Source organism: Scaptodrosophila lebanonensis, unplaced genomic scaffold (genome assembly GCF_003285725.1).
Source record: "Scaptodrosophila lebanonensis strain 11010-0011.00,11010-0021.00 unplaced genomic scaffold, SlebRS2 tig00000024-arrow-pilon, whole genome shotgun sequence".
NCBI lineage: Eukaryota > Metazoa > Arthropoda > Insecta > Diptera > Drosophilidae > Scaptodrosophila > Scaptodrosophila lebanonensis.
The window spans coordinates 2,975,973-3,120,151 of NW_022060538.1; the positions used below are offsets into that span (position 1 = coordinate 2,975,973).

General features: G+C 39.9%; 2 protein-coding genes across 5 annotated transcripts; one reads left to right on the forward strand and one right to left on the reverse strand.

Annotated features, from left to right (window-relative positions):
- Positions 1-6,851: 6,851 nt before the first annotated feature.
- LOC115620477 lies at positions 6,852-87,029 on the reverse strand. Of its 3 annotated transcripts, XM_030513710.1 has the most exons (19): positions 86,582-87,029; positions 51,326-51,448; positions 42,568-42,738; positions 41,896-42,043; positions 40,033-40,160; positions 37,959-38,502; positions 36,992-37,098; positions 30,542-30,847; positions 27,436-27,491; positions 27,055-27,239; positions 26,464-26,655; positions 23,483-23,688; positions 23,196-23,416; positions 22,400-22,784; positions 17,207-17,271; positions 8,481-8,703; positions 7,853-7,980; positions 7,633-7,743; positions 6,852-7,542 (listed from the first exon to the last, which is right to left on the reverse strand). In XM_030513710.1, exons 1-19 carry the CDS (start codon positions 86,823-86,825, stop codon positions 7,303-7,305), a joined length of 3,783 nt encoding a protein of 1,260 aa, XP_030369570.1. In that variant the 5' UTR covers positions 86,826-87,029; the 3' UTR covers positions 6,852-7,302. The 3 variants fall into 3 exon arrangements, with proteins under 3 accessions (XP_030369570.1, XP_030369569.1, XP_030369571.1); XM_030513709.1 differs by lacking the exon at positions 30,542-30,847; XM_030513711.1 differs by lacking the exons at positions 36,992-37,098; positions 37,959-38,502.
- LOC115620478 (eukaryotic translation initiation factor 3 subunit G-2) lies at positions 48,175-49,380 on the forward strand. 2 transcript variants are annotated; one of them, XM_030513712.1, is made up of 3 exons: positions 48,175-48,378; positions 48,446-49,291; positions 49,362-49,380. In XM_030513712.1, exons 1-2 carry the CDS (start codon positions 48,376-48,378, stop codon positions 49,247-49,249), a joined length of 807 nt encoding a protein of 268 aa, XP_030369572.1. In that variant the 5' UTR covers positions 48,175-48,375; the 3' UTR covers positions 49,250-49,291; positions 49,362-49,380. The 2 variants fall into 2 exon arrangements, with proteins under 2 accessions (XP_030369572.1, XP_030369573.1); XM_030513713.1 differs by lacking the exon at positions 49,362-49,380 and having other exon boundaries at positions 48,446-49,296.
- Positions 87,030-144,179: the final 57,150 nt, after the last annotated feature.

A 144,179-nucleotide genomic window follows, 5' to 3' on the forward strand; every position in this document is an offset into this window, starting at 1 on the left:
AATATGAATGCATCCGCAAGTCTGCAACTGGACTTAAACTTGTTTGTACTTTTTATTGGCCCATAACAAGTTCAGTTAAAATAGCGGCTTTAAATACTTGGCGCGCAAATTTCTATTAATTAGCGCAACAGGATTGCCGCTCATCGACTGGCACACATGCGCTAGCTCGTATTTGTGTTAGTGTGGCATTATATTTATTTTATTTTGAAATAAATTATTCTGCTCACTCATCAACATTTTGCGCTGTTATAAACACGTTTTTAATTAAAATTGCAAAAACAGGCAAAACGTAGACGCAGCAATAAAAGCAAAGATGAAACGAAGTGCCCGACTATACTCCTACCTTGACTGAGGGGTATGTCTGTGCCTGTGTGTATGTGTGGATGTATGCGTGGGGGAGGGGGGATTGTTGGAGAGTGCAGAAAAAATGTGATGCCAGCAACTTCAATTAACACAAAGTAAAAGGCAATTCCGAGTAGAACAAAGCACAACAAAGGCAATGACAACAAAAAGTGGGCACACAAAGTCAAAGTGAGGCAGGGGAGTGCTAGCAAAATAAATGAGTAAAATGATTTGGAACCTACTTGTATGTATGTATGTACATACAGGCGTGCACTCATTTATATACATACATGTATGTACGTACACGTATGTGTATATACACATGCACCAATCAAGGCAAAGATGCGCAACAGTTTCAGCAGTAAAATGGCAAGGCAATAATTAAAGCTCGCAGACAAATGTGCGTAGTAGCAGCTTCAGATGCTCGTACTCATACTAAGTATACTATATAGTACATAGGCTCTTATTGCAAGATATGTGAACTAAGGCTGCGCGCAAACGTACGTGATCATGAGAGGCAAATAAATCCCGTGAGTTCCGTAATGCCGTGAAGTATGTGAACAGGTCACTGTTCAATGATTAAGAGGTGAAAATGTGCGATTCTTTGCTAGGGCGCAGGCAGAAAAGTAAACGGCAATTGCTTAGTTGCGATTACTACTTGAGTTATGATCGGATATAAGAGGATCAAGTACTTGATGTGGAGTTATCCGTCACTTCTGCAGTATCTCTTGTATTTACTTGTTAGGAAGAAAAACACATTTGTGGTGATAACTTTAACATCATCTGCTATTTCCCTGACATTGCCATAAGACCAAGCTTAATCAAGCTTGTGAGTTTAATGCTGAATCAAATGAGAGAATCAATTGTGCAATTTAAATTTAAAACATTCCAATGATTTTGGGAGCTTTTGAAAATTCACCACGATCGGTGAATTTGGGGGCCGTTAAAAAAAAACCTAAGCTTGATTTGCCTAGGGCTTTGGTATTTCAAACTCCCATATTTTTTTATGCTTCATACATATGGACAGATTTGGCTTGCTATATCGACTCGCTTCCTGGTGCTGTTTACGGTGAGCAGCAGCAGGTACAGGTTAGTAATGCAGGGTTTTTTGGTGGATGGGATATGTAATAATGCTTCATCATAACTATGCAATATAATTAAGTTTTTATACCCTGTACCCAAAGGATAAAAGGGTACACTAGTTTTGTGCGAATGTATGTAACAGAAGAGAGGCATGGCAGATCCCATAAAGTATATATATTCTTGATCAGGCTGACAAGACGAATAGATATAGCCATGTCCATCTGTATGAACGCAAGGATCTCAGAAAGTATAAGACCTATGTAGAAGAACCAAACATGGTATACAGATTCTCCCAAGTCCGAGAAAGTACGAGTTTGAGCTTGTTTCGATGCACCCTCTCCCCCGAAATTCCATTTTTCCAATTTTTCCATAAGTCCCGTAATTTTTTTATTTTATATATTCATATATATATATTATATATATTCATCATCAGGGTGACAAGACGAGTCGATATAGCCATGTCCGCCTGTCTGTACTAACGCAAGAATCTAAGAAAGTATAAGAGCTAGAATAACCGAACTTGGTATCAAGAATCTCCCAAGTCCGAGGAAGGACGAGTTTGTTCATTTTTTCTGATACACTGCTCCGCTATTTCGAATTTTCTATAACTCACCTAATTCTTGGAATTTTAAATTTGGTAGTCACATCCAGTTATTGATTATATATCCGTATATTAAGTTTCATAATGATAGATTAATTAGAAATAAATTGATCGCCATAAATATAATCCCGGCCCAAGCTTTGCCTGGAGCTGTTGTTGTTGATGCTTGTTGACTTAATTCTGTACTGCACATATATGTTCCCACTTATTTATGTATGTATTGAAAATTTGTTTATTTAATTATTTTATTTAATGTAATATTTTAAATTTAATTTTTAATATTTAAAAATTTAAATTTTTTTCCTTTTTTTGGGAGTGGATACTGGGTATTTAAGCCCGACTCGCGCATTCCTTTCTTGTTTTATATTAACCTTTGATTACACTGTCCTTATTTAAATTCTTGAAAAAATAGAAGTAAATAGTTTCAAAAAATAAAAAACGTCTTTTATATGGGAATTTATTTTATAAATAACTATACTTTTTAAACGGTGGAAACCTTGATTGGCCGATGATGAAGAGTGTGATGAAAGATGCAAATACTGTAGAGGATTTTAATTGGAATTATAATTATCGTATAAGGATTAATTTATTCAAAACTCGTAAAATGTAGCTGATAGTGTGGACCCCCACTATTGTGGTGAGTGTGTGGAAGTTTCTGCACGTCTGTAATAGAAAGAACAGCAGCAAAGCTCAAATGAACTGCCAGTAATCAACTCGCACTCTACGTTCTCTTCACAGGCTGTCAAGCAAAGTTTCTGGCTGGGGAAGGGGGAGTGGGGGGGGGGGGGGGGGAACAGCATAAAAACCGTTGGCAGAAAAATAAAATACGGCCCGCATTCATTACGATTCATTAATTTCGCATTCTGGCAACGGGCGGAAATTAAACAAACATACAAAAGGCTGACAAATGCGTCGCCACGTTGGACAAGGTGGTGTTGTAGGGACACTGCAGGTTGTATGTTGGTAGCGGGATGTAACACAAAGCGGGGGATTGAGGACCGCCAAGTGGCCGCGCTACCTATTGTATGGCTCTGCAAAAGGTTTCGTGTTTACAATTTTCAACGTTCCCATTCGCATTGTCAATAAAATAATTTGCCAAGCCAACGACAAAGGAGTGAGTGTGAAAAATTCCACACACGTTTACGGCAGCAAGTCGGCGCTGCCTCTGAGTATGAATAGGCCACACATATGTGTCTGTATGTTCAGACTCGTAACATTTTAGCCCCTCACGTGCCAAATGAATTGGCTGCAAGTCAAGTTTTTGTTTTTGTTGTTCCCTTCATTGGTGCGCCTTGCCATCGAAATTGTCCTCACGTCTAGACATAATTTCTTCAATCATTTATTACCTAATTAAGTGGAAGTATAAATTCCAGACTCAGCAAGCATATGTAGGCGTGGAAGGCCATTCAGGCTGGAAGATGATGTGCCCCACATTGCATAGTGTGATTCCCCTTTATTATTCGAATTGGCTGGCAACATGCCAATGATTGACCCTGCTTCATAAGGGCAGGCGTCCCTGGGTGTATGTGAGTATGTGAGTGAGACGCCTTTAAGAGATTTTTGGAAGTGGGGCTTAAGAAATGGTATTGTAACGGTGGCGGCAGCGGCAGCAGCAGCAGTGACGACAGTGACAACGTAAACGACAGAAACAGCACCAGCAACGTTGCCTTGAGCACTAGGCGCTATTGTCTTCATCTTTTGTGCCGTGCAGAGGCATTGTGTGGCTTTTTTCGGCTTCCTTTGGCGCTGTTGTTGGCATTTTTGTAGCATGGCCCACTTGGGTTATTGTTGTTGGTATTCTTGGTGTTTCAATATTTGTTGCTTTGGTGGCACTGTGGCTATTGTTCGTTGCCTTTGTTCGCCTCAATAGTGTCACATAGTTTGAGGGTCAATAACGAAGTGCTCAGTGCGCGAGGAACTTCATAGCCGCATTCCAAATATTCCGCAAAATATTTGTGAAACGCAGCTCCGGTCGCTTCTTTCTTCGCTAATTGCTACAACTGTTGCCATTGTTGTTATTGCCTATTTGTCTATCTGTCTGTCTTATTTTTGCTCCATGTTTGCCAACATTGCAATTTGCATTTATATACAAAGCATCCAAGCATTGTCAGCTGTAGCTTGGGAATTGTACTTTTTTTTAGTTGTGGGATGGCGAACAATTTTCTAAAAGCTGAATGCAAATGCAAACCCATCAGTAGTTGATAGAGAGAGAGCCAAAAGTAGAATAAAATCTTTACTTACTTCTACTTTTAGAAACGGCTTGGCTTACATTTTCGGCTCAAAACCACATTTAATACTTACCCAATCGACCAACAGCATTATAGTTTAATGAAAATTGTTATTTTCCTCTCATGTTTTTTATGCGTTCTTTATTACTCGGTTTTACAATGTTTCATTACAAATGTGCCAATCGCCTTTCCCCTAGTTTATTTTTAACTCTATCGTGTTTGTTGCTGATCTGCCTTTTTTGGTATTTTATCCATATACTTTAGTTTAGTTTTATATTCTAACATAAAGCCCACTTAGTTTTATGTAACTATAACATACATACATACGTATTGAATATTTTTATTCTCCCTCAAGTAATCCTGCATTTTTGTCCACTTACTGTAATTAAATTAATTTACATTAGATCTTCTATTTCTCACGCACAATTTCAATATTTATGTTGATAGATACTTCTCTACTGTACGTTGTTTGGTGTATATGTTTGGTATGACATGATGTCCCTCCGTGTAATTGATTAGCTTAGACATGTACTAGAACGTCCTTAAGGGTGCAGTTGGGCTATTTTTATTGGCTTTTCTATTACACTACTCTAAAGGAAAACAAAATTCACATGTTTCTTTGATAAAAATATATATATAACCAATTAAGTGGTATACAAAAATTGTAGCGGAAACAGAAAAAAGAATAGTATACTGGCGTCACTTTAATTTGCCACCAGATTTCATGCAGCTTAAATTCTCTCCACGCCTTTGTACCGCAATTGACAGCGGCTAAATCGAATTTCTTGCTATACTTTTAAATTCGTCTAAGATAATCTACAGGGTGTTTTTTGTTTTAATTTGGTAAGCAGGTCCTGTACGTACGTACGAGTTTTTTATACAATTCGTGTTGCTCGCCTTAAAGCATTTGTAGTTCTGACCTAGGGACTATTAAAGTATTTTGCAATGCATCTATGCTAAAGTTATTTAATATATATGTATGTATGATGTATACGAGTATTTCCATAAGTATTCGTTTTCGAATTTGTATTCGTTTAGGTTATATGTATGTATTTTCAATAATCTGCGTTTAAGTAATTTCCATTTGCTATAAATAATGTCAACAGTGTTATAATTTGCAAGATATTCGTTATAATATAGGTTGCCTTGTTCTTACCATATACGTATATTTTGACTAGTTTGTCTTTATAGCTGAAGCGTAGTCTAATGTGTACCAATAGCGCAGTTACCATAGGTATATATGTATTTATGTAATGCTAACTCATATATATTTATATATATATATATATATATATATATATATATATCTATATATTTATATGTATAAACATAACACATATCGCCATGTATATGCATTCAGGAAGACATTTTTTCATGATTGTGACCATTCTATCATGCGCACATTTCACTCGCAAAAGTATGCTACATTTTCTTTTCTGCTACTTGACCACGCGGCTTGTGCTGTGTCGGAGCCGACGACTCTGTTAAATGGCCAAGTTTTAGTTATGTTAGGCTTAAATTAAAGATGTTGGTTGTGGTATGTATTTATGCATATGTACCTATGTGTGAAACTTTCAATTAATATTCATAGAGCAGGCTTACTCAATTTTTGTTTTCGCTTTGTTGGTGTGTTTTGTTTTTTGGTTTACTCGGTTGCTATTTTTGTAGCACATATTATATTTACAATATTTGGTACGATTCGATATTTTTTACATATTTCATTTAAGGCGCAACTGAAGCTTTACTCAATGTACAGTTAAATTTGAAGTTTTTTTTACGCTTTGTAATTTTTCACGGTATCTTAGTAGGTATGAATTAATACGTACGTAGTATATACTCGTATATTAAATATAATACAAAAAGTAAGTTCATATAATAGTATAGGCTTTGGTAATTCTTAATTGTGTATATTTAGGTGTTCGTTTTGATATGTACTGTTAGAATTTTATTAATTATTAACGATGTGTAAGTTTGTTAGAAGAGCAAACTTAAGAAGGTATAAATAAAGGTATAAATAAAGATGTGAGTATGAAACCTGTTCATAAAACGAATATGGATTCATGAAGAGTAAGTGTCGCCTGGACAGAATAGTTCCTTTATGCAATCGCATAACGCATGGAACTGTTTATTGCTTGAGTATTTTGCAGTAGGTAATGACCAAAACCGCAGCAATTTAAATGGCGGTTCGCAGCGCATAATTGATACTGAAACCGTAATTGTTTTCGCACCGTGGCCGGGTACAAAGAACGCTGAAGGAATGTAAAGGAGAAGCCAAAATGGTTCTGGATGGAGAAGAAACACTATGCAATAAATTAACAATAACATTTCGCGTTCTTTAAATGAGCGGCGTGCAGTTCGGGCGTAAACTCGCTCTTTTGGCTGCCGGAGTCGGTAGGCGCGGACAATAAAATATTATAAATTAAAATTTAAAAACGGAAAGGATTCACAGCTCACACAAAGTGAACAATATTATGGTTAATTTTTAAACTGCCAACGGCCATTTTGGCGCTGCACTTTATTGCGTGAATGTGAGTAAAGATAAAACGATAAAGGCAGGGAAATGAGAAAAGTGTTTTTTGATTAACCGTATCGTCTATTTTTGTTTTGCAACTTTAATCGTTTAATTGTGGATTATTTACACGTCTCACTAATGTCATATAATTATAATTTACTCTGTTTTGGTTATCAATATATAAAAAGTATATATATAGATATATGTACTTTTTGCATACTGTAAGTAACTTTGCGCGACCTATGGTTTAATTATCATTAATATAATTATTATTTAGACAGCAGTTTTGACGCCTGATCGATTACACGCGTCCATTCGTAATTTTCAGCACAAACACAAACCTTTCTCAAGTACAGTACAGTATATTTGACTACAATATGCTATTCCTAAGCCTAAGAACTCACATCGTATATATAGTTTAGTATTTGTATGTATATATGTATAAAGAACCGATGATTCTCACAGCTACGCCACACTTACATAATACCTACGTTCAGCTAGCAAATATTGCTCCCCAGAACCGTCTAGCTGGAATGTCATGTTGGCTCCTTGGACCTCTGGTTTGGACGCATTGCCAGAGTCAGTGCCAGCCAGAATATGGCGAGCATAAGGATTTGCATGGACTGAAAGCGACTAGTTGCGCCACTCGTGCTCTCGGGCCAGATAACTTCGACTTCGGACATTTTGAAAATGCTCAACAGACGGTGGGATTGGAGTTCATTATGCTCGGCATTGATGTGGTGACTAATTGTTTTCAATATCGATGTGCATTCATCCTGCCAGTGCACAGATAGAGCAATAGTCGTCGAGTGCATTAGTGGGAAATCATTTTCCATGCAATTTCTAGCATTTTTAGAAACACTTACCTTTTCTTTGCGCAACTGCTCGATCGCCTTCAGCTTGGCGTCCTGCGGCAAACGTGCAGCTATGATGATATTTTCCTCCGTCATATTGAACAAAGTGAGTGTGCATTGGGTCTAGGAGCAGGGGAAGGGTATACAAGGTATTATAAGTGAGTCACAACACCAAAATGCAATTAATAATATGTATTTTTATTGCTCGTTGACTTCACAGTGTGGCTCTCACCTGATTATCGATGAATGTCATCACGTACTGCTGCAAAGCGCGCACTGCGTCCTGAACGCCGAGATTCGTGTGTGGCCGAAGCAGCGCCTCATCGGCTGAGCTGTAGCCCAGGAGTAGGAAGACGCCGCCTGGTGGAACAAGAATGCCATAAAATGTAGAACAAAGGCGCAAATATGATTTACTCGGAAATATTGTGTGCTTGAGCTTGCAACAAAGGTTTACTTGTGCAGCCACGCAACCTTGTGCAGCTCTTATGTCAAAGGCAAAGCGCAAGTGCACTAGAAGCGTGGCAAAAAAAAAGTACGAGCTATAGGTTTCACACACATATACACATGCTCACAAATTCATCAAGGAGCTGTCTGTATAAGAATAGTGTATAGTGCTTGCAAAATGTGGCCAATCACTTGGGCTGTGTCTGCCGTTGCATGGCAACGTTGTTATAGACGGCGGCTACTATAAACTTCAAGTCCGTTTAAATTATAAAGTACAGTCTGCTTGCTTGAAATGGACACCTGGTAGGATCAATTTGCGGTTACTACCGCTGTCCGAAATGATAATCATTAAAGGGATAACAAAATACAGACACAGTCCTGAAGACTTTTCGCATTTATGTGGCTAGTGCACTCACCTGGCAGCGTGTACTCCCCGAGTGGCGGCTTCATGCAGATGAAACGGCCTGAGTAGCAGAGACAACGCCCCCGAAAGGCCTGATAAGCCGGCGATGCATGACTGTAAAATGCCAGGGCCGTGCGGCAGGGCGCGAACGGCACGCAAAGTGCATGACAAGTGAGGGTGAGGGACTCTCCGCAGCTGCACAGTTCGCTACACTCCGCGTCGTCCAAAGAGTAGATCTGAAAGTAAAAGGAGACCAGCGAAAAATTGAAAAATAATAATAATAATGATAGGAACAGATCCTGCTGTTGGTATTGGATTACGCATACGCAGTGGTGACTGCCATTGTCTTTTACTAAAATTTGCCTTGCTGCATCATAGCTATCATTAATGTAGGACTAGGATATAGCTCCTCATGTACAGGTAGCTATTGTGCTAATACAGGCACACACACGAACCTACAAGCATATCCTTATATTTTATACTAATTGGTTCGCAATTTGGTGATGGCTTTATGTAGTTTTGGTCCTTTTGTTCGTCTGTCAGTCCGTCTGTTTGTATGCGAGGAGCTATATATTTCATATCATTTTTCGTTTCGTTGCTTTTGCTTCATCACACTACATTGTTGCTTATATTGCTTTACCTTTTTACTCCAACACACCCATACATATACAGATACATTTGTTAACAGTTGTGATTTTAAATTTTAACACACAAGTTTCAGAGCTCACGCTAAAATAGTTGTGTTTGCATGGTTTGGCAGCCATGCAGAACCTTTAGCACATTTGATAAAATAAAAATTCGCTACTTGCACAATTATATTTATAAATTCCACAAGTTGCAGTTAATTGAACAAATATACATAGGAGTGGGGGAAATAAACAAAAACATTTCTTTTCGGACATTGGACACTGGATTTCCAAAACTAACAAGATGAACAATATAGTATATGTATGTACACACGTTACCACAAACGCCAATGTCAATGTTCTCGAATAATCATAGTTAAGAGAACTATTTAATAATAATATTTTGATTTAGCACCTGTTTTCATCTATTGAATAATTTGATTTTCGTACGGGCTTGTCCTTGCGCCTTTTATGTTCAGATCTATATTTAAAAGCATCTACACTCAGGTAAAAATAGTTTAAAAATATTGGATCGATTAGGCCTGGGCTCAGGATATTTTGTAGTTAATAATTTGTTCTATTAGTATACCACCGGCTATTTATGCCTGTAATAGCCATAAGAGATATTTTAATAAGAAACATTTGGTAACTTAATTTATTAATAACTAGCAGGTATTGCCCGTCTTAACCCGGCTCAATATAATGTTTCCAATTGTATTTATTTTGTGTGTGCATAACCTACCCATATGTTTTCACCTTATAAGTTACCAGTAGGAAGGCATTTAAGGTATTTAAATGAACATTTTCTGTTCTTGACAAAAAATTGTTCAGTAGTCCGTTACATTTTTGTTCTTGCCAAACTATTTCGTTAAACGAACATGATCACTATAACTAATATTTTTTAAAGCTCGTTTTCCCCCCGTTGGAGCTAGAATTTTCCAAAAGCCTTTCTTTGTGTGCTCCTACACTATGATGGATATTATGAAAGGATACTTGAGTCCAAATTTCATCTTTTACCGTTTGGGCTGTGCGTTGATCACCAATTAGTCAGGGCAAACTGTTTTATATATAGAGATAAAGCAACGTTTTAAGATAGACTATGTGCAAAAAAGGGGAATAATTATAAGGGTATATCCTAATTTTAAATTCACATTTGAGTCTTTTCGTGCCATATTGAGTCAATACGGTCACGCACAAACTCGGAATATGAAACTCGGCACTCGTGTCAGTGCCGTGCAGCGATGAGCCACGATCGAAAAGCACTGACAATTCTCATCTCAATTTGCTAGATTAAAACTTTCGATAGTTGAAGCTACCGATACCATCAAAATATCGAAGATCGAATGCAATAAACAGAATATTTAAATAATAAAATCTAATTATTTATTGAGATCAATAAGAACAAATCATACTGTAGTAGTATAAGTATGAGTATAGGCATGTAAGCATGTGTGATATCGAATGATCGAATGTTATATGATATCGAGTGATTGTGAATACCAAAGGACAGTATTAAACAGATTGGCAAACAGAGCGGACGTGTTTTACTTGTGGTGCAAACTCCACCACAATTTCAGAAGTGGGATAATACTCAACAAGGCCTAAAATTTTTCAGTCCAATGTGTGAGAATTTGCTTAATGCATATAAAAGTACATTTTAAACGACAAGAGTGACATATTAAATGGCGACTTCAGCGCAAAGCAATTGCGTCCAATCGTTTAAGTTCGTCCAAAAGCGGTGCCTTTAAATGATATCCAATGCACAACTAAGGAATGCCGCCGAATCGTCGCCAACAGTAAACGATTCGCGCGAAAACCCAAACGAGTGCGAAAGAGATAACGATGATGCCGCTGACGTTGGTGTGTATGTGTCACAGAAGGTACAGTTCGAGAGCAACAACAACAATAATGATCGCGAAAATTCTACGACAGACGCCAACGGCCAAGCTGACAACATAACAACCGTTGCAGCTCTGTACAAAAAGATTGACCTTCTAGGAAAAGAAAATGAAGCATTGAAAAAGCAAGCAGTTCGCCAAACAAGCAGATCACCAACACGTCAGGCAGTTAGTACCGTACAGCGCCCTCTTGCGCCAACTACTGGAAACATTTTTGACTACCCAACAGAGCGTGCCACCGATCGCAACGAAACACTAAATAAATTAATAGAAGAGCTAAAAACGATGGAGCATAAACACTATGAAATGCGCAATGGTGTGATTTATAGAAAGAGAAGTGATAGTATTTTGTGTGCCTAAGGATATGGAAGATAATGTACTATATAAGTACAACGATGAGATGACGCATATAGGAATAGAAAAAATGACAAATGTAATTTCCAAAAGTTACTGGAAAGACTTATCTAAAAGCAACAATAGTTTTAATGAAAACAAATTCATTCAATGAAATTTTTCAAATTGATTTAGCTAATGATTGTAATTAATTGTAAAATAATGTAAAATATTGTAAATACTGTATACAGTATATCTAAAGAAAAAAAAAGAAGAAATTCAAAAGATCGGGAGATCTTTACCGGTCAGGATGGCCGAGTTGTAGTAGTATAAGTATGAGTATAGGCATGTAAGCATGTGTGATATCGAATGATCGAATGTTATATGATATCGAGTGATTGTGAATACCAAAGGACAGTATTAAACAGATTGGCAAACAGAGCGGACGTGTTTTACTTGTGGTGCAAACTCCACCACAATACATACATACATCTGCCCGCAATGCGAAGCAGAATATGCGTAGCTCCGTTATTCGGTTTCTGCTTTACTATCGCTTACGCAGTCGTTGCTTAGCGACGGTAACTGTAAACTTTTGGCGTTTTGCCTTTGCAATTAACATTAAATGGTCAAAACGAAAGAAGATGTGCGAGCCAAGAACTTGAAGTTGTTGTTGTTGATTTGTATGTACATGCTGCATACATATACAGGCATACATACATACATATGCTTGTATGGTACATATGTATGTGTGCATGGGCACACATCGACACGAACTGTTGCTTGTTGTATGTATGTGTGAGTGTGTGTATGTGATGTCCCCAACTATTTGATATTTGATATATGGCAAGTAAAAAACATATTGCTATATTTTAATCGTTGAATGCCAATTTGTTGATATAGTTATGTTGATTACATTACCCAAATTTAAAATCGATCGGACAAAATTTATAACACATTTGACCATTCGAAAAAGTGAATAAATATTAAAACCTCAATAATAAAATTAAATGCGATATATCGAAAATATCGATACTTGTGTTGATATATCGTAATACATGTCGAATACAAATACATCGAAAAACATCGTTTGGGAGTTATTGATTATAATACTGTATTCGATTGTTCACTGTACACATACATACATACAAATGCATTTGTATGTGTACGGTAACTGTAAACTTTTGGCATTTTTCGTATGCAATTAACAGCCGAAAATGATCAAAACGAAGGAAGATTTGCGAGCCAATAACTTGTTGTTGTTTTAAAAATTTTGATTTGAAACCATAGAACACTATTTATTACAATTAAACAACAGTGTTCGATGGCCCACAGCATACATACAAACCTATATATGTATATAAGAACTAGCAGGTATTGCCCGTCTTAACCCGGCTCAATATAATGTTTCCAATTGTATTTATTTTGTGTGTGCATAACCTACCCATATGTTTTCACCTTATAAGTTACCAGTAGGAAGGCATTTAAGGTATTTAAATGAACATTTTCTGTTCTTGACAAAAAATTGTTCAGTAGTCCGTTACATTTTTGTTCTTGCCAAACTATTTCTTTAAACGAACATGACCACTATAACTAATATTTTTTAAAGCTCGTTTTCCCCCCGTTGGAGCTAGAATTTTCCAAAAGCCTTTCTTAGTGTGCTCCTACACTATGATGGATACTATGAAAAGATACTTGAGTCCAAATTTCATCTTTTACCGTTTGGGCTGTGCGTTGATCACCAATTAGTCAGGACAAACTGTTTTATATATAGAGATAACGCAACGTTTTAAGATAGACGATTTGCAAAAAAGGGGGAATAATTATAAGGGTATATCCTAATTTTAAATTCACATTTGAGCCTTTTCGTGTCATATTGAGTCAATACGGTCACGCACAAACTCGGAATATGAAACACGGCACTCGTGTCAATGCCGTGCAGCGATGAGCCACGATCAAAAAGCACTGACAATTCTCATCTCAATTTGCTAGAGTAAAACTTTCGATAGTTGAAACCACCGATACCATCAAAATATCGAAGTTTGCAATAAGCAGAATATTTAAATAATAAAATCTAATTATTTATTGAGATCAATAAGAACAAATCATACATACATACATCTGCCCGCAATGCGAAGCAGAATATGCGTAGCTCCGTTATTCGGTTTCTGCTTTACTATCGCTTACGCAGTCGTTGCTTAGCGACGGTAACTGCAAACTTTTGGCGTTTTGCCTTTGCAATTAACATTAAATGGTCAAAACGAAAGAAGATGTGCGAGCCAAGAACTTGAACTTGTTGTTGTTGATTTGTATGTACATGCTGCATACATATACAGGCATACATACATACATATGCTTGTATGGTACATATGTATGTGTGCATGGGCACACATCGACACGAACTGTTGCTTGTTGTATGTATGTGTGAGTGTGTGTATGTGATGTCCCCAACTATTTGATATTTGATATATGGCAAGTAAAAAACATATTGCTATATTTTAATCGTTGAATGCCAATTTGTTGATATAATGTTGATTACATTACCCAAATTTGAAATCGATCGGACAAAATTTATAACACAAACTATTCATTTGAAAAAGTGAATAAATATTAAAACCCCAATAATAAAATTAAATGCGATATATCGAAAATATCGATACTTGTGTTGATATATCGTAATACATGTCGAATACAAATACATCGAAAAACATCGTTTGAGAGTTATTGATTATAATACTGTATTCGATTGTTCACTGTACACATATGTACATACATACATACAAATGTATTTGTGTGTGTACGGTAACTGTAAACTTTTGGCATTTTTCGTATGCAATTAACAGCCGTAAATTATCAAAACGAAAGAAGTTTTGCGAACCAATAACTTGTTGTTGTTGTTTTAAAAATTTTGATTTGAAAACATAGAACACTATTTATTACAATTAAACAACAGTGTTCGATGGCCCACTGCATACATACAAACCTATATATGTATATAAGAATGTATGTACGTACATACATACTTATTGATGTACATATGTACATACTATACATACAGACGTATGTATATATGTATGTACGTATGTAATACGTATGGTGCTGGTGTAATTCATAATGCGAAATTCTTTCTAAGGGGAGCAATGTCCCCCCTGCCCAACCTGCGTACGCCCTTGTAGTCCGTTGTCCTAAAATCCCTTATGCCAAATGTACTAAACAAAGAAAAAATAACATAAAAATGTTTATGTTATAATGTTAATAATTTTTAATTAATTAACATTTCTTGCCCTGTCAGTGCAAGACGAATGTACTTTTATACATATGTATGTATGTATATATGTACATACATTTGTACAAATGAACATTTACACATTAGTGTCTCACATTTTGCTTTGGCTACTTCAACCGTTTGCACGCAACTACACGAACAGCTGCTTGTATATATGTATGTGTGTGTGTATGTATACTTAGTTGTCCCCAACTGTTTGATATTTTGTATTGTTTGTTCTGCCTGCATTTGTAAAATGCATATTTTAAAAATCGTTAAATGCAAAGTTGTAATTTTAGTTACGTAGATTATATTACCCAAATTTGAAATCGATCGGACAAAATTTATAACACAAACTTTTCATTTGAAAAAATGAATAAATATTAAAACCCCAATAATTCAAGCTCCAACACAAATTTCGAAAAACCGAGTATGCAGTTTTGTTTGTATTCTTTTATAGATTATAAAAACCAAATTTAAAGTTGATCGATTCAGAAATGCAGAATTTTCAAACAAACTTTGGAGCTACTTTTCCTCCCTTTGGAGCTCGAATTTTCCAAAATCCCTTCTTAGTGCGCATCTACACCATGATAGGATACTTGAGCCCAGTTTTCAGTTTCCTAGCTTTTACCGTTTGGGCTGTGGGGTGTTGATTGTGTTTCAATTTTTCCACGGAAAACCCCCCCTTTTTCATGCCCCAGGAAAAATGGTGAAAAACCAAGTATACAGTTTTTCTTGTATTCTTTTTGAGAGTATACAAACTAAGTTTGAAGTTAATTGGATGAAAATTGTAGATTTTTCATACAAACGTTGGAGCCCGTTTTCCCCCCTTTGGCGTTCGAATTTTCCAAAACCGCTTCTTAGTGCTCACCTACACCACTGAAGACAACATGTGTCCAAATTCCAGCTTCCTAGCTCTTACCGTTTGGGCTGTGCGTTGATTGTAAATAGCTTTTCGTTTACCGAATTTTCCACCGGAAAATCATTATTATTCAGGCCGCAGGAAAAATCCAAGTATAGAGTTTTTTTTTGTATTCTTTGTGAGAGTATACAAACTAAGTTTGAAGTTATTTGGATAAAAATTGTAGATTTTTTATACAAACGTTGGAGCTCGTTTTCCCCCCTTTGGAGCTCGAATCTTCCGAAACCCCTTCTTAGTGCTCACTTTCACTATAAGAGGGATCTTGTGTCCAAATTTCAGCTTCCTAGCTCTTACCGTTTGGGCTGTGCGTTGATTGCCAATCAGTCAGTCAGTCAGTCAGGACAAACTGTTTTATATATATAGAGATATTAACAAGAGAGAACGCTGCAGTCGAGCAAGTTCGACAATAAAATAGCCTGTACTCTCCACAAAAAAGAAAAATGAAAAAAAAAACAAGATAGGAATGCTAAAGTCGAGCAGGCTCAACTCTTAAATACCCTGTACCAGCCCACAAAAAAGAAATTAAATTAATTAATTAATGTAATTTAATTAATTAATTAATGTAATCAAATTAATTAACTAAATTAAATTAATTAATTAACAAAATTAAATATAAAATATTCCATACATGCATAAATACATTTACATCAGAATCGTGTCTATGCGTGTTTGTGTACTTGTACATACAAGTATGTATGTATGTGTGCATTGGGCCTGGTTATATGGCTATAACTTTTTTTCCGGTCATTCTATCATATTGAAACTTTGTATATGAATACATAATCACTAACCTAATGTGACTACCAAAATTTCAAGAATTACGGGAGTTATAGAAAATCTTTAATAGGGGGGAATGGGGGGTTGGATCAGAAAAAATGAACAAACTCGTCCTTTCTCGGGCTCAGGAGAATCTGTATACCAAGTTTGGTTATTCTAGCTCTTATACTTTCGGAGATCGTTGCGTTCATACAGACAGACAGACGGACGGACAAGGCTATATCCTCTCGGCTTCTCATCCTGATCAAGAGGCTATAAAAATAAACTTGATGCAACTAAACTTATTTAATGTGTACATCGTCGAAATCGATACGATACACTTATTGATCATACGATATACGGCATGTATGTAATGCTATATGCTATTTTTTTGGAGGCTATGCTCAACCAAAAATCATTTTCAATTAAATTACGGATTTTGTTTGGTTTTACTAAATTAGCAGATTGGTTGTACTAAGAAAAAAGAAACTTTGTTGGTTTTTTGAAAGCTTTTCCATTAGTTACCTACGAATCATACTTGATGTGTTCAATGAGAGATACAAAGGTAATTGATATTATAATTCGATAGAACAGTCTGCACTCGACACAAGCAAAATGCACTCGTTAAGAGAGTCGTGATCCGTCCGTTAAGGTGTTAAGTTCAGTTCTGCAGTTTGACGTGTATTTGGTGCAAATTACATTCATTCTTTCTATATAAATTAAGTAAACCGTTTTGTGATCCTACACTTACGACTCACTTGGTTTTACCACAACTTTTTTTTCTATAAGCAACGCATTGCAAACTTCAAATTAAATTGGTGGAATTGTAATTAAACTATTTTAAATTCGAGGTGGCTAACTTGTAAAGTTCTATGCATTAATTTAAATTGATGAACTGATTAAATAATTGATTTGTGAATTATCGAGCTAAGCGGCACTTACCCTTTTGCTGCTTCCCTCGCGTATCAATTGATCGCTCTGATGCGGACGTTGGACCACACAGCTCCCTGAAAATAAGAACAAATATAAATTAATAGCAAGAAACAAGATTGTCTAGTTAGTCGAGGAGCATATATTATTGTAAAGAAACAGATTACATATTATTTAATGCCTCTACAGCTAGTACCGTAAAATCGATTGTAATATTCAATGAAATATTTAAGGGAAAGACATTGGTTCCTGTATCAGTAATATCTACCCTGAAATGGGTAGAAAAGTCGTTTCAATAGTCTTGAGAATGGATGAACTACGAACTGAGACAATAATCGTGCAAACTTTAGGGGTTGTCAGAATTGTTTTTATAATAGTAATGCTCTGAAGCCATTACATACTACTTTATAATGATGATTCAGTTTTTCAATTTTAATGCTTCGGCCCGAGTTGTGATTTGAGATTTTCAAGCATTAAAACAACATTTTCAAAGCACTGTCAGATAGTCAGTTATCCCTTGCCCTTGGACTGGTATAGTTACCTTATAGTCGCAGAGAATAGCTTTCCTCACAGAAAAATTGTTTGCTCCATAACTAGCCACTTGAATGAGCCACACATTTCTCACTCATACTAACCTAACCTAACTGTAGCGATGGCGGTCGCTAATACAGATATCGCAAGCTATCCCAAATAGCAAGTGGAATGGAATAAACATAGGCTTTTGCCAATACTTATGAATTAACTATGTGTGTTTTTAGTAGCCCCAAGGCTTTGAAAGTTTAAAGGAGTACTTCGTCCCGAAAAGCGGACCACAGACTAACTGCCTAAAATATATGGTTTCTATTTGCATACAAAGATGCAACAATAGGTCGCATGTAGTTAAACATAGTTTTAAATGCCCACCAATGGACTCCCGCACACAGACAGAATCAATTATAGATGAAATATACTAACCGGAGGGCCACCAACGGTGCACTGCCCGGCAATTCATGCAAAATGCAAGCACACATGTCCCAAGTGTCCAAATAATTGCGAGAGCCCAACGAATGGCGAACGACAAGGACGACAGCACATAACACATATAACACACTACACTACACAACACAGTACACATACCGCCCACCGCACATTGCAAACAAACAAACTCATTTACATTTTTAATGATGTTTGTAAACACGTTTCGGTGATAAATGGACAATATGGCCTTTTCGGGAGTGGGGATGATGGGGTGGGGGTGAAACGGAAGTATTATGACAATGCAGCCGAGTGATACGCTTTGACGTGTCTTGCGTACTTATGTGTCAGTGTGTGTGCGTGCGTGGCGCACAAAGGCTAATCGGATTTAGGATTTACATGAACTCTACAACGTTCCACATTTCGTAAGACTTTTGAGCATTTGCAACTTTTGAAATGTGCGCACGACTGTGCCGTCCAGGGCCGACCACATAATTGCCACATGAGCCGAAAACAAACTCATTTCCGGTGAAACATAAACAACACGTCACACACATGCAGAGGTCCTGCATTTTAAATGATTCGCAAAAATATGGTAATAATATATTACCTCATCTTGTAAGTCGGCCTCCACATAGTACGTTGCGGTTTCAATTAGCCTGACCGCACGCACCACATCAATAATGCTGAATACTTCGAAACGGAAATGTACAATACACCCGCAGTGCCATATTAGAGCTCTGCATGAGTGCATCGAAATATCGCACAAAGACATTCAAAAGGTTTCATGTGAGTAATTAAATTGAGCGAATTAGTGGACAATCAACATAGTTTGGACTCAAAATGGTTGAATTTATATTTAAAAATGCTGCAAGCCATTAAAAACCAGGTGTTCGCTTTAATAATTGTATGAAAACAAAACAAAATATGTGAAGAAGTATATTGATGATTTGTTAAACATCGAAGATGTTGAAAAACTATAAGTAATATGCTGCACATATATTTGAAAATTCACTTTATTTGTAACACTTATGGAAGATGGTGACTAGATCGATGGTGACCCACGAGCCATGTCGACTTCTGCCATTTTGGTTGAAGCTGTCACTACAAAGATGGTAAATGGCACGAGCACTAAGCACATTTTAAGATTTCGACCGCCCACTTTTCATAGACTACTTGCAATTATTGTAGGAAATATGGTCCGTATCTAGGAATTACCTTATTATATGTGAACAAGTATATTAACCTACATAGCTGGTTTAGTATACTCTTCATTGCGTTTCACAAGATCAACCCACTAAGTAATTGGAAATTCAAAGTTCTTTTAATGTATTTCATCATCCGTGGACAATGTGTTTGACCCACGAGTTGTAAAACATAAATATTGCTAAAACAATTCCATATATGTTATTCCCGATATGGTCTCGACATATTATAGGTGTCGATCAAACGAAAGCCTCGTGGTAGTGATTAACCTACAATTGAAGATCTATGAGTTCTTTTTATACCCTGTACCCGTAGGGTAAAAAGGGTATATTAGGTTTGTGCAAAGTATGTAACATACAGAAGGAAGCATCTCCGACCCCATAAAGTATATATATTCTTGATCAGCATGATGAGAGAAATCGATCTAGACATGTCCGTCCGTCTGTCCGTCCGTCTGGATGAACGCGAGGATCTCAGAAACTATAAAAGCTAGAATAACCAAAGTTGGCATCCAGATTCTCCTAGGTCCGAGTAAGGACGAGTTTATGTTTTTTTTTTTAATTTTCCCCCCCTTCCCCCGCTACAGAATTTCGTCAATAGCGTCCACATTTCAAATGCTACCTAAACCAAACTTTGCACACATAATTTATATATAATTGTCTACTGTTGTTTAAAATTTTCAATTCGGTCAATTCTAAGAAAAGTTATTAGCAAAACAAATCCTCGCCAGTACAACCCCCACAAACTGCAGCAATAAGTTCGCTCTTCTTCTTCCTCTTTTTGCTGCTGCTATGGGCGCATATAACTCAGTGACGGAAGTTTACCTGGGTACAGGGTATTACACTGTCGGGCTTGCTCGACTGTAGCGTTCTCTCTTGTTATACTCTGTACATGAAATGTACAAGAGTATATTAGGTTTGCACGAGCTGAAAAATGTAACAGAAGGAGGGGTGGCAGACCCCACAAAGTGTATATATTCTTGATCAGCATGACGAGACGAGTCGATCTATGTCTGTCTGTCTGTGCGTATGAACACCTGGATCTCAGAGACTATACGAGCTAGAGACACCAAAAGATGCGTTATGTGTGTACGCTGTGCAAGTTTGTTTTATTTTTTTGATTTTCCCCCCTCCACCCTCTCCCATGCAAGTCGTAACTCCCGTAATTCTTGGAATTTCGAACTCAAATTTGGGGAAATGCCCCCAGTTAGTCATTATGTGTCCGTATGCCAAGTTTCACTATGATAGAACGATTTAACAAGAAGTTATAGCAATAAATATATTTGCTGCCCAACCGCTGCCTGCAGCTGTTGTTGATGCTGATGCTTTGGTTAACTGCAAAAATGCTTACACAGACACGAATAGACGCGCGTAAACATACATACACTCACATAGACGCAATTGCTATGTAAATGTGCAATTATACACCCTTTACGTGAGTTCGAATACCGAGAGAGGTAAGATCGATCATCATTTTTTAAAATTTTCTTAATTTTTTTTAATTTCTATAATTATTCTAAGCATATGTACAGAGTATTTCAAAGTCGGGACACCCGACTTTAGCTTTTTTACTTGTTTGAGTTTCAATCTTCACATCTCCACTATCGTTAACAAAGCTAAGGGTGTTCTTGGTGTTACTAAACGATGGTCTAAAGAAGTGAACGACCCCTATACCATCAAGCTACTTTACAGTTCTCTAGTACGGCCAGTGCTAGAACATTGCTCATGTGATTGGTGCCCTCAGTATAAACTGCACCAGGACCGTATTGAGTCGATCCAGAATGAATTTCTTCTTTTTGCTGTTCGTGGTCTTAACTGGGATCCTAATCTCTGGCTACAATCCTACTCCAGTTGACTTATCCTTATTAGCCTGCAAGGATAGTTTTTGGTGTTTTGTTCCTCCACAAATTGACTGTCGGAGATTTTGATTTGTCTATGCTTTTAGGTTAGATTTATCTTTTTTATGTTCCTTCCAGGCGAACAAGGAACTTTATGCCTCTTCTACTAAACAGATGCACTAGTGATTACGCCATGCACAAATCTTATCGAGCATTATGCTCTAATTATAATACTTTCTTTTTACTTTTTAATCTTAAGTGAACTCTCTCTCTCTCCTAACTGAAATCTTCTATTTTAATATTTTAATTACAATTTGTTGTCGTTTATTGCTATTTCATCATCTCCACTACTTCTTTGCTAACCAACTTCTGCTGTGAATCGGTGCATAGATGGTCGTTTGGCAAATAAAATTACTCCACCGAGCCGGATTCGTTATTAGATATTTTTGTCATTTGTATAGGCCGTTTAATACCTTTAGTTGTATTGAGCTTCAGTTATTTATCATATTGTTTGTCTTTTACTTCGACAGCATTGTTTGTCGATGAATTAAATATATAAAGAAAGCATGGGCATCTTGATATGAATGCGTCAGTCTACCATTCTTCCATCTGGGTGTTTAAAAAATACACACCTTTTAGTGTAACAACATTTTGAACATAAAATAGTAGAGCATTTATTAAATGAGTTGATTGGCACTTAATAAATGAAAGTCTTGAATAGACTTTAGCCGAAAAATGAACTATTTTCATTAGCACTACATTTCAGAATAAACTATATCAAACGTAACTGACAGGAAACATGCAGCTCTCTGATGCGCATGAAGCATTTAAAGTCAAAGCGTTATGTGGGTATATTGGCCATTGATCAGGTTAATTGTAATAAAGCTTCTAAACTTTAAATTATGTTAATTTAGCTCTTAATGCGTGCTAAGCGCATTGGGGCCGAGCTGACAGCGCATTTGTTTAAACACAACAAAATGTAGCACAGAAGCGGAAGCTCGGAAGGCCATATTTGTTCTTTTACTTCTGTGTACAAAAATGTGCGAGGCTCTGGGTTGCGCATTTTGCCAGATGCGAGCATACGAGTATATGAGCACTTATAAGTTCGCTCGAGCCCATATAAATACGATGGGGAACTCGAATTGCGTTCAATCACCCCCCCCCCCCCCCCCACACACACACACACACATGCATTTACATTTACTTACTTGGTGGCTGGGTTGTTGTTGTGGTCGCCATTGTTGTGGTCGTTGTGGTTGTCGGTTCTGTGATGCTGATGCCCACAAATTCTGTTGTTTCCATTTGGTCAACAAAAATGACTGGATCATCGAAATCTACACCACGGCTGTTGCTGTTGCCATTGCCGTTGGCATGGCCGCCAAGCTTGCCACCGCTTTTACCGTTTTTGCTGCCATGCGGACGAGCCAGATTGTTGTTGTTAGTGCTACCATTGGCATTACCATTGCCGTTGCCGTTGTGATAATCGTCATTTCCGCCATTTCCGTTTTCATCGTTTCCGCTGTGCAGTGGTATCGAATCGGGCGGATCGAGATAATTGTGTTCCACCGATGCCTGCTCTGATTTCTCCTTTGGCTGTTTTCGTTGCAGGATTGGCATGGAGTGCCGTTTTTCAATTTGGTTGTGCAGTTTTTCGTTGGTTTTTTGTTGAATTTTTTTGTATTTTTATTTATTATTTATGTGCATTTTTGTAGTTGGCATGGCATGTTCATTGTAGTTGTTGTGGTTGGTGCATGCAAGTAGACAAGAAGTTAAAAGTTTGAGTATTTTCGTTGCTCTATCGCGATTGTTTCAAATTGGTATAAATTTTAATCTTCGTGCTACAGCATCAGGGCAGCAATTATTGTTTTGTTGCTGTCGAATGCGACTGAACTGATTGTTCACTCGGCTCTTCACTTCTCAGGCTGAGTTGATTAAAAAATGTTTTCTGAACCGAATTCTGGATGACGGATGAATGCATATTGAAAATGAAAAGCTAATACTCACCGCATTGTAGTCCTTAAAAATATGCGTTGCCGTCTTCCTCGGCGTTTGCTTGGGCTGCGCACTTGTCGTGGACGTCGTCGTTGTGGGCGGGGGCGGTGGTAGTGGAGGTGGAGCACGTGTGGTAGTAGTCGTAGTGGTTGTGGTTGTAGTTGTTGTCGTTGTTGTCGTGAGAAAACCCAACTCTGCCAGCCGTTTCATATGGAAATCCTTTTGAGCCTCAACTGCAACGATTTAAAATTCATGAGCAGGAGAGTCAAAGATGCAATAGGAGTAGTTGGACTACCTACCAACGCAAGGGTTCATCCAGAGCAATCGTCGCCACCCCACACACTGGTAGAGATGCTGGGCATCGGAGCCCTGACAGGCGCATGTGGTGCGTAGCATGGTGCCAAGAATGCCAATCATGGCTGTGCGACAGCCACTTGGACGACCGGCGCATTTTTTGGTCACACTGTCGACTGCACAGGCCTGCTCGTAGTACTCCAGTTTTAATCTGCAATGCCCCATTTTAAACGATAAGTCATAGCTTTATTGAATAGGTATAGTCAATATAGCCAATAGCTAGCATACAAAAATAATGATGTGGCTGGTGAAGCAAAGAATTTGGAGAAATGCCTGGACTCAAAGGTGGAGAAACACGAGGAACCCTAGCACTTCCAAGACAATGTGTAGAAGCAGACCAACAAAGTAGGAGAATTTTGAAGATGTTGCACTTCTATACTCACATACTATATGACGTGAAGGAACACTGTGCACCAAAGGCAACTAAATAGCAACTGGCAAAGAATTGGGAGAGAAGCATAGACTCAAAGAGGGAGGAGCACAACGAACTGCAGCAATTTTAGGACAATGTATAGAGCAGACCAAAAAACTAGGAGAATTTTGGAAGATGTTGCACTTTTATCCCCACATACAACACGATAGGAAGGACCACTGTGCGAAGTTCAGGATGTGTTCGAAGTCGTCAGACGAAGGTTGAGAAGCCAACCTGCCCTGCGCCATGGGCACTTGCCTCATTTGTTTAGTCACACTTCTGCTTTGTACTTCATTCGACCTGCCAAATGCCGTTCAGTTCATGTTTGGTATGTTTGTCAGGCTCCAGTTAGTTGCGTTGTTGTGTGTGGCTGGCCTCTACCTGCAGTGCCGCACTTGGTTGCATGTTCTCTGGGTCTCGCCTGAGATTGATGTCAGCCAATTTATGTTGGAATTACGCTTGGCATTCTGCTGCATTTCATGGTCTGTCTTGATGATGGCTCTACCGCAAAATTGCTATAGAATTTACGGCTCCAATTTTATGTGCAGATGCGTGTGTGAGATGCTGCGGTCGCTTTGTGAGAATGCCAAACTTTTGTTTCTACTTGTATTCTAACCTATTCTATTGTCTAATCCATTTCAGATCTGCTTCTATATTATGTCCTAATTAACAAATTGTGCTGTAAGTTTCATGTCATTCAATGCCAATCACGTGTACAAGTATGTAATGACCAAACGAGCAATCAAGCGCATAAAGTCCATTCAAATTCGTCATGCACACTCACGCATAAACATCACAAGAACAGTCAGTCGTCTTCTAGAGGTGGGGCAAACACTCGACCTAATACGGCCACTCAAAGTCAGCACGAACTGAATTTGCGTCCTAAATAATTTCAGGCTCAACTTTTGACACAGCTTTGCAGACGACAGCCTGGGGCTGCTGTGGCAAAGAGATTCATAGGCCGTTCGCTCCTCTGCCTCTGTTGTGGCTGCTGAGCTGCAAATTACAAGTTAATAATATCGTTATGCTGATATTTGACATTTAATGCCTGCCTTCAACGGCCACTTCGGCAATTTGCATAATTTACACGCCTTGCTGGTGCAAGTGGAAATGCAATGAATGCTACTTACATTCAATTGATAATAACTGGGATTATATAAATTCTGTGTTGTGCGCAGGTTAATGCTGTTGTTGTTATTGCATTTGTTAGGCTTTGTTTATATCCGGAGGCTGCTTAATTATTTCGAGTGCCTAATAGGTGATGTAAGTGCTGCAGCCTCATAGGTGCTGCGAAACTCTCAACTTGCAACTCTCAAAACTTGTGCAACAAAAAGTTGCAGCAGCTAATTAAGCGGCAGGAGGGGCAGCTGCCAACGTTAACAACATAAAGGGAATCGCTTGTCACACTAACACCAATAAAACACAGGCTGGCAGCCAAACAAATGCGCCCTCAGTTGCAGTTGTTTGTTGCACGTGTCGGTCGTATACGTAATAAGTTAACATAAGCACACACACACTTATACACACGCACACACACACACACACACACTCATATGGCGCACGTTGCATTTAACTTGGCACACGCGCGCCTCGCAGCATACAAAATGAGCGTCATTAGTCCAATTTAGTTGTTTACTAAGGCAAGTGCGATTCACTTAAAAGGCAATTAATTTCACAGCCACGTACTTTGCGGTCGTTCAGCTGTAAAATGCAAAATGACAAGACACAGCCACATACACACACAGACACACACACACACACATACAGAGAGTAGCATCCACTCACCCACAAACATGAACCCGCCCCAACATGCTGACTGTTGTGGCTGTGCGCGTATTTATAACTTAACTTTGTGCTTGACACATTCGCGGCCGGGTCTCAAGTGTGGCTTCAACTTGAGTGTCGGAGTGCAAGCTGTCGTTGCAGCGCCGGGTCGTTGAGGATGCTACTGCCTCGTGTGGCATGGCGCTTAATGAAGAATGTGGCTTCGCTGATCTACAAACTCGTAAGCGTCGTTGTTGCATCGCATCGCATCGCATCGTTTTAACGAGTTCCAACAAACCCAAAGTGTTAATTTTACGCCCAGTTTGACTTTCGGCGATTTGAGCTGCCAAAGCCAAAAGTAGAGCGCTACTGACAGCCCACTTTGATGTTCCCTGCTGTTGCCATTTAATGACGTTAGCAGAGCGGCATCAAAGCTGTGGCTGACTCTGCTATGTCTCACTCACGTAATTTAATATTTGCGCACATGAGCAAGTGAAAATTCAATTTCATTTATCAACTCAATTCAATTATAAGGCTCGCAAAACACTTGGAGCACTCACGCTCGCACTCGAACTCACACTCGCACTCACACACACACAGACACAATCGCATGCCACCCACATCCATAACCACATTTACGCACATTCAGCGAAACAAGCACGCCGATTTACACGTGCGCATATTTCCGTATCCGCCGAAAGGTCGGCGAGTCGCCATTTGAATTATGGACTCACCGACTCCAAGACTCACCTGCACTCGCGGTCCTCTTTACAGCTTTCGGCCACCACATGACAGGCCGGTGGCGGATGGTAGTAAATGCCGTTCGAGCTCGCTGGATTATTGTTATCGGGCGGCCGTTGCGCACAGACGGGATGCAGTTTTTCCTGTGCAATCATGCACATGTCGTGACGATTGCCATTGTTCTCCCTATTGGTTGTTTTTCTGTTTGCGGGAGCGAGAAGGAGAAGTGATTGAGAATGCAATCCATTAATAAAAACAGCGGACTCTGTTAATTCATATAAAGAGCTGTCAATGTGTGAAACAAATTTCTATAAAATTCCAAAAAATATTTAATACATGTATGACACATTGACACGAAATTAAGCGATTTCGTTGTGAATAATATTTAATTAGTAACTCATAATAATAATAATAATAATATTATTAAGCGATTTAAAGCGAGTAAAGCATTTAGAGAGGCGCGACATCCTAATGAAACACAGTTAGTAGAGCTTTCTATATACGAGTATAACAACGATTTGTTTTCATGCGCGAAAAGTGTTTGCTGAATAGAAAGCATTGTTCTAACCATTGATCTGTTCAGTTTACTGAGCCACTTACTTGCATAGACAAAAGGCTATGTCCAGATTCAAATCCTCGTGTGGTCCTTTGTAAAAGGCTTGCAACGATGTCATGCACGCGTTGCGATTGCAGCGATGCAGTTCGCAGTGCATTAGCATCGGCTGCAGGGACGATGAACAGGACGGATCTTCCCGGCAGGTGTCCAATGCTGTGTGGCAGGTACTCTGCAACGGCAAGAGAAAGAGGGAGAGGTTCGACCGAGGGTTGCAATACATGTACATAACATGTAATAATGGCACTCTTTTCGGGGTCCAGCCATGTGCCGCATTGCAGTTTGCATCACAATGGGAACATCGTTTGCGCATTGGCTCTGCCAGGCTATGCCTGGCTCTGCCGACCCGTTGCATTATCGTTGCTCACCTGAAAGTGTTGCTTGATTATTTCCGTTGAGAGGTCAACTTCGACATCCTGGCCACCTGCAGCCGCATGTGCCCAAGTGTGCATCACATTTTTGTAATGGTTTTGCGTAGATGCATTGTTAGACCCAAGAGATGCGTTTGTTGGTATCGGTCGATTAAGCGTTGTTTGTCGGTGTGGCCATTTTGTGTCGAGTTGTGTGTACGAGTATGTGTGTGGTGTGGAATTGCAGCAAAAAGTTTTGAAAAATGGCAAGAATGTTTCATTAGTTTTCACTTTAGTAGTTCGAAATTTCTTTCCTAGTGCGGCCTACCGAATTGCAGCGCCAGCTTCCCGCTTATCTGTCAACCACCATGAGCTGCTTTGTGGCTTGACTTGGCTTTAAAATAATATTTGCGTAATTTAATTAGAGAAGCGGTTGAGGGTTTGACGGCAGAGGTGTAAATGCAAACTAATTTAAATATTTTATGCATAGGTCTTAAATAAATTGGTCGTTTGTTGATGTTGCTGTTGCTGTTGGTGTTGCTTGCCAACACCTAAAAAACGATTCGCTGTGATGTTTAATTTGATGTTAATTTATTTATTCATTTCCGCTTTTTCATTTTCATTTTCCCGCATTTGCAATATCATTTTTTTTATGTTATTTAACAGTAATTTAGACATATCTGTGTTTAATTTTAAACTACACCATGTACCTGCCTTTCCCTCTCTAATTGGTGATGTTATTATTATTATTGTCAAAACATTCATATTTGCATTCATGTATGCAAAACACACAACTAACTTTTCACATCTCAATTAGAGCGTGTTTTGCATAACTCGTTAATTAAATTCAATGTTTTTGTATCTGAAAAGAAAGCCCTCATGCCTGACAAGCTCATGAGGGTTGCATAAAAAGCGTCAGCACTTACAACATTATTTTATTTGATATAAATAATAACCAACTTGGCTCGTTGTACCTGCCCACAATTCCAATCTTAGCTATAAGCTACTTATTAAAATCATTAGAATCAGAATCAAAATCAGAAATAATGAAAAAAAGTATAAGCAATTATCTAATTCATTGCCTCCAACTTGGATTCAATTGGGTTGACTGTAAATCGAAGGGGGAGCTTATTCTTTGGTGAGCAGCGGGGCAATGGGGCGCTACGGGGTGCAGCGGGGCTGCAGGGCTGGGACTGCAGGGCTGGCAATAATTGGTGAAAACACAACTAAATACTAGAGTTATACATATGTACTTAATACTTATAATGTTTATTTGATGTTTAAAACTACTTTCAATAGCTAAGAAAAATATGTTGGGGTCGCGAGTAGCGGTTTCTCTTTACCACAAATGTTTGTAAATTGATTTAAAATTGGTTTATATACTAGTTAGTATAGTAGCAATGAGTGTGTGTCGATTTGGTCATTTTTTTTGGTCGGCGCTACCATATAGACTACACTGGTGGCGCAATGTATTGGCAATGGATATGCAAATGAATGTTCTCTGATGGGAAACTTCTGACTCGAATGACTGCTCATGCTATTCAATGGGTTTTGTTTATCCAACGATATTTTTGTGGATTGAAGGGGATCGTTTTTGTCAAATAGTGGGGTTTGAACGCATAAAACACAATTCTCCGATGTACGCTTTGTAAATAAAAGTAATATGAAAATTGAAATTAAAATAAACTGATCGATGAAATCATAGACAAGAAGCAGAACAAAGGTTCAAGCAGTAGAAATGCAAAAAAATTGTTTTCGTTAAACAATAAGTTCGATTCTCAACTTATTTGTTAATTGTTTTCAAAAGAACATATATGAGTTTGGAGTTTTGAATTTCGTTTGACTTAGGAACTGAGTGTTGTTATTTGGCGTATTAAGCTGTTTTCCGTATTTAATTGTTATTTAATAAGCTGTTTATTCTGAATATTCACAATTCATTCGGAAGAATGTTCGATGTTAAAAATTTGATGACTTTTAAAAAATGAATCATGTTGTAGTTGCTGTACTGGTGATGACGTTGTTGTTAAGTTTAAACACGCATTGTATGAAACATATGGCAGATAATTGCATGAAAAACTTGTATATATAAAAAATGTAAATTTTGATAGCGTATATTGTTGTTGTTATTGGTATAGTTATTGTAAGTATCTGTTGTTGTAACTTGTATGAATTTTTGTTCAAAAAACGGGTGCGTCGAAAGAATTTGAAAAAATGTGCTTTAATTGAATGGAACAAAATTTATATTTTTGCTTTAGCTTATTAAAAACAAATGAATTTTTTGGTTTTGGGTTTTCATAAATTCATTTTATCCATTTAGTAAAAATGTATTAGAAAAATGTACCGAAATGGTTTCTGTATAACATATTAACAATTGGTATATGTATGTATGTATATATTTAAAAAAGTTAATTTTTAGTTTCCTGGAAAAGCAACAAAACGCAATTCAGAGTTCAAAAAATATAAGTTACTTCCATTATATTTGTTTTTTGTTGTTTTTTTTATGCAACTGAGCTTTAGTGTAGAGACTACTTTAAGTTAATCTTAAAGAAAATAATAGTAAAGCAGACCAGTTTTGAGTTTCTGTAGTGCGGAGTTCACACAATCATAACACACATGGATTTTCAAATTTGTCTTATAAACTTGACAACGATTTTGCATGTGTGAACTCATTGATTTTAGATTGTTAGGTAAGTAAATATTTGAATTGTTGTAATTCAATTCGTTTCTGCATTCATACCCTAAAATTGTTGATAACATTTTCACAAAACCATGGTGCGTACCATGTCGGCGGACGTGCAACGCCCCTTTTTCAACTTCAACACAAAAAATTTACCTGAAACGGGGTGTACATATACATATAGTAATAGGGTGATTTTTATTGGAGGGGACGACACAACACACTTTAACGTTTGATTAAATTAAAAATGAATGGTATTTAAAATATCAAATAAAATATAAATAAAAAACTGCATGGAGCGGCGCAACTTAATTATTACTTGAATTTTTAAGCTGTTTGTTTTTATTTTTGAAGGGTATTGCAACTTTTGCAGATGTTGAGGTAATTTTTGTTTTTTATTTTTATTGATTACGCTCATGCTAAATGCTTAAACGCATATACACATACTTTGGTAGTAAACACCGGCATTTCCGTTTCCGTTGGTGTTGGCGTTGTTGCCATAACCGTAGGCCGTATCAACGATATCGAACGGCGACTCATTTCCGGCCGCTGCGGCTGCAGCAGCGGCCATGTGGCGCTGATGGAACCCACTTATATTGAACGGATAGCTGAGCACCCCGTGCAGTGAGTTCGACACTGAGGCGGGATAATATGTTCCCGTCAAAGTGGTCGCTATCAACGGAGTATCAATTAGCGCCAAATTATCTTCGAAGATTTTCTGATGCAATTTCTCGTCCATGCCCATTATTCTTACTGTAATTTGAAGTAGCAAGAAGAGAGAGGGTAGAATGGTAGTAGTAGTTGTAGTTTCGCTTGTTTTTACAAGTATGTTGTTATTATTGTTGTGGATGTGGTAGCTATGCAAACGCAGTAGTTGTCGGAAATTGTTTACGCATGACGCAGCAACGGCTTGGCATCGAACAGTCTCATACGTATTTTCATATTGTAATTTAATTATTATTATTTTAATATATTTTTGTAGAGTCTTCAAAATAAAATTCAATGTGTCCTTGTGGAGTTTATTCACACAATTTGTAACTTGAGGTAGATCTCTCTTAAGGAACTTAAGATAAATTTTTGAAATTATGAACGAAAGTACAAGTTAGAGTTAGTCGCAGGAAACAGAGCGAAAATGTGCTTTTAGAGAGAAGGTGCAGTTGAACAAACAAGCTCTAAGGAAAGATTTATGTATGTACGCATAGTATATATAGTCTTGAGGGGTATGCAGCTAAGCGCGGCCGCATGGCCGAATGTGACGAACCAACCATAATAATTACAGCAAAAAGTGCAAATGCGTTAAAACACAGACAACAAATACTCGCACAGGGCGCCCCAAAAGTCCTTTTCCGTTTACCGCTCAGCTTGACTCGCTTTTTCCAAATGCCACGCATCGATTGCCTTTACTTCTGTTCTGCCTTTGCCCAGCGCTATCAATGCCATTGCCAGTGGAGCGCAGCTTCCACAGAAGACAAACAGATACCGAGTGTGCTTGGTTGTGTCCTCTCTATGTGTGCCTGTCTGTCCGCAGGATTGTCTGCATTGCCTTTCAAATGTCATGCGCTGATAGAGCGGGCAAATGGCAAACGATTCAAATGCTGACGAGGACTGCGCTACGTTTCGCAACCGCAGCATTTGCTTATCTCGCAGAGCGCACGCCAAAGTGCGCTTCATTTGAAGCGTTCGGAAAGGCTCAAAAGGATGTGCGATGCGGTACGGCTGAGCGAACTAGCGGGTGCAGAGGGCAGAGCGAGCAGCAGCCCGTAAGGCGGTCAACTGCTGGCGCTAAATGGCAGGGATTTGCCAGAGACATCGACCTGCGCTGTTGTGTATTGGTCTCTGTGTGTGCGTGTGTGTGTGTGTGTGGGCTACGATTTGTATTTATGTTTGTCGCTTATTTCAGAAGCAAATATTTGTACAACAAGCAGTGGAGCTGTGCTGCCAAGGACAAGGGTGGCTGCTGGGAATCAGCTGGGGCAATGGGATTATCGCCGTTTGTTAACTGTTATCGCACTTGTAAGCAGTTGTCTTAGACTGGATCTGACACTAAGGCAAGGCATTTAATTGTTTGCTGGCAGACGTCGCGTATACGTAATATTTCTTGCTTACTCGATTAAGACATTCACCCCATACTTGGGGCCATGCTGTTCATTTCAACACAGACACAATTATTACAAGTCAAATCTACTACATAATATGCTATATGTATAAAAAGTAAATGGTTACATGCTTAGAAACTGAACTGTAAACTTAAAATTCTTTAATTAACGCGAAACATGTTTAAGTGTGCAGGTTGTTAGGATATACGACCGTTCTGGTGGCATTGCTTAAATTCATGCAACAGTTACGGAAATAAATTTGAAAATCTGCCGTGATTTCAAACTACAGGAGTTCCATTTACAGCAAACAGCATCTTGTGTAGATGTTTTCAGCTGTTCATTGGAGCCTCGACTCTTTTTCTGCGTGCAATTAGTGTTACAAAGGCAGCTACAAATGTACAAACATTCATGCAAGCCGCACATCTAACATGTTAGTTTTATTATTTTATTTTTCGGGCTCCCAATTGTTAAAAAGTGATTCGAAAATATTATTAAAGGCACGCACACATTCATGTGGACATATATAAAGATGTGTACAGTGGACTTTCTGATGAGTCAACCCAGGAATTTAACAGACAGCGCGAAAATGCTAGGCACTAGCCGGAGCTCGCTGCTTCATGAATAAGAGCGAAAATGGCGATGGCAACTGTTCTATTTAGAGTGAGCCTGAGGCTTCAATATCTACAAGTATACTTGTATATGAGACTAACATATTGTGTGACATAAAGTTTTTGATAGTGGGCTTGTTGACTTAGCTTTTACGAAAGTGAAAATTACGAATCGATAAGGATGTTGATTTAGATTGTGGTAACCTAATAAAATGCTGCAGCTCCTAACTTATTTTATTCAGACCATATTTTTCGTATGCAGACAAGGATTCAAGGCGCGGTATATAAGAAAAATCGGTAAGCTATATTGGCTATACATACATGTAAAATAGTTCGACCTATTACTACTTAAATTCACAGTAACATCTATTCATTTATTTAATGTTGTTTTTTGGTTTGCGCTGATGGAATGAATTCCTTGTGTCGGTTTACTTTATGAGGTGTGTACTGTATTTAATAATAAGCAACGAGTATGTGGAGTGATATCCATTGCTATTAGTTTTGCGTAATTAAATTTTCACATTAGTTACTCAGCTTGATATCGGTTGTTTTTGTTTCCCATTTTCGTGAACCGCTTGAAACAATCATTCATCCGATTTTTATACCCTATAACCGAAGCTTATGTTACATACACAAGGGGGTGTGGCGGACCCGGAAAAGTATATATCTGTGTCATAAGACAAGGCGATGTTTCTATATTTTGGTGTGTATTAAAAGGTGAGCCCGCTTAAATTAATTTCATTCTTATTATTTTTATACTCTGGGTACAGTATAAAAAAATCGAATTCCCAAAGTTATGTTATAGGCTGATGGAGGCGTGGTACATATATATATGTATATATATACTTTTATATGATATGATACATATGATACCTATATATAATAGATAAGAAAGACGTAATCAATCGTATTTCCGTAGAAATTGTATATCAAGCAAATATTGAACGAGTATTTACGAGTTTAAATAGTTTCATCCAAATTGGTGCAGCCATAGTTGCTCTTAAAACTTTCGGCGCATAAATGAAGTTGATTAGAAAACATCTGTCTTTATAAAGCAATATCCTAAGCAAAGCTGGATATTTTGTGTAGTATTTCTTCATAACCAGAAGTTGTATCAAAGTCAATAAACTAGTATTTCATTTAGCTTCCAAAGGAATGACTGTTAAAATAAAGCTATTCCTTTTATTTAAATGGATGAACCGCGGAAAAGCAACTCAAGAGTCGTGCAGACACTACATACCGTTCTACTTGTTTTTGTTTATTTATTGTTTTTTTATTTTTTAATTTTTTTTTTTTTTTGAGCTATATAATCAGCTCGATAACATTTTAATTGAGAGTGTAGAGAAAAAAACTGTTGTTTCAATGATGGATAGCATTAATTACAAAATTGTATAATTCTAAACATCAAAACTCAAATTCGCGCGTCTGTTTTCGGTTTAGTTGAGTGTGTAAAGAGCTTAACTGATTACATTTTGTTATTGTTGCTGTTTGTTATTGCAACACATGCCGGGCCCGGCTACGGGAATGGGCCCCCAAGCTCGATGTGAGAGGCGCATGTTAATTTACTGGGCATCTGACGCAAATAACTCGAGTGCACATATATTTATGTCAAGCGGCGTGTGTGTGCATGCGTGTGCGTGCATGCGTGTGTGTGTGGGTCGTTCATAAATATTTGCTAATGTTTGGAGAGTGCAAACGCATTGTGTCTATTTACAACGGCATAGTGTCCCGCAGCTGGGACCTGGACGCGCTTCAAAATTATGTAGAATGACTGGAAAGCGACATAACATCAGGAAAATGATGTCAATGCAGTAAATACAGCTCGATCGACTTTATTACATCAATTTCCAGATTGCCAGCACCGTTGTTGTAAGCGCCAGTGGCTGTGGCAATGATAGACGGCTGACAACAATGGCAAGTGATATTTGTGGCAATAAATAAAGCAAAATCCAAAATGCGAATTTATCAAAATGGCAGCAAATGATGGGCAAGTGAACAGCTAAAGGGAATGTAGGACACGACCAAAGGGATCAGGCATTCATTACACCCATTCCATATACCATGAATTTGGAATGGTACCCTCCTTAGCCATTAAACAAAGAGATAACTTATTTTAATACAAGCATTACAAAAACATTTATATTCTTATGAACCCCTTCTTGTAATTAGTAGCTTCAGCAGCTTCGATTTGATTTTTAAACGAGCTTTATTGTTTTGTTTAATTCAGTTCTAACTAATCTCATATAAAAGCATTTATTACAAGTGTATGTATGTTTCTTGAAAACTGTAATGCTGTTGGAAAAAAACTAATAAGCTTAAGTTCACATTAAAGTACCAACTGTGTTGTTGTTCTAGTCTTTTTGTTGGTAATAGCTTCATAATCTATTCAATAAATTATTGGTGTATGAATAAGATAGTGAAGGAAATAAAGTTAGAAATGTTGGCTTACTAGTCTTTGTACTATTTCGAGTACATTTGGCAAAGATTTATTGTTTTATGTTTAATCGCCTTTCTCGAGGAAATACCAAAAATTAATCAGATAATGTACTTAAAAATTACTGCATTACGTTTGCAGCCACAAAAGAGCAAATTGCAATATCTGTTCAGAAGAAAAAAGGCATTCCAGACCTTTTCTTAGTTCATCTGCATTTCTATTAAATACATACAAATTTTTACATTCGCGGAGAAATTCCTAAACAATTTATGAGCTCGTCTAGCCGACTGAAGTTACTAATAAATACGGTTCTTATATATCATTTGGAAATGTACCAAAATTTGAATTGAAAATTGGCGGTTGTGAACTGGTGCTTGGTTTCATTGATCCGGGCATGCAGGGGCTAGCAAGTAGCAACCGGGACTAGTAAGGACAAATAAGAGTGCAGATATTGATATGTTGCGTGGCAAGATGTGCGTGCGATTGTGTCGTAAGTTTTATGCTGATTTGCAAATAAGCAGCAACTGAAAATCAGCACAAAAGTCCAACTACTCATAAAGGGTATGTACATATGCAATAAAACTATTTAAAGTAAATTTAAAATAGATTTTGGCTAGAATGTCGTTCGATACGCACTCGCTGTGTGTGTGTGTGTGTGTGTGTGTGTGTGTATTAAGGCTGGTGTATGCTTGGCTGGTGTGCGAGTATGGTGTTGGTGGTGCCACACCAAAATGCATATTTATGGCACTTGTGTGCATTGCAAGTGACCGAGTATGCAACCGGGTGTGTAGATGTGCAAGTGCAAGTGCATGTGCATGTGCCTGTGCCTGTGTCTGCGTATTATTTTAACTGTAAGTGATTGCTCTGCAGACGGCCGGACGAGCAGACGGTCTGGGCAAACAAACTGCATGCCACACACAAAGGCATTGGCGCAGTGGAAGGCGTGGATGGATATCCCGGCCACCGCAATGCCCCATTTGGCGCTTTGTTTGTTCGCTGCAAGTTTATCTAATAAACTGGGAGCGAGGTGCTGGTTGTTGTGTGTTCAAGATGTGGTGGCCCTTGGCTTTTGGTGCATTGCTGCTACGTACGCTTAAATTGTCTGCTAAGTTGCCACACACACACACACACACATACACACACACACCCAACACCATAGCATGTATTTATCGCTTGATCTTTGTTTTAGGGCTCATTACGTTGAATAAATGATGCAAGTGATATATGTACATTAGATGTGTAGCTCGCCAGTACGAGGTTAAGGCGAAAGTAGACATTTGATAAACTCAGAAGTTTTAGCATTTAATTCAAAAACCAAGTATGATCGATCTAAGTAGTTCGTAATTTTCATTTTGTCATAAACTTTCTCTCCAAGTAAAGAACGTCTGAATTTTCTCTGCACACATTAAGATAAAGCGTGATTTTTAAATCGTTTTGTATGAGTCCTAAAGGAGTTTTGTTCCTCGTTGTTCTATGGAAATATCTAGTTATTAGGACATTAGAGCTATTTTACATTTTTATTCAGGGGCACGCACTGTTTGTCGTCTCATTTCTGCCAGTGTGAAGCCATAACTCAAAAATGGAACATAAATAGGAAATGTTAAGATGGCCCACCAAATTAAAGGATGGAAGAACAATTTTAGTCAGACGGTGCTGGCAAATGCACTTAATATACAGATTGAATTTAGACTTAGAGCTTACTACTTAAACATGTAGATAAGTGCAAAGGCAAGTGCTGTTGGTGCTCCTCGGTACTTACCTCGCTCGTCGATGCTGCTGCCCGGATAGGTGCGGTGGGTTAGACTTATGTCGCTGCCGGTGACTAAATCACCAAAGTGTGCAGTTTTGTGCGTTTTGGTGCCGGTGCTAAATAGATAATACGAGTCGTACAAAGAAGTAAGTGCAATTCAAATTAATGGAGTTGTGTGCAAAATACAAACGTAAGTGCTCTAGGTGAAGCATATCGAATCAAATTGATCAAATACATGTGTAGAGTGAGTGTATGTGTGTGTGTGCATGTGCATGTGCCGGTTCAGTGCATTGGCTATTTATTCACACAGAAAATGGCTTATAGTTTGCATTAATCGGCTTACATCATTAGGGCTAAGGGCGGCACAGGTTGTGGCGCCGCAAAACTAAATAGAAGCTGCTTGCAGCGCTTTGTTGGCTGCTTTTGACTTTTCACTTCCGCTGCTAAATGATAATCACAATGCCAAAACATTACAAATTTATGAAACACTAGCTTGCTTGCCACTTGTTGTATAGTAGAAGCCCCAATGACCATTGCACCACACCCTGCCGCCGGTGCTTGGCTGCTCTCATGCATCGTGCTGGTCATTGCCTGCCATTGACAGGGTAGTTGAATATTTATTAGGACCAAATATATTAAAATCCGATTATTTAAATGCAGTACCAATGCCTAAGGAGCAAAGACGACTCAGCATTGTGTATATTCATTAGTTGACTGCCGCTGCTAACCGGAAATTGTGGCATACCCAAGTGAGTCAATTATTTTAAAAGCTTTTGCTTAAAGTTGGTGGACGCTGCGGTTAGAGGAGTTGAGCCTAACGTGCCTTAACTTAATGAAACGCTGAAAATCAGCAGTCACATGTGAAACTTTGCTACGAATCGAAAGTTTGTTAAACAGCCCTAGGTTGCAAACTAAAGCCAAGCATCTCGGCGATGCCGAAGATCCGTAAAGAGATTTTCTGGTACACATTCCATACTTAAAAGAACTGGGGAGGGTTGACCCCGCTGGTGGGCTGGCGGTGGAGGCCTGTTCGTGCGTATAGTAGGTATGGGGGTGCGTGTGGGAACCCGCATCGACCACCACTACCACATCGTCCACCTCGCCGCGCTCCAAATCATCGATGCGCTGTGCTGGGTGCTTCTTGTGTCCGCGGTGCGTAGCTACCTCAACGACCACGTCGTCATCGTCGGAGGTGTGTGGGCTGTGCGAGGCGAGTACCAATGGATTGTTTATGCCCCACGACGGTGGATGCAAGTAATGCGGATAATTTGAATAGATCTCAGCGCGTATGCGATCGTCGTAGTCATCGTCTTCCTCCTCCTCGTCCTCCTCTTCGTCATTGCCCGCCGGGGCATATCCTTCGTTCTTCGCGTGTCCACCGCCAGCTCCTTCGTGGTACTCTATGTTATTCGAAAGCACATCGGTGGAGTTGATGCCGCGTAGCCGCGATTTTTGCTTGGACTTGGGCTTGGTCTTTTGTTTTAGCTTTGGCAAGCCGTTGGGGAAAAATATTAGTCTATCTGCAAAGAGCCAAGAGAGAAAAAGAGAGCGGGGAGAGAACGTGCGTGCGGTGCAAGAAATAAAACATTTAGTGCCAAAGAGGTGCAATTTGTGCTAAACATATTGCCTTACATATAAATAGGTGTGTGGGTGTGTGCGTGTGCTCATGTGTGTGTGTGCAAGTGCGAGCATTTAATTAGCCCAATTAGTGCTACGTTTTTGTTGTTTTTCAGTGCTGCCGGGCCGCGTAGTTGGCGGCTCGTGGGTCTATTTAGTGTGGTTTCGGTGGCGGATGTGCGACTAACAGCTTGCGCGATGTGCCCTGAGCATGTTCTGTGTGTGTGTGTGTGTGTGTGCTTGTTTATTTGTGAATGCGGGCGGGTGTGTGTGAATATGTACTATGAGAGAATTAGCCGGCATGAGTTGGTTAAAAACAAAATAATACTTGTTTTGTATAGCTGGGAACATTAAAGCATTGGCATTGAGTTAAGAGAATGAGCAGCTGCATGATTTAGATAGAAAATTAAATTTGAAAACTATATTTTTGTTGTATTTCTTTAACCGCCTATGTTAATTGCCCCACCCGACTCCAAGAAGCCCTTTAGCCCTAGCCGATAAATAAAGCGCGAGTGATAGTCAGTTACAGTGAAGGGTAGAGCGAGATAGAGTAGCGAGAGGGAGAGAGAGAGATAGAGATATAGGGAGAGATAGCACAGTTAGATCTGTAATCAGTTGCAGTTAGTTAGTTAGAGATAGATAGAATGGATACTTCTAATACGATTAGTACTTAGTGGTGATGGTGCAAATGGTACTCATTTGGCTTGGCAATAAACTAAAGCACAGATTTAGGTTTTTTAAACACTATTACAGCTAGCAAGTGGCATATCAATCAATCAGTTGCTGGCAAGATTGTGAAGGTGGGTGGTTGCTGGGCTTACTTCTATAAGTTTGATAGTGAGAGCGGTGACAGTTACGGCAGTTTGATTTGCAAACGTATACGTGAGATATATTGTTACTGAATATAGCTATTATATTGATATACGAGTACATAAGTAGGCATATTGATAGGTAATATTTTACTGATCGCAAATCACGCAATACATGGGTTTCGATTACTTTGATTACTTTGTTTTGATGCAGAAGCGTGCGGTTTTTGGTTTTTGGTTTTTGTTTTCGATATAGTTTTAGGTTTGGTTTTTGAGTTTCCGTTACTTAGTTTACTAATATTGTTAGGCTAGTTTCATTTTGAGCGTTTCACAGAGTACAAGAAAACGAAAAGAGTACAAAATCTAAAAGGAAAGTAAAATAGACAAAACAAAGGAAATCACTTGTTGTTAAGAATACGAACTCAAATCAGATACATAGTAGTTACTAATCACGATAAGAAAGAATGAATCAATTAATATTGTTTGTAATTCGAAGAATATACGACAAAACGTTTTAATGTTTTGTAGCACTTTTGGGTTCGCGATAGGTTTGTGTTATTGCTTGATAAATTGTAGTTGTAGTTGTTGTTGTTGTTGCTGCTGCGATTTCGCACACAAACTTACCCACACACGGATTGTGATTAACAATATTAAATATACGATCACAGCGCTTTTTCATATGATTATTTGGACAGATGCAGCCGAACATGGGCGACAGCCGTAGGTTTGTCCAGGAATCGTGGCAGGCATCCCTGTAAAAAAAAGTTGAAAAGAGCTTAGTTAGCTTCGTTTTGGCTTCCTTTTTGGTAAAACCCGCTGCTTAAGTCCACAGTAACCGCAACAGTTTGGGACCACACAGCTAACTCGCAACTAAGCTAATTGAATTCATTTTAGGTCCCCATCCGGTCGGCCCCTCTAGCCACGCCACTTCCGCTACGTGCCAGCAAAGTTTAAAATTGGCAATTACATCAAAAATGCATACATACGGCACTGCAATTAATATTTTATCGCATAGGTGGTGGAACAACAAAAATCGCTGCGCCATCTAAGGGAGCAAACCTGCGAGGGATTGCGTCGATATGCGTGGCAAAAGTTTTGGCGGCGCCCTGGTGCACAAAAACTTTAAGCTGGAAGCCAGCGCAACATGCCGCCGCCACAAAAAGTCATTTCGAGTTATTAAAACATTCAGAACGTTTGTATTCAAGCAGTCAGGCAGTCAGTCAGGCAGGCAGTCAGGCCGGTAAGGAAGGCAAGGAAGTCATGTCAGTAAGGATATGTGAAGGCTGTAGGAAACAGTACATAAGAATGCTACAAGCAGGAAGTTTAATTTCGTGATGCTCGTTGAAGTTAGCGCCCAACGTTCGCATGCCACATGCTCGCGTGTCTGCTTATATGTGTGTGTGTGTAAGTTTTTGCCAATAAAATCGAATATCGAAATTAAATGTTGCTCTGCTGTTTCCTGCTTCAACGTGTATGCTGCAGTTTAATATTGCGGCAGGCAAGTCGCCTAGCGACATTGAAGTTTTCCCTATATCCGTCGCACAGTGGTTCACAGTGGTTCATGGCACGAACCCGCATGGTCGTAAGTGTTTCATTGTAATAATTAAATTAATAAAATTATAGATATGTGGGCCAAAACTCCTCCTAAATATTTTACTGAACTAAGAACTGAAAGCAATAGCTGGTTGCAGATATATCAGATATTACTTAAGTGGCTATAACTTCATTTAGAGTTGTTTCTACCCATTGACAAGAGCACAGATATGCACTAACAGAAAGTAAATGTAGATTTTTTTTTAGAAAAATCACTTTTACTTTCTGTTAGAAAAATCAGAATTATGGGAGTTACGAAGAAAGTGTATAATGAGTGAGCACGGGAAAACATCTTAGTCCTCGGATTAAGGTACAAGTATATTACATTTTTGCCTAACACGGGAAACATTTGAATAAGTTTAAAATAATGTGAATAGTGATACGTATACGTAATATATTATTTTCTAGCTTGGCTTTTCCTGCTCAAAGGTGATTGAATTTTGGCCGAAGAGAATTGATTCTGAGCCACGGTACGTCGACACCCGTCCTACAATGGCATGCATTTCCCAATTACCGTTATGCTATGGCTGAAAATCAATTTTCATATTTAACCAGAATATTTAATTGAGTTTTTTGCAGCACTTCGAATAGTGGTGGCACACTGCATGCCATTGTTCTAATTAGCACTGCGCTCGTCCTGACAATTTTCCCGCAGGAAAAGTTGTGAACTTTTCGCGGCTGCAGACGCAGATTTTTGGGTCATGCCCCCGCCGACTTGTCGTTGTTATTGCTTGTATTCATTATGGGAAACTGAGTTATCAATAATTATAATTGATTATTTGGTAGCATTGTTGCGCAGCGTCGAAGGGACGCAATTTAAATATTCCATTCAAATTTTGCAAGAGAAGCGAATCTTTTTCGAAAGTTTATTTCCTCCTCAACCACTTTGCTTACCTGTTCTCCATTTTGCATTTATTGTCACGCACTTTACAGTGTGTTTTAAAATCTTCGAAGAGCTTTAAGCATTTGCGTTCCTGCTGGCAGACGGAGAGCGCGTGATTGCACGTCGGCAGAGCATCTATAGGGTATGGATCCTTTTCAGCTGCGGAAAATAAAAGCGAAATTCAGAAGTGTGGAAGGAAAGTTATTTCAATAACAATAGCCAGCAAATCAATTAAAAAGTTTCCCCTACATGGGGTACTAGCTTGTTTATGTAAACTTTATTTTTGCAACACATACATATTTTACAAGCGATGTCGTAAAAGTGGGCCTTTTAATCGAAATACGCACAATGATACTATTACCAAATAATACTCTGGACATTAACTGTTGCTCATAAATGAAAAGCTAAGCTTTACTATTTCAAAAGGTAGTAATAGCGGCCTCCTACAGCACTCAATAATTACTATATTCTTCGTTTTAAAATCAACTGCAAAGTGCTAATGATTAGTTTTTAAATAATATTCTAAAATTCACTTGTGTATCTCAGATTAGTGCACCTGATAGTCCTTACTTGTATAGCACTAGTCGAAAATTAAATTACATTGAACATATAGGTTAATTTGTCTGCCTAAGCATTGTTTCAGGAGCCAAAACCTTTGCTGGGAGTCAGGATGGCTAACTCACCTTTCTTGAGAACGAATCCGCAGGGATGATCGAACAGAAAGTCCCGGAAATGATTGCAATCGGGATCCATTCCAGGCTCTTTGCAGAGACATGTTGGCCGAAAGAATTGAAACGCTTGAAGTGTTCGCAGTGCCGCTTGACATTTTGTGACAGTCACTGTACTGCAGGATACTGAAAAGAGAAGACCGCGAGTAGGAAAAACATTCAGTTCCAAGTATGGTTAATGATCTATAAATTGTTTGAGCACTTAAGCCCCGACACTTGCTGCTCTGTCCAATTTCGGACGCACTCAAATCGATTACCGAGTTGTAATCGTGACAGTTGTTATAAATGGCAGGCTGCTGACCAAGCAGCCAAGCGACAAAGCGGCCAAACGACCAAGCGACCAGCCAACTACAAACCAGACACATGTCATAATAATAGCAACGGCAACAACAATATGAATAATTGAGTATTCAACCAAATGGTCGATATAAGCAACCAATGAAGCGTACGCCGACTCGCTCCCAGCCCCGATAATATTTTATAACATAATAAATTATGTTTCATTTCTCTCTCTCTCTCACACACACACACACAACACATACACACATAACTATGAACTCATACTTGTATATATGACAGCTTATTCAAGCATATGACAAGCACTACAAACAGGGAGAGAAAGAGAGAGGGAGAGGGGGAGATATGCGGATAGGCCCGCCAGCAGGCGTAGGCCCCAAACAAACAAAAGGCAAACATCTGTTGGCCATCTATTGTCCTTTTCGCCATAAAACATAAGCCTTACTAATAAACTGTGCCACGGCAACACTTCACACGCACACAGACACACACACACACGCATACATCTATACACACGTAAACAGATTGACACACACATAGCCATACAAACACACGCTCAATGGCTGAACTATTCGACGTATACCCGTTGGTGGTTCCTCGTCATAAGCCGTAAAATCGCCAAAAAGCCCAACAAGCGAACTGTCCAGCCGGACAAAGGGCAGCATATATGAGGTCGGCCACATTGGGTGCCGAGTACGGGCACGTCATTCATGCGACCCGCCTGCCCTGCGCCCCTTGCCATTTCGTGAACAACAGCGGACATGATTATTTGCTAGTTGAACATAAAGTTGCTTCCGCAGGCAAACTGGTCTGGGAACATCGAGCTACGCAACAAGTGACATTTCTCGCAGGCATCCATCATGTTCCTGCCATCAGGATCAGCATCGGCCAGGCGTGTGTATGCCTTCACTCAGAGGAAAGGAGTGGAAAATATACACACAGTTATATACAGATATATATTTATATACAGATAGATATAGATATATAGCTGTATTTATTGTAGAGAGAGACATTCCATATGAGTATAGCATATTCCATTCACACCTCCGGTAACATACCAATCTTAGAATAAAGTTGAAATTGTAGAAATACACAAGATATTATTGCAATAAAACACATACAGATCTCCCAATTGAATTAATATGATCCAACTATAATACTTTTTACTTTTTAATCTCAAGTGAGCTCTCTTCCCCCTCACTGAAAATTCTATTGTCAGCTACTTCCGGCAGAATCACTGATTATCACTGCTGTGAGTTAGGGGCATAGCTAGCCGGACTGGCTAATAAACCCTCCCCCAACGGGATAGTGATTCTCCACCTCTAGCTTTTAATTATTTGTATAGCCTGTACCCAAAGGGTGAAAGGCTATACTAGTTTTGTGCGAATGTATGTAACATGCAGAAGGAGGCGTGGCAGACCCCACATAGTATATATATTCTTGATCAGGATGACAAGCTGAGTCGATATAGCCATGTCCGTCTGTCCGTCCGTCCGTCCGTCTGTATGAACGCAAGGATCTTAGCAAGTACAAGAGCAAGAATAACCAAACTTGGTATCCAGATTCTCCCAAGTCCGAGAAAGTACGAGTTTGAGATTGTTTCGATGCACCCTATCCCCCGAAATTCGTGTTTTTAATACCTCCTGTAATTCTTAAAATTTTTAAACTCAATTTTGGCATATACATCCAGTTAGTGATTATGTGTCCGTATGTTAAGTTTGATCATGATTGGTCAATTCTGAAGAAAGTTATAGTCGTAAATAAAATCGCTGCCCATGCGCTGGCTGCAACTCTGCCCGCAGCGCTGCCAGCAGCTGTTGTTGTTGCTGCTTTGGTTCAACTTTGTGCTGCATACATACCATTTCTTTTTTGTTAGGTCTAATAACGTCTCTGAGTTCTCCCTGCTGTGAATCGGGGCATAGCTGACTGTTTGGCAAATAAAATTCCCCCACCGGGTCGGATTCGTTAATAGACATTTTTGTTATTTCTATTATTATTATATTATTATTAATTTTTTACATGGACAGCCCTGTTTGTCGATAAATAAATATATAAATGGACAACAGACAATTGGCCTAGAACTATAGTCCAATTGAGTGTCGGAAAATGTTTATTAAGCACTCTGTTGTTTTTTTTTAATGTTCATAATATATTTACAATTTAATCAATTGCTTAATTTTTAATTTGCATTTGTTTATTTTTTTTTAATGAAGTTCTTTTGTTCTCGTCCTATCGTTTCTTGTCTTATGTCGTCTTATCTAAGAGAAGATGTAATCGTATCGTTTTTTATCGAATATTTTTTAAAAGTATGTTATCTTAGTGAAAGTTTGATTATGTTTAATGGTGTGTTTTTTTCTGTGAGTGTAGCAATAGTCCTAGTTGTTGTTTTAGGTGCTGCACGACCCGTCTTCAATAAAACCTCATTGACACTTAAACTTCTTGGAGTCGCGATGCGTCCGTCTGGGAGCCACAGCATGTGTCCACCTAGTATTAGAGCACTCATATGGGTAGTGCACTTTTAGGGGGAGGGCATGGGAAGGACCAGTTCATGTGCTTACTGCTTAGTGTTGTCGTTTTTGTTGCCGGTTCGGTTTCCCGCTTTGCTGTTCTGTTGGTGCTGTTGGTGGTTTGAGTTCGTCGTTGCATGCTGCGCAGTCATAAAAAAGGCGAGTGGTTTTTATGCTTCATCGCCATCAACTGACGCCGTTTGTATTCGTATTTGTCGTTCTTGCTGTTGTTGCTGCTCACTGTATGCCATTGTTTTGCCTTTGCTTTTACTGTTATTGTTAAGTCCTCAATTCGTTTTTATTCGAAACGCGTTTCCGGTTGTTGAGTTGGTCGCTGAATTGGTTCAATGATTTCTTTGTTGCCTATGCTGTGCCACTGATATGGTCATTGCCATGCGACTTTTTGCCTGTTTCTATTTGATTTTAGTTTGTTTTTGTTTTAGCTTTTATTGCCGACGTTATTTGCTTGCGTTATTGCCATAAATTTTGGCAATACTCGTAGGTGAAATTTATATGACATTTATTTAGTGGCTATAAAAAGTGAAGGAAATTAAACATGTGCTGGTGAATTATATTTGTAGAAATGCTCGGTCAGGTCCCAATCTCAACATGGTAGCGCCTCACGCATCACACGCTTTTAAACTCACCCAGATTTAAACGTGCAATTAATTAAATTAAACAAACTGGCCTGCTCGACCTTCCCACTGACCGTGTGTGCGCCTTTGTGCATAAAATATTTTACGACTTCGTCTTTGGCCGCGAGTGCATCCTGTCGCCATGCAACGCGGACAGCCGGCGGCACATCCGGTGGCCCAAAAGGGGACAGCAGCAGCTTGTGCTGGCCATGCGAACACATGTCCTTTTGTTATATTAAACAGGCGTGCAGTCCGCTATTGTGTGCAGCAGGGCATTTGTGAGTGGCGGTGCGAGTATGTATGTATGTGTTATAGCTTCTGTGTGCAGTTTGGGGCTTGTTGATTTTATTGAACCGGCGGCAGGCATCAGAAAGTGCACAAAGTGGACACAAAAATGCCTGCGAGGCTGAAGTAAGAGAAGCATGTTGCAAAGAATGCAATGCAAAGGCACGATTGCGGGCCGGCAGCAGCAGATGCTTGCCAAAATATTTATCACCCAGACGACGAGTTGGAGCTGCTTTTAAAGGCTTTTGTTGGCCGTGTTGTCGCATATAGACCGGAGGAGTGCGCAAAGGAAGTACTGCATGAAATGCAATTATCATAAATATTCAAGCCGTGCTGGCCTTGCCACTTTAAAATTTTTTACGTGTGTGTGCTTAATGCTTTGAGGACATTTAAAGGACAACATGCAACGCGTAGCAGCAGACCATTAACGTCTGCCTCGCCTCCTGCCGACAGTAGAAAGTAATTTGAGTTTTAAATGAAAAAGTTCAAAGTGCGTTCTGTGTTTTGCGTTTTGCGTTTGATAACGACCAGCGAACACATGTAGTATACGAGTATGTGTGTGTGCATGAATATGTCTAACGATGGTCCTGTGGCCAAGTGCCATAAAAATAAAACGCCACCAAAACGAATTTGCTTGGTATTGTATTTGGTATTTGATTTGGTTTTTAACATAAGATGAACAACAGCGAGTGTTGTCGTGTGTTTTTATTATTATTTCCGCTCAGATGTGCTTGCATTGCATCCTCTAAGTGTACCGCAGTGCCTTGATAAGATGCCAAATTTGGATTGTATCTTTCATACTTTTCGATATAGTATTTGTACATATAGTATGTACTTATATCCAAATCGAAAGTAAACTTTTACCCATAGTGTGCCTATGTAGTCGGAAATGTAATTCCTGGACGGGCTCCCTTGCTTGAATAAGAACGCCGTCCGATTTCTCGCGAGTCGTTTTGTATACTGTTGGTCTGAAGGCTGAATACATTTTATACCGCACTGTTATTTACATATACGAGTATAATATTATAAAGAGGAAATATTTGATTGTTTGTTTCTTTGCTTATTTGAATTGAATGGACTCCGACTCTACTGGACTAAAACGCCAATAATATACCCAAGTTTTAAGAACATTACCTAACAAATTCCTGAACAGGATGCAGTTAGTTCAAAATCATCCTCGAAACATTATGTCACTTTAAATATTAGGGCAATATTATTCAAAAGTCCCCAGCCAAATAAAAAATTACAAATCGATCGACAACGTGACTAATATAGCAAACTCAATCCATTACCCACAGGAATTTGTAAATTCTCTAAACCCTTCTGGGCTGCTACCAAATGAATTGAAGCTAAAAGTTGAAATTCCAATCATGCTTTTGAGAAATTAAAGACCTCCGAGCATGTGTAATGGGACGAGGCTGGATATTAAGGAATTTCAGGACAATTTAAGTGTATCAACTATTATCAACGGCCCAGCAACTGGTCAACTAGATCATATACCGAGGATAGCGATGATCTGTCGATCCCATTTAAACGGCTTCAATTTTCGGTAAAAAAAACATCTTTCGCGTTATCTATTAACAAGTCCCATGACAAAACCTTCAAATTAGTACGACCTACGAAAGGTACTTTTTACTCATGGCCAACTGCGAAGCTCTAACTCAATAGAAAGTAACAAAAAAAAATCGATGAAGGAAAAGAAAAATTCATTAATATTCAAACTATTTTTATAATTGTACACTTTTGCGATAGAAACTATGTGTGCTTACTAAGCTATTGAGTGTTTGTTTTGTACGGCGGACGAATATATTATTTGCTGCAAAAGAAATTTAATAACCTGATATTGCACCAGGGCAATGGACTATTTGTTTCCATTATTGCTAAGTCTGACGTAAACCGAGTCGCTCTAGCAATCGACTTGCTTTTTTCTACCTAGTAGTTGGCCTTGAATGCCTTTTCAAAACATACTCCCAAAAAAATTCCTAAAAATTATAGCAAACCTTGTTCGCAACTTTTCAATCTAAAGTAAATTATTTTCAATGGTATGTATTGATTTTAAATGTGATTGTTACGAGTGTTATGTGCAGATAATAATGAAATTTTTTCAAGGCCGCTATGAAATCTATAAAAACATCATGGGCTGACGAAGTTGAAGACTATGTAGATGGTCTGCCACCCTCCAAAGAGTACACTGAGGGTGGCTACAAATATGTCACCGAGTACAAATACAATGAGGAGGGTAAGAAAACGAAGGTTGTCCGCACGTATAAGGTGGAAAAACAAATAGTTCCCAAATCAGTGGCGCGTCGTCGCACCTGGGCGAAGTTTGGTGACTCACGTGAGGACAAACCTGGTCCCAACTCACACACCACAATGGCAGCAGAGGAGATTTTCATGCACTTTATTGGTTCCAAAGAGTTCGAACAGAATCATGAGCCACTGCTGGATGCCTCAAAGAACATAGCCAAGTGCCGGATATGCAATGGCGAGCACTGGTCTGTCAATTGTCCATACAAGGGCACATCGATGGACAGCAAAACACTGATGGAGAATAAGGCAACGGCAGCGGCTGCAGCTGTGGTCGGTGATTCAAGCAAGACGGGCAAATACGTGCCCCCATTCATGAAGGATGGCGGCAAGGGTATATCCCGTGAACGGGACGATTCCTCAGCCGTTCGTATCTCGAACTTGTCGGAGTCCATGACAGAGGCTGATCTGGAGGAGCTGGTAAAGAAAATCGGCCCCCATACAAAGATGTATCTGGCCCGCGAAAAGAATACGGGTTTGTGCAAGGGATTCGCCTATGTGCATTTTAAGTTTCGCAAGGATGCAGCTGCCGCCATTGAAATTTTGAATGGTCATGGTTACGATCATCTCATATTGAGCGTAGAGTGGTCAAAGCCTCAGGCATAGGTTGCATTGCTATTTAAACAGCGGGCTAAATAAATATATAAGGTAAATGTATTCGTCTAAGGTGTGCATGAAATGGTCAGGTAGAGCAGCTAATGTTAAATTTTAAACGCAGTTTCTCCTCTGAAGAAAATAAGTTAAAAGAAGAAGACGAAAGGGCTTGTGGGAAAGTGTGCAGAGCACCACAACGCGCTACTGTTTGCCTGACAGTGGGCGGACTAGACATTAATAATTAAATAAAAGATTAGACTTATGCACGACACACATTCGAACGGACACACAGAAACACTCATACGCACCGTACGCCCAGGAAGCCGACGAGCGCAAGTGACGTGGCTTTCATAAGACATCCGAAGAAGGAATAGTTGCGCTGAAAACTTAAATACGTACATATTTGAATGAGTTGGCAAGGATCAAAGTAAAAGCTTTCAAGCTTTCAAGTGTGGGTGGCAGTGGCAGTGCATGCACAAAAGAAATGTGTACCCACCTCCAGATGGGTGGCGACCAAAGCCAACTCTAAAACAAATTACTGAATAATTTATAAATTAACTTTTTCTTTACTTGTTTAACGCTTTTGTATGCGACCCAGTTGCTGCCGCACAGCCAGCAACCGCCACGATTTTGCACCTTTAGGTTATGTGCGCCAAACAAGTACAGGAGCTTACCCACACACTCACTCACACAAGCACGTGTGTGCAGAGGAAAAAAAATTGAAATCAAAACAAGTAAAAAAGCTAAAGTCGGGTGTCCCGACTTTGAAATACTCTGTACATATGTTTACAATAATTATAGAAAATAAAAAAAAAAATAAATAAAAAAAAAATTGGATCGATTTTACCTCTCTCGGTATTCGAACTCACGTAAAGGGTGTATAATTGCACATTTACATAGCAATTGCGTCTGTGTGAGTGTATGTATGCCTATGCGCATCAATTCGTGTCTGTGTAAGCATTTTCGCAGTCAACCAAACAGCAACATCAACAACAGCCGCGGGCAGCGTTTGAGCAGCGCTGCAGCAGCGCTGCTGCAGCAAATATATTTATGGCTATAACTTCTTGGTAAATCGGTCTATCATAATGAAATTTGGCATACGGACACATAATAACTAACTGGGGGTATTTGTAAAATTTTAGTTCGAAATTCCAAGAATTACGGGAGTTAGAGAAAATCGCATTTGCGGTGGAGAGGGGGGAGGGAGGGAAATTCCAAAATATACATTTTCTGCGTATTCACACAAGGCATCTTGGACTAAAATTTGGTGTACCTAGGTCTTATAGTCTCCGAGATATAGGCGATTATACGAATGGAAAATCGGGAAAACCCCCATAGGGGGGAAGTGGGGGGGAAAATCAAAAAAATAAAACAAACTCGTATAGAATACACACATAACGCATCTTTGTGGAAAATTTGGTGTCTCTATCTCTTATAGTCTCTGAGATCCAGGTGTTCATACGGACGGACAGACGGACAGACGGACAGACAGACAGACAGGGCTAGATCGACTCGTCTTGTCACGCTGATCAATAATATATATACTTTGTGGGGTCTGCCACGCCTCCTTCTGCCTGTTACATTTTTCAGCTCCCGCAAACCTAATATACTCTTGTACATTTCATGTACAGAGTATAAACAGACGAACGGATGAACGGACGGCCGACCACTACTACGTTCTCAGGGGCATTTGAATATTCAAATGTTTTCGGTGGCGACGCGACGCGACGCGTTGCTCGCATGTTGCGCTTTAAGTATACGCCATTATTTACTGTTTTGTTGCACGCGCGCTCGCGGAGGAACTGCTGAAATAATTACACAGTTGCCAAAACAACACAACGGCTGGGACTGAGCGCCGGGCACTGAGTAAATAACAGGGAACAAACCAAACTAACAAAAATTAATTCTCAAATGGCCGAAGAGTCGCGTCCGTAATCAGCGTTGATTGCTTCAAGAAAATGGCAAATACCAAGGGTTCAAGCCGCCAAATGGAAGTCATTTTGGAAAAAATAAATAGGAATAACTAAATTGCTTAAGCCTACAAATTATTATGTATTCGTACACCCCTATTCCGAACGACTTTCTTACCTGGTATGGGGCCACATACGCGTGGTATAATTTCCAGTATTGCCGAGCACGAAGCATCCTCAAAACATAATTGACGGGCAAGGATGCAATTTAAGATGGCGACCACTCCTTTGATGGTTGAACCTGTAAAAAAACGATAAGGTTAACAGGCTTTCCTCTTTAAGAGTAATATGATATGAGCTATATTATATTGTATTTATTCAAATGCATTTACACAAATATTTGTCATAGTCATCGAATAATCCAAAGTACTGCATGGAGAGTGTTGCATTTTGGGCTTGTATCCACCATCTGAACATTTCTTATCTATATCAGAGCCCCCAACTCAATTCACACAAATTCTTCTTATACTTTGCCAGCAGAAAGTAGAGTATACTCCTACTTGTATGTTATTGCTCAGTATGAACGTAGAAATATCGATGCTTTAATTGCTCCAGTATTTCTTAGAAATATTTCACAAAAGTTCTCAATTATTTTCTGTTTGTGCTAATATCATTAAATAGGTCGACTGAAAACGAATGTGCATATTTATTTACTTTTAAATTTTAAATCGACCGTGAGAATTACACATAAATGGGAACTAAAAGAGTCCAAAAATAAAGTTTGTTAATGTGGGTCTAATCGTTTCCTATATCCATGCGATTATTTACATGGACAGACAGTCGATAGTTTAATTGTTATTATTAAGACTTTCAATCTTTTTACATCAAATATGCCAGCGAGTTGGTTTAAGGTAATTCTGATTTCTCGCAAAATACATCAAAATTACTGCAGAGCTGTTGTGGCAGATCCAACTTATCTACGACTTGTGCTCCTAGCTAGTAGCGAGGCAGCTAAGTTGACTATCGCACAGTGATCGAAGCGCATTAAAATAAGCTAGTCAGCACCCTTCGATGTGCACGCTAATTTACTATAATTATGTCAACTACTTGGACGTAAATGAAAATAGTAATCATCAGAGTAGGAACTGGCAGGCGGTGGTTCGGGTATAACTACTATCGGTGGCTCTAGTTAGTTAGTATAAAAAGAATTACATCCCCAATGAGTAAAAGGTACAGTCTTATATTTTGAACGCTGAAACGTGACAGACATTGCAATGCTTCCACAGGAGATTTGAGGAAGTTGACGTTAAGGTCAAACTGCACTGTAACACTAATAAACAAAAGTTATATTATCTAAGAATCGTCCAAAGGGGGACCATCGTCTCCGTATTAATGAAATTTTATAAGTTCTGCAGCGACATTTAAATTTAATGAAGCCTGTGGCACACAATGAACTCTAATATTTTTCGTAGTGCTTGACGTCCGACAGGATGACTGTTGGCGAGCAGTGCAATTCTTCAGACTTGAACATGTTATTTACTTTATAACATTTATTTATTTATTAGCTCTCTTAACAGAGAAGTTCTGAGTAAGCATTTGAGATTGCACTCCGAGGGTATACTTTTCCTCTTGCATGTGAGTATAGTGTTTGCTTTTCCAAATTGCAAAATATTTGTCAGTAAAACTTTGATTCTAGTGCATTTTCGTTCTGGTTGACAAATATTTGTCCAGTTCAAATCGACCGTTTGCTATACTTACGTTTACTATAATTAACATGATTTATTTTATCTGCATAACCGTTTCAAAGGCACATTCTTATTTATACACATGTATTCGTGGAATCTCTAGACCAGTTAGCTAGTAGATAAGTACTATACCAATTAAGTCTTATATAGTTGGATGTTATCTTATAAAAAATTATTAGGACAGGACAGATTCGAAAATCAACATATTGGGTCTTAAGTTAGACTCTCCTGCCACTCACTTTTATTTGGTAATATCTGTATGCAGCGGCCTCCACAGCAAGAATGTTACCGCCAATGACTCTGACAAGTACGCTTGTGGACTCTCAGTCGGTAACGGTTGATAAATTATTCATTTCAATTTCATTTCGTTACATAAAAATAAACCAAGTCATTCCATCCGCCGTCAGAGAGTTAGCGATCCAGTCGCACTCTATGCTGGCGGCTGCTATCTAAGCAGTCAACTTAATAGTATATCCGGCCACTGGTCTTTGAACTGCGAATGCAGCGCACCCTGCCATCCGCCGGATGGCCTGTAAAGTTGTGCCCGCTACCCTGCGCTCATTAACAAAATGACCGTTTGCATATTGTAACCAAGCGGGCGGACGGCCGACCTACAGTGTGCCGGGGCGTTGGGGAAGGGCGCATAGGGCTAACGAAGTAAAAGTAAAAGAAAGGCATTCAAAAATTCAAGAATTGCATGCAGACGTAGCTGATGGTAGACTCGGCCAGAGGACGACTGCAGGAAGTGGCCTACTGCCGTCTACACAATAACGAAAATAGCAGATGGACGTAAGTTTGGGGCAGTTTGGCAGTAAAAGTTTTTCTGCAAACGACTGCCGACTCCCGAATCCTTTGCGGAAACACAAATAAATAAAAGTTGAGTGCAAACTGCAACAATGTTTGGGACAGGAGTCGTGAAAGGGGGCTGGGCTGTGGGTAGCTTGCTGTTATATATTTATTGGTTGCCTGGATATTGTGCTTAAATTGTTGTACTACAAGTAGCTTAGAAAATTATTAGTGACAACCGCGTTGCCCAGCTCTCCACCGCTGCTCAAACAAATTACTGACCCATGTGACTCATTCGAAATCACTTAAAAGCACAACTCAAGCTGGAATTCAAAACACAATAACAATTGTTTTGGGATACACCATAAATTTGAATGTCAAGAGGAAAAACGCAGACGTGCTGTTGGAAAAAATAGGCACATTAATATGCACTACGTTCCACCATCATGGCAATCGCCACCTCCATCTCCACCTCCAATTCCACCTCCATCTACACTCTATTCCACCGACCCCACCGCTACGCAACACCAACAGCGACGACAACCAGAACAATTCGTTTGTGTCACAATCAGATTCGCCAGAAATTTCGCGTTCGCATGTTGCCGCCATGTTTCATGAATTATTTTCCAGGCGAAAGTTTCGCGCGACGTCCAAAGTTTGACTGCAAAAAAATAAAAAATAGAAAGAAGGAAATAAAAGGAAAGCAGCAAGCCATCGACTGCGTCGGGACTGCCCACTGAATCGTTGGAGCCACCCGCATGAAATGCCCAGAAGATATCGCGGTACGTTGGGGGCTTTGTCGTTTGGCGCTGTTTGTGTCGGTCGGGGTTGCTTGGTTGGTGTGGCACATTTTTCGATTACCATTTCGCTTTTCTTATGTGCCGTCTTGCCCTTTATCCTACCACCTACCAATACCGATGTTTCACATTTTCTGCAACTTCGTTTGCTCTTCGCTGCTGCTTAAATTTCAATTGTGTTCTGTGTTCTGTGTACTGTGCGCTGTGCGCTGTGTGTTGAGTGTTGTATGTTGTGTGTTGTGGGCTTCTGGTCGACTGAAGCACTCTGGTGCAGGCTTTAATAAATTATGACCATGAAGGGGGCAGTGCTGAGTTGTGTTGTTGCAGCTGCTTGCAGTTGCCGGTGTTGTTGCCGTTCCCTCTGACGCTGCCACTGCCATTGCCGCTGCTGTTGCTGTAGCTGTGGGTCCCCACTCCCCGCCACTTTAAAAAGTTGATACAACAAATTCTCTTCACAACAGCAGAAATAACAACAATAATAGCTGGCAGCGGAGGCAAAACCAACAACAGCGTTGTAAAACGACCGCATTACGAGCTCGCGAATTGTTGGCGCTTCACATTGCCCGTAAGCCAGCCACTAGCGGCACAGTGGCAGAAAGACAGAGCCAGAGACAGAGAAAGAGAGGCAGGAACAGCAACATGGTCGAGAAATGGCAGCTTTACAACTTCCGCCAAACGGCGGCGACGTTGACTGCGAGTTGTAGCAACTGTGAAATGTTCTGTTCGTTGTGCTGTTGGGCGTTAGGCCATCTTATGTCATTCGGGATTATTTTGTGGGTTAAAAACTAATTTTCGGGCATGAAGTGGATTTGCTTTTTGTCTGCCCTGTGCCAGCACTAGTTTTGGTGTTAGTGTTCATGTTGTTGTTGATGTTGCTTTGCCAATCCATAAACATGCGAAACGTTCTAGTTACCATCAACTAACATGGGGCCGAACTCCCAGCCGTTATTACCAAATAATTTACACACAGAACATATTCGCACATATAGGCTCTTCAAATTCCAACGACCTTGTGACGTTGCTTCGGGAGTGCAATAAAAATGTCCAACAGATTGCCACATAAAGCAGCTGGCTGACCAGTTGACCGCTATGGGTAGGCCGCCATATTGTCACAGATGTCAGCAGTTGAGAGTTCGTGGCCAAGTTATTTCATTTCATTTAATGTTCCGACCAGGAAAAAGTGACAGAGGCGATGTGGCGCCTCTTAAATTTAAATACAACAACAACAAGAACTCTGGCAACAAAAAGCGAGAATCCGAATCTCTGGAACTTAAATTTCGCCAACACCATTGACAAAAATACTAACATCAGCTACAGCAACAACTAGACTGCCTCGACAACAAGCGAGATACAATTTTCGCCTGCGGTCATTTTTATAGAGTAGGGTGGGCAAATGGATTGAAGTCAACTTTGGCACAAAAACTCTGCTCTGGCTGCTGCTGGGGATTATGGTCAATTATGTGTAAATACAATTATTGTTATTGTCAATGCTGCTGCTCTTGTTGTTGTCGAGGCTTCTGAATTTGTTGTGTACATCTTTTTATGTTGAATAAATACTATACACACAGATATTCACTTATTTCGTTTCTATTTTATAGGGCCGAGTGAGTCGGGTGTCTACCTTAGAAAACCAAAATAACCAGCAACCACCGGAAAACGCTAAAAACCCATCAAGGCACCAATGCTGATCAGTTTCCTACAAAAGCAAGAATGGGATGCGTCTCCAACTTTTAAAAACTGTGCACAAAAATTTAAAAAAAAAAATTTTAAAAACGTAAAGACATATGTATGTTTATGTGCAGTTTCAAGAGCTTGAAGTGTGAATATTTCTGTCTACGTGTACAACAGAGCAGAGCTGTGCTTTTCATATAAAACCGACGCATTAAGACCGCTTCAATAATTATTAAATTAATCGCATTCAATCGTATTAACCATCTATACTTTGTTGGCTGTACCGGAGTCCCTCTGCTTTCATTATCTTCTTCAGGGTACAGGGTATAAAAACACATAAGAATAATGATTCGATAATCCTTTGCTGCCTGCTACGGTCGGCCTTCAAAAGTCCGAAAAAGAAAAAATAAAATATCACGAGGCTACAGCAAACAACTCTGGTATGCTTCCGATTATTGTGGCGAAAAAGTTCATCACTTTTTGTTGATGTTGAGAGCGAAGCAATTTGGAGCTACAAAATAAATACAAAGAACACTCAGAGGGCCAAATGAAATTTAGTGATGCTGTATAGCTGGCTCTTTGGGAATCTCAGTATGAAGTATCTTCATATATGTTCGAGCCGAATCAATATAGTCAGGCCCGTCTATTTGAATATAGGTATAATTTTCAATTACCTCTTTGACAATTACATCCTGTTAGTGCTTATTTAGCATCGCTCAATAGGCATTTTACACCCAAATAATTAGCTAAACAAACATTTAATAAACACATCAATAAACCGAGTTGACGAACATTGGATTACGTTATTACAAAACAATTTGCATTCGATAAAAGTCAAATGCGGCAGACAAAGTCATAAAAGTTGGGCAATGAAAATTGAGCGGCCGACGCCATTCGGCGCGGAACATGGTGCCGTTTTAAACGAGCAAGAAAAACCCAATATGGAAAATTCGCATAAATCTAACGCGGTGACAGGCGGGCGCAGCCGGAAATCACAGCAGACACACCCTCCCCACCCACCTCCATCCACCCACCATCGTCCAAAACAACGCATTCGCAGTGAGAAATCGAAATGCGTCAACAAACATGCAGAGGAAGAAAATGTCTGTACATCATCGAAGATTATATACTCTTTTTCTGGCGGTTTTGATCAAATATAAGGTGGTCTTAGTGGTACACGAAGACTTTAAACTTTGTTGAGCACTTTTTTTTACAAGTAGTGGGATATAATTATTGATGTAGATGATTAGCTGATTCCATTCAAAATATTTGTATATTCATCGAATTAAATGTCCAAGCAAATGTAAAGTCAAATTTTTCTCATGTCGTAACAAAGACCTTGGATCAAATAGCGCATGCAGAACGTGGTTCGATAAAATAATTTTAAATAAATAAAAAATAATTTTATAAGTCTGCTACTGTGTAAAGTTTGAAATGCCTGGTGCCGTGTTTCGGCTCTTGCTCTAAGTAGGGATTTAAGAGAAAATGAGCAGAAATATATAGAATATACAGATAATATACAATAAATGCGATTTACAAATGTTGACTTTATCTTTTAAACATGACAGTTGGATATATTCCATTTGATGCTTCCGCTGGTGCGCTACAATTAAAAGACTTGAGGGCAAGAGTACATATACGAATTGTTAAACGCGTTTGGGCGCACGGAAGGTGTCAAGTGGGGGAGAACAAGTTCGTGCATGTAGAATAAATGATTTTGTATTTGTTAAGTCAAAGCGAAATGGTCTTTGTATGCCGTTATGTGCGTGCGTGCGTGCGTGCGTGCGTGATCTTTGTGTGTTGACATCTCTTTGAGCCGTCATTATTCACTGACTTAGACTTAGACTGTGACTATGGCTGTGTGCGTGTGTGCTGGTGTGCAAGGATTTGGAGTCAAAGCAAAAACTTGAGCATTTAAATTTCGTCTTCCGTCTGTCAAACACCGCACTTACCCTTCCCGCCACAGGCATCTCGTTTAAGAGCCCCACATATCATAGGCGGCATGTCAGATCCCCCATAGAAAGAGGTCAAAAGGCGGCAAATATGTCAAGTGTTGCGCTCGGGCATACAAATAAAGAAATCAGAGAGAGAGAGAGAGAGAGAGAGAGAAAGAGAGAGAGAGGAAACGAAATCAGCTCGCAATGCCAAAGCGTGCAAAATGCGGGCGAGGGCAACAAAAAGGGGCAAATGTGGGTGGGTCTGACATTTTATGTCTTTGTGCCAATTCCTGTCTCTGTGCCATGTCCCGTGCCCGACTGAGTTGGTGCCTTATACCAGTGTTTAAAAAAATAAATTTTCATTCTTATCTGCTGATGTTTTTGTCTCCTGTTTTGCATTTTGCACTTACTTTTGTCCCTTTTCATGTGCCTCTGCTCAACTGCTGCATTATCCTTTTTTTACGTGTGTTCATTGTTTTAAATTATTTATGCTTGTGTAAAATATTCAAAGCTCAACAAAAGCAGCGCACTGACGCAAAAAGCGAGACAGTAGGACAGCAGGACGCGCAGTAGCAACAACAACAACAATAGCAATAACAAACGCAACGATACGAAAAAATATACACACAAAAACAGTCCAAGTTATTATTCATAACACAGCAGCATCAAAGTACAAAGCAGTGTGCGACAATTCCCACTGCCATTTGGCAACGATCTATGTGTCGACCCACAACTGTCCGCCAGTCTGCCTAACTGGGCTGGCTGGCTGGCAAGTTTACATAAATTATTTACGACCTTCATTGGGATTCGGGTGGGTGGAGGCTACAAAATTATATCACAATAATGCCAACTCATCTATTTAAAGCATTCTATTCAATTTCGATTTCATTGCAAGATGGCGAAGGGAAGAACTTTTTCTGCCCTACGCTCTACGTTGTATGAAAAAACAAGAAAGGAATGCTACAGTCGATTGAGCCTGCTCTTAAAAACACTGTACCACTCCACAAACAAAATTTTTATTAAAAAAATTAATTTAATACAATTAATTAATTCAATTAAATATAAAATATTCTATACATACATTTACATCAGAATCGTGTCTATGCGTGTTTGTGTACTTGTACATATGTACGTGTGCATTACATAATTATGTTAAAGCAGCCTTGGGTATTGTTATATGGATATAACTTTATTTCTAATCAACCTATCATATTGAAACTTGGTATACGTATATATAATTTTAGTTCAAAATTGCATCAGAAAAAATGAACAAACTCGTCCTTTCTCGGGCTCTGGCGAATCTGGATACCAAGTTTGGTTATTCTAGCTCTTATACTTTCTGAGATCCTTGCGTTCATACAGACAGACGGACTCGGCTTGTCCTGATCAAGAATATATATACTTTGTGGGGTCTGCCACGCCTCCTTCTGTGTGTTCCATGTACACTCGCACAAAACTAATATACCCTTTTACCCTTTGGGTATAGGGTATAACAAATTTTTTGTACGCATTATTGCCATTTTTAATGGTCTTTGCCAATTGGCCTCTATCAATTGCAATTATATATTTGGTGGAAGTTATTTATTTGGACCGTTATATTCCATTTGAAGGTCATTGTAACAACATCTAGTTTGGGGGGCAAATGAACTACAAGGTGTGTTCCAAAGTAAACAGGACTTTAAAAAAAAAAAAAACAGAACAAATGGTTTTTTCGGCAAAATCAATTTATTTTGTTCAAAATAGTCTCCTTCTGCTTCAATATAGCCTTTTGCACGATCCAAAAGCATGTCGATCGAGTGTTTTAGCTCGTTGGCTGGTATGGCCGCCAGTATGCCGGTGCAAGCCTTTTGAATGGCCTCTACGTCTGCATAACGCTTTCCTTTCATGGGCAAATGCATTTTTCCGAAAAGGTAGAAGTCGCACGGTGCCATATCAGGTGAATACGGCGAGTGGTTAATGGTTAAAATGTGATTTTTGGTCAAATAATCGGTCACAAGCGTCGATCGTCTGAGCAATTTTTGGTCGTCAGTCAATTTGTGCGGAACAAACCGTGCACACACCTTTCGTAAGCCCAAGTGTTCGGTCAAAATGCGATAAATCGATTTTTTTGAGATGTTCAATTCCATTTCCATCAATTTCAATGATGATTCCGGCTGATTTTTGATGAATTCACGCACAGTTTCGATGGATTTTTCGGTGATCACGAATTTTGATTGGCCCACATGTTGATCGCCATTTATGTCCTCACGACCACTTTGAAAACGTTGAAACCACTCGTGCACTCTGCTACAGGATAGGCAATCATCGCCATAAGCTTGTTCCATCAATTGAAACGTTTCGGTAAAAGTTTTACCAATTTTAAAACAAAATTTAATGTTGGCTCTTTGTTCGAAGCTCATTTTCGCACCGATAACACAAACATACTGACACTTAAAACGCCATAACTTCACTTCCAATCGATGAAATTCATGAAATTCTCTCTGGACAATCGATAAAGATAGCAGTCCCAGTCGACATATAGATAGCGCCACCAGGGGGCGCTTGATTCAAAAAGTCCTGTTTACTTTGGAACACTCCTTGTATGCGTTACAAAATTTTTTAAATGTTGGGTTATTTTATAGTACGCTCATGAGCGTAGCCATGATTTATTCTAGCCTATATTGACTCGAAAAATTTGCCAGAGTAGCAGTGGTTTTTTATTATTATTGTTTTTTAATATGTTGTAGAAGGTTTGCTAAAATTTTTTTCTTCAAAAGCACAATAAAATACATACTATGTATTGCGTTGGCCATCGACAAACGCCTTAGCCAGAATCATCAGTAAATAATATTGAAAACTACGAAAATACAGGCTGAACAATGTGGATGACTATCATTCAAGCAGTTTTATATCGTATGCAAAAGTTGTAAAGAGATACATATAGTAAGTATGTAGTTGAGAAATCACATGCATTTGTGTCTTTAAATACCTTCAAAGGCCCTTGATTTTTAATGAGACTGACCAGAAATAATTCTTACTTTTCCAAAAAGCAAAAAACAACCATTTAGATGCAAAAACTTGTTCTTTCGCTTTGGCGGAATAATAAAAAGTTGAAATTTGCTTTAAGTTATTTGGACATTTAACTTTTGACGCATCTTAAAAAATTCTGAATGAAAATCGATAAACTTGATTAATTGAACATGCTACTCGTACTACAAGTATCAATCCAGTATCAACTATATATACTTAAGGAAAATTAGAATCATCATTGATGTGTATGAAATAAAATATTTTCTGATCTCAGTTCTTTCAGCATTTAAAAAAGTAAGCTACGAGTAGGGGTAACACCTTTTGAAAATAAAAATTAGTATACTTTTTTATTTCGTATTCCAAAGGGGCACGGAGGCAGATGCCAGCCGTTTTCCTTCTGTGTTACTACAATGATCAGGCTTTTTAAAGACTGTGTGGACTTTGCATAAAGAGTTTTCTCTATTATGCGCCATAATCATTTCACAAAATAGGTCATTAGGGAGAATGTGCAAGGCAAAAGAACGTACATTACAAATTGAAAAATCTGAAGAGCCAGAGCACAAAAACAACCACTACAATGGAAACTGTTTTAAGCCAAAAGTCGTCGGAGAAGTCAAGTCGTTGTATTAACTTATCGTTTTGACACCAGAAAACCTACACCCTCACCGAGAACGAGACCGACACCAACGCCAGCACCTACACCCAGGGAAGGCGCAAAGTTCAAGTGTTGCCATATGGTTTTAAGTGGCATAGCACTCGGCTTAGGTTATCAACGCTTTCCCCGCCACGACTCCTTACCGCTGCTGCTGCTGCTGCTGATGCTGCAAGAACAGCAACCAATGCTTGTAACATTTCTGGTTTTATTTTACAACAAAAGAGTTTTCTTCCAAAGCCACTTTTTGTGCTAGCTGGCGAGTGCCAAAGGTGTGTACGCGCGCTGTTGAATTCAACACCGAGACCGACTCATTTTGACGCTGCCCATTTGTGGGCGCCTGTGTTGAATGTAGGGTTGGGGATGTGGCTGAGGCTGAGGCTGAGGTCGTGGTTGGGAGCCCGCACAAAATATTGTCGCGCATTTGTTCGCAGCTTACGAAAACATTTTTCTTTACACGTTCAACAATTTTTTCTATGCTTCTTGTAGTTTTTGCAACTTTTGTTTTCGCCTTCCATTTTAAACGCCACTTTTTCTTGCTCAACTTCAGTTTCAACTGCGCTGAGTACAACTTAAAGCATTTACGAGCGCAATTTGTCTGCCAGGAAGAGGACAGAGCTGCGGAACAGAGTCTGATCGCAGACCGCAGTCAACTTAAGTTGCAGTCGAAGTCGAGTTTTTCGGTTGCCTGTCTTCTGGCTTGGCGTTTCGGTGTCTCGTGCAGGTTCAGGTGCAGGTGCAGATGCAGTCGGCAACCCGCAGCTGGCTGACATTTTTCTTGGCGTAAATCTGGTAGAAACTTCAGCTGCTTTTTGCAGCTCATTGAATTTTCGTGTGCTTTGTCTGCAAATGCTATAAAACTATATATACTCAGACGACTCAGCCGCTACCGCTGCTGCCGCCACTGCCGACACCGCAGCAACTTAAAGCAACTTCAAAGCAACTAAGTGCAGAGCTACACCTATTTTGGAGCATCTTTAGCATGACATTATGCCGCTGCAGTGACTTACTTCCCACATGGGTTGTCATTGTGGCTGTCGCTGACTGCGGGCCTTATCTGCCAGCAGTACACCAATATAGGAGTCACTGTGCACATTGTCTTCTTCGCTGCCTTCGGTTTTACATATTGAGGCACTGTGTCGCAGCTCCAACTTGCTACTCGTACCGTTTATTGTCAATACGAAAGTTTCCTGCATTTGCTAAACTTTTTCCCCCAACTTCTGCGCCAAATTGTGTAAACGGATTTTAGAAGCGCATACCCCGCCAGCTTGCCGTTCTACTTCTGGTTAGCAAAAGTCAAGCTGGAGCCACACGTGAGGAATTTTGTTTTTTCGGTTGTTGCCAGCACTTGTGAACAAGTTTAGAAGCCATAAAGACTTTTAGCTAAATTCCACTTCCCGCACCATGAACGACCCTGGGTATGGACGAACCGCCCAACTGTTCATGTTATTTATGAGCTGCGTGCAACGCGCCGTTTTGTATGCAGCGATAATCTGTGGTCAATTTCATAAGCAAATAACGCGAGTGATATCTAGACAGCGGCCACGAGTGTTCGCTATAACAATAATGAAGCCATGGCATTCTAGCTTTATCTTAATTATAGATCGATTCACAGGAACCGGGCGGGTCGCACAAATGCCACATAGCTAGGTGTCGGTCGTTGTCTGACAATTTACAGAATACGGCCTGCTGTTGGCTTCGTGTCAAAACTAATTCATGACGTTAAGCTTTGGAGTTGTAGTTGTAGTCGAGTGACGTTGCCGCTGCCGTTGTCTGCCTGCCTGCTGGCTGTTTTCCATATCCTATATGTGGGCGGTGCGGGTGCGGGTGCCTGGGCTGTCATGAGTTGACATAATAATTTATGCCGACTTGTGCCCACTTCATTTGGCTCATTGACTGACTGCTGGATTGTCTGATTGTCTGATCTGCCTCTTGTCTGCCTGCCTGTCGGGCGGACTGCAAAAAGAATAACTCAATTTTAACTCGACAACGCATTAGGAGAAATGTCAGTGTCAATGTGTGTATCTACAAGGCTTTACAAAATGTCAGAGTAAGTCTTACGGATTTTCAGCTACTGGCATTGCTAAAATGCTAGCAGAAGGCACCTACAATAACTTGAAGGCTATTGCTCTCCGGTAGCAATCAACAACTGTGTCTGCTTTGTAAAGTTGAGTGCTTAAAATCGTATCTATTTTTTGGAACAGTTTTTGTGAATTGATATAAGCAATATGAAAAATGCAATCTGATGCTAGCTTATAGAATGAGATAAAATGCATTGTTTAGTTACGTGATGATCGACAAAGTGTTGGCCATAAGTGCTTCTATGCGAAAGGCCTTATACTTATAGCAATAGTTAAAGAACGAGGTACAGAATCACAATTATCAAGAATAGAATACTATTTTTCTAAACAAAATAGCAAGGTAAAAAAGTATAAAACAAGTATATCAAGTATTAAACGTGCAACAATTTCAAGCGTAGAATTGCTAACTCTATTGGTAGTACTAATTAGTACTAATTAACTTAAAGCTCTAGAATAGACCTCACAGTGCATTTTATTGTCGCTCTAATTAAAGTCAAACGATAGCTACGAGGCCGATGAGTGCGATAGAATGATGAGGACTACGACGACAGCGAATACGGCAAACCACATCGATATACCCAAGGTGAAGCAAAGTTCTAGCCAAGGGCTTGTGTGTGTGTGTGTGTGCGTGTGTGTGTGTGTGTGTGTGTGTGTGTGTGTGTGTGTGTGTGTGTGTGTGTGTGTGTGTGTGTGTGTTTTTTTTTTTTTTTTAATTCGTTTATTGAAAGAAAAGAAAAGAAAAGGATATACAAGTAATATGATGTAGAGCAGAGGAGTAAAGAGAAGGTTGTGAAGAAGTGGTTGAGACAAGCCCGCGCCCAGGCGGTACGGCCGTGGAGCATTGCTTCGCCCGGGCGTCGACCTGACTACATCTCGCCTCGATGTCGTTCCCGCTCAAGTCTGCGCAACTCCCCCATGACTGTGGCTGCAAACTTGCAGCAGGCATTCCAGAATTGCTCGTCCGCTATCATGTTGCTGATGAAGTTCAATGGAGACACGGGTTCACCTAGCCAGTTGTTGAGGTGACGTCTTGCTCTCTCAAACCTGGGGCACACAAAGGTCACGTGGTGTGGGTCCTCTATTACCCCGCGCCTGCAGAAGGTGCATTCTTCTCCGTCGTCATGTCCGAAGCGGGACAGGTAACTACGGAAGCACCCATGGCCGCTCAAAATCTGCGTGAGGTGGAAAGTGACGAAACCGTGCTTCCGCCCGACCCAAGCCTGAATATCTGGAATCAGATGGTGCGTCCAGCGGCCCTTGTGTGTGTGTGTGTGTGTACGTATGTGCGACTGAGCAAGGACAAACAGGCAGTTAGCTGTTTTGTTGCAAAGTTTGCCATTATGGCAACACGACACAAGCACAAGCTAAGGCCAAATGCATGCAGCGGCACCATAACAACAGCAACAGAAACAGTAACAGCAACAAAGCGGTTAACGCAAAAAGAGAACACATAACGGCAAAGGGCAACAAACAGTAACAGTTTTATCGTCGGTGACAACGCAACGGTAAAGGTAAAGGCGTAACAAGAGCAACAAAAACAGCTGCAGAAAAAGCAAGTGACTGGAATTGCCTAGAAACAAAGTACTGTCTACGTAGCTTACTGAGGGCACTATGCTTTATGAAGCAAACCCCACAAGGAAATTCTAAAAAAGTATGCGAAGTAATTGCTAAAAGGGGGTGGGCAAGAAACGGGCAATATCACTCATTCGCCAGGTAAGCATCGACGAGTGTTACCAGGTACCACTGTTATGCTGGCCTATAAGTGGTATCTAGGAACATCAACTTAAAATTTCATAGACTACAATGGTACATTGGTACTTGTAAGTAAAATTTAAGATATTATCATTTTTTGGTATTGCAACACGTTGCCCCTATTCGTCGACCGTTTTTGCCTTAGATGTCGCAGCTAAACTTTGAGTTCTGCTCTAAGGCTTCCTTTTGTGCTGTGGAAACTATAATTCACTAATAGCGGACAGAACCAAAGCCAGCCCAAATACGATTATCCAATCACCGTAACGCAAACAATCGCCACAAAACAAACAATTAAATAAAACCAAAGGACGCAAAGGACATGGCACACAACACGCCGATAAGCAGGACAACGCTTCTGGCCAAGGGCATGCGGTGGCGATGGCGTCAAAATCTCTCATGGAAACCATTGAAACAATATATAATGCCCAGCAAGCAGTTTACAAGTGCGCGCCTAAAAGCAGGCAATGAATTTTTCGTACTCAATAAAAGGAAGGCCGACAGCCCTGGCAGAAACGCTAAAATGCCAATAAAATGGCAATTGATAAGCTCAAGCCCACCAAATAAGGGAACACACCATCGCGTGGGCAAACGGCAAACGACATGGAGTGGAGGTGCAGACGGCTGCGACGACGACGGCGACAAAAGGGAGAGCAAGCAAACAAACAAACAATCAAACGATAAACGGATGCCAAGTGGCAAACAAGTGAAGGCGCTGTGGGGAGCGAAAGTATTTCAACCTCAATTTGGCAAATTCTATTACGATAATAAGAGTGCGGCAAGAGCTGCGGCAGTAGCAGCAGCAGCAGCAGCAGCAACAACAACAATCGCATTGGGGGCAAATAGCCGGAAAATGCTTTATGTGGCAGTGGCCGTAGCTGTGGCGGCGAACAACGCAACGAACGAAAAGGCAGTTAAAAGCAAAACAAAACGCCAAGTAGCTGTCGGCTGGCAGCGAGTTTGGCTCAAAGTGTGTTGAAAATGAGCGATATCCAATTTCAGTTCGATTGTTATCCAATTTCTGAACAAATAAGTGAAAATGTTTTCATTTTCATTCCTTTTAGGCACTCACAAAACCATACAAAGCTTTCTGCTTGTGTTTGTGTGGGCGTGTGTGTGTGTGTGTGTTGGGCGTGTCTATAATTTGTCTGAGGCGCTGGCAAGAGTAGTGTAAATAAAAGGCAAGTGAAAGTAGAAATGAGCAAATATCAGAAAATCAAATAAGTGCGTTCAAATGATACTGAGGCACAGAGGCAGGCTCTGCATCACTTGTGAGCAAAACAAAAAAGAGTTAAGCGGCTTAGAAATTAAGCCGAAGGACTTAGCCAAGCATTGAAATGTGTATATTGACATCTATTGCAAACCACAAGACTTTGGCATTATCCATTGTTGAAAATAAAATTGATGTTGCGAGCAACCGCTTCAAAAAGTAGCATCGCCAGCACTCGGAGCTCTCAAATGATTTGTATAGCATCTGATGGCAACGCTCGGCAATCTTCACTGCCAAAGATTTTGAATCTTAAGCCCGATTAAAAGCAATAAAGCTGCGCTTACCCAAGCATAAAAGGCAGCAGTAGCAATAGCTGTAAAATGACTGCAAAGCTGGCCGCCCAAAAGCGTAAGCATCAGGCAGACCATGGTGTGGTGGCAGGCGAGCAGCCAAGGAGAAAACATAAAATGCAAATCTGCGATTTGGTTTGTTAAACATTTTCTTAACCACAAAAATGAAAGCGAGAACCCGAAGTTGCGGCAGCCAATCCTCAGTGACAAAGTCAAGGCAAGGAAAACAAGTCTGGAAAGCACGACAACGACGTCACGCAGCCAAATGTGCCGCATTATGAGGCAACATATGCTAAGCTGAGACTCTACAGCATCCACAGAAGCAGCAGGAAAACAAAGCGGAAAATGTGCGTGGGGACGATGTAAAGGCAGAGGTGGGGAAAGAACTGCGCAAATGAAGGAAAATTACGTTAAATAGAAAAGAAAACTTTTCCACTTTTTAACTTTGCATGCTGCCGCTGCCGCTGCCGCTTCGTCAGCGAGGCTTTCACACAACGTTCTTGAATATTTTGCAAACATTTTAAGCGACGCATTAAATTATTGTTACGGCTGTGGCAGAAAAGCGGTAACGCCGCACAACTTAAAGGCAGTGAATCCAAGTGTTTTTCATTTGCCAGCCTTATGACTTTTATGGCCGTCTACACGCAGAAAAACTTTCAAAATCGCCTTTATTGTAAGGTAATCGCCATTAAAAGACTCACTCAAGCAAATTCTTGTTATTAAATACGTAGTCTGTTAGTTTTTTTGCAGGTAAAATGTCTGTCTACAACATAAGGGTATTTACTGCCTGTATCAAAGCTTTGCTGATCACATTATTTTAGAAATGATTGTAGGTTTCCTCATGTTATTCAAATATATCCAACTGGAAGATGGTATAAACAAGAGAATAACGACAGAATTCGCTACATTTTGTGTTAACCGTTTAAATGAGTTAACCCATTAATTATGTACACCAAAATATATTAATATATTATTATTATACACCGTAGAATATATTTATAATTTTTATAGGTTTATTATGCATTATGTAGAAGAATGTCCTTTTTTATTCGACAGTTCTTAGACCAAAGTAAAACCTATAATTAAGAAAATTAGCGAAAAAAAATGAAAAGCTATCAGTATTTTTTTATTTTTTTTTATTTCTATTTTAAGAATAACTTTCTAGACATGTATGTCGATTTATTTGAATGTCGCGTTTCTTTTTTATTTTGAGTGTATCTAGGCTTGTTTCAATATTTGGGGGCGCCTGTGCGATAAGAGTGAAAAATTGTAAATTAAGAAAAGACGCGCCAGAAGCTTAAAAAACAGACGGCTGTTCTTGTTGCCCTCTCCTTCGCTGGTGCGTCAGACCAAATTAGAGAAAAAACTTAATTTTCTTTTGGTTGTGCCAGGCAACCAGCCACCAGCCAGTATATAAGTAGAGTGCCCAAAATCAAAAGAGGAAAAGGCGCAAAATAACAATTATGTTTTAATGCAATTGTTTTGTTTTTGGGCCAGCCAACATTGTTGTTGTTTTTGTTGCCAGCCGCTTGTTACATTTATTGCTCTTTTTGTTGATTTCTGTTGTTGCGGCTATTTCGCTGTATTGCTGTTTTCGTTTTGCTTTCTTCTTCGTTCGCTTCACATTTTTACACTTGTAATTGAGAATGAAATAAGGTTAATTAGAGTAATGGCCACTTTTCCGCTTGGGGTTTTTGCGTTTTGGTATTTTGTTGTTGCTGCCTCTTGTTGGTCGAGATGTTTCGTTTCCAGGCAGCGCATTCTAATTGTTTAGCATTTTCAGCGCATACCCGAAACACGGCCAAGGCTGATTGGTCAAGCCGTTTCTGCCTGCATGCGACACTACGAAAAGTTTTGGCCAACTTCGCTGCCCATAGAAAGGCGCGCTGAATTCCCGCCCAAACTAAATCTACTTGTAAAACACTTTTGAAATATTAAACACTTGAACCCATTTAGTATATTTATTTGGTTCGCACTATGAACTTGCCAGCAGCACATCGTGACATGCCCAGAAACTGTTTCTTTCGGCTATCAACACTAGCCCATGGCTGCCTGCCAGACCTCGCGCCTGAGCAGCTGCCCACCTTCTCGCCTAGCCGGTCGCTTCTCTCCTCAGCCCTTAGCCCTCAGACCCGGTACGTGCTGTTGATACCGGGTTGGATGTTAAATGACTTTTAATTGGTGTTAGTGCACGTCCTCCCCAACGTACGTACGAACGTATATAGTTGTCAGGTTGTTTTTGTTGGTGTTGGCCCTGCTAGTTGGCTTTAGTTTTTGTCATACGATAGTTTGCAGCAGCGCCGAACTTGCATCCAAACTCACAAAAGTTTCTGAATATAACATGTTTTTTAAGCTTTTAGATATTACATATTACATGTGAAATAACGATGCCCAAGTAGGCTGGGCATTTTGGGACAGCCCCTAGCTAAACTTTTCATACAATAATAATCACTTCGTGAAAGTTTTGTCTATGCTGGCACAGCTGCCGAAACGGAGACATAAACTGGACGGAAGAACTCCAAAGCTTACACAGATTTGTGTTATCTTTCGGCCGGCAAACAAATTGGAATCAGAGTCAGAATCATCCTCATCCTCATGTTCATGTTCACATTCACATTCAGGGGTCCGCTACAGCCAATTAACAGTACGAGTATAAGGTTTTTGTGTGCAGCGAATGTCAAATGTTGGCGCAAATTACGTCATAGGCCGACATGTATACGCATAAATGGCTATATAAATGATTTAAGTGCATTTTTTGCAATTTATTTAATTTTTTCTGTGCCACAAATTGCAATTGCAAAGCTTTTTGTAATTTTTTTGCTTAGTTAAAAATTCATGTATGAATTTGATGTGCAAATTCAAATTAAATTTTTGTCGGCGTTGTTGCGTGCACACACAAAGCACACCGACACACCGACACAATTGTTGCATGACTTTGCGACAATTTAAAAACACACATTTAGTACATGGAAACATAGAGCGGAAAAAACAAAGCAGCCCGAATACACGCGCAACACACATTTAGTATTGTATGCGAGGCGGAACTTCAGCCGACTTATACAAAATATATATACTTACGCATGTATGTGTATACATAGGTAGGGAACACATACATATGTATTTACTAGCATGTGTTTGAAAAGGGTTCCCACCAACCCCTTGATGACTGTGATGCCGGCATGAAACTGCCGATGGATAGGCCTGCACAACATCTACTCGCAAATTGTTGCCGCCAGTCCCTCTGTCGATGTCGTTGTCGTAGTTGTCGTTTTCGACTGTTTCGTTTTTAACATTTTGCGTTTTTTGACCTTTTTGTGTATAGAGAAAAGGAGAGAGAGAGAGAGAGAGAGAGAGGGAGGGAGAGAGAGGGAGAGGGAAACACGCGCACATACACATGCAAGCGCGCTCATTACACATGTATGTGTATGATGGTACTGCTACAAACGCACTCAATCATAAATGAAAACACACACACACACAAGCACATCAGAGCTCCAAAACACACATGCATGTGCCCGTAACCGTGCTAGTGGCATGTGGTCGTGCACATTTACACAAAAGGAAGTTGTTATTTCGACTTCCGGTTTAGCTGAATTGTTATTATTTATACCACTACCTAAGCTACCCTGTTGGGCTCAATTTCTGTTACCAGAGATTTTCTTGTGCGATATTTTTCGCATATGTGTGCACTCACCTCTCCAAATAAAATCGACCGATGACTATTGGAATATTTTAGGCTAGTAGTAATAATTAGCATTTACCCTTTCAAGAACAGCAATATTAAGCATGACAGAATAAAACAACAAATTTCTTTCTTTTTGTTTCTTTCATACATTGTTTCTTTAAGTCTTTAGCCAGTATGCGACAGATTAAAAAGTATTTACTCAATCGTGCTGGTCTTTATACAATATTCTCAAATTGTTTCTCCTTATCAACATGATAAATGGAATCGATCTAGGTTGGGCAAGGTTAGTCTTGCAGTGCGTGGCACGATCTTCATTTGTTTATGTAATTCATTTGTAATTTTAAAAATACAATAATATTTTCTTTAATTTTCAACTTTAAGATTCTACAAATAACTAGCCACCTATATTCAGAGAACAAACAAACAAACTCATATGGCATTTTTAGAACCTTAGGTGGCCCATTAAAGTGTTCTCTAGTTTATGTTTCGTGTGTTCGAATATCTGCTACTATAAAAGATTCCAGCTCATATTGAAAACGATATAAAATATCTAAAACAACAAATTACAAATTTTGAATAGAAGAAACTTTCATTTTGTTCTGCCAGAGCTTAACTTTGGTTCGAATTTACAACAAAAGATAAACAACAAAAAAAAATTGAATTTATAAGATCTTGTTAGCAAAGATCATTTGTATTTTCAAATACATGGAAAATATTTATTTGCGTATTTAGCACCCACCTTACATTTCCACTCTAATGACAAATTAATCAAGTTGAGTCAACACACACCACATTGCCCGCCTGTTGGTGGTGCCCTCGTGCTCGGGCAGTTGCGATTTAGCAACAGTTGCCAATGACATCAGTCTATGGGACTATTCGTTCGACTGCCTACATTGCTGTTCGTTCATCTGCCCGCCTGCCAACGGGCCTATTTGCCTACCTGCCCAATTGCTATTGACTTCATGCAAAATGTAGCAGCTTAATTTGTTTGTCGATTTCGACCATTTGTTGGTCTTTGAATTAAGCTACGGTTTACAGTTGCTGCTGTTGACATTTATTAGTTTCTAAACATGATACTAAAAGATTTTGCTGGCTTACAGCTGCATAATTGGCCAGCCGCCTGACCTGTATGTATCTAATTGATTTTGACAGTTGTTCAGTCGTTTGCCGGCTTTAATTATTTACTTACTATACTTTCGACTCTCAACAATTGAAATACAAACAGCTTTAATACGCGAGTCGCTTGGCTTTTTGCACGAATTGTGTGTTTTTTCTTTCAGCTCATTCGTTTTATTTATGCACATTTATAATTTGGTTGCATTTGATTTGCAAATGCAATGTTTTATATGTATTTGTTTTTAATTAAATCATATAAATGTCAATAATTTCCTAGCGAGCGCTCGAAAGTATGCTTCAATTAACAGCGCATAACTCGCGCAGCCGCCAATTTATAAATATTATGCATATTAAATTGAAAATTGTTGCTGTCAGTCGCTGATATTGCAGGCCAGTGTGCACGCCTCTGTACATATGGGTGTGCGTACATGTGACTCCTATCAGTGCGCGCGGAGCGAGCATGCAAGCGCATCTAATTGTTTGCAGAGTAATATGTGCACATATTTCTACACAGAGAAAAAAGTGAAGAGCTTTTGAGCTCATATCTACCAAATCACATTCGAATCGGAAATTCGCCCAAAATGGAATATAAATATAAAACAACTACATATTGCAACCTATATTAAAGAATATCGAAAAAAAACATTTGGTTCTCAGAGTAATCTGTACTAAGAACGAATAAAAATATGTTTTTCTTACAGTGTACACTTGCCCGCTGGGTAGAAGACATGCTAGCCACTTAGTGCTGCAGTTCGTGTCAGCCGCCGCAGGTCGAGCTTTTTGTTTGTTTTTTTGCCAGTTTGTGCTAGGTGCCAAGTGACCTAATTATAACAGGCATACTTGTAGAACTGGATTCGTTGCACGGCAATTGCTAGAGCGACAGTTGCCACAATACAGGCGATCAGGTGGGCCCAGACACGGCTCGGAACCGAGTCATCTTCCATATCAGCCAGCCGCGCGCGGCCCAGTGTCTTCATTTCGAGTATCATGACTTCTGGCGGGACATGGAAAGTGGCCCAAATAAATGCATGCACCGAAAAGATTATTTCGGCCTGTCAACACAATACATGGAAATCGTGAAAATGCCAAAGGGAAATACAAGGAAAACGACGACTAAACCGATGCCGATAGCAGCAAAGCCAATGTATAAGTGCTTGGAAAATCACGGCAAATTTTTTTCAATCTCGCAGGACTCTCGACAGCAGGACTTTCAAGGTGGTAGTAGTATAGGATAGCAGGCAGCATGGCAGGCAATGAGCAAGAACTATTGAAAAATGCAAAGTAGCTGCGGTGATTGCACCAATAAGGATTAGGGGCAGGTTGCGAAGGGGAAGAAGTCTAACAAGATGTCGACTAAAATCATTGACTACTAACAACAAAAACATCTGTGCCATCATCGTAAGGAAAGCAACACAAAGCAGAGCTCAGGCAATGCGGAAATGAAGAGTGGCGCAAGAAACTGTAGCAATGAGGAGGACAACTCCTGCACAGCGAAAGTATTGTTGCCTAGATGAGGGCAGGATGGCAGGTATGTACGTGTATGGTTTGTCTGTCGCCAGTGCTTTCTTTTTCTTCTAGCTCACTGAAGTCGTCCTCGTGCTTACCAAGGACAAAAATGCGTTAAAATAGCGTCTTTTTAAACGCATTGTGCCTGTTGGCGCTGTGGCTCTTGATGTTGATTATGTTGCTGTCGGTGTTGGTGTTGGTACGGCTGCGGCTGCTGCTGCTGCTCTGTCATTACACGCCATGCAATATTCACTGACGAGGCGTGTGCTCTGCATTTGTTGTTGTTGTATCAGAGAGCTACACGACTGCAGCGAAAAACACACATAGCCATACAAAACGAACACGCGTAGAGGAGCTGCCATCGCCATCGCCACCACCACCGCCGCTTATATAAACTTGCGCGCACGAAACACTTCCGCATGCGAAAAGCTTTCCGCTTCCGGTGCTGTAGTGTTGCTGTTGACGTTGCTGTTGTTGTTGTTGTTGTCGTTGCCGTTGCCGTTGCCAGAGAGGCGAACCTCTCGTACATTGCCTTGCCTCGACTTCCTTGCCACTTGCTGTCGGGCGGCTCTGCAACTTTAAATATTAACAGCTAAGTAGCGTGTGTCGCCATATTTGGTTGTGTGTGCGCCCGTGCCCCTGTGCCACTGTGTTTGTGTACTTCGATTTTTCTTGCTCTTATCGCTGCCGTCATCGACTTCGTGCTGAGGCCAGCAGCTAGCTCAAGCTCCTCCCCGCTCCTAGCTCCCTGCTCGCTGCTTACCGCTCGTCGCACGCCGCGTCGTCGCCGCCTGTCAAAGTGTCATTTAGATCGTAATGGTTTGATATGCGCGCAAACACATTAAAAGCCTTGCGTTACAAACAACGACAACAACAAAAACAGCAACAACAATCAGGACGCACGCCTTTGCGTCCTCATCCTCTCTTACACTCACTCGTACATATATAAGCCACTCAAAAGTTGATTGCAGGACATTTGGCGCACTCTAGCAAACCTCTCCCATTCCCTTACATATATCCAATATTAATAATAGGCAAACGAAAATCTATGACGCGTCAAATCGGTGGCTATTAATTGAAATCAATACTTATATGTTTTTGCTTGATATATTACGTATACGCGTGATACGGTAAAATAAATCCACAATTACATACCAACAGCCCAGATAATCAAATCAATCCGAATGAGCCATCAACTTACCTGAAAAGATACAGTAACATTAAAATTTATTAATAAGCTGAATGTTTTCATAAGGATTTTGACGAAATAAAGTATTCTAAGACCATGTTTTCTGGCAAATTAACGAAAATATCAAATTAATGTTCGCGCTTCTCATTAGCTTTACTTAACGTTTGATGAAGGCTAATCGAAAAGAGGCTTAAGTTTGTCCCTCATAAATGAATAAAGATACGATAGTTGGAGGTTGTAGTTTCCGTACTCTTCAATATAAAGGTAAACGTACGCCTAATCTTACAAAAACCATAAACGGTTCCATTATTAAGAGCGACTTAAGGTTAGTTCCTCTAACTTTAATAATTTCGGATTGAAAACTCTTGTTACAAAAAGTGATCAATCTGAAAATACCCTTCTACTTCTACCCTTTAGGTGTTAGCCACAAAATAGTTATGTTGCTATATTAGAGTGGTTTTGGCAGAAGAAAGAAGTTTGAGTTTTTTTTTTTAAAGGTTGATGAAAGAAAATAATATGTAACAAGTAAAAAGCTAAAGTCGGGTGTCCCGACTTTGAAATACTCTGTACATATGTTTATAATAATTATTAAAATAAAAAAAATTAAGAAAATAAAAAAAAAAATTTGATCGATTTTACCTCTCTCGGTATTCGAACTCACGAAAAGGGTTTATAATTGCACATTTCCATAGCAATTTCGCCTGTGTGAGTGTATGTATGCCTATGCGCATCTATTCGTGTCTGTGTAAACATGTTAGCAGTCAACCAAACAGCAACATCAACAACAGCCGCGGGCAGCACTTGAGCAGCGCTTGAGCAGCGCTGCAGCAGCAAACATATTTATGGCTATAACTTCTCGTTAAATCGGTCTATCATAGTGAAACTTGGCATACGGACACATAATAACCAACTGGGGGTATTTCCAAAATCTTAGTTCGAAATTCCAAGGGGGAGTTAGAGAAAATCGCAATTTGCGAAAGAGAGGGGGGAGGGAGGGAAATTCCAAAATACACATATTCTGCGTATTCACACAAGGCATCTTGGACTAAAATTTGGTGTTCCTAGGTCTTATAGTCTCCAAGATATAGGCGATTATACGAATGGAAAATCGGGAAAACCCCCATAGGGGGGAAGTGGGGGGAAAATCAAAAAAATAAAACAAACTCGTATAGAATACACACATAACGCATCTTTGTGCAAAATTTGGTGTCTCTATCTCTTTTAGTCTCTGAGATCCAGGTGTTCATACGGACGGACAGACGGACAGACAGATCGACTCGTCTCGTCATGCTGATCAAGAATATATATACTTTGTGGGGTCTGCCACGCCTCCTTCTGCCTGTTACATTTTTCAGCTCCCGCAAACCTAATATACTTCTATACATTTCATGTACAGAGTATAAAAAGCACAACCAGCGCGAAATCCCCTTTTCCCCTTGTTATTTTAAATAATATTTTTATTTAGTGCCTGACTGTTTGGGCCAGCTGGGCCTAAGCAAAGCGCATTGAGCGGCATCTAAAGTGACTTTCTAATTAGTTTGGTTTGTCAAGCGAGAGAAGCTCACGGTGATGGCGACGGTGACGACGCACTTGACTCAATTTATGCGAATTACGCCCCGCACAGACATACATACACCTTCGTACATCCACCTATACAGATACAAGTATACCCGTATGTTGCTGGGCATGCACAAACATGGTAGTCAGTTCCGCAAAAGGCAGTATGTGTGTGGAGGAGCGGGTGAAACCACTTCGACGGTATCAAAACTCATATCTGCTTTTGAATTCCAAGAATGTTTTTGAGACCCGCCAACAGACACACGAAAATGTATAAGAGCAGAAAAATGTAAAGCCATAAAAATATGTTACAATGCTTCGTTGCCTTATGAAAGAAATTATAAAGGAGCGTTTGCCAGTTCGCTCGTGTGAGAGTGTGGGTGCGCGAGAGGGCGAGTGTTCATGTGAAGGGTATGTGTGTGTGTGTATGTGTGTAGGCAACACGAGGCCACAATTTCCGCAATTAAATAAAAACGCAAACTTAAGCCACTGGCAAAGTCAGGAGGATGGAGGGAGACACGAGTACGAGTGGGAAAGCGAAACGAATGCTCAACCACCTCTGGTCGGCGGTTGGACAAAATATTTGCATATGAGTAGCGGTTGGAGTATAATAGGCAAACACTCACGTTGGCACAAACGCACACACACACACCACATTCACCCGCAGAACATACTCAAACGCACACATCCGCACACATACTATACGTGTATGTATGGGAACACGCAACGCGTTAATGTATTTTGATTTCAACCTCAGCACCTGCCGGCGACGCCGCTGCGTTTGCTACTAAGTGTCGCCTACCATGCGTGCCTGCAAACCCAAACCCACACCCACACCCACAGCCAAACTCCAACCCATACCCAAGCCCGTTTCCTGCTCCAACACCGGCTCGTTCCGAGTTCATTTTAATTTCACAGACATGCGAACTGGCGCGACTGGCAAAGACACGCATGTTAATATTTGGCTGCTTTCGTTATGTGTTTCATATAATTTTGTGTTTTCTCCATTTAAACTTTTTCGGAACCCGCTTCCTCTCAAAGAGCAAACAAAGGGCTGCGCTTTTTGATATTTTGACGTTGTCAGCCACCAACTCAGAGCTGAGGCTCGACCCCTTCCCTGCCTCAGCTCAAATGAAACGAAATAAAAATAAAAATTTCCTCATTTGTAGGTAGAGCAGAAATCGTTGTCACAATGCTGCCACGTTTTGTATCGCCGCCGCACATCTACAAGATACGCACGCACACATGTACACATACTCGTACCTTCAAAATTGCAGGGAACAACTGAAAGTTGGCCAAAAAGCAGAAAATAAAAACAACAACAAGAGACAATGTTAAAGTCGAACAAGCCGGAAAATGAAATACCCTGTATCCGCAGTTGAAGCAAGAATTGGAAGAGTATATGCATGAAGTACTTCCCTTTTTCATACTTCTGCAGCAATCTTGTATACCCTTTGGCCATTCGGATGCAGAGTACAGGTATAAAAAGGAGTAACCAGTAAGCTCACACAAATTATGAGTATTTGCCATGAAAATATCAACAGCAATGTCGTATCGCTTGCTCGATGCGCCGTCCCACTTTGCGCCTAAAAATATTCTTTTAATTTCATATGCATAACAAATTTATGCAAGGCGCGCTCAGTTTGCAGGTGTCTGTTTCTGTGTTGGTGTCGTCTGTGGGGTGGTGTGGTGTGTGTTGAAAGACTCATGAAATTATATGAAGATGCTCGTTGATATGCCCTCCACGCCATGACCGACTGACACGCGGACTGGTTCACCGACTCACCTACTGACTTCTTGTCTGGCTGGCTGCCTGCCTGCCTCTTCGCTATTTTGTTCAAATTGTGACTACGTGCGGGTTAAATGTACGCCAGTCAGTCAGTCAGTTAGTCGGTTTGTGAGTCAGTCGGCTGGCTTTTTCTCCCAGCCGCTATACTTGTATGAAAAGTGAATTTTGATAGATGAACGCGGCTTATATGTTATAAATATATATGTATGCGTAGGCCTATACAGGCATGTGTGAGCAGCTGTGGTTTGTTTAAAATGTAGCTATACTTGCTGAAAATTTGATTAATTTCTGCATATTTTGAGCCGTAAATGTAAGGCTCCTTTTAGCACATTAAAGTGCCATTAATGAACACATTTTTCAAGGTTTGTACTATTAATACAAGGGGACTATTTGATGATATGAATAATAGATAAACCGGTTATTAAGTCCATGGAATATTTTATGAAAATTCCTCTTGGACGATACTTGTAGGCGGACGTATTCAAGTCATATTAAATTCTGAGTGCACTAGCAAATAAAAAGGTATCCCAATTCATACTTCGTACTCTAAAAGCCAGAGGCAGCTGCATGCTGCAGAAGAGGCTTGTAAGCCAAAGGCTTGATTTTGCCCGAAACAGATTGGAGATATGCACGACCTAGAAAACATATTTTACCCATCCTAAGGCCATATTAGACAGATTTCTTAACTTCAATACATGAATGGAGCTCACAAGATTAATGGATGAAATACACGTAGTTTTCCTTTGAACAAAAAATAGATCGAATTGTATTTCAATTATAATTTTGTTTTTTATTTGCATGCTTCTATTACTTCTCCCGCTGGCCCATATAAGGTGTGCATGCATCGCGTCTTATATGAAATTTCCATCATCCTTAAGAACGCAGTTTCGGGTTACAAAATAAGCCGCAAAACAAACCCACATTAGTCAGCCGCCCATAAAAACCAGAAATCCCTCAAAAATTGATGTTAAGCTGTGAGCTTAAAACATGAGCTGCTAGCTGCCATGCACAAAGCCACGCTAGAACGGTTTAACATGAATCGTAGAGACAAAGCTTATTAGGTACATGCGACTGGTTGGGGATGGAGGCTCCAATACGACTGCTATGAGTTTAACCCCAAAAAGAGAGCACTTAATTAGCAGCCTTGACTTTCAGGCGGAGACCAACCGCTGTGACTGCCAACTGAGAGGGAGACGCGAACTTAAAGCAACCGCCTAACTGCCAACTGCCAGCTGACTTTAAAAGACTGGCCCACCGACACACTTACACACTCGTATGTGTATTTGTAGTACATGCCCTCTGCCAGGAGCAAGTAAACTGCAAAGGCAGCAAGTTTCGCTCTTTGCTTGCTGGAATTTGTGCAAATAAACACAATTTTAATTTACTTTTTGTGTGCGCGGGGCACCATACAGCGCATTTTTCTCATTTGAAGTGAAATCGAGACAGCTCGAGACCGTAAGCAGAGCTCGGTCGACCCCAGTCCATTGGTTGTGCAGAATGGAACGACAACCTTTGCCTTGCCTGCCGCCGCTGTTGCTTTTTTGTCTTGCGCTGAATTTTTAATTTGCTTGGCAAACATTGAAGAAAGCACGAGCATGAGGACGAGGAAGAGGCTCAAGCTCGAGTCGGGCAGCCGCCAGTGAACGCAAAAGGTTTTACATGCTGCCGTCGCCGTTGCTTTTGCCATTGCCGGTGCGGCTGCGACTGCGGCTTCGGCTTGGGCTGCGTCTGCGGTTCACTTGATGAAGGTCGTGTTCATGCAATTCAGCAAAAGAAGGTTAAGTGCAGAGTGTTTCTTCTTCTCCATCTCCATCCCCATCTCCATGCCACTGCCCATGCCCATCTCCATATCCACCACACATCGCTTTTTTGGTCGAGTGTGCTACAAATTGAAATATTATGCCATGCTGTGGCTGTTGCTGTGGCTGTTGCTGATGCTGTCGCCGTTGTTTTGTCGTTGCGCCGCAATGCGCTGAGTATGTTATGAATTTTGTGCAACATGCTTTCAGGATGCTTTCACGCAGATATGTAAATTTGCATTACTTATGTGCGCGCTTGCTGCCTGCTTTGGGTGTGTGTTTGTGTGTGATTGTGTGTATGAGAGTGTGCTTTTGTATATGGAATTTAATTACAGTTTTTACTGTTCAAGCAGCCATACGAATCCAACTTATTGACTGATGCGAGCGGTCCCTTGATCGCTCCAGCCCTCGACACGTACACGCAATAACATTAAAATGGCATTGCTGCCGCACAAAAATATGACCAGCGCCAATGCAGGCGCGTAGAGGAGGCGGCGGGCAGTCGGGAATGAAGAAATGCTGACCCAGTTTGACTTCGACTTCATAACTAATTCACGCACACACACTAGCTCGCACACACTCGCACTTACACACTTACACACGAATATGCGAGCAAGTACATACAACATTGTATTATATGAACTAGAGAGCTGCATTACAAGTAATGCACCCAAATGCCGTGCTTTGAGGCATTCATTTAGTTGACTGAATGATATTTCTATACAAGCATACCTTGTGAATGCTCTATATGGAAAGTTATGTCTGTTAATGCTAATACAAACAATTTTAACCCTTCGCATGTCTATAATGCATTTCTGCAACATACCGCTTAAACTCACTTATTTTACAATGTACGCGCAAAATTTGAAAAGTTTCTTTTTGATGTAGTTCTACACATGGTATTTTTTAAGTGTATTTGATTTGGTTACACTGAAATAAGCTGTGAATTGAAATTATGATCACTTTTGGCGCCAATTTTGTGATTCGTTGAGTTATAATAAAACAAGAAAGGAATGATAAAGTCGAGCAGGCTCAACTCTTAAATACCCTGTACCACCCCACAAAAAAGTAATTAAATTAATTAATTTAATTTAATTAAATTAATTAATTGATTTAATTAATTTTATTTCTTTTTTGTGGGGTGGTACAGGGTATTTGAGAGTTGAGCCTGCTCGACTTTAGCATTCCTTTCTTGTTTTTATTTTTATTTACAGACATTTTTGTGACTCCAGAAAAAACAATAATAAGGGACAAGTTTGTTTTATTTTTTTTGATTTTCCCCCACTTCCTATGGGGTTTTTCCGTAACGTCGTTCATATAATCGCCTATATCTCAGACACTATAAGAGCTAGGCATACCAAATTTTAGTCAAAGATGCCTTATGTGAATACGCAGAAAATGTGTATTTTGGAATTTCCCTCCGTGCAGCTGTTCAAAACTTTAGCAGATGATAAGGCTATTTATGACTGTCTTACTGACACTAGAAATATGGCAGAATAGTGCTATATTAATGAACAACTTGATTCCCGAATTTGCAAAATATGGTGAAATATTAGTTCCTTTTTGTTTTAATTACATTTCACGTTTATTCTGCGATTTCTGTACAAGCTTTCAGCTTTGACTTAATACGGATGCTATTGACCACCAGTGTTGCGCTGAGTGGGTTTTAATTATTCCCTTATTCATAAAAGAGTCGCGTGTGATATAATTCACTAATATAACTCATTGAGAGAGTACACAGCGAAGGACAATGAATGAATGCATTCATGCAAGCCTCTAATATGAACTTTCTGGCACCACTGCCGTGTCCTAGCTTTCACGTTACCACCGCCCTCCTACTCGGGTACTCATGTTCGCATATGTGTGTTTCTGTCGGGGCCGCGTTGCAATATAATTAAGGTGGAATAACTTAAGAGCCGTGTGTGTGGCCCAAGTACCGACGTGCACTGTCTGCTGCGTTTAAAATTGATGCGACTTAGCCATTGCAGCTACCGATGCGCGCTGATGCTCAGGGCTAACTGCAATTCGGCTGCTTGTAACACATGGCTGCGTGCCGTGCTTTCCACAAACACTGAAGCTGAAGCTGCTGCCATTTCCTAAAAATTAAAGCGCTTTAAGGAAGCTCGTTTGTAACCGCAGACCAAAACATGTTTGAAATGTTAAAGAATAACTTTTGGGTATTTGGTGTTCAAGGAGCAAGCAAGTGCCTGCATCGAAAAGTTAATAATGCTACTAATTACGAAATACATACGAGTATGTACATATATGTAGGCATTGGAAATATTGTTGAGTTCCCCAAATCTTCATGTAGATAAAAGTTTCAATTATATAAAACATGACAAGGTAGTCGGTCAGAAAGATTTCTATTCAAAAATTATGCCATATCTGAGCTTTCAAATCCATTATTTAATTAGGCCAATCCGCCACTCTATGAAGGCTAGGTAGGTAGGGTCGAATTAATATGCCATAAGCAATTACTTTGAAATCTGGTAACTGCGGGTACATCGGAGCTTCCATTAATCGAAGACTGACTGTTGAAAGCTCGGGGTTTCGTTGTTGTTAGTGGTCAATGAAATGCAGCTCAATTTTGCCAAACATCCAACCACAGCCATTGACGTATTGGATTCCAGATTGAAGCAACGACGTGAGTGGTTTAGATATGAGCCCAATTACGTAGATATTTAATAAAATAGAAAGCAGGATAGTAGAAAATATGTGTAATTGTTGACTTGAAGTAAAAAATGGAATCGATTATCTGTCCAGCCATTCCATATTTGAAGACGAATCACAAAATTTATTCTGATTTAAACTTTTAGAAAGCATAACATGTGAAGGGTTGTCGAATCAAGGAATGGCCAGCGCCAGCGACATGCTGTTCGGCCAACAAAACTCATGCAAATGCGAAGTCGACCAACTTATGAATATAGCTGTAAAGTCAATTTAAATGCTATAAACTGCAAAATGTCGAACAGAGGACAAGCCGAAGGAGTGCACGACATGCGGTCAGACAAAGAAGTGGTTGCAGGCATCGCCATACGTCGATAAAAGGCTATACAGTTTAAATATAACAGGCATTTTTATGTCTGTCAACGTCAACCCCATTGCCAACTATGCGTGGTGTGGTGCATGGGTGTGTGTGGGTGAGTATATTTGGGTCTTAGTTGTAGAGTTTTTTTTACCAGCGGGTCAGTCAATCGATTTTGTAGTACTTGCAAGAAGGCGAGTTAAAGCTGAGCCAAGTAAAGGGGAGCACTTTCTAAACACTTAGTGACTAATTTGGTGAACGCAATCATCCAAGCCACTGACAAAACTTTGATGTCAGTCTCTTACTAGTTGGGCACCAGGACATTATGCCAATATAGTATGTAAGTACTAATATACCTGAACGGCCAATCAATCAAGCATATTTATTTGCAACACACTTGCCGGTCAACTTTGAAGCATTTCATATTTTGCATTTTCGATGTCCAATTTGCCTATTTTATGCCACAACAAACGACCATTGTCGGCGAAGGGGCTATCAATTGAAGTCGAGCCATGGACGGACTATCCAGGATCGATATCTATGATTATTTAATAAACTCAATTATATGGCCCAGCTCATGCGTGTGTGTGTCTGTGTGTGTTTGGGGTGGCATTGCCTGCGGGTTATTGCACTTATTCTTTGAATAAACATGCAGTTCGCCCGTAAGCACTACTGTATGGTGGATTGGCGGATTGGCGGCCTGCCCTATCAACTTTACGAAATTGACATTTTTAATTTGTTGCTACTTTGACATTTAAATGTAATGAAAAATTCATGAAAATGCTATTAACAACGGCCACTCAATATTTTCGAGGCAGCATTTTTTCCTCCAATTCTGTGCGTCATTCACAAATGGCAAAAAGTTTTATGCACTCTCAAAAGTTTTGCGCTTGGCCACTCCGCCACTGTCCATTTGCCGGGAGCAGGAACAGGCAAGCAGGAAGAATTGCACTTAATTGTATTGCAAATAGTTGGTCCGAGTGAAGAACTTGGGGTGTGGCTAGGGGTAGGCACCAGTTACATTTTAATCTCATATTTCTTTTCTCATTCTCAATGGTAAGTTTCTTAGTAATGCCAAGCTCCACCTCTTCAGTTGTATCGACAATGTCTTTTCGCAAATTGGCGAATTAAATGTTTGTTCAAAGGAAAGTACACAGACTCGCACACATGCACATCTCTGCGCAGCAAAAACAATACCCATGTGCAACAAATTTCTGCATGTGCAACAAACCCAGTGGCCTGGTACATTTATTTACTTAGCTTTCTTGGCTTTCTTTCTAGTTGCCAATTGTTTTTGTTGCCATTTCCGTTGCTGTTTACGGCACGTAGCAACGCTCACAAAACATTTAAAACAAGTCAAGTTGCGTTCGGGTAACAAGATTCTACCTTCCCGCATACAGTGGAGCACAGCTCATACACAGCACGATAGATTTGACTCTGAAATTCCACACTTTCAAATCAGAATCCCCAAGTGTCATTAGAATTTTGTTGTAGCATAATATTTAAACGCATTATAAACAGATATGTTTGTAATAATTTGTTTTACATACATATTCTAAATTGTGTCTATAACTTTCTGTGCAATACAATGTTGAAAAAAAGCAGCAGTGCTAAGAACAACTGCAGACAAAGTATGAAAAAAGATTACATTTATGGCTGTAACGTCTTCACATGAGGAGAATTAAGCCCTATTTTAAGAAAAAGAATTCAAATAATGTGGGAGATTTCACAAATCAATATAGCCATTATTTTAAGGGATATAGATCTGTTCGTCTTGAATATTTTTCAGGCTAATTTTTATACCGTGTACCCAAAAGATAAAAAAACTTGGTATCCAGATTCTTCTGAGCCTGAGAAAGAACGAGTTTGTTAATTTTTTCTGATGCACCGCCCCACTCCCACCCTATTCGCGGTTTTCTATAATTCCAAATTCTTGGAATTGGGAACTAAAATTTGATAGTCACCCAGTTAGTTATTATATATTCGTATACCAAGTTTCATCATGATAGGTCAATTATGAAGAAAGTTATAGCCATAAATAAAATCGCATGCACTTCCTGCAGCTCTGCCCGTAGCTGTTGTTGTTGCTGCTTTGGTTAAACTTTGTGCTGAATACATACACGTATATAAACACACAGAAACACGATTCTGATGTACATTTATTATATGCATGTGTTGAATATTTTATATTTAATTAAATTAATTAATTATTTCTTTTCAATAATTTTTTTTAATTTTCCTTTTTTGCTCGACTGTAGCGTTCTATCTTGTTTTTTGTTTGAAATTAATGTTACTAATTTGTTTCTATTTACAACAACTATACATACAACAACTTTATATACCATTAAGCTGCGAACCACTGTGCGTCTATTCGTGTATGAACAGTGCCTTCTATACCGACAGATATGTACATGCAGATCTTCTGGGTTGTCGCTGCCACACAATAAAATCCAAAACAAAACCTCAATTCAAAGTGAATATAAATTGTTTTACAACTGGCGTTTGCTTTGCATTTTAAATGGTTCTGCGCCAGCTGCAGCTGCAGGCTGTCGCCAGATGGCGCCACGTAGTTCTTAGATGAAGTCAGTGAATGTCAAACTATGCATGTGTTCGTGTTTTGTATGTGTGTGTGTGTGTGTATTTTATTTTTACCAGCCCGAACATTCCCAGACCACATTAAATGAGTCTCGACTCGATTCTAGGCATTGGCTTTAAAGGTCGTCGTGTTAATTGGAGCATGAGAGCATGCAGCTTGCGCTCTCCCCAACCATTAGAGATTGCCTGCAGCCTCTCCTCTGCTGCCTCATTACACGCTGCGGTTGTGCTAAGAATGGTTGTGGTTGCTTGGCATGTGCAGAACCGTTCAGCCGTTAAGAACCGCCTGCCAATAATAGGAGCAACACTTTTAGAAGCAGGGCAGGTAATACAGGAGCCGGGACCAAGCCCACTCTGTAGTGTTAGAATATAGTATGTATAAGTGCACTGATATCCCCCTGCTTAGCAATAGGAATATCTATGATAACTATAATATGACTCGAAATATTTTATTTGCTAAATGTACGGCCATCCATCAGCACAAGGTCAGAGCAGTTTACATTATTATTACAGTTAATTTGGAGCTTTTGTCCATCGAAAGGCATTTCATCGTAGAAAAAGATGGCATAAGAAAATAATTCATACTTTTTCTTCCCAACTATTGACTCACACAGACGTAATATCCCTTAGAGCTCAAATAACTAAAGTTGGGTTAGAATAAGGAGGTTATTTTACGTCTGAAAAAATGAATAGATTGTACGTTTTACCGATAAGCTCCCTTACTCCTTTGCTCTTGGTTATATTTCACAATTAAAATTTCTTACCCACAATTACTATACATAGTTTTTCTGCATTTGTCAAGTTTTCTTATAATATATTAACTCCAAAGGCAGTGTTGTTGCTGCTGCTTCAGATTAGTTTTGTACTGCATAACATTATTATTAAATTGGTAAACACTTTTTTAATTTAAAAAGTAAACCAATTCAATTTATATTTCAAAGGTTAATTGATTTATCTGTAATACCAAATACGGCCTATTTAAAAATAATCATTGATTTAAATTAAAGTGGCAATATATGCAGTGTTTTTCTTTTTAATGTTTTCTTCTAAATCAAAGTTTTTCTATCTGATACCAGGAACTTTTTACATTGAATGCAAGCTTAGGACTTTATACATAAAGTTTGTGGTCAAAAATCACCATCCCGAAGCCTCGCATCGGATGTATGGGGTTTTGAGGATCACTTACCCGATCTGCCGATCGTTATGTCTGTCTCCACGACCGTGGTGGCCGATGACAGCGATTTATCCGTGGGTAATGCCGCCGGTGGCATGGGCAGTGGTCCCACAGTAGATGTGGTGGTCAGGTCACAACATTCACGCTCCGGAAATTCGCTGCAGCGCGCCAGGTGAAGAGCGGCTGCGAAAAACATAACCCAGACGCTGAGACAGCAGGAGAGTATTTTTAGGTTTTTTATTCTGAAGCGGGTCATGTTGGTAGCGCTGTCTTCTGGTCGTCAGTGTGCTGTTGTTTTTGCTTAATGTTGTCGCTGTTTTAACAAAAATGGACGAAATGTCACGACGCGTTTGGTGTTGTTGCTTTAAATACTTATTGCTTGTTGCTTTCGCTTACTGTTTCTTTACATGCACTCTTAAGCGCGTTCCTTTTGCTTTGTGCTACATTGTCTAAGTCAGATGGCGCTCTTGTAGTTATTTTTGCAGTTGTCTCCTTCCTCTACTTCCTCTTATTCTCGTTTACACTTTCTAGGTGAGTGCATTTCTACGCCCGCCTTGGCTTTGGCGTCGCCACCATCGCATTCGCTATCCACACCGCTCTCCTGGACGCGGCTTTATGTTGCTTTTGCTGCTTTTACTTTTGATTTCGTTGGCAATTCACCTCTCCTCTCTCAAAGAAATCTGCACTTATTTGATTTATTTATGACGTTGTTTGCGCGTTTGTATTATGCTTATTTTATTTGTGCTTCACATTATGAACGCATTTTAAAGTCTCAGTATTTCATTGCTGTGTAATCAAATAATCTATTTGTGTGTATATATATTTCTAGTTAATTTTCAAATGGAAGGACCGTGCACTTCGAGGCAATGCGCAAGGACAAGCCATTGAGATTTTTTGATTCGTAATTCCAGCTAAAACAAATTTCAGCGCATTTACTGATGCAACAACATTGACTTTAAGAATCCGCAATGCCGACTTGAAAATCCCCCAAAAAGCGCACAAAAATTGACAGCAAAACAACTATGAACAGCATTTACAATTACTTTCGACAAAATTTATATAGACAACAATAGACATAATGCAGCAATAAAAGCAACAATAATAACAGCAGCAACAACAACCACAACTAATACAAGTCCAATAGGAGCTGCCACAAGGCCAGCAACAAAAATAAATATATGTAAGTAAGCACCAAAGTTTGAGGAACCCAGCCGGCAATGGCACAAGGAGCCTCGTTGCCAGGCAGGCAGGCAGTCAGGCAGTCAGCCAGTCAGGCAGTCAGCCAGTCAGGCAGACAGACAGACAAGCCGAAGGGACGGACAGCAAACACTGAATAACATAAAAACTTTTTCATTTACAATTTGCTCACTGGGTCTATGTGGCAACAAGAAAATGCTGAAAAGTTCGTAGCAAATGTAAAAAGTTGTTGTCTTTGTTGTTCTCGTTGTTGTTGTTGTTGTTGTTGTTCTAGCTCTTGTCGCGAATTGCTGCGGTTTATGCGGTTGGTGTGGTCTCCCCCCACTTAGCATTGTTGGGTCTTCAGACTGCAGACTGCAGTCTACAGGGCTGGCTGTTGACTAACTGTTGACTGACAAGCGCATTGCAAACGGTGGCGTATGAGTAATATGCAACGACGCTTTTGTCAGTCACTGATCGCAGGCAAATTAATTCGCTTTCCTTGCTCTTCTGCTGCTGGTGGTGCTTTTATCGCGCAAATCGTATGCAAATGTTTACAAAATCAATAAAAAAATAATTTGCTGTGATTTTACTCAAAAGAAATGCAAACACTCGGGCACTAATGCACTTGCCCAGATACGGAAATGGAGATGGAGGTGACGGCGTAGGCGGATACGGATGCGGAGACACTCAAGAGAGGGCCGGGAAAACACTCGTGTGCACAATCATGTAAACAAACATGACGCGCGCGTTAGCAAACAAGCAAAATGCACACAGGGCTGACTCTGACGGCGACATGCGTCTATTGCTGCCGACGACAGATGGAAGGGAAGAGAGCGAGAAAGAGGGGGGAGGAGAAGCGTGGGCATCAAATGAACTCAAGAAAATTATTGCCAAACTACTAGCAGACATGTAGCTGTTGTTGTCGTTTTTGTTGCCTTAGCTGTTGCAGTCGGCGGCTGCAGTCAATCACGTGCGACCGAAGAGAGAGGGACAAGGAGGGAGCGCGAACTGGGAAATAGGAGTTGGGGACAGGCGACGAACGTTGCCAGTCAACGGAGCGAACGCAGGCAAACACATCGAGACGGCGCACACATACACATACTCGTACAAACGCAAGTGCACACACAATTAAACACACAGACACATACACACACACACACACACACACACACATATATATATATATATATATATAGTACATATATACAGTCAAACTAAATCGCAGTCGAGTGAGAGCGCGAAGGCGTTTTGTGCATTTCCCTTGTTGTTTCTGCTCGAAATGATTCTCCCTTCGTCCTGCTTTGTTCTCTATACTATAGAACATAACGAGCCGCCGTTGCCGTTGCCATTGCTGTTGCTGTTGCCGTTGCCGTTGTCGCCACCGTCTCGCAATAACAATTTTTCCCAAGCCGTCGGCACCCGTCCACCACCATCCGCGCGGCCGTCGTTTGAGCCGTTTGCCTTTGCTTTGGCGTTTGCGCCAAAGTGTTGCCATAACGAGCGTAAAATGGCGGCAAAAGATGATGGCGATGGCAAAGACAACATGCGACTGCGGGGGGTGGCGCATTCTAAAACAAACTCACGCCTCGTAGGCCTGTGTGCGCGTGTGTTTGTGTGTCTCTGTGTCAGTTGGTATATATGTATATATGAGCTGCTGCCATGAAAAAATAACGAAGCGAAAATTGAAACTAAAATAAAGCCATGTTTACCTTGCAAATTGTTAGGTGCGCCTGCCACTAAGTTTATTTAGTTTAAGTTTTAACTTTGCAATAATTTAAGTGCAACTTTGCCTTCCATTGTACTACTTGTATATTCAGCAAGTTGCAATCTGATGCTTTACCATGGCGCCGCAGTGCGTTTCGGAGGTTTCAAATTTTGTGGGTAATGTGTAATGAATACAGTGTATTAAAAAACCTCACCGCCCATTCCCTGCATTCCATCAGCCAACAGCCCTACAGCCCGACAGCTGTGCAAATACGAGCACATATTGTGTAGCTGTTGGTGGGCATGGCCTTAGCCTCGTAGCTCAACTGGGCAACACTACAAGGAAATAAGCGCCTTTGAAGTACCTCTCTCTATCCTCTTTTTATGCTACACATCAGTATATGTGTACAGACATCTGTGTCTATATCAAGTTGACCAGACAAGCCAATAAATGTACCACAAATAGTATATTGCCAGCCAGAAGAGTCAGTCAGTCGCATCAGAGCCTGTGTGCAGACGCCGCACTGCATTGACACACTTGGCCAGGCTGCGTTTGGTTGAATTTTGGTTGGGCCAGTTTGCCCTGAAATGTCATGTCAGATATGTAAGTATGTGTGTCTACCCTTTCTTGGTCATGCGAAAATTCGATTTAAATTGGAATTCCTCAGTTCATACGAGTACATGTATGCCAGATGCGACTAAGAACACAACCAACAGACAAATCCTCTGATTAGTGCAACCCGATCGCGCAGAGTATTGTAACTTTTACTTTTATTGCATTATTATATAGCATGTGTCTAACCGTATAATATCCAATTAAAACTGCCTGTCTTTTGCACTAATGAGTGAAGCTGCAGTGACAGCAGCGTTTCATAAAACTCGCTGATAACAACGTTAACAACATGTCAACCAATTGCAATAAACTTCAGCGGCTCACATTACACGCTCAGTTGTAATTACGTGCAAGAATACAAGACGCGACTGCTTCCTGTGGCGCATCATGTTCTCCATTCTCCCTCACTACAGGAGCTACTACAGTCTTGCATGAAAGTTCTCATACATACAGACATGACAAATGCAATTTGATAATTCGGGGCTTGTACTCGTAAAGTTGAAGACCGGAAACTGGTTCTTAGTGCAAAACAATTACTCAATTGTTTATTTATTCTGTTTATTATTTGATTTTATTTTGACAGTCTGAAAATTATACGAAAACTGTTTTATAATATTGAACGTGTGTAGGAAAGTGCAAATTGTTTGATGTTTTTCGATTATCATTAGCCATCAGCTAATTCAATTCAATATAGCCCTTTTATTAGGTTTGTGCTTTGAATGCATTAATCGAATCGTCTATCGCATCTCTTAATTATATATAGTATAAAGCTGTTGTATTGAAACATTGGATGGTTAAATGCAACACAGCAACTAATTTTTTTGAGAAAACTAGATAGTATGGCCACAGTAACTTGAATATAACTTCTGGCACATGGCCTAGGCATGTGTTTGTTCTAAGCCATAATGAACAATACACAATTTTGTGGCAAAAACAATTTCCTTGCTCGCTCGCTTTTATAAAATTGTATACAAAATTACTGTTGAGTAGTACGACAACATGTCTCTGTAACTTTACAGTTTATTATTTTTTAGAGCTAGGTAGCGCTTAAAAACTTAAACTGCTCTTCCAATTTAATTCATTTTACATAAAGCATCTTTTGAGCACCAATTTTTTATTTCATTAATTCATTCAAAATCCTTTCAAAATGATTTGAACTTGTCCTCCTCACATTGCTCTACAGCAAGCTACTGTGATAGGCAAGAAAAAAGCTTATAGTTAAATAAAGTCATTTATAAAACTAATATTGATAGGAGAACGTCAAGTAATTATTTTGCTTTATTGCAGCTAATAAGTTGAACAGCAAGAACCTAATCTCTTAGATTTTAGTCTCACAACTCTGCATTTTGTCAAATCATCAAGTTTTGATTTAATGCTTTATTTGAGTTTAATGCCAAGTGGTTGATTTTATGTGCAAAGTTTCAGAGTTGCGCAATTGAAAGCTCAAATGTTGCAGGCTCGGCATGGCAGCGAGTCTGACGTCTAAAGCCCGAAGTTTATTTGTTTGCCTAAGCCCAGTTGGCCATTAGTTTTCAAAAGCGCATAATTACATTAGCAAACACTAATGAATTTTTAATCGTCGTACAGTGGGACGAAGACAAGACCTTCTCTGATTAATGAAGAGGAGAGTGATGATGTGCAGAGCGATTTTGGCTGTTCAGAGTTCAGTGGTTGCCCATTTCGGGTTTGTTAACGCTGCGAATGTTTTGAATAATTACGCTCACTTTCTGGCGGCATTCAAAATGTAAATCATTAACAGACGGGCAAATCCGGGCCAGCCTGCCAGTGTAGGATCGACTTCCGCTGGCTGCGTTTCAGCCTCATGTATAATGTAATGCGATTTTTATTGTTTCTGAAAGTTAAAATGAGGTTCAGAAGTCACACAGCCTTTGACTTTAGCCGACTGCAGACTGCGGACTTCTTACGGCTGCTGTCAAGTGCCAGCACAAACATTACGCCTCACCTGCCAGTCAGGCAGTTTGCCAGTCAGCCAGCTTGCCGTCCGTCTGTCTACCTGGCTGACGTTTGTCTGCGCCCGCCTTCACCTCAATTTAATTCAATGAGAAATACACATGACAATTATAAAACAGACAACACAGCAGCCATAAAATTGGCGGAGTGCGCCGCGTTACCAGTAAGACTTGAAGAAAAGTTGAAGACGACACCTGCTCACACGGCGTATACGCAATACCGCAGGACTTGCTTAATTATTCTTGGCAGCACTTCAATGTGGAACAGCAGTGGTTTCTGTTGTGGTTACATCTATCTGTTGAGTGTTGCTTCCAGTATTAAAGCATAGCTTCGCAAAAACCAATTCGCTGTTTATTTTTGTTTCAAATAAATAGCTTGAGCAGATTTAATTTCTTTACCGAACGCATCACAAACTATGAAACTATATTCGTATATGTATATATGTATATTTATTCACTCACAGTCCGTTCTATTTATATTTATTCTGTTCTTCACTGATTCTAGTTCACGAGTATCGATTGCTGCCACTCTGATTAGTTTATGATAGCTCGGTATATGTACGAGTACTCGTATATAGTAGTATGTATGTGTATGCGAAACTGAACAGGTGACACTTTTTTGTGTTTGCGCGACTCTAAGTGGGCGTAATTTAATAAAAAATTTAAATAAAAGCAAACGACGCATAGCAACAGAGCAGACATTAAATGACTGCCATCGGAATGACGCACACAACTCATTGTCCGCAGAAAACTCAACTCAAATCAACTCAGCTGTCCCTTTGTCGGAGACGATGACACCGACAGGCATGATGACAGTTGACCTTTTCCCTTTACAGTTTGAACTTTTACTGTTCTCCGTATCGATTAGAAATTTATTGGTCGTAATGTCAAGAGGCGCAGCCAATTAATATGTTTTGAGCAGCGATTACACATAATGTATTGTATACTGTACGCAGGATCAGGTCACTGTTGGGCCCCTAAATTTGGGGCACGTTTGTCTGGTATACTCGTATGCTAAAAAAGCATATCATTAATAAATGTCGCAGCAAGGCAGCCCAAGAGAGGAACGACTAGTTGGCTGCCTTGCTTACCGGGTCGCTGGCTAGCTCGCTAGCTGGCTGGCACGCAGGTTAAGGCATAATCCAATCGACCAGCCGACACACATACGCAGGCAGGCAGCGCCACTCTTGGGACGCACACAAGCGCATGCAGAGGGCATGCCTGGCATTAGGATAATGGATGATTACTGGAAAACGTGTGGCATGGCGTGTTGCAAAGCGCCATTTACATGCAGCAGCAACGTTAGTCAAAGTCATGTTTCGGTTTAAGGTTTCAATACACATAAACACACACATAAACACACACATAAACACACACACACATGCATGTGCGTGTGCCCTTACATAAACAAAATTTTGTGTACAATTTTATTTGCATGTCTTGCAATTTATTCGTCTGCCCACCCGGCCACAAGAAAAATAGCTGCAAAAGTCATTCAATGAATTTTATGCATTGACATTCATTCCCGCCCCCCTTCCCACTCCCAACTCCATTGCCAACTGCTTTCGTAGTTCTCGTGCTCTTGCCGAATATTGCAGCGAGCAGACGTCAGGGCGTTCTGCGACAACGACATGTCAAACTGACCCAGTTATGCATTGTTTCCACCCATGCTCCCATCTCCATCCCCCTTCACCCGTCCATATGTCCTGTCTGCCTGCCTCCCTGCTCTGGTGCTGGTTTTTATGCGGTGAGCTTGCATGAAAATTTGGTCAATAATTTTAAACCCACCGCAAAGGGTGCTCGTTTGTAGGTTGACTGGCAGGCAGAGACAGCCGTCATTCATACTTGTTGTTGTTGTTATTGTTGCCGCTGTCGCTATTGCTATCGCGTTTGCCGGCTGTTGTTATTGTCGTTTTAGTTTTTTAATATTACTGGCAGTTGCATTGATTTTTCGTTCTTGCTATGCATAATTTGTGTGTAAATTGGTTAAAAGGAAAGCAAAAATAAAATGATATGAAAAGCATACGAAAAGCTTTTTTATTTTCGCGCCCTAATTTAAATATTTGCATTAGCATTTTCGTGGCTGATGTTGTGGTGGAGTTTGCACCACAAACTACTACAATGTGTTCTTTAAGGTCTTGTTGTATTGCTCAGCGCCACAGCCATAAATCATAATGAAGTGAACACGAAACTATTTAAAGCAAGTTTCGTCATTTGTGCAAATAATTGTATTTAAACAAAGCCAAGATTCCTTTCCAACTTCAAGGAAATAACTTTATTATCATTTTGAATCTTAAATGAATGCAAGTTTTTTCTTTCTGCAAGCAGGGTTCAAACCGCAATACCCATTTAACAGGTCTATACCAGAGCTCTATGACGATCTTTGATTAAATGGAGTAATCAAAACAGATCACAGCAGCATTTAATATTCAAATGAATAAGTAAAATGGATCGCGAATTTTTGTAGGTAATGCATATTGGGAGAGTAATTGATGTATCTGTGGTCGATTAGCAAACCTGTCAAGCAACAGTTTAACCATTTGCTTACTAATTGGGTTAACAAAATTATGTTGGCCAGAAATCACTTGAACTGTCCATAATTTGAGCGTGAGTGCCAGACATATCGACATACTGGCATGCAGACAAGCAATTAGTACAACACTCAGGCACAGTCGACGGCACTCTCTGTGAGGGTCTGCCCTGCCATTTAACAGACACTCTGAAAATTATTAAAAATCCAAATATCAACAACCACCCTACGCAGACAAGTAGAGTCAAGTTGACCACATCAAAATGTGCGATGCGTATGAGCAACACATACGAGTACAGGCTCTCAGCCATTCAGACCAAATGCCAACTACAGGTTCACCGAATTCCATATCTTTATGTGCATGACGAGAAGAAATGAAAGCCTTGGGCAGGAGGTAAGCACCGCTTTCGGTGTCGTCTGTATATCCCTACACAGAAACATACATATTTACGGGCATACAAGCATATATATAAAGTAATTCAGTGTTGTTCCAATAAAGTGCTTCATAAATATTTATTGGATTATCGAACGCATGCCACACAAACACACACACACACACACACACATAGAGACAAACACGTACAATCGCAACGACCAAGCAACGGGCAGTCGTGCAGTTTCCTGCCACTGCTGCTGCTGCTGCTGCTGCTGCTGCTGCTGCTGCTCCTGTCAGGTCCTCCTCGGTGGGTGGAGAAGACGCATATTGCCATAATGAATATGAAGCAATGAACATTGCAATAAGCGCACGTATGAATAAATGAGAGCTGCATTGAATGCTGTTCGACTTGGGGCCGTCTGTCCGTGTTCCTGACCGTATCGCTGTCTGCATAAATGAATGAGCATCGCACATAAACTAATAGCTGAAGTACTTCCAGGGACATGTGTTGCCTTAGTAATATCTGGGAGATTACATTAAAGGTATGAGCTAAGAACTCTATTTAAAAAATATCGCACGCACACTCAAACTGCCCATCGGCAGTCGACAGTAACTGCCGCCTATAATGCATTAATTGATGAAGCAATTAACACGTTTTCATTAAAACCGACAGCTTATCGCCATCACCTTAAACACAATTCGCTATAATTAGAAGAGGATTAAATGCATAATTATTTACATGATTAAAATTGTTAAAAATTGCTGATCCGCATATTGAGAAACATAAGAATGTTTCACGTTGGTAAAAATTAAAGTTTGCTTTATAGATTTTTGTTAACACACAAATCCCATTCTCGACAGCGAAACAGCCACCCAATTTTATTTATTATTTATTTTGACATTTACATCAGCAATCAGGCAAACAAACAAACACATACACATACAAACAGTCAAACAAACGAATGGGGTCTCATGTGCCCTTGGTATGCAGGTATTTATGGTGCTTGCATATTTTATAGCCTGTCATTGTTTATATTGTTCCGACACATACATACGCGTATATAGACGAGTATATAGGAGAGGAGCATGTATGGGAAGTTATTATTGTGACTTCATTTACACATTTTGCAAAAACATTGAAGCGTGTAATTCAAAACAGGACTGCACCCAGAACCAGCCAAAACACCGAAAAAAATGAGTGTGCAGCAGCTTCATGAAAACCCACATACAACACATTCACACACACATCCCTAATGTATTCATAGAAAATGACAACTGACAAGAGATCAGACAAATGGAAAATCAGACTGGCTGTGTTTTCTTTTATACATATAGTATAGTACATGCAGACGACACCCAACCGACAGTTGAGCTGCACGACAGTTAGACAGCTGGCGAAAAAAGCAACACTAATCACACATAAATCGAAAAATGACATAAAGTGAAACAGCAGCAACAACAACAACAATACCAACTAAAGCAACAACAGCAGAAATTCTGTCAAAATGGCATGTGGGTGAATAAATTCTAAGTGCAAACACGAACCTGAACCCGAACTCTAGCCCAAGCAATGCAGCCCCGAAAAGTAGGCAACAGTAGGTTGACTAGCTGTCTAGGCGAATAGGCGATAAACCACCCCAGCTAGACAAGAGAACTGAGTCTCAATTCTCTAAGCTTTAGGTTCAATTATTGTAAAAAGGCGATTCCGTAAAATGGAAATTGACAATTTAGCTACCTTTTAATTTTGGGTCTCTCTCCCTCAATTACACCAAACCATTTGTTTATGGTCTATTACTATCGAATGACACTCATTTGCTCAAATCGGATGAAGAATCTGTGAAAAATAATAACGGAGATTTATTTAATCGGAAACTAATTTTTTATTACAACTACTATTACTACTTTTAAAGTTTTTTTATTCTATTTTTCACATGTATTTTTACTTTTAAATTTAAATTTAATGTTTCATTTATTTTAATTTTATTTTAAAGTTGGGACTCCGCCAATAGCAGTATGTGATCAAAGTGGAAAAGATTACTATAATCTCAACACAAAACCCGAAAACGATTTTTCAAAACGTAGTCAGACGTGCAACACAAAAAAAATTTTTTTTTGGTCTACAAGTAAGAGAAACGTGAAGATGACCTTAAAAGGTAGAGGAGTCTACATCGTAAATTATAGGGAACCCAAGCGAAGAGCTAATGATGGCACATTTAAAAGCAGAAGCGAAGAATGGAATACATGATTTTTGCATATGCAGAAAGTGTGGGTTGCTTCTTGACCGCTTCAATACGTGTGTTCCTGATTTCCATCCATTTAAAACCCACATACATAAATCCTCTGACCAAAGATCAATAAATCCAAGTACACCCAGCATTGTTTGGTTAAAATGTGAAAACATACGTTGCAATGGCACATTGCCAATCGTATATGCGGCTAAACTGGGCATATTTCGATGAAAGGTTATGAACTTACGCTTAGAGCAATTAAAGTGCAAAAGGTTACGATACAAAAGGTTTTACATAACTTGAAATATGATGCAGATGGCTCGATTTTGAACATCATATGAAACTTAAAAGAACTTAAGCTGGTACAAACCTATTTCTACAATACTTCATATTATTTGTATAAATAAATGCCAACTATTGCACAGGAAAGAGATACATTTCAACAAAAGCAATTTGCATGCTCGGTAATATAGAATATCAATGGCTATGACAAATGTAGTCTGCCCTGCCAAAGAACCCCTTCGAGACCTAGTAGGGGGGCCGACTGATGCATGAGTCGATAAAAGGCACCGTACCCAGCGATTATAGGTATAGAACACAGTGCCCAGACCAGCGCCGATTCGGCCGCACAATTTATACATTGTAATATCGATTACAAAGCACTCGAAACACGTAACCCAGCACGCATGGCCCACTCATGCCACACAAATCGGCTATGCATATGTGAGCATAAAACTGTTTCGGTTCCCCCTCAGCACTTCTCTTTGCATGTATCGCCTGCTCATTTATGCCTTCTAAGTACCGACACACTTGAACAAAACTACGAGTACATTGCCAATGGCGCCTGCTCTCCAATAACCCCAACCCCCTGATATCATGCTAATAACGTACCTCATTTAATGAAAAATAAACCGGGGGCAGCATTGAAGTGATGGGATGGAATGGGATGGGACAGCCACATAATTATAGCCATGAAACTCATTATTAATATACTTTTATGATATTAAGTCGACTTATTTAATGCACAACCCACACCATACTATGCCCGCACATACATATGTATGTATTGATTGCTTTTTCGTTGTCAATTGGACGGTTGAGTAATTGTTGTTGATTTAATAATTTATTCCAGGGCCCATTATTTAAACGGACTGTGTGATGTGCGATAGGGCCACTAACTTTCGGTGCCGTTTGCCCTCGACTGGCAAAGCATTGAACAACAAATCAGCCATGACATCAGTCGCTTTAAAATAGGAACTGTAAACATCGTCCAACGATAGGGAAAAACAGAGAAAATGGAAAAAGTAGAATGCATTGCAAGGCGACATATTTACATAAGAAAATCTGCTCGTTGCCTTGCAAAAAGGAAACAAAAATGGAAAGTGGAATGCCACACACACACGCACGCAGGTACGCGCGCGCAAACAAACAGTTATAAAGGTGCATTAAACAACACTTACACACACCACAGGCACCGATGTGCAACAAAAATGATTCATGATTTGTATGCAGCAGGCGAGGCATGCCACGTGAAAGGAGCTTGCACAACAAAAGCTGCCACTGCGAATGCGGCTGAGGGTAGAAAAACAAATATTGTTAAAGTTGCAGTAACAGTCGTATTTTCAGCAGGACAAGCAGCAGAAAAAATAATGCTGCTTTAAGGTAAGTTCACCTTTAAAGGCTTTGTTCTAAGCTCCGGAAATGGAATTACCGAGCGAAGGAATGAATAAATGTTGGACTTTATTTCATTGATAAGAAGGTCTGATAAAAATGCACAACAAGACTGCAACTGCAACGAATGGCAATGAATGGGCTTGTAATTAGTGTGTGAAAAGGCAGCATGGCAGAAAAAGTTCGAATCGTCGTTCAAAAGTAATTAAAAACTTCGCAACAAAGCAGAATGTCACAAAATTTCGCGATTGTCGGCTAAAGTTTTGGCCAAGGCGCAGCAGCAGGCAGTTTCTGTTAAGCATTTCTTTGGACTTCGCTGCCGAGTTTCCGAATGCAGATAGCGTTGCCCGTGACTGCCTTAATGCCATACAACAGACTAGACCATCACCAGTGCAGTTCGCAGTCACCCCATCCATAAAAAAAGCCAAACTCATTTAACAACACTTGAAAACAACGCCAACAATTTAACGCGTTAGGCCTACCATCCCACCAAGTCCGCCAGGCAGCCGACTAAACAACAACACAATAACAAAATACACAAATTTAGCTCAATGCACCGCCAACTATTTTCCCAACGAGTGTTTTAGCAGTTCTAATTTTTCGAGTGTGCGACGGTGTGTGCATGGGTGGGTGTGTATTTACGTGTAGTTTATGCTGGAGTGCCACAAACAACGCTCCGCAACTTTTCGTTACAACGTTTTAGCGCAAATGCGACCTACCTAACAGGCTCAAAACAGGCCCAAAACGAGTTGATGGATCGCGGATGAGGATGGAGACGGGGATCCTGACGGCAATACAGACAGAGACATGTGCATGTACGAAACATTTTGTGGCACTATTTACCAACAACATTCCCGGCAACCTGCCCATCTGCCCTTCTTCTAACCTTAAAAAGCTGCAACCTACGTACAAACATATACATATTTATATATATAGAGTATATATATATTAATGTTTGTGTGTGTGTGTGTGTGTCAGGTAATCACGTCATTATCACGTGAAATTTCGGCATTAACGTAAATTTACGATTTGCACATGAGCACGGGCACGGGCTTGGGCAAGAAAGCCCTGTAGAAAAAGTAGTGCCAGCCAGCGCTGAAAAGTAGTGTGGCAGTCGACGCACATAAACTCACATTAAATGCGATTGCCAATTTATTTACTAAGTGAACGCGAGCGAGGCAGCTGGCAACTTGTAACTGGCAACTTGGCGCGCACCTGCAAATTTTAGAGCGGAAATAGTGGGGTAAGCGGCCTAAAATTGTAGCAACTTAAGACCACACGAAAATTTGTGCCAAGAGTGTCTTATTATTATATTCCTTTGTTTACAAATACTAACATAGTATATACTTGTAGGAATAGTTATACAGATTTGGCCATCGCTGTCTGTTAGAACGAAGGATCTCAACACACCTACAACAAGATCGTAATAGTTTTTTTCAGTTTTAAAGCACCTTTCTGGATTGATGAAAAATTTAGTTTTGCAAAATTTTAATGCATACGCATTTCTTATGGCCTCAGACTGAACTATAAATTATAGCAAATATTTTACGATTTCTACTAAATCCTTAATCTGATTGTATTCTCCACTTGGAATATTTGCCAAAAAGTTTGCCTGATGAGAAACGAATTAAGTTTAAATGAAATTATGAATTAAAATTGTTTTTACAATATAGTTTTTGAAAACTATCACGGTTTATTCTTGGGAAACATATACTATATCTCAATTGAAATTTAAGGGTTTTTGTTAGAGCTCTCCATTTAGAACTTTACAGCTCAGAGACTTTGAACCCTCGATCACGAGAGCAGCCGTGCCTATATTAGCACTTACGCTGTTAAAAAAAAACCACAACAATCAAATTGTAGAGTGAAAGGTGGCTTTCTCTGCTTGGCTTAACATTGCGCTTTTGCTTTGGTTTACAATTTTCCAACACATTTGCTAAATTAAATTATATGCAAAGAACGAAGTAGTCAGCACACACACACTCAACTCCACACATACAAGCATAAGCAGAAGCAGAAGCGACTCTTCGAGGTTTGAAATCTTTTTGTAACAATTCTGATGCTCAATGCTCGTTGAAATCATTTCGTTTGGTTTGGTTTCGTTTCGTTTTTGGCTTAAATTATACGAAAAACACACTTGGCTGACTTTGCTGACACTTTATGATTTACACGGAGTCCGCTCGCATGGGTACGTTTTGGCTTTGTTGCAGAGGACTGACGGACGGACGGAACAAGAGGCAGACCGATGATCGCACTCGTTGCCCGACCACGTAACCGCTTTAACACGCACGCCTGGCGATGGTGGATGGTAGATGGCGGATGGCGGATGCCGTCGCTATCAGCTCCACTGTCTCATAATTCATTTGAATCAATTGCAGAATAGGGAGACCCACACATGCGACGCAAGAAAGTAACTCGCGCACTCACACCCTCACACAGTTGAGCGGACTAACAGCGCCGTTGGATTGAGCTTCGCCTGCCTACGATGACCAAATGCCGTTAGCCGATCGCTGTTATCCGTTAGCCGTTAATCGTTTGCTATTGGATGCGTACACCCGTCGTTAAATCGCCAGCGTACCGTTCGTCACGAATCGCAGTCGCAAACTGATTCGCCTGCTGGTGTACTGTGCGAGTCCTCGGGTACACGCACGAACGTCAAACTTCGGGATTGGTTCGTGCTCCTGCCTCGGCAATTGGTGCATTCGTATGTGTGTGGATGTGAGAGCGAAGCAGCTGCCGTGTTAGCATTTGGCGCCAAATTCTCGTGTAGAGTTCAATCACAGTGGCTCTAAAACTGTAGCGCGCAAGTGGCAGCGATTCATAATAATTGGCATATCTATGTCGCAAAAGGTGCACAAATCTCAGCAATATCATAAAAAGGATGAGCAATCATTTCACTCAAACAATTAATAGTTAATCAGGCTGTCTTTTCTGTTGGACTCGGGACAGAGACTCGAAACCAAATTCGATTTCGATTCGCCATTTAAATTGTAATTAATCAAATAAAGCTATGGAATGCAAATGGCTGCAAAATGAGCAGCAAATTAAATGCTTCAGAGCAACTGCGCTAATTTACTTTATTGATGAATCAATTACAGTTTCAACTGGAATGTGTGTCAAGTGATATAATGAATGGCCCACTCGGCCCCACCAGGAGCAACACTCGAGCGCTGGCGCTCGGCACAGGTGGCTGGCTGTGCCAACCACTTCTTAGTGGGATGCCGCATGCCACACAAGCGTGGAGAGTATGCGTATGCATAACACAGGAGAGTGGAGAATGAGAGCGCCAGTAATAAGCGAGCGCCGCTCAGGTGTTGTTGCAATTATCGGTTTTGTTTTGATAACTCATTCGCGCAAAGCCGCGTTGAGAGCTTTTCATATTGGCCTAGGACTCGCTTTCGAAAGCTTACGGTGCCGCCCCTGCTACTCCTGCCGCCATCACTAATAACATTGAGCGATACGGCATACAAATGCCGAAACATGTAACGGGGCAGTGTCCAATAACATTACGTATACGCAACATGGGGGCAAACAGAGCAGGAGGTACGAAGTATGCAGTAATTGGCAGAATGAACTAGCCAAGCGACTACAACTGACTCGACATGTTCGTTCGTATTTACAAGTGGCTGGAGTACCGCCGACCCATAAAACAATTGGTACGAAATCGCCAAAGGCGCCAGTTCAGGTCAACCTGAAGAAATGGCCCTCCAGCACCCGAGAACTACAGAACTACAGCACGAGCAAATGCTTCGGCTTGAGCCGATGCTGGGGCGGCGTGTCAACGTGTCGCCGATGCAATAAATCGCCGGGCCAAACGCACGACTGACGCCGCTGCTTATTCTAATGACGCATAGCTGCACGTAGGACCACCGGATTGGACAACATTTCTAGACGTTTGCCGTGCACATGAGAGCACGTTATAATTATCGCATGAAATCAAAGCTCAGCCCGACACCCGCCATAACTCTTTGGCGACATGCTCCCATAAAAATGAAGAAGAGGTGGGGTCGGTGCGGTGTTGTAGTAAAAAGTTAATGGCCTCGCAATGTCGACGGCGAGTATTTATATGCATACTACTTGTATACATATATGTGTGTGTGTACTTAGCCGCCAGTTAACAGTCGGAGCCGCGACTTAATCTGATTATTTCATTGGGTGATATTTATTTTTCATTTGTGAGGGGTGTACAATTTGATGGTTCTCTAACTAGTCATAATGGCTGCCATAATTACGATCTAGAAATCGTATAATTACTGTGTCTATGCCTACTTATACAGAAACACTTGAAAAAGTTAGTAGACTCTTGGCAGTAGTGGAGAACAACATGTACGATAATTAAATAAATCAGTAGCTTAACGCCCACATATTATTTTAATACGTGTACAAACATTTAATGAGGAGAGAACAAAAGAATGCATGTGAAGCTAGTAAAGTAATGAATGGCCTAATAAATAAACGTTGCATTTAGGACAGCCAGTAAATAGTTTTTACAAAGGAATATGAATGCTAAGTTCACCGTTATAAGTAATACTTGTATATAAACATGACAACATCCACTTGCTACGAAAATTAGAAAATTTCAAATTTTAAATTCCCTGCCGTTGGTCGACCAACATCAAAGGTGTAGAAAAACAACGCGAATGCCATTCGCAGGTGAAGTGAAGCTGAGAGAAAAATAAAGAAAAAATAAATAAATAAATAAAAGAGAAACAACTAAGCTTCAATCGATTTCGTACAAAATAAAATAAAGCAAATTTTCGTAATAAACAAAGTGGGGAAAGAAATGCCACACAAGCAGCCCAACACAATGCAGAGACACAACGGGCACAGATAGTGGAGCGGAGTGGAGTGGAGTGAAGTGGAGTGAAGTGGAGAGGAGTGGATTGGATTGGATTGGAGGAGTGTAGGGGCTAGCAGTGTGAGGTTGGCAGCTCACAACTACAGTTGCAAATTGACTTGCTTTGAAGTACAAAGCATTTTGTGGCGTCACCTGCCGCCCGTTGGCAAAATAACAAACAGACAAGGCACACAAGTTGGAATTGAATTTAGAGCCACCAACAACGACGACGCGACGTCGCAATGGGCGAAAACGAGAAAAACAACCACACTCACACGCGTGCGCTTACTCAGTCACACACACATACACAGACACACACACACACACACACACAAACACAGAGTTGGGGAACCGCAAAGACGTGAGAATTGTTTATTTCGCGAAAATTAGAAAACATCACAAACACACATGGAGAACGAGACAAGCACGCGTGTTTTTACATGTGGCAAGTAGGCAGTTATCTTGAAGCTATAATCTCAGCTCGGCTGTCACAGTTGCAGCTACTTCAGCAAAGAGCCCACGTAGAAAAACCAGAATGCCAAGCCAGCTCCAACTGTGTAGGTTTATTGCCCGCAGTGTCTAGATTTTCCTGCGCATAATTAGAAACAAAAACGCCACAGACAGACACACCTTTCGCGCTGACCTGCCACTTGAGCGAACCTACAACAACCAGGAAGCGGCGACAACAATGCGTAATCCATGTCAAACATCGCACCGTGTAGAGAGGAGAGCCATTGCACTTGCACCAGTCATCCAGTCAAGTGAAAGTCAGTCTGACTTCTAGGTACAGCCAAATCTCGGATAGTCCCTCACGTATTTGGCAAACCTTAATGATTCTCTTAGTATTAATTATTCATTAATTTGTTGAGCCAATAATTAGATTAAGCCATCAAATTATATTCGATCAGGTGAAACTCTATTATAAAGGGATCAGGAAGTAGTGAATAGATTAAATAAATAGATTCGAGGGGCCGATTAAATTAGTTTAGATACATACTGGATTGTAAAATAAAGGCCTCTTGAAGAACTTATTTTAAGATTTTTCAAAATGTATATAAGATTTTAGGTACCAAGATAAGGAAGTAAAAGGAATAAAAAAGGCTATAGCTCGAAAGCAGCGCCAAATATGATGTATACTATATAGGTAAGAACAAAGTATCAGTACCTTAAATATATATGATTTGAAGTTACTGGGATGATTGCGGAAATAGTTTAAGGGGAGTTAAAAGAGAGAAGGAAGTTTGAAGAAATATCAGCATTATGACTTTAAAAATAATATTAGACATTTATCCCAGTATGACAGTCTTTCCGTCCTACGAAGACAGAAGACAGCAAAAAAGCACAAGCTGCATTTATGAATATATACCCGTATATTATCGAGTGGCAGGCAATACAGATAGTTTTTCAGCTGGAAACCCCTTGCAATGAATAACATTGCGGATGGCAACGAAGTGGAGGGAAGGGAATCATTTGCAATGCACACCTTATATACATACAATTATTTCTAACTACAACACAGTAGAATAGCACCTTATAAAAATTTAATACAATTCTGTTTCACTGATTACTAATAGTATTGTTCTGCATACTTGTAGTATACAATTTTGATTGATTCATGTGGAATCAATAAGCAGCGACGAGCTCTCATCCAGCACAGTTCGGCGTCTAAAAATGTGCTTTGAAGCATATAGCCGGACCGATATAAGGAGGACAAAGGAAGCAGTGCGTACATTAGCCCAAAAAACAGCAACGAAAATCACACCTGAATCTCCCAATTGATCACCCACCTACAGGATAGGGGGACGGCGATTGAAAAAGGTTACTGGAGCTATTTCTTTGAAAACTGTAGTCGGCTACGGTCAAAGCACACGTATAATAGATTGGCAGTTAGCTGGCAAAAAGGATTTATACACACATGAAGACACGCACACGAGTGAAGTGACAAATAAGCCGAAAAGCTAACAACACCTCTGTAGCAGAGACGGGGCGTATACGTAATATTCCAAGCAATAGTGGTGAGATAGCAATGCCGTGCCATAGATGTGTTCAAATTAATTTAAGGAAAACTTAAATGACACCTCACGAAGTACCCGACAAATAAAGTTGTTGTGAAAAGGGTTGAGCCGAAAAAGGAAAGGACTGCAGGGCGGTTATGTGGAAAGGGACAGTTTAGTGAGAGCTATTCAAGTGAAAACACGCGTTTTCAATTAGCAGCGGGCTAACATTAGACGCCTTGTACAATAACAAAATAGTGGTCATGGCGCAAAAATTCCGTGGGAGACAAAGGGGCGCACGAAAAGCACTTATTTGTACCTTTACACCACTTCATACACACATGCAGGCAAGGCACTTGGCCGCGCTTGGGGTAAATTACTTGACAGAGCGCATGAATTTCAAACATTTGCCAACACCAAAAGCCATCAGTTGCAGGCAGCCCGACAGTGACATGGCAAAAACACATACAGACGCACATGCACATGCACATGCAAACACTCACACCTACACGCGTTAGGTGTCTGACTGTCTAGTCTTATTGTCTGTGACTGTGACGAAGAGCTCTGCCTATGTGTACTTCCGTTCCCAGCTCATGACTCAACTCCGAGTCTAGCCGACTCGACTCGACTCGACTTGATGGACGAGGCTTATTGTTTCAGTTCGGTGTGGACGCTTATGAGTGAGAACGCATACAAAAGCAATTTATCATGACTTAATTGTGTGTATTTGTGCTAGGCCTCTGCTGTTAGTCGTTTCTGATTGCACTTCTCGTTACATACATACTCGTAGTTTGGTGCACTTTCAAGTTCCCCATCACCTGCTGGCCCGCCTTTCACTTGTCTTACTTCCTGATGTATCTACACAGCCCTTTAAAAACTCTGCGGCTTGTCTTTTTCCCCAGCCCTATTTACTTGTATGTGACAATTGATGAACTTGAATGCGAGGAGGGCATGGCATGCAACAAAAACCTAGATTGACACTTTCCATGCTGCCGGTTTAAGCATAGCCGCCTGCCCGCCATATTTCATGCAGTCGCATAAAAACCTATTAGGGTCTAAAAAGGGCAGCACGGCAAACGACAACTGTCTTCAACTGCAGCCCGAGTGCATAAATCTTTCGTTGAAATGTCAGCCAGACCGCGGCGAGCTCCACGACGACGGCCATGAGGATTCGGGCAAAAACGCGCTGTGATAAAATGCCGCGGCGTGCAACTTTCATGTGGCAATGTACCAACGACATGCCCTCTGCTTGATCCGCTCCAGCATTTCTTAAGCCCGCAGATTAACTCGAGTGCTCAGAGCTGACACTGTGACGGGACCACAAGACCAGACCACAAGGAAGTATTCCCTCACTCGAGGCCTACTCACGATACTTGGATTTTTATTAAAGTGAAGCGTTTGACATATTATTTGATTTTCACAATACTTTGAGTCCACCAATTGAAAATAGAAACCAATTGTAACTAAACTTACAAAAGTCAAAAGACAAATGGAAAGACGTAGGTTTGATTAAAGCCACAATGTCCATGAAATGTGGATTTAATAATACTGCGATACTGATACGTTTCTATAAAACTCTATTGCAGAAAAACCTTTGTGGAATATTAATCGAATGTAAGTAAAAACACAAAATATATTGTGTAGGTCCCCACATAGAACTTGAGAGCAGGGACATCTAGATTGGTTTTGGTTTAAGTATATTAAATTTCAAAATTTAAATTTATTGTACGACCTTTGTATGTCATCTATCAGTTGCAGAATTTGAAGAAAAGATCTATTTTCTTATACCCATCAAATTAAACATTTTTTGCGATGCATATCTAATGTTATTATTTTTATAACTCATATTTAAAAAGCATATTTTTGATTGCAAATTTAAACACTGCGCGCACTGCTTCAAATCCAATTAAGTCGCGTTTATTATCAATTGTATTCCAATTCAATTGTACGTTTTATTACAAAAGAAATCGCTCTAAATTACTCTAAAACACTCGTAAAATGACGCCAATTTCTCATTTGTAGAATCAACGAACATGAGTACAGTCCGGATATATGGTATTTGTAGAATTCTAAATGAATTGGGTAAGTCCAAAATGAAAGAGGTAAAAGAAAGATAATGGTTTCAATTCTTCTTTCTATATTCATATATTCAGTCAAAACATTGCCTTTGAAAATGTTGCTGCAAATAAATAGAAACTTTTTTGAACGCATTATTCAAGAATGTGTTCCCGATTCCAAAAACTTCTTTCCGACAGCGTGGAGCTTTTTTATGTTCACCACCATCGGCAAAATGCTGTTATCTCTTTTTCAAGTTGATTCAAAAAACTCTTAGCCATGTTAATGCCCCAATATGGCGCTAGCAAATCACGGTCACGTATCTTACAGCCGTCACTAACGGAAACAGCCAACAGCCTCGTGGCTTTCGGCTTTCGGGTACGTCAAGTCAAATTGCATATTCAAATGCGGCAGCTTTTTATGCTAGTCTGCCAGTGCCTCTTATACAAATAGCAAAGATTTGCGCATGCAGCGCAAATAATGGAAAATGTCTGCCAGTCGGCGAACAATGAGAGGCGAAAAATGTTTTGACTCCCATGGCATGGATTCGGACTGGCTGGAAATACTCGTTCCCGTAGTGCGGTGCATAGGCGAATCAGCTTCCCCAAATTGAAATTTAATTTCAGACCTCGGGCCTACATGTACAATCATATTAAGTACATGCTTCATATCTGACCCAAAAATCGCAAATGGGACACAGCGCCAACTTCAATGAAGTCAAGTCACAGAGCCAACGCCATGAAGCCAACTGCCGTGCATGCAAATGCAACGATTCTGTCACAAACACGGCAGGAGCTGGCAGAAGGAAAACTCTCAGATACTCGTATCGCGCCCAGCTAAGAAAGAAGTGCACCCAAAAGAGGAAAGCCGACAGTCGACGGACGGACGGACGGATGGACGTACGAAAGCTTAGAGTTGGGAGCCGAGAGCAGACAGCAGACACTAATGCTGATATGACTTCATCTTCAAAGACGACGTGGCACGAAAAGTGGGCAAAGAGCAGCTGAGGGGGCAACATTGAGCCGCGGGCAACGGAGTCACAACTGCATGCACAGCGATTGCGCAATATGTGGGCGAATACAAGCATATATACTATATAGTATATACATAAGTATATGTATGTGTGTGTGTGTGTGTGAGTGTATGTCTTGTGCATAGTGTACGCTAATGATTCTACTCATTTTGTTGGTCTTAGTCAATTTGATATTCCTTGCGCCGCCACGACAACGATAGCAATACCAACAGCAACAGCAACTGGAGTGACTTTTAAAGCAGGAGCAGCAGGATAACAACGCTGCAGCCAAGGCGGATTCAAAGACTTGCTGTTGGGCCGCAGAGCTAAACTAGTTGGACTCCAGACCCAGTCCAAAGCATTACCCTTACCAGGCTGGGCAGATCTGGGTGAAGCTGGGCAGGCTACATGCCTGCTAGCCTGCCAGCCTGCCATCCAGCCATCCAGCCAGCCAGCCATCCACTGATGACAACTTAAGAATGTCATTAAATTCTCATACAGCAAGAGCTGCATGTGCTTCATGGCGAAAGAATTGCCACGAGGATTTTAGGGACAATTTAAGTAGCACGGATTTAGAGACAGCATCAGCCGTCCCAGCGCCCACTGCCGAGTTCTTGCACTGACTACATCGCTGACAACATGAAGAAACATGAAGACGGGCCGCAAAAACAACAACAATAACAACAAGAGCCAACCCAACTGCATGTGGAATAGCAAGCAGATGTCCTCGTTGTCGTTCTTTTTGTCGTCGTCGCAGTTGCACAGTGGGATAAACGATCAATCGTACTGATAATACTTATCTGTCAGCTCAAATTTATAGAAAATGTTGTGTTCTCCACTTTCTTGTTTAATTGTTTATTCAACCGTTCGATGAAAATTGATGACTTAATAATTTCGAAAACGTTCCAACTATGTACGCTACTATTATAGTATGCTATTTTTCTCATCTCAAAGTCAAGTGAAGTGTGTTTTCAGAAAAGTATAACTTTAAAATGGACGCATGTCTGATAAATGAAGAGGATGTATTTGTCTATTTTGACAAGAAATATATAAGTTATGAAAAACAGAGAATAGACTAATGGAGAAGGAGTCCTTCGTGGACTTTTTCGGACGTAGGAGAACCTGTTTCTTCTGGTTTTCATAATTCTCGTGTTCATCATCTCGCCGATACAAACATTCCCACTATACAAGTATACCTTTGAACAATGTATGGGCACAGGGTTTAAATAGCATTAGAGAAAATAAATACATGCAAGTATATAGTACTTGCCCTGACCAGGACTCCATCTGTGTGCTACCAAAACTTTAATTCATATTACCCTTTTACCCTGCGGTTAGAGAAAATATCTAAAAAGCATAAACTGTAGGTGGTAGAATGAGAAAATGTAAAATTTTAGCCAGATTGATGATTCCTCCTACTGTGCGTCAAACCCGGCGTGTTTTGGCCAAGTAAAAAAAGCTTGTAACTGCAAAGTAAAAGCACAAACTGTTTGCCAGCGTGGTGGGCACGAGGCAATGACAACGTATTGCTCGGGATTTTTTATTTCCATGTTTTTTCTTACTTATACTTTTTCTAAACGTATGACATGTGCAACGCATTCAAAAAGTCTATTTCCCGTGCAATTGCAACAATGGTGCGGTGGGCCAGGCCTGTGTAATTGCGTGTATGTCACAAGCTCTTCAGTGTGTAAGTCTGTCTCTCTGTGTGTGTGTGTGTGTGTGTGTGTGTGTGTGTGTGTCTGTGTGTGTGTATTGCCTTACGTCTTCTTGTAGGGCGCAAAGGAAACAAATGAGTAGCGGCTGCTGACTGCAAATGTAAAATGCATGAGGTTTGCCGAGCTTATTTAGTATGCAAGTTTGTAGGCGTCGTCGCCTAACCGAAATAACACAAACACTCATACATATGAGCTCACACACACACACACGCACACACACAGATACGTTGTAGCAAGGCAGACATTGGAGGATTTTGTTTTTTGGAAGCACAAAATTTAAATGTGCCATTTAATGCAATTTAAGAGCAGCGCATTTTTGGGTTTGCAGCTGATTAGAAGCAACGTTTATTCCGGCCAACAAAAATTGTCAGTATAGTCAGAAAACAGTATAGTATGTACATACTATATACATTAGCAAATCGACTTTAAATAAGAATATACAAAGTGTTTATCATACTGCAAATCGCGCTTTTTTAACACAAGGTGTCTCGATGAAATCGAAACTAAGTATGAAAATATACTGAGGTTAAAAAGATGATAATACAGTTAGTGCAATCGTATATAAATAACATTTTGCTAGTGATATCTTTGTGCCCATAAATGATGGGAAAGTGGCCATCTCTGCCCAGCGAATTACTTACACATAAGTATATATGTGTATAGAAGTGCGAGTTGAACATAGAAATTCATAAGCAAAGCTTGGCAAACGCTACAGCAACTGATGGAATAAAAGTATGAGAGTATGAGTCATGTAATACGAGTATGAGATGGTCACTGCGATGTCTGGAGGAGCAGTTCAACTGTATTTATGTGGTAACACAACATATTTGTGCGAACTTGAAGGAAATGCCGAGCTATGGTTGGCTATAATAGGATCGAGGTGCTGGCAACAGTTGCAGCAGACAAATGCAATTTCTATTTGTTTATGCGATGAGTTTGCAATTGAAGGGGAGCAATGTGGAGGCGCCCACGCACGTCAAGCGCAGACCAAGCCAAATGCTAAGAAGCTGAGCAGAACACACAAATCGTTCCCATCTATTTTTGACGACAAAGTCAACTCAAGACAGCAGGCATTTTTATTAAACATTAAAAGGAATTGTGACTGCAACATAAGCAGGATATTTGGTATTCTCGACGTGCCGACAGACTACCCAGATCAACAGATCCAGCTGGGCTCCTGTCATTGTTGATTGCATAGAAAAATATTTATAAAATGCAGATTGCAAAAATACAATAAATGCAAGTCTGCTTTGATTTGTAAAGCAAGAAAAAGGAGAAAATGCGGTAAGCTATTTACTCTGACGGACAGAGCAGCCAGCAGATTGGTATTTGTAAACGTTCCCTTATTTGCATTGATTAGGTTTTTAGCTCCGGTATAGATATAAATTGGATCGTTGACTTGCAGGAGGGCCAAGTCCTTACTTCTACCATGTTAACCAATAATATTAACGCTGTATTTAAAGAGGTACTTACGCCTACAGTATAAATGGGCTCAGCTATAGTCATTTATGCTGATGTTTTGTTTTCCTGTTCTTTCCGCGATTTTCATTTCATTTTCCGCATTTTTTCATTTCACACATGATTTCTGATTGCCTGCCTAATGTGCAGCCACGTGAGCCAGTCGGGGGATTCTTCTCCACACACACATTTCACGAACGAAAGGAAAGAAATGGGAGCACCGATACGCAAAAGTGGGAGCCACAAAAAATTGGATGTAATGAATAAATTTTGAAGGCACTTTCGTTGCCGCTTAGGGACCACAAGACAGAAGGGGAAACACCGCAACACGCAGCAAGCAAACACGGTGAAAATGAGCTTCGAAAAGTAATGGAATTGGTGTGGCGTTGAATTTTTCAATTTCATTCAATTTACACGAATGGCAACAGCAGACACATGCAGGAAATTTTAAAGTCACTTTCAACGGAAGAGATGAGACGGGGGGAAACGCTAGCAAGGTGTTTGCAAGTTTGGCGAAAATGTAGCAATTTGTATGCTGCGCCTAAACGAGTTTTAACGATATGTGAAATGATATTTGACGGGCGCATCACATGCGGGTTAAACGCCACACCCGCAGCCACACACACGTGCGTTTCCACAGCCGGCAAATTGCAGTGTTCATTAAAAAGTCAACGCCAGCGGAAAAATCGTAAAGCTGTAATACTACGGACAGGACGACGATGGGACGAATGGTGAGGTTGAACTTTGGTGATTCAATACGCATATACGAGTACTATATACATATGAATATCCTTACATTTGAATACGGAATAGCCGTCGGCCACCCCTTCGAACAATTCACAGAATGACGCGCAATAAATTTTTACGAGAGTCCACCCACGTTCAACTGGCCAGCAAAGCCAGGCACCTAACGACTCGCACCTCGAACCATAGGCTTAAGCCCCATGGTGGACGAATGTTGCGGCTTGTTGGCATTGGACATATGCAGCAACAACTTTGCCTGCGCTTTGAGCTGTCGCCACAAACTACAAAGTGTCAGCAACTTGTGATCACACAGAAGAGGCATGGAAACCCCGGACGTGGTGGGGTAGGGGCAAGTACAGGTCACCCACCAGCCCTTGTTCACATTTTAACACCTGCTCGTTATCAACTTTTGCTGCAATGCCCAAAAAGGAGTAGCTGCACCGAAGACTTTGCCAGCAACACACCAAAACTTTCATATTTCATGTTTTTGGTTTGCCTTTTTTCGACCAGGCATGCAAAATTGTGTCAAAGTTGTGGGGCACGTAAAAAAGGGTAACCGAAAAATGCATAAAATAAATTCCACAAAGCTGCAACGACTATACAGTTTACACTTTAATAAATCGGTCCCTCATATCCCCTTCCATTAAAGTCTCTCTTTCATTCAACGATTAACTTCACGTGAAAGCATAACTGTTGTTTTATGTTTCTATATACATACCTATAATACCTAAATAAGTTTTGATGAATTCGACCGTTGCATATCTCTCCAGTTAGTTAATGTTCTCTGCATACTTACAGGTACCCGACAATGAATGCTACAACAAATTATTAAAGCGTTTCCCTCGTCATATTCAAACTGAAGGAAAATATAAATTTGCATACCATTTTTCAAAAATGTCCTCAGCCAAAACACCGACTCCTCCTGACTCCCAATCGTTCATGCAAGCCATTATAGCTTGACTTTTTTGGGAATGAAGGTTCTTAGATTAAAGGGATTGGATTGGATATACGCATGAAATAAATTTTACATTTCAAGCAACAAAACGCAGGACTCGATCCGCTTAAGAACGTATGATCAAGCTCAATCTTCAGCTAAAGAAACTATGAACAATCGAATAGGTGTTATAACAATAAAAAGGGTATATATCCATTTCTAATAGTCTGCTTGAATCAATTCCCATCCTACCGAACTCAAAGACTAAGTTTTGCGATGACAAGCCCACAACTTCGAATCGGTTATAATTTTTTATCAGCTTTCTTCTTACTAAAGAAAATTTGTTTTAAAGCCTGTTCAATTTCTTTCAGTGTAAAACTAAGCCAGACAGCCTGTCGCTCATTAGTGTTGCCATTTTCACTGGTGTCTGGAGCTCGGCCTAACTGCTAAATTGTTAACATGACATAACAGAGCAGCAATGTGTGACACGGACGCTTATCCTTCGCAAAATTGCAAACTTTAATTTATGGTGCACCCACGAAAAACAATTGTGATTTCGAATACACATAATTATACAATTCTTTAAGCTGCTGAGGAATGCGTTGCGCAACCGAAACTCAAATAAATTTTCCTTACACTTGTCTGCGCACTTCCGTTCAACATACAACGAAATTGCTTAAACGTCCTCCTATATATAACATTATATCGGTTAAGAGTATTTGGCGCCAGCGGAATCTATAAAACAATTTAAATCGAAGGACACACATACACGTACTCGTATGCAAATGGAAAGTGTTGCAGACCGCCTTAGCAATAAAAGAACGAATCTCCCTATTCTGATCAAATGCGGCAGCAAACTAAATTGAAGCAAGAGGCCAGTAATAAAATGGATCTGACCTTAATTTGAATACAAATTAAGCAGCACATTTGTCAAGTTGGCAGGCACTGCTGATAGGGGAAAATGTTCGATTATTCTTCAACTGGAATGTGTGATGGGTGGTATAGGGTGGATGGTGGGTAGTGGATATTGGGTGCTCGGTGAACAAAAAATGTCTTCATAACAAAAATGAAAAGAAAATGCAAACAAATAATAGAACTAACGCATTTGATGAATAAAAGACGCCCATAGAAGACGATCTGGTTCACACTAGCCCTACTTCTCTCTGCCTCTAGTATTTGATTAATGGCAGTCTAGTCAACTATGAAAAAAATCCTCCCGACTTGGCCCCCAATATCAAACGCTTTCTTTCCTCAGTGTAGCTGTCAGTGTCGAAAATAGGGCAATCACTGCAGAAACGGGGTTGGGGCACACATTGAGCCATGCACGCAATTTACTTATTACCCATTAATGGCCCCCAAACGAGCACAATAACAACAACAATAAAAACGGCAACAGCAACAAGAACAACAACCGGGACGGGCAGAAGCACGTTTCGTGCGACTTCTTTTGTTGGTTGGCTGGCAGTTTCAAAAAACGTGTTGGCCAATCGATCAAGGCAAGGCTCAAGCAAAGGCAGCGGACTCGTCACTTCATTATGTTATACACCTAACAATGATGATGTCCTGTGAAGTGACAAATCATGTCACTGACTATAAAGTCAACAATGACGGCCTACAATGTTACAAATCGTATTCGTACATATTTGTGTATGAATGGACAGCTTGTGTGTAGATGTGTCTGACCAGTCAGTAAGTATATATGTGTCAATGAAAAGAGCCATTTCCACTATTGAACTTATTGATTGGGGCAGCTTCGTAAGCCTCATTAAGTTTATAATTTAATCCTCCCTGCAGAACGTCTTATATTCGTATGAGCCAATTCCGATATTCCAGGCACTTTGAACTTAATGTAATTACCAGACATACATATCTCCTAATATCTCGCCCTTCTATGCATCTACTTTACTATTTTAGATTATATCTCTGCATAAGTATTACCAGACTATAATCTTATTATATTATTATTATATTATTATACCCTGTACCCAAAGGGTACAAGGGTATATTAGTTTTGTGCGAGCGCATGTATGTAACACACAGAAGGAGGCTTGGTAGACCCCACAAAGTATATATATTCTTGATCAGCATGACAAGCCGAATCGATATAGCCATGTCTGTCTGTCCGTCTGTCCGTATGAACGAAAGGATCTCCGAAAGTATAAGAGCTAGAATAACCAAACTTGGTATACAGATTCTCCTGAGACCGAGAAAGGACGATTTTCTATAACTCCCGTAATTCTTGAAATTTGGTAGACACATCCAGTTAGTAATTATATATCCGTATACCAAGTTTCATTATGATAGGTTGATCAAAAAGAAAGTTATAGCCATATAACCAGGCCCAATGCACACATACATACATATGTACAAGTACACAAACACGCATAAGGCACGATTCTGATGTAAATCTAAATTTATGTATGCATGCATGGAATATTTAATTTAGTAAATTAATTAAATTAATTTAATTAATTAATTTAATTTAATTAATAGTATACCAACAAATTAAATTTACAACTGTGAAAGAAGTATTGATCACAAATTAAACAATTACGTTCATCGTGATTTGTGAATGCACCTATATCATGTGGTCTGCCGTTCTTCCTCATAGGTGTTACAAACATTGGCACACTTACAGTTTTCAGTTAAAGATATAATAATAAAATATAAATTCGGAGCTGATTTTTTATCACAGTCCACTCTACTACTTATACAGCTATTATTAGAATAGTGCTACCAACCTAATATTATCAATTTCAGTTTAAATGTTATGCATACGAGTTTCAGTCTTACGTCCATTAACTCGGAATCTATTAAAATTTAATGCACAACTCCAACAGAAAAGGCTTCTGGCTTCAGAGGGCAATAGCTGCGACTATTTTGTGGGTGACATTTGCTTTTAGTTCTTGGATGCGTGAATGTGTGTGTGTCTGTGTTTGGTTGGCAGTCGGTCTGACGGAGCTACGACTTAGGCTTAAGTGGTTTTTGAAATATTTTACTCGGTCTCGTAGAAATCAGATTAAGGTGCAGAAATGGAATGTACATAGAGGGGTCTGGTCAAGGTTTCTGCATGTCTCGAGTAAATAAGTAAAGGAGTTTTAACCGGTTCTGAAACGTCCACAAGTAATTACTTCAATATACAGCTATGTATGTATATAGTACTTGTATGTAGAAATCGCAGTATGCACGGCATTCTTATTAGAAATTCGTATTAGACCCGCTACCGTCTGTCCGCAAAAACAAACCTAGCAAACCAACCCTCAAAGAAACGTCAAAACAAAGCTTTATTATTTACAGAAAGTGGACAGCTGACTAACTAACAATTGTCCAGGAAAGTGCGAGTCCCATTTCAGGTGCATTGAACCCGCTGCTCATGAATAACGTGAAGCAGTGCTTAAGGAAATTAAGCACAACGTCTTAAAAGCAAAACAAATGTTGATTTTAATTTTATTATACTATGAAGCTCTCGGCGCAATGTGTTGGAAATGGCATGGACTTAGGGAAAAGAAAAGATAGCCTTAAAAATGTGTGCCACTATAACACAGTATAGGCTTTAATGTGGCGCTGGTGCTGCCCAAAAACAACAAGAAACTCAGGAAGAACAAAAAAAAAAAACGAAAGCGTCAGCGAGAGCGAGAGCGAGGGCGAGAGATACCAAAAAGCCACAAAGTTTAAGTTTCTGGTACCCCATTCCAATCCCCTCCCCGCGCCCCAAACGCACAACGATGAGCAGTAGAGACACCCCAGCTCGCCCGGCACAAGAGTTAAGCAAATTGCCATAATGAACCCTTTTTTGCTTGACGCCTTGCCAACTTTATGTGGGCAGGCAGGCCAGTTATGCGCTTGCCAAACCGAAAACCTAAAAAAAAACAGAAGCTGGAGCGGTAAGAGGGACCAAGAGGTCAGGAGAAGAGCGAAGGAGCAGCAGGCGGGAAGCAGCATGGCATTTACTGTCAATTTCTTCAGCCGCATGCGTTTGCCTTTTCGGCGTTAAAATGAAATCTATAAAAATAAGTGTGGCATGTTCTACGCTATTTTTTCGACCGAATTTCTCCGCTCAAGCTGTTGTGTCTGTGTGTACTCGTATATTTTTGGGGCCGAGCCAACAGCCTGCCCCGGCATTTAACCAGCTCACTTTTAGGTTATTAAATGATGAAGCAGTTTGCCGTTAATGTCTGCCAAAATGGCGACGCATGCTCGCTGCCTCAGCCTTTCCCAACAAAGGAGGTGCTCGTCCTCGTATTGGTCTCAGTCTCGGTAGCACGTTAGCCAGCCCTTTGAGTTTATTGAGCCTCTAAAACGTGAACCGTAACCAGAATTTGCTTGCCCCTGCCAACCCAAATCGTTGGCTGTTTGGCTGCTTGACTACTTGGCTGTTGGGCTGTAGGGCTTGTGGGCTATTGGGTTGTTTGGCTGGCTGGCATGTCAGTTTGTTTAATGAGGGTAAAATTAGCGCTGTCTCAAAGTTATTAGCCCCACTTGGGAGTATTGGCTGGCTAATTCTAGTCACTTTATGGCATAGCTGTGCTGGGCTCAGCTCAGCTCAGCTCATCTCAGTCGATTTACAGCAACTTAATTGTTTTGATTAATCACGGCTCAGTAATTTGGCTCTTGGACTATCGACTTATTGACTATCAAAACGGAGTGTGATCGGATGGCTAAGTGCGCCCATTAATGTTGAGGCTCGAGCATGGTTTCAGGCAAACTCCAACTGGCTCATGAACCATTTTTCTGGCTTCGCGCTCAATCAATTCAGCTGCTTGGCATTGGATTATTATGCAAATTGTTACAGCAACAGAAGAATTGGAAGTGGCCACAAGGGTTTGTATGTGGCTCGCGCGGCAAATCAAGGTAATGACGTGCACTTTTATTTGCGTGTGTCATGAAGTCCAAGCCAACATATAACAGTAAACATTTACTTTACAGTGCCCACCCCCACTAGGACCTCCCCCGCTCGAGGATTGTAGACGCTTAAAACAACCATACAGCACGCAAATTACCAATGTTCTTAATTTTTCCAGCATACTATCGTATACTTGCCTAGCCGCCATTGTAAGGCGTAAGGAACCAACGAAGAGCCATTGTTGTGGCTCGGCGGCGCATTAGAAAAGCGTGTTGTTCCCCACCACCTCAGCGTGTTTTATATGCAAATAAAGTTGAGGCGATTTGGCGGCGCGTGCTGTGATTGCTCACGCGACGGGGTGGGTAGGTGCATGCACGAGTATTTGAGTATAGGAGGCCAAGGGGACCAACACTATTACCTAGACGTAATATTAATTCCTTATGGGTCCTTCATAATCAAATTGTTGCTGCCGCAGTCGCAGGTTCACTTTGTTGTCGTTGGTTAATAAGAAACTTACGTCACGCCATATAATTAAGATAAACATAATTATAGTCGTCCAGCACAAAAGCGTGTGGTCTCTCTTTTCAACTTTCCCTTATCGGCCTTCGGTCGAAATGTGTTCCTTTTGCAACATAATGGCAAATTAAAAAGGTGATTCCAGGTCACTTAATTGGTGGATTAAAAAATTCATAAACATCTACGTTTTTTATGGGCTCGTGGGTTGGGATCCTAGACATTTGTTTTGCTGCCAAAAAAGCACGCACAAATTTCGGAGAAAAGTTCTTGCACAGCTTTTCAAAAATATACGATGTCTTAACTAAATGTATAGAAGCCCGAGTTTCGAAAATAATTCATGCATATACCCCTCAGAGCTTTTTGCAACTGTGCGATTAAAGCTGTTTAAAACGTCGCCAATGTTTTCAAAGACAGTTTAAAGCTCTTAAGGACATCTCCCTAAAGCTGAATAAGGCTTTGGGACAACAAAAGCAGAAAAAAATACCACTGAAAGCTTTTGAGCAATAAAAAGCTTTTAAAGGTCCTTTGCAAGAAAAGCTTTCAAAATTTGAGAGCAACTGAACCTCTTAAAATTCAATGAAGGTTTTAGCAGCACACGAAAAATATGCTCGTATTTATTTATTTGTACAACATTTAAAAACATTACAGATTTAATAAATTTTAATTGAATGCAAAAATGCATTTTAAAATGAATTTATAAATTGCTTATAATTAATTGCCTGTCATACTTTCCTCACGTCGCATTAAAATTTAAACCGAATAATTAATCATGCAAGCGATGAGTCGCAGACATGAACAAAAAAACATTAAAATCAAGCACTCACCTAAAATAAAAATGCCAATAATAATGGCGAATGGCTTTAGCATTTTGTCCTCGGTTCTTTAAACATTAAAACGCAGAATCCAGAATCACGTTAACGTTTCGCTCAGCTGCAAAAAGAGATAAACAATTAACGATGCTGCGTGTTATTTTATAAATTAATTATTGATATTGCAACAGAGTTACAGTTGCAAAAACAACAGAAACGGGCCGTAAAGTAATTGCAAAAAGAGAATTAACAGAAAAAAAAAATGGTGCGCGAACTCGTATTCTCGTATAAATGCTTATGCATGAAAAGATCTCATAACCACAAAAGAACATGAAATCGAATTGAAATTGTAATTGGACCGAATGTATTTTTAGAGTGACCATACGCTTCGTAACTGGCCACCCTGTCATTTAAACGGGTTTATGGTTAAGCATAAGCAATTATTCGGAAAGAATAAAGAAAAGTAAAAAGTAAAAGTAAAGAGAACAGATATCAGAATTTTAAAGTAGTAGAAGATGTATTCAAATGCCAATATCATTTTAAAATTTTTAGAAATTTTGTTGCAAAAACAACAGATACGGGCCGTAAAGTAATTGCAAAAAGAAAATTAACAGAAAAAAATGGTGCGCGAACTCGTATTCTCGTATAAATTCTTATGTATGAAAAGATCTCATAACCACAAAAGAACATGAAATCGAATTGAAATTGTAATTGGACCGAATGTATTTTTAGAGTGACCATGCGCTTCGTAACTGGCCACCCTGTCATTTAAACGGGTTTATGGTTAAGCATAAACAATTATTCGGAAAGAATAAAGAAAAGTAAAAAGTAAAAGTAAAGAGAACAGATATCAGAATTTTAAAGTAGTAGATGTATTCAAATGGCAATATCAAGCAAGAATAAGTATAGGTGTTAAGTCAACATTTGACTCCAATACCATTTGTCGCTTCTATTTAACTAGTTTTAACGACAGCAGTCGATACAAAATAAAACAAAAAATATCCGAAAACAACGCCCATTTAATATGCATTTTCGATTTGGCGCATAAATTATTCACTGATTTATACGATGCCTCCGGGATTTACTTAGAATAGAGCGCTTCGATAGTCAAATGCATTTGAATTGTTATTGCTGTAATAATTAATGTGCTGCTTTATTGATTTTAAACGCATTTACACAACTTTAAAATCCTATTATCCCATGTACATACATACGTGTTAATGAATGCAAGCCAAATACATTAAAAAACAAGAAAGGAATGCTAAAGTCGAGCAGGCTCAACTCTTAAATACCCTGTACCACCCCACAAAAAAGTAATTAAATTAATTAATTAATTAAATTTAATTAATTAACTAAATTAATTTAATTAATTAACTAAATTAAATATAAAATATTCCATGCATGCATACATACATTTACATTTACATCAGAATCGTGTCTATGCGTGTTTGTGTACTTGTACATATGTATGTATGTGTGCATTGGGCCTGGTTATATGGCTATAACTTTCTTTCTGATCAACCTATCATAATGCAACTTGGTATACGGATATATAATTACTAACTGGATGTGTCTACCAAATTTTAGTTTAAAATTCCAAGAATAACGGGAGTTATAGAAAATCTTGAATAGGGGGGGAGTGGGGGGGTGGATCAGAAAAAATGAACAAACTCGTCCTTTCTCGGTCTCAGGAGAATCTGTATACCAAGTTTGGTTATGCTAGCTCTTATACTTTCGGAGATCCTTGCGTTCATACAGACAGACAGACGGACAGACGGACATGGCTATATCGACTCGGCTTGTCATGCTGATCAAGAATATATATACTTTGTGGGGTCTACCAAGCCTCCTTCTGTGTGTTCCATGTGCACTCGCACAAAACTAATATACCCTTGTACCCTTTGGGCACAGGGTATAAAAAAACGAAGTGACATATGCAGGCTCTGATTAATGCGTTTTCATAATGCGCCCAAGATTATCAATTAATTTTCATTTGGCACCACTAGAGAGAAAATATTGCTTTCTGATATTCCTCTACATTCCTTTCAATATACTTAACTCTTACTGAATTGTAAACGATACCCAAATGGAGCAATGTTCTGCAAAGTGCGTGAGAAAGTCTGCACAGCTTTCCATGTTAATTTGCATAGCTTTCCATTGCCCCCTGCATACTAAATAAAGCTATACAATAATAACAGGCAATTCATCTTGCTTATTAACACATTTACAACTCACTAAACCCTTTCCCTCCATCCTTGTTGCGGTAGTTTTTGATCTGGGGACCACTTACTTTGATGAAAAGCGAGGACATGCGTGCACACAAACTTGCCCATAAATAAAACTGGCAGTTTGAAAAGAAAGGAAAAGCGAAAAAAAAAAATTTGCATTTAATATGCAATGAAATGCTTGGCTGGCGTTTAATCAAAACCCGAAGAAGGTATTTATTTTCCCTTGCCTAGCCAAAAGTTTCGATGCTAAAGACGTTAGCCAGGAATTCATAGCCCAAATTGAAGTAAAGTCCTCAGAATATCAGGTTTAAAAAAATCGCGGAACGAATAATGTTGGTGAGCATAAAGAGATTTTGGCTTCCAATTGGTGCCCACGAACGCTTAAGCTCAGCAGCTTATATGGTAAGTCGATGGGTGCCACGATTAAATTAACAACATTGTTACCCATTGGTAACATTTGGTCTAAACAAAACTAATTTTTAGCTTTAATATTCTCTTGTAGAATTGTATTTAAGCATTCTTGGATCATTTGTAAAGTCATGCTGAATATTCAGTCGGAAGCTCTAGTGAAAAGACAATTAGTGGCACATTAAGATGGAAAAGTATAATATTATAACATTCCAAAACACACATATTCTTTATAAATTGTAAACTTTAAACCCAAGCTGCTGCCGACAAAAAGAGAGCTGAATGTGTACTCAAAAGTTGCACATAAATTGGCTGGGACAATAAAAGCCCTGTAAGAATGGCAAGCCACAAGTGGATCACAAAAGTCAAGAGATGAAACAAAAGCATAACAAGGCTTTGGATTTGTTGAGAGTCGACATAATATAAAGAACAGGATATACTCATATGAAAGCAAAGGTAATAAAAACTCTTCCCATTACTGATTATATAAAAGACAAACAAAGCAAGCATGATTAGCTGCCTGGTATTCTTTTCTGAAACCATGCGAAGAATAGCAGGAGGGCTTGCACGGGTAATTGGCTGGATGTGTTTATTGGGCTCAGTAAACATTAAAAGCGGTCTTGATTTTTACAAAATTCACATGAACAAGAATAGATTTCCAATTGGCCTTGCATGCCCAATTGCTTCCATACAGTACATGTACGAAAATGTTGTATATGGAATATTCGTGTAAATTGGAATGAAAATGCTGTTAAATTGAAATACATTTAGCGCCTCGTTTGTGCAATCACAAACTCAATTAGCTGTAAACTGTAGCTAATGCATAAAATGTGTTCGGCGGCATTTAAATTAAATTTAAATTGAGGCCAACTATTTCACATACACAAACACACACAGACACATACTGGTAACTCAATCTCAACTATGACCCCCGGACAGTTTGATGAGCAGTGGCCTGCCAAGCTATCAGACTGCCAAGCCCACACTCACAACCAACCACCAACCACCCATTATATCGACGCCACGACCACGCTGACACCATCTCTGCACTTTCGGTTCAATTTGCGGTTCCATTACCGACAACATTCTCACATACTCAACGCCAAGCAGAGCCGGGCCAGCACAGTTAGTTGTCAAAGTCAGCAACGCCGCTCGCATTGGCGGCGGGAGGGTTCCTCCATATTCGAGCTGGTGTGCCCATTTTTGGTGTCCTCATCAGGCTCACTCACGTCGCATTTCGTGCCGTCTTTTGGGCCCCCTGCGCCCCATTTTGGCAATTTTGGGCAAGCGATAAAGTCGAACATGACGCATTACTACCTTGGGTCGCACACGACTGTGTCCTACGTGCACATGAAAGCGAAACAAATGCAGGAACTGAACAAGGAACTATCAACGCTGCAAAAAACTTTACATCCTCTCCCCTGGGAACTTGAAGTTCCTACCATGCCCAAAAACACGCCGTGGCAACTGGTGAGTGATAGAATACCGAAACGCATATGTCGAGGCCCCACAGCGTGTAGCAATATCGTCAGACTACGCACGAAGATAGTGTACACTACTTGGCATGTGCGTAGGTACACCACTTCGCCTTAAACCAAAGCTTTTGTGGGCGAGAAATCAGGGCAATTGTTTTCTGAAATTAACTCAATAAAGAAACAAGGTAGAAAATTATATTTGTCTGCTACAGGCCGAGTACTAAGTACTGGTTACCCCGCTATATAATATCTCATGAGAAATAGTGTTTTTATAGCCTGTACCCAAATGTATGTAACTGGGAGAAGGAGGCGTGGCAGACCTCACAAAGTGTACATATTATTGATCAGGGTGACAAGCCGAATCGATCCGCCTGTCCGTCTGTATGAGCGCAAGGATCTCAGAATGTACAAGAGGTAGAATGACCAAACTTGGTACCCAGGTTCCCCTGAGCCTTAGGCAGGTCAAGTTTGTTTTTTATTTTGATACACCCCCCACTCCCCCGCAATTCGTGTTTTTTTTATAACTTCCGTAATTGTTGGAATTTTGAAATCAATCATCAAGTTTCATCATGATAGGTCAATTCTGAAGAAAGTTTTAGCCATAAATAAAATCACTGCCCATGCGTTGCCCGCAGCTGTTTTTGTTATTGTTGCTTTGGTTCAACTTTGTGCTGCATACATACACGCATATAAACACGCATAGACACGATGATATAAATGTATGCTGTTAAAACTGTACATAAACATCTCTTCTGTGTATGTATTAAATAAGTGTTCTTTATTAATTTAGAGAATTAATTCAATTTTTATACCCTGTACCCAAAGGGTACAAGGGTATATTAGTTTTGTGCGAGTGCACATGGAACACACAGAAGGTGGCTTGGTAGACCCCAAAAAGTATATATATTCTTGATCAGCATGACAAGCCGAGTCGATATAGCCATGTCCGTCTGTCCGTCTGACCGTCTGTCCGTCTGTCTGTCTGTCTGTATGAACGCAAGGATCTCCGAAAGTATAAGAGCTAGAATAACCAAACTTGGTATACAGATTCTCCTTAGACCGAGAAAGGACGAGTTTGTTCATTTTTTCTGATCCACCCACCCACTCCCCCCCTATTACCGATTTTCTATAACTCTTGGAATTCTTGGAATTTTGACCTAAAATTTGGTAGTCATATTAGGTTAGTAATTATATATCCGTATACCAAGTTTCATTATGATAGAATGATCGGAAAGAAAGTTATAGCCATATAACCAGGCCCAATGCACACATACATACATATGTACAAGTACACAAACACGCAAAAGGCACGATTCTGATGTAAATGTATGTATGCATGCATGGAATATTTTATATTTAATTTAGTTAATTAATTAAATTAATTTAGTTAATTAATTAAATTAATTTAGTTAATTAATTAAATTAAATTAATTAATTAATTTAATTACTTTTTTGTGGGGTGGTACAGGGTATTTAAGAGTTGAGCCTGCTCGACTTTAGCATTCCTTTCTTGTTTAAATCATTCTGTTATCAACAGAATACTTTTCTTTATTACAACTATTCATTTATTTAAAATTAAACGAATAGAAGGTTTAAAGTCGAGCCGAACCTATTTCTACTTAGATTGGATTAACCGATTTGGTTGAATCTTTGGAATACCATAAAGCTTTTACAATAAAATCATAAACAAGAGGGAACGCTACAGTCGAGAAAGCCCGACAGTGTAATACCCTGTACCCAGGTAAACTTCCGTCACTGAGTTATATGCGCCCATAGCAGCAGCAAAAAGAGGAGCAATATGTATGTATGTGTGCATTGGGCCTGGTTATATGGCTATAACTTTCTTTCCGATCATTCTATCATAATGAAACTTGGTATACGGATATATAATTACTAACCTAATGTGACTACCAAATTTTAGTTCAAAATTCCAAGAATTACGGGAGTTATAGAAAATCGTTAATAGGGGGGGAGTGGGGGGGTGGATCAGAAAAAATGAACAAACTCGTCCTTTCTCGGTCTCAGGAGAATCTGTATACCAAGTTTGGTTATTCTAGCTCTTATACTTTCGGAGATCCTTGCGTTCATACAGACAGACAGATGGACAGACAGACGGACAGACAGACGGACAGACGGACATGGCTATATCGACTCGGCTTGTCATGCTGATCAAGAATATATATACTTTGTGGGGTCTACCAAGCCTCCTTCTGTGTGTTCCATGTGCACTCGCACAAAACTAATATACCCTTGTACCCTTTGGGTACAGGGTATAAAAATTAAGAAGATACAGTCGACATGTGTTTAATGGCAATGTGTAACCTCGGCGACTAAATGACAAGATTATCGGTTCATCATATTCTTTAAATTCCGTTAAGCCAAGCCGCCACCAAGCCGTGTCGAGCTTCAACATCTGAGTCTAATTGGATTAAGCATGCAGTACTGCACTATCAAGTCACGCATGTCTCTCGTTCTTGCGGCTCATTGCATCTTTATAATTCATTTAATGAGCAGAGTTGTGTATTGGTGGTAGATGAAATGAAACCAAATATGTCAAGAGCAGATCATTTGTACCTAACGCTGTCCAATTCGCCTATAGCTTATACCTAATATTCAATCTGTTCCAGTTTCTATTTATCCATCCCTCTTGCAATACAACTCTATCGGAATTTATCCAGAAGGATGAGCTTCCTCTCACACCACAATACAATCGACAGAGCCAGCAGGAACTAAGCAGCATTGCCCAAGTGACGGCCCATTCCTCCCAGATGCTTCGATCTCAATTTGGCAATTTTCCGTACATAGACATGGATTCGGTTTAATAACAATTTATACGAAATGGGAGAATCAAGATGAAAGCCTTGCAAAGTGGAGTCATGGCAAAACGAATGCCAATAATTTTCATTTATCCATTAGCTGTAGAAAGAATCATTTCGTTTTGGGGCGGAAGTCGAGACTGCAGGAAACTGTTTCCGATATTCTGTGAACCTAGCTTAACAAAGTAAAGGAAAATATATACGAGTAAAATGTTGTTGCGTAAATTAGCTTGTTCAAAGGGAAGGAGCTTTGTTGCATGCAGAGCCAACGGGTCGTATGATGGGCACCCCGCTGCCACCAGCAGCTTTATAACTTTGTTTTTGTTTTTGCTCGCACTTTTGTCGGATTGATTCGATTAAAACGTCAGCCAGTAGCAGCCAGTAGCAGCAACAACACAACAAAAAACAACAGCATGTCCCTACAATCCGACTTTATTACTTGCCGTGTGTAGCTGTCTCCTGCCACTCCCGCTCCCGCTGCCGCTGCCACTGCCTCAACCTCTGCCTCGTTGGCTTTCATATCCATCTAAAGCGTTCGGCTCAACGCCTCTCAACGACCGCGCGCAAAGTTGTCACACCAAATTGTATTTCACTTTTATTTTGGCATCTCTGCTATCTATTTTTTGCCTTCATGTCATTTTTCGTCGCACTTCTACTCCGTCCTGGTTGCCGCGCACTCATCCACCGCCCCCTCTTATACGAGTATGTACACACATATGTACATATATACATATTTATATCTACACAAAAATACATATGTGCGGCCTTTTTGACATTTCGTTAAAGCCGCAGGGCAGAGGTCGGCGTCGTTGTCGACCCGCACTGTCATGTCGTTTGATCTTTTATTGTGTTTGTTTTACGAGGCACAGTAAATCCCCTTTAAATTGCAAATTCTTTATGTTCGAATTTTCGGCTCACACATAAACATCATCCAAACACACACAGCAGTGGAGATGACCGATATTTTCCTATCTGTGACTTTTACCCCAAAGTTCGTTGTCACTACATTGTTGAGGGTTATTGTGAACAACAACAACGCGTGGGACTGGACTGATTAGAATTCAAGACAAGACGAGCCTCTCCAGACTTCAAATAGGCTTTTCCGCCATTCCTGATTCTAAATGCAGTATAGAAAGTTTGTACAAGTATACTCTCCCGACCTGTTTTAACTGAAGAGGTACATTTGTACCGTTTAAAAAACTTAAAATAGAATATTATTATGAAACAGAATACTAGAAGCAAATGAAAAAGATGTACCCATGTTTTTTTATAACTTTTATCCTTTCTTAAATAAATAACCAATAAAAACGTACAATAGTGGCTTATCTACCAGCAACCGTTGTAAGCCTTATTTCTAACTCCTTAGCACCCAGAAGGAAGAGTGATAGCCCGGAATCGGGAATCGCTTTTTAACAGACCAGCAGGTAGAGAAAAAATATATTAAATTAGTAATATTTTAAACAAAATGGAATAAAAGTTAAACCAAAAGTAATAAAATAATAAACCATCCTTGCATCAATTATAATTGATATGTTGTTAGAGCCTTTTAAACTCAATTTGAATAATTTAAGTATAAATTCGGCAACGTATCCTTACCTTTTAGACGCCAATCATAAGTCAGAAGCGAATCATTTCAACTTCTGTAGCAACAATCCAATTTGTCAATGAAATGTTCAGTCAGATGTGATCAAAGACTAGGCAATTTTAAATACATCGTCCCGATACGGAACTTTTGATTTATTGAAAAAAGGATGGATACATGTTGAGAATAGCAAATGAAGATTGAGTTTTTCGAAAGCCAAGTGCAGAGCTTACCCGATAGACTTGCTCCTTGTTGAGAAATGCACTAAAAAGTCACAATTGTGATTTACTCAAGAGTCGCATCATCACTCAACTCTAACGCCCACGCAGCAACTTATACATATCTGTATAGTATGTATGTATGGACGATGTGCTACTATGTACTATACTATACACGTATGCCCGGCTTTGTATTTATTTGAGAATTTTTCTCGCTTTTTATTATTATTATTTTTGGTTTTCTGCCACGCAATGAAAACGAAAGTGTTCCGTTGGTGCCGTTGGCGTTATTTTATTTTTCTGGCTTTTTACACTTTTCCTCTGCATCGCACGCCCCCGCCGGCCCACCTTGTTGCTTTTATGGTCACACGTCGTTGTCGACGATTTCGTCACTCGGACGGACGCCCGGTGACTGGAAACTGGCGACAGGCATCTATGCTTACCCTAGCAAGTGATAAAATGTTATTGAAAGGAGAGCGATAAATATTTGATTTGATTCGTTTCACTTTTTCTTTGTGGGCTGTTCGCGTGGGTCGCAGTTTGTAGCTCATCATTGATTTCAATTGATTGCGTGCCAAGCTTTACTTTATGTCCTGCTTCTTAATTGAATAACAAAAACGTTATTGTCCCGCTGTGATTTCTTTTATGAGCAAGCTCCGAGACACTCATTCATAATTTATAGTTATGCTTAAGTAGAACCTACAAATATGTTTTTCAGCCCAAACAGGCAGCAGAGGCAATTAATATCTATTTATCTACATTAATGAGATCCACAACGAAAGCGCACTTTTGCCAAAAGGAAAAAGAAGGATGCTCTGGTAAGTGTAGCGAACAAATTGAAACAAAACTGTGCAGGGAAACTTCAAAGTATTTCAACGTCTATTACAACTGTAAATGGATCCATAAACCCATTTGTTCAGTGCCATAAACACGGAAACACGCAAGCAGCAACGGCAGAAGCAGAAGCAGAGTCAGAGGCAGAGGCGTCAACGGCCGGTCAGCCTTTCTGATTATTGCTCCACAGTTGAAAACTTTCTTAGATGGCGACGCCCGCCAAGCTCATTTCTTGGGTTCGTGTTCATTTTTTCACATCCTACTTATGTACACGGGGCAAGGCGGAAACAAAAAGCAGCAACTTTGAATAACAGATAAAAATGTTACGTGCCTTATTTTAGCCGCTCGATTATGCTAGCGTCAAGTTGAATAACGAAATATTTTTGTTATGGTGGTGAAAAGATGTTTCGTGTTCGCATTCGCGCGTGTTTCTTTTTCATTTAGCTCGCCCACGTTCCAATGGATTGTTGAGCGTCCTTCGAGCCCATCAAAGTAGCGATGGCTCAAGCAAAGCAGCAAACGGGCAACAACCTTGACAGTCTCTTTAACATTCAAATGCCTGAAGTACTCAACCCAAAACCATATTCCTTTGTGCTGGCACCAGACATGACCTAAGTTAGAACAAAAGATGGGATGGGGCATCTGGGATATTGCAATTGAATTGTGGTCCAGTGGGCCTCCTCAAGTTACAACAAAAGTGTCTCAATACATTTTCGAATGTTCACCGCACCTTTGCGTCGGCTATTTGCATGTCAGTTGCATCCTTTGGTTTTGTTCCCATCAACGATTCGTCAATACGAATGGACACCCGTCGGACTACGGTATTACGACCCTTCGCCCAACGGTGCTCAGCCACCGTGAACTTTTAAAGAAATTACTTTTCCGCCGAGATAAACGATTGAATGCGCTGATTCGGAAAGGGAGCAAACGGGCACCCCCTGCTGCCTATTGGTTGTCAACTTCGCCTGTTGCCCTACACTTTGAAATTCAATGCGACAAAAGTTGCCAGCCAGCGCTGTGTCAGAGCTAGCCTGTGTCGGGTTTTGAAAGCACACGCGCCTAAAAGGCGGCAACTGTTTACCCATACCTGACCTAACCACAGAGACTGGGACAGATACGAAACGAAATAAAGATGCAGGATGGGGCGCAGACCAAACGAAAAATGTAGTGTCAACTTTTTGACCTTGATGAATCCTGACGGTCTGGTTTGGTTGCCAACATTGCTTTCCGTTTTAAATTGATAAGATTTTTTGCGCCGGTCTGGCTTCGCAACGTGAAATGAATCAGGAAATACAACAACAACAACAACGAAATTAGGAAAAACATCCCAAGTGACTCGCTACCGAGCTGGAGGAGGCAAAACTTTTCACTTTAATTATTTGTCTCCATCTGGTTTTTTTTTTACTTTGTTGTTGTTGTTGGTGCCTGGCTTCTGTTTGTTTTGTTGTTGATTTTGTAGCAGGTTTTTCCTCCTGTTGTCGCTGCCAGCATTCTTGCCACATTCTGCGCTTTAGTCCTGCGTGCCTCCGAGGCCTTGAAGACATCACAACAACAACCCACAACACACGTTACATACATATTTGAAATTCAGTGAACGTTCATCACGTCTTTTTCATTTTTATTAGTGTGTGTCTGTGTGTGTCTGCCAACTAAATTGAATGACTTGGTTTGTTTGTATCCGGGGCGTTCTGTCGTGCCCTATGTACCTATTTTTGTATGTATGTTAATATCCCACCCTTGCCACCGCATCACCCACTAGTCTCGATAGTGACACTCATATCCGTGAAATGCAAATGCGTGCGTGTCTCTAGAACATTATGAATAATTCCGGTTAAGATTCCTTTTCTGCCATTTGCCTCTTTTCTTATTGTCTGCTTGTCGCTGGCTCTTCAACTACCCTCAAGTACCACCGGTTGCACTTACTACATGCACATTAGTGAGTTCAGTGGCAGAAAGTAGCTAATGACTTGCTGGTCCGCGACAAGCCAATAATAGAAAAGATATCGCTGATAAAAAGAAAATCATGATTCACCAAATAATGCAGGTAATAAAAACCTACAAAAGTGTTATATTCTGGCAAAACGATATCTTTGTGGTACATTGATTTTGAGATCATTTGTGGTTTGTATTATTTTTCATTACTATTATTAAACATAAGCATTGAATCGCACCTAAACAATGCATGTGTATATATACTAGGAAAGCAAACCTCGAGCTCGAGTATTTATAAGCAGCAGTTGCTTAACCGTCTTGGCAAGCCAAATCGTATTAGCTTTCGCAGTGGTCAGGAAGGAAGAAGTCCTCTTGCAAGGATACTACGTTGTTTCAGTAATCTATCTCTGTACCTGAACTGAACAGATTGAGGTCTTGGTGCAGGATTGAGTCGCACCCGGTGCTATACAGTGGGCTTAGATAGTTCATATATTTTAACATAGCATACAAATATTGACAGAATAATTTATAAATAGTATTCAGAAGCAAGATAGTTAGAACACACAACTACAACATACTTTTCCCCTTTATGAAAAATTATACAAGGCTGTGGTGGTGAAAGGTAACCAGTGAATTCGGTGGTGATTCATGGGTGACGGATACTACAGGGTAATTGTAAGTCGTTGTACATAAATAGTTGTTGTTTCTTGTTATAGCGCTTGTTTTGTCTTGTTGCTCAGTGCCCATTACCATTGTACAAGTAGCTTTAGCGCGCTATCGTGAACGCCGCCATTTCTGTTGTTTGTTCTGGAATAGCTGCAGGTAAACTTAGATACTTACTATGCAAAAAGGAAAGCAAAAGCAGCCAAATAGTGTGGTCTGACACCAAGCTGGTGATGATTAAGCCACCCGACTTGCCAAGTATAGGGGATGCTTATATTTTTCATGATTTCCGCTCTGCCACTCCACTCTTTAGTTTTGATTAACGAAAGAGGATAAAAGCTTAGAATGCTGGTATTTATGTCGACAGCGAGCTGCCTATTTCCTATCTCAATTCAAATGCCGCAAGCGTCTAAAAAGTGGAGCTGTCAGAGCAGTTGCCAGTCAAAGTTCCCCTGATTAACAGAGTGATGTGATGTGACCGAATTAAATTGATGGTCAGACATTACATCTTATTGGTTGTCTAGTAACCTTCTTCACCTCATAGGTCATGTTTTTTGTAACAAGCGGTCAAATGAAAAATTATGGGTGCGCACAAAATATACGTGTGATTAATCTATCATCATCATTACTATCATCAGAAACACTTTACTTCATTTCCAGACAAATGAATTGTGAATTATTTTCCATCTACTGACGCTCAATTATACTAAGTGACGAGACCGCTGTGCGCTGGCAAGGACGACGACGCGTCGGTCATTGGATCCTAGACCACTATTAATAATAATGGTCTCCGCCCCGATTAGCTCGTGCGTACACGTATGTGTGTGTGTATGTGTGTTGAGTGTGTAGCGAATGTCACTAGGATAATTGAAAATTAATTATGTTGACATATTTGGGAAGTGATTGTTAGACTGTGACTGCCACAATGTCGATGCCGCGTCATATAATTTCCAGGCTTTAATTAGCGGCCGCCAGCAGTAATGGCTCGCCATGGCTTTGTTTGCATTATACATTTTGATTAATTTTAATGTTTTCTGGGCTCTGATGGAAATCAAAGTCGGAGCGAGAGCGAGAGTGCAAGCGCATATTTCAGTCGACAGTCCGACCGTCGGGCTATTCAGGAAAAAGGATGCAGCATGCAATGCTAAATGCCAAAGCACAAGGCGGAAGGAAGCAAAGCAAATAGTCGGTGCCGTGCCTGCGCCTGGAGCAAGGGCCTAGGACGGGGACAAGCTCAAGCCCAAGCGCGCTTCAAGGCACTTAATATGCGTCTGGATATGCATTTGGCTATATATATGTAGATACTATACTCTATGTAGGTATGTGTGTCTGCAAGTCAGCAAACATAAAGAGTAAAATGCAAACGCACAACGTTGGCGGTGGAAGTGGTGGTGGCGGTGGCGGTGGCGATACCAACAGCCAACAGCCAACAACAAAATTCAACAAAAAGCTGCCACAACATCAAACAGTAAGACAAGCAAAAGCAGCCACAGCAAAAAAAAAAATAAAATAAAACCATAGGAAAATGGGGAAAACAAAAAATGCCCATAGAAGTGAATGCAAAAGGCGCAATAATAATTTCTAAAGAGCAGAAGTTAGGTTTGCATAAATAACGACAGTTTTGTTCCTGTTTTGTTTACATACTAAATGCATTTTTGCTTTTAAGACAAAACGCATTACACAATGGCACCAAAAGTAGCGCCAACACCACACAACTACCAAATGAGACTGAACAGAACTATACGTGTACGAGAGACTTTGGCTTTTTGTCTAGAGTTGCAATTCATTTATTATTATCATATCATTAGTTTCTTGGCCTTTTGAAATACAAGTACAAAAGAAGGTTTTAATTCTGTTGTAACCTTAGCCATTAAAGTAATTCTGTAATCTCAGTAATGCTTCGGCTCTTTGCCTTTAATGACAATTTCATTTTTAATAGTGAAAAGGTCGTGTTTCACTTTTAATCTGATACATACATATATACCTTTGATAATAAATGTTCGCATTAGTTGGTCACGTTTTTTTACGGCAGCACCTGAGCTTGGTTCTATTTTATGTTAATTGCATTTGATAGTATTTAATCATCTGTTGGCGTTAATGCCTTGTGGTCTGGTTCGTAAGTCTTTATAGCTCACGACAACTAAATCTAATCGGACATGTCTTGATCGATTTCTCTCGCCATGCTGATCAAGAATATATATATGTACTTTATGGGGTCGGAGATGCTTCCTTTTGCCTATTACCCTAGGGGTATATGTTATAAAATAAAAATTTAGAATTCAACTTTTATTTTTTATAACCTGATAGGCGTACGGGCGTAATAGAAGGGTAAAAATTGGCTTTTTATACCCTGTTCCCAAAGGGTAAAAGGATATATTATTTTTGTGCGAGAGTGTACATGTAACATCCAGAAGGAGGCGAGGCAGACCCTACACAGTATATATATTCTTGATCAGGGTGACAAGATGAGTCGATATAGCCATGTCCGTCAGTCCGTCAAATTTCATTTAAATCGGTTAATTCTAAAAAAAGTTATTATCGAAACAATTTCACTCCGGTACTACGCCCACAAGCTGCTGCGTCAAGTTCGCTCTTCTTCCTTTTGCTTCTGCTAGAGGCGCATATACCTCAGTGTCGGAAGTTTACCTGGGTACAGGGTATTTCACTGTCGGGCTTGCTCGACTGTAGCGTTCTCTCTTGTTTGTTTTTGGTGGCCGGTATAGGGTATTTAACAGTTGAGCCCTCTCGACTTTAGCATTTCTTTTTTATTTAAAAATACGAGAAGGGAACAGACGTGGACGATCTATCAATCACAGATAGGTTCGGGATACAAAGTGAAAAGCTATATTGGAACCCCCAGTGGCTATACGAGTGCGCTAAGAAGTTGATTAGCGGCTACAGTAACCCCACCCATTCCTTAGAATCACTGAGTTTAATGTCGATTCCTAAGCAGACTAGCATAAAGACCGACGGTGAGGTTCGGGACCTTCTTGTGAAGTACTGTCACCGACCAATTACTGCACTCATATTTTACATGCCTGCAGCAATGTTAGGTTAGATATAGGCAGCCAAACAAATTGGTTTTTAGTTTTTCGAGATCAGATTGTTAAATATGTAATGCTTTGAAAACGCCATTGAAACGACCTTTCTCAGTAAGTAATTATGCTTTGAGGGACTTTTAAGTGTTGCGCAGTGGTTAAAGCGGAATTCCAACGTTAGGATCGCTTCTCGTTCCTTGCATTTCCTGCATCTATCGTCTGTTGTACTATAGTGTTCGGTTTCTCGCTTCTTACTGGGCTAGCTCTGTTTCTTCCTTTGCCAAAGTGGCCGTCATCTCGTCACCTTAGCAACAAAGTATTGACTGTATTTCGAACAAAGTTAAAGAGAGGCCAACTGCTTAAAAGGATCGCCACAAGAATATTGCTAATTTAAGGCCCAAAATTCTGGCCTCCAAAATGGAAATGAAAGGATAGGTGATTGGTGTATAGACAATTATGAGCAGAATAACTTGGACGAAGACTTACGATCTGTTTGCGAATGAATTGAGTTTCAGAGAAATCGAAGCATTCTATCATATAACTAACCAGCATAAATAAATATGTGAAGGATACCTCACTACGCTGTCAGAGCAAAAGTTTTCGAGCTTCAATTAAATGAATTCGAACTCAAGTCAGGAACTTAGTTCCTTTATTATTATTTGTATGCTGTGCTGAGTGCAATGTAAAAGAACTTCAGAATGAGCTTAGTTAGTGCACGAGTATATGTATTGTTTATAGTATATAGTCTCGTTATCCCTCTAAAGCAGACCTCAAAACTAAAATACTGTTATTAAAACAAGTTTCAAATTGCTGTTTGTCTGTTTACCTGACTTGTCATTCACAACAACGCATTCCGAAACTAACGTGCACATGTCACGCAAACTTACTTTGTTCCATATATAGTGTCGGTCGCTAGAATTTCCACACAGCAGCGCTCGTATCCACTTGTCCCGCGAATCGGACGCAAAAAGTGACGCTATCAGGCGGAAATGGCACATGCAGCCGGCCACATAGCGACTGCCACTAGTCACCGCTCACTGCTCAATCGCAAATGCGGAAAAGCAGAATGAATTCAAATTTGCTGAGGCATAACACGGCAATTACGGCTGAATAGTTCGCGTTGTAGTATGTACGAGTATGTTGTGCTTTTTTGAGACTGTTTCGGACTCATGACAGCTCCAAGAGAGCTGACTGCGCACAATAGCATACAAATGAAGAACAAATTTTAGAGCAATTAGCATCTACGTTTGCAAAACAGCTCTGCTGGGCTTTACAGAGTTAACACTAGAAGGTATTCATATTTGCGCCAAACCATTAATGTCCTACTCGCTTAATGACAGCAAGCTCAATTATCGACGATAACCTTAAACATCGTTTTAATACCCTGTACCCGTAGGATAAAAAGGGTATATTAGGTTTGTGCAAAGTATGTAACATGAAGAAGGAAGCATCTCCGACCCCATAAAGTATATATATTCTGAATCAGCATGACGAGAGAAATTGATCTAGACATGTCCGTCCATCTGTCCGTCCGTCTGGATGAACGCAGGGATCTCAGAAACTATAAAAACTAGAATAACCAAAGTTGGCATCCAGATTCTCCTAGGTCCGAGAAAGGACGAGTTTATTTTATTTTTTGGAATTCAAAGAGTAATAATTATGTGGGTTCAACGCTTCCAACGGCAAGTCGTGATGCTTGCACCTCGACGGGTAGCATGATACACTCCTTTAACGTCCCTTGCAAAGTGGATTTGCGCCTGGCCTACTGCCTAGTAATAGGCATCCCCTAAGACCTGCGTCTGCCAACCTGAAGGTCCATGCTGTTTTTGCAAACGAGCCACTCAATTCAAAACTGCACGCAGACTCATATTTCTGAAAAATGGGCCAGTATATTATCATTATATCATTCCCATACAAGGAGTCGGAAATTTTGATGAAAAAGCGTTAATTTGTTTGCTTTTGAATCTATCCCAACCAATTACAATAGAGGTATTATTGTGGTTTTAAAAGATTCTGTATGAATATTTTTTTATACCAACTAAACCAACTAAGCCATAATTATTTTCCTATTATGAATGAGAATAAATATGTTCAAGGATGTATCAACTTCGGTGGCATGTGGCGTTTTCTTTTTTTCGCACCACCACCACTTGTCTAGGCGCTGAACTGGATGGCTTTACAGTCCAACTGTCTGTCGATCTGTCAAAAGGTTCGTCATAGCGTTGGGCGCCTGACGTCATCTGCAGATTGCGTGGCTGATTCAATAAAAGGGTTAAGTGTTCTTTTTTATGTTCACTTTTCATTAGTAAATAAAAATCAATAAGCGCGATACAAGGAAATACGAGGAACATACGAGTACACACATATATCCCTTCTGATGCCTGACACGTGCAAGACCTAAGGCTATAAAAGCAAAGACAGAGCCGATATTCTTTCTGCCTTGGTTATTAATGGAAAGACATTTTTTAGATATGTGTGTAGTCGGTTATTGGTTGTCGTCGCTGCTGCTGTTTCTGCGGCCATTGTTTCCATGTGTGCATGATTCTTATCCTGAGCCCTATTAGGCGTTAGTAAAGTATTCTGTTTGCGTGTCAGTGGTGCTGTGATGCTGTTGCTATACAACATGGGGAGGCTGTTAGTAAATCAATACGCAATAAGTGAGGATGCTCTTAACAATTGAACTTCAGCAGCAAACATTTCAGTAAAATTAAAATGAAAATATTCAAGCAGAGTCTTGAGGGTACAGCGCTGCGTATACGCAATGCCATAAAAAAAGACCACACAAATATTTGCACGCACCAAATAGCAATATAACATAAATAAATTTGAATATACGAGTATGCATATAAGCTGCATGCCTACACAAAAACATTCCACTGCGGCTAAATGGGCGTATGCGTAATATTAAGAATACGCAGGATATACAAAACATGGGAGGAAAACCACATGTTAATCAACTGCACTAAAGCATAGCAAATAAATAAAATGCGCCAAATTGTGTCGGCCAGCAAGTCACCCGTAGGCGACCTCGCCCTCGGGCACGCCCCTGGCCATCGACATCAACCACAAGGAGACGCACAGTGCAAACATTTGCACATTTCTTTCGCGGCTATGTGCTCCTCATCACCATTTGAAGCAAGCCGGGAATTTCAACGCGCATAATATGCCGCAATGCGGCTTTCCCGAACACCACCAAGAGTCGCGCCAAAGACGATGGCCCGCAGGCAAAAGACACACACACACAGTAGCCCAAATGAAATTCTAGCTATGTGCGCGTACGTACTTGAGAGTGACCTAATTTCGCTTAGACGAAAATTTAAAAATTTGGAATGTTTAAAAATTAGAAATATAATGAATCAAAAATATATAGCTTCTAATTTTAAAGCTTGCATAGACTGGACTTGTTTTTATCGAAATAATAGGCAAAACAAAACCGTCTTTTAAAGGAAAAATGGTTTCATTTATTTTAGGTTTGATTATAAAAAGAGTTAAAGCAGAGCAATTAATTTGTACGTAAAGTAAATGTAAATTACTTTTGGCTTGTGTTTGTTTTGGTTGCGCTTGCATTTATTATGTTTTTATGTTAACATTCCTTTAACAGCTCTCTCACTGATTATTTAAGATCAATGCGGTCTTGCTCTCTCTTTGCAGACAGAGCTTTGATATGCAGACCTGCTTTCTAATGCTGCAGCCGCTCGCACCTCAAATTTAGACGGGCTGCAAAGAGTTATGTTTAAAGCAGCCCATCCAAATGAATAGTATTTGCCTACGAAAACCAACAACAAGGGATGTCTGGATGAGTAGAAAACTAGAAGCCTCGAAATACCATATGGTTGATTTATATTTGTTATCAACACCAACCCCTAACTATTTGCTCATTTTTTCATGTGCTTAGCTCGCGTCCTCACCATTTCTATATTGGCGCCTTTAATTTATAATTGTTGGTGCTTTTTCAGTAATTTGTCTCACGATTTACTGCGCAATTGTTTATTTTTGTATTCCTCTTATTTTCCATAATAATTTTCATATTTGAAGAACATGTGCGAACAAAAACGTGCAAGATAGTAACATTTCTATTCACTGAGAATAAAACGATGAGCATTAAAATCTGTTCTGCACACCTCTATCTGCCGAACATCATCGAAACGAACAAATTGGCACGTGGATGACCTGCTTAATTGAATTCATTTGGTGTTTTTCAAGGAAACAATGTGCTAATAATGTGTTGAAAATAATATGCTTCCTATGACACTCGTATATGATAAAGATCACTATATTGGACCATGATAGACTCGACATATTATCTATTTTCGCACGGCGATCGCCGTAAAACAGTTTGGATGCGTGCACACAACTACCTTAGAGAAGCTGAATGCGGTCACCCTGAAATGCATTTGATTGTGTGTTTATGTACATACATATGTATATACACACGTATACGTGCATGTACGACAGCCATTGGCGCAAGCGTCCACACTACTACATACACAAATAAGCATGTTGTGCTGAGTTTTGAGCATAAACGGCATAAAATATGTGCGCAATAAAACACACGATTGAAATGCTCAAGTCAAAAACTTTGTGAAATGCCTTAAAGCGCCATCGGCTGCGGCATTGGCGGCTTTAGCACCACTGAGCGCTTCACTATACAAGTACATATATCCATATGTGTGCGTATTTGTGTGGATGTGTGGCTGTGTGGCTGTGGGAGTGTGGCCTCCATCGGGTTGATTTATGCCACATTCTCGAACACGAGTATTCTGCCATACTATGTAGATGTTTAGCTTCACTGAATGGCGCGTCATTGCCTGTGAATTGCCCGTTTTAGGCCAGACTCTCGCCGCTGAGCTTGTTTTCACATTTCACATTTACTCGCATTCTGCAGAATTTTTGAAAGCATGCCACACCGCACATACTCGCAGTATTCTTTTGTGAGGTAAAAGTGTTTGAATTGAGAGAATTAGATGACTTTTCGAGGTGCTTTTTCAAAGAATTCGCATTCAAGTCATCTGTTTGTTCGTCATATTTTTGCTCGCAAATATTCGTACCATGTTGTTCAGTAAGAGGACGTGTCCTGCTTTGACCAAGTTTGCATCAAGGACACATATTAATTTCATCCGTAGCGATGCACTGGATAATACAATGGAACATATTTGTATGGCCATTTCATGCCTTAAATTTGAAATAGGTAGATTAAGTCGGAAAATATTTGAATTATAGACTTAAATTGTTTGTAAGCATGTTTGTAATTTGCCGAAGTCAGAGCTTACACTTGTATATACTTGTAGGTAGTACATAAGGTGCTTTTATACATTGTAAAATTAATTATTGCGACGAGGGAACATCTTTTTCCTACCTGCAATTTTGCTTGATCTGAATCGCAGGAGCTTCTAAGCCAAACCGATCGGAAGCAACCCACACTCTGCGCAATTAATCATTCATTTTTGTTCTAATAGCTGCATGCCAAAAAAAGTATGCATATAGGAATTTTATAAAAACAAATACTGTTGAGCTAACTGTGATGTTATAAATTTTTCGCATCAGTTGAATTGAATTTGATATTTTGAGTGTTGAAATTATTTTGTTGAATTTAAAGACCGGACTCAATGCAAATCTTAAAGCAATCAGAAATACAAGTAAAATATAAAATAGTCATCAACTTACTTGGACTTAATCAGCGACTTTCAGAGCAGCCTTTAGATCCTCCCGCACGCACGTTTCTTTTTATGTATCGCTTGGTTTGGCTTTTAAGAGCGCGTACATCGTTAACAGCTTAATTGCTTAGCCATTTCCACACAGTTGACGTCATGACAGCTGCCTTGAGCACATACGGCGTTAAATCGCAGCTTCCTGCCGACTCTGGCACTGCCTCCGTTCCTGTTTAGCTTTTGTCGAGTTTCATGTGTTTTTCGCGTTTTATGTTTCGGCTAATCCGTTCGCGTGTGCATTGTCTGCATGCTGTCTTTCGTTTTCTGTTTCCTTTGCTCCTCAAGCAACAAATATTACTGAAATGTGTGTTTTTATTTATGCATATAAATCCACGGATCCCTAGCAGCTGCTATTGCACAACATTTAAGCACTTGATCCTTCTCGAAGCATACGGATATTTAATGACAATGCGCTTTCCTCTAAACTCCTTCTTAGACTCACACACAGACTTAAGCTGATGCTTCAATATCTATGGGAACACTCACTTGACACTCTCCTTGACTATATTTTAAAGTGGTGCTCTTATAATTTGTTTATTGACTTATTAAGTAAACTTGATTTTAAATATGTTGTATAACATTTATTTATAAGTATAACTTGTAAAAAATAAAAAACGACTTGGCTCTTACTTAATTAAAATCAGACTAGCTATGATATGCTTCGTTAAAGTTATTAATTTATTACACTTGGTTCTTAGTACATTTTTAATACACACTTCTCATGGACTTTAAATTTGGCATGGATTTAGATTAGAATACGCGTTTCACATTGTTTTGAAGCTGCAAGGAAAATAATAAACGAAGTTAATTAAATATTCAAAATTGTTTGATTGAAGCTTAATTGTAAGGCAAATATTAAAAATTAAACAAAATTCAAACTACTTTTGCTCAGTAGTTATAATTAAGAGCTGCACTTTCAATTCTCCTCTCTACGAGAGTGGTACCTAAAGTTTCTGGCCTGAGCCAAAAGGACTTGTTTTGCGCTCAGCACCAGATCTCGGCAAGTTTCTGACATGGGTCTTATACAAGGATAGTACAGTGTTTTAAACGAGAAATTGTACTTGTACTCTAACGCCGACATTAAGCTGTGCCTTTATTGAGGTTCCAACAATACAGCTTACTCATGATTTTACATTACTCTTAAATATTATATAAAAATATCAACAAAAATTGTTCTGGCAGTAAAGAGTTATAGTTATATAATTCAATATTTAAAAATACCCAAAGCTGTTCAAAAACGAAAGAATGTAAAATATTGTATTTTAAATTATAAGCAAACATCTAATACAATTAGAAATTAAAGCCAATATTTGCATTCACGAGTCGTGTACAATGAGCAAAGATTGCAGACAAGTGCTTTTGGGTCTTAAAATAAATTATCTTGAAAAATTACTTTGGGAAGCCTAGACCTTTCAATCCGGATTGGAGTTAATTTGGGTTAACCATAATCATGCAACTGTTGGGCTAGGTTAAGTTAACAAAATTGAATCTACAACCTAACCGCAAGAATGACTTGAAGGCATTTAGAAAGTCATAATTGCTTTAAAATTGTAGGTTTCATTTCCTTGAATCCATATTTGTATTTGAATATATATATTTTTAAAACGTCCGTGATACTGTTCAGTCTGCCCTCGTTTGCTGTCGTTATCAGGTGTTGAAAGTTGGGCAACATAAATTTCACGTCACTTGCATATGCGTCTACTATACTCGTATAATATAACTGAAAAATTTGAGCTTTGTGCATGAGGCTAGCTCGACGCTCAAGCCTTTGGCACATTAAGATTTAATTACATTTGCGCTGAGATTTTTCCTCATAAACGCACACATATACACCCACATACATTACACACACCTAACCGGCAGCCATAGAGCTCGACACAGACACTCACACGACGTTTACATAATTAGACCATAATTACGGCTTGGCTAATACTCGAGTATCAAGGCAAGGAAGCAGAAAAGAATTAGCAGGCGAGGAGGCGGCAGCCATCTATTAACTATAATCAACGCTATGGTAGGCGGAAATAGACAGATTTCCGGCTATTAAACACCCAACAAAGCGAGAAAAAGTAGTCAAATAGCCGTGCAAGTGAAAGTGCGGGAGCAAAGAGTTTCGTGCGAAAAATTCGCAAAACCCGGCGAAATACAAATGTCTTTAATAACTTGAGAAAAAATAAATTAATTAACAAAATACAAAGTGATCGGTAGACGTAGGCGCTTCATGACATTGACACTTGGTTGTAGGTGTGTGTGGGCGCCCGATTATGATGTAATACAGGACTCAGTTGCCTTGGAAACCACCACGTCTCCTAGCCGTAGGAGGCTCATTTATTAACATAAACCCCTTAATTCGTACAGCACTGGCAGTAAGTAGTGGTCGCTTGTTTGAGCCTCTTAGTTACATAAATGCGCAACATAAACTTCGATTAGCACAATAAATAAATACAAATAAATATATAGAATATATGTATAGTGTTTCTGCTGCAATGGAATAGACATTCAAGGAGCGCGAAAATTGTGCCATTTTCCGTGCTCTTCACGCTACTTCTTGTTAGCTACGATTATACGAGTATGTAAGGATACCATTCACACAGCTATAACGGCCCGACTATATGGAATTACATTGTTCGATTTAGTCGCTGGCGCTCGCAACAATTTCGTTTTTCTTCATTTAGACTTTTGCTATATTTTGCGCGTCCCCGCACGCGATATGGCAATTGATAAAACACCGGGCATTCGATATTTCCCGTCCCTGGGTCCCAGCACGAGCCCTGTCAAGCGGGAAATGTTCACAGTTTTTGCCTGACGCTGACGTGCTCGTAAAAGGCTGAATGCTGATGGCACTTTATTTCTGTTTGTTTCATATTTTATTGTACTTGTTAAATATGTATGTAAGTACGTTATGAAAGTAAATTATATATATACATAAGCAAAAGCCTTAGAAACGACATATTATTTGCATTTCCCTAATTTGGAGAACAGAGAACATTGATTTATTACTGACTGCGTAAAAGTGAAGTAATGGCCTAGATTTGTCCAAGCTATGTGATAAATTACGAAATATGTTTCACAATTTAAAAATAAATACTATAGAGGTAAAATAATTATAGACTAATGATTTAACGCGGTTTGAAAATTAAGAAGTAAAAAAGCTAAAGTCATTACATATGTTTACAATAATTATAGAAAATAAAAAAAAATTAAGAAAATTACAAAAAAAAAATTTGATCGATTTTACCTTTCCCTTTCACATAATAACTAACTCGGGGTATTTGAAAAATTTTAGTTCAAAATTCCAAGAATTACGGGAGTTAGAGAAAATGGCGATTTGCGTTGGAGAAGGGGGAGGGAGGGAAATTCCAAAATATACATATTCTGCGTATTCACACAAGGCATCTTGGACTAAAATTTGGTGTTCCTAGGTCTTATAGTCTCCGAGATATAGGCGATTATACGAATGGAAAATCGGGAAAACCCCCATAGGGGGGAAGTGGGGGGAAAATCAAAAAAATAAAACAAA

What these genes read in the sequence shown, in the direction of transcription:
- LOC115620477 (XM_030513710.1), bottom strand. Translation starts at nt 86,825, where the DNA reads ATGACCCGCTTCAGAATAAAAAACCTAAAAATACTCTCCTGCTGTCTC. An exon ending in AAAGAGGACCGCGAGTGCAG is followed by an intron (nt 23,689 to 26,463) that starts GTGAGTCTTGGA and finishes GGGGCATTGCAG; the next exon opens with ATTAAAACTGGAGTACTACG. An exon ending in AACAACAACCCAGCCACCAA is followed by an intron (nt 17,272 to 22,399) that starts GTAAGTAAATGT and finishes TCTTATTTTCAG; the next exon opens with GGAGCTGTGTGGTCCAACGT.